Source organism: Pelodiscus sinensis, chromosome 1 (assembly GCF_052426305.1).
Source record: "Pelodiscus sinensis isolate ZL-2025 chromosome 1, ASM5242630v1, whole genome shotgun sequence".
Lineage (NCBI taxonomy): Eukaryota > Metazoa > Chordata > Testudines > Trionychidae > Pelodiscus > Pelodiscus sinensis.
Genome location: NC_143052.1, coordinates 306,814,781 through 306,958,959, shown reverse-complemented (window position 1 = coordinate 306,958,959; position 144,179 = coordinate 306,814,781). Strand labels below are relative to the sequence as shown.

General features: G+C 44.5%; 1 long non-coding RNA gene across 1 annotated transcript; it reads right to left on the bottom strand.

The window, feature by feature from the left end:
* Positions 1-48,701: 48,701 nt before the first annotated feature.
* LOC142827145 (uncharacterized) lies at positions 48,702-111,939 on the bottom strand. Its single transcript, XR_012901599.2, has 3 exons — positions 111,805-111,939; positions 59,426-59,543; positions 48,702-48,785 (listed from the first exon to the last, which is right to left on the bottom strand). It is a non-coding gene; the product is annotated as an uncharacterized LOC142827145 (long non-coding RNA).
* Positions 111,940-144,179: the final 32,240 nt, after the last annotated feature.

The following is a 144,179-nucleotide window of genomic DNA, read 5'->3' as shown; positions in this document are numbered from 1 at the left end:
AATCAGATGCTACGTTTCTTCCCAGAAGAGGCATCTTTGATGATAATAAGCCTGATTCATCATTCAATTACTCCAGTGCGCATCCCTTGATTTCAATGGATTTATGGTATAAAAAAACAAGGAGTCAGGCACTGAATTTCACATCAACTGTGGAAGCCAGATAAACATAATTATCCTTACTGTTCATATAGGGTAACAGAGGCACAAACCATAGAAGGGACTTGTCCAAAGTTATATAAGCATTAAATGGCAGAGCTAGGGAAGAGAAGCCAAGTTTCTCCTCTTCTAGTCCCATGCTTCAACCTTTAGACCAAACTCCTTTTCCCCCAATAAAAATTAACTCACAAAATTAAACAAAACTAAAACTAAATCACAAAGTAAAACATTACCCTAAACCGAGTTCAATTTCTTCTCCATTCTAGACTCAATTCTACAGTCCTATCTATTTAATTGCAGCAAATTACTTTCTCTTTTATTTTGCAACTAGATTTTTATTGAATTTATCTTCCTGCCACCCACTTCTCTCTGGTATCTGATCCACGCAGTGAAATAGGAAAGGTGAATGCTGAATACAGGTGCATTCCAAGCAAATTCAGTAACCACTGGGTTGGTGAAACTTCTCTGCTTGCAAATTTTATGGCAGTGTGAAATTGATGGGTTGTATTTGCTGTTTAAACAGAGGAACCTTGGGAGTTAGAGAAGATCCTTTTCTGAGAAGCTGCTGACTCCTGAAATCTCCTGTCCTGTTCCTTATCAGGCCTGTTTATTACAGGTTTCATAAATGTTTTATGAGGCTCTAGTGACTGCATTGCCAAGTAGGGGTGGAGGCAGCTGCCTCCAACTTTCCTGCATTATTGAGCAAAGGATCAAAGAACAGATTTACCACCCTGATAAGATTTGGTGGATAAGAATCCTGCACTGACTTTTTGCCTGTTTCCTGCACTGACAAACACATTTCAGAACTTATTGACAAAGTAATTCTCCCATTGGGCTCATTCTTGAAATCCTTATCTCAGCAAAGCTTGCACTGACTTCACCATCCATTCACAGGCCTATGGGAGATTCCTTGGAAAGGGTAATGCAGCTTGGGACTGTTTTATCTTTCAGGGGAGGGGCTCTCCTGGATAGATATCACCCTTTAAGGGTATGTCTACACTACAGCACTAATTTGAACTAAGCTAATTCAAATTACTGCATCTAGACCTAAAAAAAATTCAGCCCGGCTGCACTTGCCGCAGGCTGCCATACGGGGGGGGGGGTCAATCGGGGAGCTGCAGGAGAGCTTCCACCCCAAGGAGCCCACAGAGCCACCCCAGTCCTCCCCATCAGGGGCTCGTACCCCATTCCTCCCTCACCTCCTTCCACTTACCCCTCCCTAACGCCCCTTCCTGATGTACAAAATAAAGGACACGTGTGTTCAAAAATAGAAACTCTCTTTAGTTAACAAAACTGTTAACCTCTGGGAAGACTGGGAAAAGGAGGTGGGAGAGGGGAAGAGAGAGGGTGGGAGAGGAGAGGGGGAAACCTGGGACGAGGGAGCTGGATGGGAGAAGCCAGGGAAAGAAGGAGGAGGGGAAGTATAAAACTATAATACGCCATATCTTCAGTACTGTGTACAGATGTGGTCTCCTCACCTCTAAAAAGATATTTTGGCCTTGAAAAGGGTTCAGAAAAGGGCAACTACAATGATTAGGGGTTTGGAACAGGTCCCATATGAAGAGAAGCTAAAGAGACTGGGACTTTTCAGCTTAGAGAAGAGGAGACGGAGGGGGGATATGATAGAGGTCTATAAAAGCAAGAGTGGTGTGGAGAGGGCGAATGAAGAAAAGTTCTTCATTAGTTCCCATAATAGAAGGACTAGAGGACACCAAAGGAAAGGAATGGGTAGCAGGCTTCAAACTAGTAACAGAAAGTTCTTATTCACAAAGCAAAGAGTCAACCTGTGGAACTCCTTGCTGCAGGAGGCTGTGAAGGCTAGAACTAGAACAGAGTTTAAAGAGAAGTTAGATCAAGTCATGGAGGTTGGGTCCATGGAGTGCTATTAGGCAGGGGGTAGAAATGGTGTCCCTGCCCAAAGTTTGTGGAAGGCTGGAGATGGATGGCACGAGACAAATGGCTTGGTCGCTGTCTTTGGTCCACCCCCTCCAGGGTACCTAGGGTTGGCTGTTGTCGGCAGACAGGCTACTGGACTAGATGGACCTTTGGTCTGACCCAGTACGGCCATTCTAAGCTCAGGGCTCAGGGTCGGGGGTCTCAGTGGACCCCCTTGATTTTCATGCACACCTGCTCCTGGGTGGCCAGGCTGGCAGCTCTCCTGCCCAAGCCGGCCACTTTCCTGTGCCTAGTGCAGAGTTCGTGGACAAGGTCCACAATGTCTGCACTAGACCAGGTGGGTGCCCGCCTCTTGCGGTCCTGGCCAGGCTCCCGAGAGCTGCCAGCCTGGTCCCGGGAAGAGGCGGAGGGCTGGGGAGCATCGGGTGGCTGGCTCATGCCGTGCCAGGTGCAGGGTCTGCTGGCTGGGTCCTGGGAGGCTTGCACCTGGCATGGGCACCGTAGCCAGCCGTGCCCCTTTAAGGGGTCCAGGACCGGGAGGGGGGCATAGAGTTTCCCTGGTGTTGGCCAGAGTGGCCACCAGGGAAAGCTGGGGAGGGCTAGCCTCCCACTAGTTCGAATTAAGGGGCTACACAGCCCTTAATTCGAACTAGTAAGTTCGAACTAGGCTTAGTCCTTGTAAAATGAGGTTTACCTAGTTCAAACTAAGCGCTCCGCTAGTTTGAATTAAGTTCGAACTAGCAGAGCGATAGTGTAGCGCCTATGAAAGTTAATTCGAACTAACGTCCGTTAGTTCGAATTAACTTTGTAGTGTAGACATACTCCGAAGGAAGTTGTCAGCTCTAGGGATGCTGAGGATATGTGCCATCTCCATATGAATGGCCCTGATTTCTGGCTGATCCAAGCTTTGGAGGTGATGTCCAACATGTAAGCTGCAAGAGGACAAGCCACAGCTCTCCAGCTCAACAATATAAGGAAATCATTGCATGGAAATGTCCTTTTAGCCACCACGAGGGACGAGGGGAATCCAGTTGAGTTAGGATTTCAGCACACAGACTACAATAGGAGGGGTGGGGCTGGCCGGGGTGGAGGGGGGGCAGGTGCAGCGCGGCTGGCCACAGGAGATAGGGGGGTGGGGGCGGGGCTGGCCCGAGGACATGAGGGGGCAGGGCTGGCCCGAGGAGATGGGGGAGGGGGGTTGGGAGCAGCGTGGCTGGCCGGGGGAGATGGAGGGGCTGGGGGGCAGGTCTGGCAGGCGGGGGGTCGGGGGCTGCACAGCTGGCCCGGGGAGATGGGGGAGAGGTTGGGGGCAGTGTGGCTGGCCAGGGGAGATGGGGAGGGGTCAGGGGCAGTGCGGCTGGCCGGAGGAGGTGCGGGGGCGGGTTGGGGGTAGTGCAGCTGGCTCAGGGAGATGGGGGAGGGGTCAGGAGCAGCGCGGCTGGCCAGGGGAGATCGAGAGGAGGAGAACCAGCCGGCAGGAAGCAGGAGTGGCCGGGAGGGGGTCGGGGGCAGCGGAGTTGGTTGGGAAGGGTCGGGGGAAGCGGGGTGGAAAGGGGAGACTGACCCAGGCACATGCAGATCTCGGGGCACTGTCAGTCCCACACACAGTCCAGAGAAGCACGAGTGAGTCCGGCTGCGGCTCCACCACGCGCTCAGAAGCAGGGACAGGGCCCCTCCTCCTCTCCAAGGCATCAGACACAGCCAGGGCTCCCGGTGCCGATCGCGCCCTGCCTCCCAGCCACTCCCCTCGCTCCCACCAGGATTCCGTCCAGCGCCCAGCCAGAAATCCAGGAACTAACAGACATGGCACATGTCCGGTATTTTCTGGATTTTTTTTACCGGACAGATGGCCCAAAAACTGGACTATCCAGTAGAATACCGGACACCTGGCAACCCTAGGCAGTAGCCCCACTTCCCTGGCAGCAGAAGCGCATCAGCTCAAGTGGCTCCCTGGCCAACGAGATTTGCATTGCGGTGGAGGCAGCCAGAGCGGCTTCCCGGATGGAGCCTGGTGCTGCTGGGAGCCATGTGCACAGGTGAGTCCCTCTGTTCTACTTGCCCCGCCCTCCCCCTGGCCAGCAGCCGCACGGGCTTGACTAATAACATTTTCAAAATATTTTGCAGGCCTGACTGGGGAAATGCGTGGGCCTTAGATGTCCTGTGGACGGGGAGTTTGAGACCCCTAGGCGACAGTAACAGAAGGATTATGGATTAAATAAACAGACTGTGAGTCGAGACTGTAGGATGTCTAAAGCACAACTTGAAGTCAAGAGTTCTGAGCCCATCTCTGCTACTGACTCCCTGAGTTTCCTTTTGGACAAGTTCCTTAACTTTCCTAGGCCTCATTTCCCCCAGCGAGGGTAAAATGAAATTCTCTACTTTATAGGGCAGTTGTGGGAATGATTTCATTAGCAGCTGGCCAGCATTTTGAGATTCCCCAAGTGGTCGTGGCTGTTGGAGCACCAAGCACTATTAGTCAAGCGTCATTGATTTTCTAGCCACAGCAGGTCCATATTGGAATCCTCACATTTCACTAATTTACTGTATGTTCCGCTGAAGAAATCTGTTTCATGGGCAGACTGATTCCTCACTTCCAACTGCCACCTTATGTGCATACTAATAGAGAGCCCATGCTGATGCAGGGACATAATTCATAAAAGCTGTGTGTATTAAAAAACAGCCAATAATGGCTAATTACTTCACTATCCAGTTTTTAAGTTAAGAATTAGAAAAAGTAGTGTATGCTTCAGTAAAAAGTTCCTAAGACCAGCTCCACATTACGGGGGAAGGTTGGCTTAAGATACACAATTCCAGCTATGTTAAAAATGCAGCTAGAGTCAACATACCTTAAGTTGAGGTTCACGCCATCCTCACAGAGGGAGGTCGATGGGAGAAATGCTCCATTTGACTACCATTATTCCTCATGAGGAATAGGAGTACTGGTGCTGACAGGGGCGCCCTCACCATTCTAGTAAACACCTGCTAAATCGACCACCAGAAGATCGACTGCGGCAACGTCGATCTTCCCACAAGTGGAGATGGGAGATGTGGCCTGGGAGTGAGATTGATTAGGCTACAGCCTAATATCTGCCAAATAGATATTATCTGTCAAATATCTGCCAAAAGAAATTCTGGAAATCGTGTTGCATGGAGACTTTAATATTAAATTACCCCCCAAAATTAATAAATGTGTAGTAGGGGATGAAGTTGGAGATAAATCAGATAGCCTCAGATTTTTTCCATAACTAGCTTCTAGATTTGATTTTGCCTGATAACCAAATTGCAGAGTTAATTTTAAAACTGAATTAAAGTCATATGCACACACGCGCACGCACGCACGCACACACAAATATAAAACTCAGAAAAAATACTTTTACATTGGACCTTTAAAATGATCTCTGTATATTTCTTAGTTATGGAATATGACAATATATGACAAATTTATTGAGAGTGCAGTAGTGCAAAGTTCTTGACAATTTTTCAAATATGGCTTCTGTAACCCAAGCTGTATTTTCTTCTAGCTCAGTGTGACTTTTCCTGTCTTGGGAGCAGGAGATGAGATTCTGTTTTTTTAATTGCACTGGAACAAATTGATAAAGATTTAAAATTGCACCAGTTATGAGCAATTCACAGTTACTTGAGGTGCTAAATTTCAAATACTCTGCCCAGTAAAGAACTAGAACTAATCTTGAAGTGTCTGCTTTCCTGAGAACTCTTGTCTGTTTCAGATACTTTTGCATTGTCTGCAATTTTTTAAAACAAATTGGAAATAAAACCTTCAGGGTTAAACATTCCCCTCCCGCACCAGGAATACAATTAGGCCGGGAATGATTATATTTTTAAGAGTCATTGTTAGTAAACATCAATTTCACTGTTCACAAACAAACCAATGAAAAATATTTGCATTGACGATAATCAGAATTTACAGATAGGCAAAGTAAGGAAAATGATGCTTGAGACCTTATTAGTAATGGATTCAAGGATATTTTCTGTATATATTTTAACATGTGATGTTCATTATTTGTGTTTTTAATCTGAACAATTACTGTAATTAAATTATTGTCTGACAACTCCTTCTCCCCCACCCCCAATTTCCTGCAAGTGAGGAAACCTAAATGGATAAAAATAGAAACAATATTTAAAATAATATTGCTCTTTTCATTAAAATCATTAAAAAATAATATTGAATACTGCTAACCCTAGACATGAACTTCTTTCCTCCACTCTTGAGCTTTGTGGAAAAAGAAGGGATAGTGGCTATAAACCATGCAACTGAATCAGACTGGTGGTGTTTTACACTGTTTTTACACAAATATAATTAACTAATCAAGATGGCAGGTACAAGGAAGTCAGTGGAATTGCACTAGGGTGATTAAGAGCCAAATCAGGCCCACAGTTTGGCGTGTGCTAATAGCACTAAGCAACAGGCACCCATAGCATCATCACACCCAGTAAGTGTGGCTTTTTATAGCAAGTGCAGCAAGGTGGATATGGATCTTTATCTCCTCTAAACTGGCTTTCTAAACATTATCAACTCAGATTGCTGTCCACAAATTTCAGTCCCAAATCTGAGAGTAATAGGCTTTTACAATGCTGTAAAAATGATATTAACAGGTTCTGGGATTGTCTAGACTACCATTTACACCACTCTTTTATCAATATTGCCATAATTTGACACTTCTAAATGGAGGAGGATTGTAAAGCACTTGCAGACCCTGTAAAACATGTTAAATGGAGATTAGTCTTACTGCTTAGTCTAAGCCTAGTAAAAGATAATTAAATTGACTGATGTAGTTGTAAATCTCACTTTTATCAAATCCTCTCTCTTTGTCCTTATGATTTTACAGCATCATTAATGTTGTTGTGACAATATCATTAATCTCCTCACTTTGCTCTATGCAGAATGAGAGGAAAGTAAAAGAAGTCATAAAAACAATCTATTCTGTTCTTATGGGTGTTTCTGTCTTCTTGCTTCTACAGCAAATATGGGGCATTGTTCCTACATTACAACCTGTGACTTAATTGAAAATATGTTTGTACTGATGGGTTGATCTTTCTGATGATCTGAAGAAAATATATATCTTTAATCAGGCACTTTACTGAAGACAAAATAAGGAATAACGTCTCAGTGTCTTTAGGCGATATGGGTCTGATCCTGCGCCCCACAAAATTTGGTAACCACCTCACAGGAGGTCTGGCTCAAATTAATGAGATAATATTAACTAGTTGTTCAAGTAGAAGAGTGGAAGACAGAACTCCCGAGTAAGGTTCTAGACCAGACTGGGGTATAAAATGCCAGCGATTCACCAGGATTAGTCCACCGCTATATATATCTATGCCTCCACAGGTACAGGTGGTTGCAGATCCTATCCACCACAGATTGCCATTCCTGGCCAATGGGAGTGGCAGGAGGTATCATGGACTGGAACACCACTTCCTGCAGCTCCCATTGGTCAGAGATGGCGATCCCTGGCCAATGGGAGCTGCAATCATCTGGACCTTCATAGGCACAGGTAAATACAGTGGCAGCAGCCTGCTGGGGATAACCCTGGTGAAACAGATCTGGCCATGGGCCAGTATTTGCCCACTGTTCTAGGCAGAACTCACCCAGGGTACGTCTACACAGCAGTGTTATTTCGGAATAACTGACATTATTCCGAAATAACATAGTATGCGTTACACATTATTTCAAAATAATGTCGAGCTGGAGGACTTTTTACTCCAATTCATGGTAAAAGGAGTAAGGGAAGTCAAAGGGAGAGTTTTCGTCCTTCAACTTCCTGCTGTGTAGACAACACCTAAAAATGAGTTAAGCTATTTCAACTTAAGCTATGCAAGTGACATAGCTGAAGTTGTATAGCTTAATTCAACTTTAGCCCTGCTGTGTAGATGTACCCCATAGACTCATAGACACATGGATCCAGGGTAAAGTCAGCTAAAGTCATATCTTCCCCCTTCCCCAATACTGGTTTTTCTCTGATTGGAGCAGATTTGGGAAAGACCAAACCCAGGGGAGCATCACATGTAGGGCCGAAAACCCCACGATTAAAAAAAAAAACCATGAGATTGTCTTAATGATTAAATTTTTAAATAATAGATTGGGGACTCTTTTTATCCCCCTCTCTCCAGTTTTGACATCTTTAAGGTGTCCTTAGGTCATATTTTCAGGCTTTTCTCTGCAGCCAGGAGGGCTACAACTCTGCTCTGCTGAATGATATCGGGATTCTCACACCATCACATGCCACTTAGAACTAGGGCTTTAAGCAAAATAACCCTAGTTATGTAATAGCAGCAGGCGTTTACAATACGGCCCATGCACACTCCTTTGCAATTGACTTGGGGGAAGGGGTAAAATCAGATTGCTGGTGGCAGAACTTGTTTCTCTCCTTCCTAGGGAGCTAGCAAGCAAGAGAGCCATGCTGATGTGTCTCCTGGGAGAAAGAAGCATGGATAGGCATGGTTTTCCCACTAAGGACATGTGAATAAGCAGACATGTATGTATCTGAGGGCTGTGGTGTTGGACATTGTTATACCTCTGATTTCAGCAGGGGAGTGAATTACTGACAGCTTTATTGAGTGTGACAGTTAAAAATAGGGTTGCCAGGTATCTGGTATTGGCCTGGACAGTCTGGTATTTGCGGCTTCTGTCGGGTAAAAAACCCCCAGAAAATACCAGACATGTAAAATTATACATGTCCAGTATTTTCTGTTTTTCTCGGATGGAAGGCTGCTTGGGACATTTTTCCCTTGCCCATCTGGTGGGCAGGAGGGGGAGAGCATGGAGATTTAAAGGGGCCGTGACTCTTTATTTGTGTAGGGTTTTTGTTTTGTTTGGGGTATTTTGCTCAACCAATTTTTTTCCTGTCATGTTCGGTATTTTTTGTGAAAGTATCTGATAACCCTAGTTAAAAAAAAAAATCTTCATAAGACAAACCCAAATTACTGGTACACCCCATTCACTGCGTTCTAGGTACAGCCTGGGATGGAGGCTTATAGGTTGACTCTATTCCGTTTGAGATAAACTTGACACATCAGTAACAGCTGTTTTCAGACCTCACCCAAAATGGTTTCATCCCTCCTTTACCTATAGGTGTTGCTTTGTCTGTGCAGTTATTTCCTGCAGTGGGCCCGCCATTACACAAACATTACTTTTTTGAAACTTGCTATTATCCCAAACAGTGTTATATGCTGCCCTAAGCTGTAGCTGGGTACAGAGGGTCATGTAGCTTAGATTGAGCTGAGGACATAGGATCCAAGTCCCTTAGCTTTAACTGGGGCTATAATCCCCCTTCAGATAACAGGGGCTTTCAGATAAATGAAGTTCAGATAATGAAGCTGTCTGGCTCCACCAAGGTCAGCTGACTTACCAGGGCCTTTGCCATATCACCTTAACCCAAGACCCAGTCAGCTGGGTCTTGGCTGAGGTACTTTAACTTGGGGACAGTATGAACAGCACTTTACTGAAGTTACTGTAGGTGGGTAGGTGAAGTCGTGCTGGATCCTGCTGAACAAACCAGCTGCTGAACAAGCCTGATGAACAAGGCAGATGACTTCTTGGAACTGAAGGAACCATCCAACTGACTGAAAAATCTGTAGTCAGGATATTCTCCTGGCCAGCTTCTTTGCTTATCCAAATCCACTTGGTTGTCAAGGAGGCTATAGGTTTCGAGATGGCCCTTGAGAATTTTAGATTGTTGGGGTTCTGCCGTGTTTAACTGAAGCCAAAGGGCCAAGCAGGTGTGTAAAGGGGTGGGTCTTTTGTCTGTTTGAGATAAACATTGTGTGAGTTGTGTTTTGGGGTCCAGTAATGCAGTGTGTAAATTATAAGAAAGCATCAATACAGAGCTTTCATCAGTGGCAGCTATAGCTTAGCTCCAATATTTCTTTTCTTAAATAAGGTTAGCAAGTTTAAAAGTCCAAAGATAAGCAGCACTTCTCAGCACAAATACATACAGAAGTATAAAGTTCATTCCAAGGGCACTCCTTCAAATGAGTTCTGCTTACCTTTTGAACTTTCAGATCACTGGCACCAAGAACCAGGGAGTTTCCTCTTATTCATTTCAGAATGTCAGGGTGCAAGAGCCATCTCTGTAGAGGGACAGCTCATGGCTTATGCACTACTGTTCCTCACACCTTATTCTGAGGGGTTACATGGGATTTACTCATTATTCTTTCTATAAGTGGTCTCAGTGCAACTAGGCAGGACATTACCTCATACCCCAAAGGTGTGTGGGTTACACAAGCAAAATTACAGTTTTATACCTTGTTATATACCCAAAACACTTACATTCCAACAATTTCTCTACTAATTAAGGGCCTGATCCTATACCCACAAGAGTAGGCTTACTCAGGCAGATAGTCCTTCCTATTTTTGCAGGATCTGGCCCTAAACTAATAACTCAGATTATCTGGAAGTGCAAATACCATCATGTTTTGCTATTTGATGTTTACAGCTCTTCAATAAAATGTGCACATTATTTGACTCAAATTATAATTAGCTCAAATTGTTTTCTAAAGATTACCATTTGAAAGAGATGTCAACAATTTTCACTCTTTAAATTAAGAGTAATAGGCTTTTATAGCACAATATAAAGATATCAACTGGAAAAGCTATGGCCATCAATGGCTCTATTTTTCCCCCTTTATCTATTGCTATAGCCCTAATTTGACACTTCAGTGTAGAGGAAGCTTGTAAAGAGGCTGTAGACCCTGTAAAGCAAGTTACATTTAGATTAGTCTTACAGCTCACTTAGCACTCAGTAAAATGATAATTAAATTTACTGATGTGGCTATAAACCCTCAAGTATTTGAAATTAACTTCATTCCTACTTATGGCAATGTAACTCCACTAGGCAGTGTCTACACTGGCATGAATTTCCAGAAATGGTTAAAATGGAATACTATTCCGTTTTCAGTTTTTCCGGAAAAGGAGCGTCTACATTGGCAGGCTGCTTTTCCGGAAAAGCCCTTTTTCCGGAGCATCTGTGGCCAATGTAGACGCGCTTTTCCGGAAAAGAGCCCTGATCGCCATTTTCGCGATCGGAGCTTTTTTCCGGAAAAGACTACTGGGCTGTCTACACTGGCCCTTTTCCGGAACAGTGTTCCGGAATAAGGACTTATGCCCGAGCGGGAGCAGAATAGTTTTTCCGGAATAGCGGCTGATTTTGTACAGTAGAGCGTCGTTGCTTTTCCAGAAATTCAAGGGCCAGTGTAGACAGCTCGCAGCTTATTCCGGAAAAGCAACTGATTTTCCGGAATAAGTGGCCCAGTGTAGACACAGTTTATGTTTGCTCCCCAGGCCTCAACTAGTCTGGCTGCAAGGGAACTTTGTGGCTGTGTCTAGACTGGCAAGTTTTTCCGGAAAATCATCTGCTTTTCCGGAAAAACTTGCCAGCTGTCTACACTGGCCACTTGAATTTCCAGAAAAGCACTGATGATCTCATGTAAAATCATCAGTGCTTTTCCGGAAAAACTATGCTGCTCCCGTTTGGGCAAAAGTCTTTTTCCGAAAGACTTTTGCGCAAAAGGGCCAGTGTAGACAGCATAGTACTGTTTTTCGCAAAAAAGCCCCGATCGCGAAAAAGGCTTTTTTGCGGAAAACCGCATCTAGATTGGCCACGGATGCTTTTCCGCAAAAAGTGCTTTTGCGGAAAAGCATCCTGCCAATCTAGAAGCGCTTTTCCGAAAATGCTTTTAACAGAAAACTTTTCCGTTAAAAGCATTTTCGGAAATTCATGCCAGTGTAGACGTAGCCTGTGTGTGTGGATACAAAGGTCTATTGGATTAGAGTGCCTGAATACTACAGTCCTGTGTGCACCCGTATCACTCAGTTGTGTGAAATATTGTATCATTGAGCCTTCAACTAGCTGTGTGTGCAGTTTAGTTTGATGATAACATGTCCTGTATTTATTCCACTGAGTTTAAACTTCAGGAAAATCTAGGTAAACACTTGACTCACCAGAAATCATAATGTTTTATTAAGGGAGTAAATGACTGTGTCTTGTCTTACTCTGACATCCACTGTCATCAGGATTAGTTACTTGCAAACTGGAGTTTGAGATTTTGGTCTGGGTTTTGCCCTGTGCTTGTCCAGGTGTATGGACCTATGTCACCGCTGAAATCTCTGTTCCCATCTAGCACCCCCAAAGCAGTGCGCAAAACAAGCCCAAGAGAGCAAGTCACATACTTAGACCCCCTGTACCAGAGAGATCCTGGAAACACAGGGGGCTCCTGAACTTCCTCATGGGCCGGGTGATTCCATACTTGCCCAGCAGGGTCTCGTGTCTATTGGGCAATATTTTTTTTGGTCTCTGTGCATTTAACTTCTAATCAGAAAAGCTGGAGCAATATACCCTGCCTGGACATCTGCACAGAAACAAGTGACTTTACAGAAAAGCTGTTATTGCTTTGGTTAATGTTAGATTATTTGGAGGAATTTTTATGTGGGACACTGAGTTGTATGCTTTGCAAGACTTGACTTCTGAAATGCATCTAGTCCCATACATAAACAGCAGTACCTGGTCACTTTTAGGGGTTGTAAGCAAAAGTCTGTGGCCAATAAAAACAGACTGGCTCCACCTGCTTGACAAAGGCAGCACTTGGTGTTGTTCTGTATATCGGTTTGACACTTCTCAGGCACTGAACACATGGAAAACTTTAAGACAAAATTAATTCCTGAAAAACTCCACAAGAGTGGAATAATTCTCACATCTCATCCAAAGCCCCTTCTAGGCAAGAATCTCAATTGGCTTTGTAACCATTAGTCAGTGTGTAATCTTGCAAAGCCCATATGCATCAAGCAGTGGCATAGCCAGAAGGGTCCACTTAGATGGGCCCCAATTTTGGGTGGGTGGGCAGTGATGGCGGCGGTAATTCTCCGTGCCCTGGCCCGGCTCCCAGCTGGAGCACCTGGTGGCGGGGCACAGAATGCTGGCAGAGCAGGGTCAGCTCTGACCCCACTCCCAAACTGCTCCCTGAGCTCGAGTACTGATGGCTGCACAGGGTCATTCCCAGGACCCCGGCCCTCCTCCCCGACCAGAATGCCAAATAGAGTGGGGCCAGCTCCGGTGCTGCAACCCTGCGCTCTGGCCGGAGCGCTGAACACAGCGGGTCATTCCTGCACCCAGTCTGCATGGGTTGGTGGGCCTGGATGAAAAGTGGGTGGACCATGGCCCACGCAGGCCCACCTGTGGCTATGCCATTGGCAGTAATTATAGTCATCATACCTTCACTATGGAGAAAATGAAGTACAGAGAGGTCAAATGGTGGGCCCAAAGTCAATGGCAGAGTCAAGATGAGAACCCAGGCCTGATCCCCTGCTAGGTTCTTTAGTCAGCCACAGGATCCGGCCTCCTCTATGCTGCTAATGAGATCGGAGTCAGGAGAGTGTGCTCAGGCAGCTTCCTCACATCACTGTTCCCAATGAAGGTAAGTGTCATGAAGGCTCTCAGCAGTGACGGCGGTGGGTTACAGTGAGGACAATTTGTTTTTTATCCATTCTCTGCTAGCTAATTGCAGGTGTAGGCACAAGCACAGCGAGCTAGACTCTATCCTCTGCAAGAGAAGAGCTTTCCAATTCAGTCCAAACAAGCAGAATTTAGTTTTTAGTGATGTTTCAAATTTTTTTTTAAGATATTGATTGCCAAGAGCATGCCAGGCCCTTTGCAAATATATAAATAAACCCTTCCTCAGGATCCCTACGTCCTACTGTCAGATGCAGGCAGAATAGTTCATCCACCCTTCTGGTGCAGCTGCTCTTTGTGCAAACTCAAGAGTAGGCAGAAATCTTGCAAAGACTGGTAATAAAGTGTGATTTAGGGAGGCATTTGAAAGAGGTGGCTCTAGTGTTCTTGGGAGTCAGTAATCTAGTGAAATGGGCATTTCTCAGAAGCTTTACAATCTACCTGCAATTCCTGATTTGAAAGCAACTATATCTTGGCTTGTACAGCCTGTCTTGTTAGCAAGGGAAAGGGCCAGGAATGGTTCAAGGGCATGTGTGCAGATAGTAAGGGGAAAGAATTGCACATAAAATAAATCCACAAAAAATGAGATCAGAGTTCACTTTTGATCACTGCCTATCAATAGGTATATATGAAAGAGAGCAGACTCCTCATGTGTTCCAATACATGACACTCCTTCAGTGCTCCCCCCCATATAGTTTAAATGCTTTGTCTAGTATCTAATTTGAATTTAAATATTTATGATCATTACATTCTTTGGGAGAAGAGATATTTCTCTTTGGATCATCTGTCATTTATATACAGAGTTGTAAGTGTTCATAGCTCGTTCAACACTTTACAGTTCCTGCCCCCCTGAGAAACTCAAGAGTTAAGCAACAGAGGTGAACAGGAACAGAACAGAACTGAGTAGCTAGCAGCTGTATTTTGTTTTAAGCACACAATTGAATGAGTGTCTGCACTTATTACTGGATAAGATCCTGTAACACCTACCCATGGGAACTAATGTTCAATTAAATCTCAATCCAAGCCCACTGATGTCAATGGGAGTTGAGCTGGGCTCTCAGGGCTAGATTTCAATATGAATATCTATCCCGAGCAAGGAGAAGCACCTTACTCATGCAAGGGGAAGGGTCAAGGTTCTGCCCATTCCCCTCTCCTGCCCATCTTCATGGGAGCAGGAACAGTAGCTCCATGGAGCCTCATCTACTCATGATGTATGGCCCATGTCTCCTCTAGCTTGGATAAACAGAGCAAAAGTCAATCTTGCTCTGAAATCCATCGTCCTCAACAGGACTATGCACACAAATAAGAGCTGCTCAACATAATGGCTTCTGAATCTGGCCCTTCTATGTTCCCACAAAGTGCTGTGTAGCCAGAACCCCTCTAGCATATATAATTAGGAGAGATTGACACTGTCTTGATAGGGTAGTGGAGTGCTTAGATATTATTGAAAGCTGCAGCAGATAATCTCTGCAACATAATGTAACAACGTAGAATCTGACACCTAAACAAGCACACATTCCAGATTGAACACATGCTCAGCTCTCTTCTGTTTCTCACTTATTCATCCCTGAATTTTACACCCCACACTAGTATAGCCCTTCAACTGCACAGTTGACTCATACATTGCTTGTGCACATGTTTTAAAATCAGTTTGTGACAAAAAGTGGAGTAGCTTTTGGTTTTGTTTCTCACCCTCTCTCCCTTCTCCCCCTCCCAATAATAAAACACATTTTCAGGGAAGCTAGGAATTAAAAGGCTTGGTTAGAAAAATCACAAGTAGTTTCATCCCCCATGTCCCTGTTTTGAAATCTGCTGTGTAGCAATGCTGCCATCTTGTGTAGAATGGGAGGTTGTATTTTATTTGGTTTAGCAGCTTCCTTTCTAATATAGGAACTATTCACAGAACTCCTAATAGATCCTCCACCTCAAAGTCTATTGCAATTTTACCAATTTGCCCCTCTTATTGGTCTTTAGCTTCATAAATTGTGAATTGTGCTTTTCAGACATAAAGTAAGGCAAATTCATACCATGAGAATTTTATAATCTTGCCTGTTGCTCTGAAACCCAGCTGAAGTCAATCAGCATGTAGATTGCAAAAGCATTTTGTAGGAATGGACTATAAATTAGATAATAGAAATCCAAGGATTTGGGGATGGGATGTGACAGAAAATCTTGTCATTTTAATTACCTACACTCTGTATTTTTAGAGCTGGTGCCAAGAGGATTGGGAGGAAGGATTTGAGTACCACCAAGTTCCCATTCCTCGGAAAACTGAATCCATGGTCCCTAGCCATGGTTTAGTACCAATTATATAATTACAGTGATAATTGGTACTAAACCAGGAGTAGGGACCCTGGATTCAGTTTTCCAAGGAATGGGAACATGGTGGTGCCCAAATCCAGGCAGCATCTGGTTTCCCTGTCCTATAAATGCTAATATCCTTTCTCTTTCATCTAGGTCTACTCTTCCTACAGATACAGTCGTAGTCCCTCCTGTACAATAAGGCTTTTGAATATGAGATGGTTACATTTGGCACTCAATGAGCTTCCATATTTGGTACATCTAGAAAAGGTCTCCTCCCTAACATTGGTTGTTCTTAGACCAGATCATGAGGCGTTGGGAATCCTTTGGGTCTTTCTTCAGGCACCTCATATCTCCATGATTCCGTATTTGCCACCATTTCTCTGGAGTGGTAACATCACCCAGGACATTACAATCTGGACTGGTGAACAGTTTTATGTCCCATAAATTCTCCAGTCTGGGGCGTCTTTTACACAGCTTCACTCCTGGCATGCACTTTATTCCCAGTTATAGTATATGAGGGCCACAGCCAGTCATTCTTGAATTACACTGCAGAGCAACACTAACAAATTCCCATCCTAGACTTTCTCCCAGAAATGTGCATCTTAAGAACATAAAAAAGCTCTAGCGGTTCAGACCAAAGGTCCATCTAACCCAGTATCCTGTCTTTTGACAATGGCCAATGCCAGCTGCTCCAGAGGGAATGAAGAGAACAGGTAATCATCAAGAGACCCATCCGCTGTCACCCATTGCAACAGAGTCTAGGGACACTTCAGAGCATGATTCTGAATCCCAGGCCATCCTGTCTAATAATCATTGGTGGATCTATCTTCCATGAACTTATCTAGTTCTTTTTTGACCCCTGTTATAGTATGGACTTTACAACATCCCCTGGCAAAGAGTTCCACAGGTTGACTACGCATTGTGGAAATACTTCCTTTTTGTTTGTTTTAAACCTGTTGCTTATTAATTTCATTTGGTGACCCCTAATTCTTGCGTTATGAGGAGTAAATAAAAAAGTGTAGAAAAAATAAACAACACTTCCTATTTACTTGTACTTCCCAGCTCTCTCCTGAACATTATAAACTCATAAAATCTGTTATTTTATTCATAGAAAGTCATATGCTTATATCCCATTATCCCAAATGGAGTTTCCTATACACTCCAATCTAAACAGTCTGGCTTAGGTTAGGTTAAACAATAAACATGTTTATTAACTACAAAAGATGGATTTTAAGTGACAAAACAAGTAATGAGGCATAAAAGTCAGAATTGATTACAGAAAAATAAAGCCAACACACAACTGATGCCTAAATTAACAAACAGTCAAAGTAGATTCAAAGTAAAGGGCTCTCTCACTATGCATTTCAGTGGTCTTACTGGGATTGAAGTATGCAAATGTACTGGAGGGAGAATGAGCCTTGACTGTCTTAGTCACCATTAACATCACAATACTACTGCTCAGCTTATAGGTAAAACCGAAACATCCGAGTGTGATTTTCTCTAGCTCAGGGGTGGGAAATCTAATGCCTGGGGGCCAGATGTGCTTATATTTGTTTTCTTGTTGGAAAGCTGCTTTGGGATACAATAATCTGTTGAAGGGAGTGGTTCAGGGAAGAGAGAGAGAGAGAGAGAGAGAGAGAGAGAGAAATAAGTCTATATAGGATTAAATGGGAATGTATGTGAAAAAAGTATGAAAAGATATGGAGTGGAGAGCTGTGGAGTAGCAGTTACAATACAAATGAGCTCCATGGAAATTTTGAAAATGTCAGATACTATTTCCTACATTTTAGATACATTTAAAAGTATTTAAAATTATTTTGACCCAAAAATAAAAATGCAAGTAAGAGCAAGCAACTGCACAAGATTGCTAGCTTTAATATACTGAACCATGGTTTAAATAATTCTACTAATAAATCCAATACACTAAACCGATGTAATTCTAAAAAATTCATGAAACGCAGTTTTGAAAAAGTATTTTAAAAGATATGTATGTTAAGTTATCCAGACTGGGACTTTTTTTTTCTGTTAATATGCTCAGTCGACTTACTCTTCTGTTGATCAGCCTGTGACAATCATGCTTGTGATTTCTCCCCAGGAATTAAGATTGTTCACACTTTGTAGCCAAGGAAGCTTCCTCAAATGAGGAAGTGGTGCTGAGAACAGAGCAAGATTGTTCTGTTGTTTATCTATGCAAGCATTATAGTCAAGATGCGAGAGGCCAGAGCACTGATAAACATCATAAACAAGGCTACGGCCAAGCAAGGTGATGTGAATGAGGCACTGAAAAGTCAGCCTAGGATTGCCCATGGCATGAGCCAAAAAGAGGATGAAGCATGCCAGAATCTACCAGGACGATCAGTTGTTTGAGCCAGGTTCTTCCATAAGTTATTTGAGACAATGACTTATCCAACAAGTCTCTCTTTCAGCATGGAAGAACAAAGGCATGTCTCTATCAATTTTAATTTAAAAAAGCTAGGCTCCCTGCTAGCAACAGAAACTGGAAGAGTCAAGAGAATTTGAAGAGCAATGAAGGTGTTGGGAAAGCTGTCTGTGTTCACAGATAAACTTCAGTACATCTTGAGATATAATATGTCTTGGAAGTTGTCATAAAATAGCCTTCAATTCACTGCACAAATCAATATCTTTTGAATTTCCATGTTGTAATGCTGACTCTAGCTTCAAGCAATGTTCAAATATATTTCTCAATGTTTTGAAGTCTTATTTTGCAAACTGTGCACATCGTTGAGGAAACCAAATATTGAATCAGGCTGCTGTATCTGCACAAATTGTTCTTTAACTGTCTGGATTGCAGTATCTAGGACTGAGAAGTAGAAGTTGATTTTGAATTTTTGTTTTGGATCCTGAACTGATTTATCTTTTGCCTCAGACATGAAGTGTTGCTTCTTTCTCTGAATACGTGTTGGTTCTGGTTCAAACTCTGCTTGTTAGTTCAAAGGAGGTGTCCTTCCTCAGTACAAGCGGCGAGGAGTCCTGTGGCACCTTATAGACTAACCAAAGTGTTGGAGCATAAGCTTTCGGGGGCTCCAGGCTGGGGAGTGTTGGGCTCAGGTGGAAGGTTGGGGTGCCGAGCAAGCCACAGGCTTGTGGATGTGAGAGTGCAGGAGTTTGTACTGAATATGTGTGGGGTCAGAGCAAGGAGGTTGTGAGTATGATGGGCTCAGGATACACATTTGCCATGTGGGGATGGTGCAGGAATGTTGTGGCAGAAGACTGAGGATGTGGGGATGCAGGAGTTTGGGGATGTGAGAGGCTCAGGACAGGGGGTTCCAGTGTATTAAAAGTCAAGGGTCACTGACCCACAGAAAAGTCAGTTGGGGCCACACAAGTGAGATGCCAAAAAAAAACAACCCCCAAGCCTCTCTAATGTGGTCCCAAGGATGTTGGCACAGCTCTCAGGGTACTGGAGCCAGGGACAGGGTGGTGCTGGGTGCTGCGGTGGGTGGCAGGGTGCTGGGCCCAGGGACAGGGTGGTGCTGGGTGCTGGTGACAGTGTTAGTGGGGGCAGGGGACAGGGTACTTGTGGGGGGTCTGGGCAGGTGACAGGGGCAGCTGGGACCAGTTCCTGGCAATCCTGCAGCACCTCTGGGAAGTGTGCAAATGCATTCCCACTCCCCAGACAGCTGGCGTGCGAGCTGCCTGAGCAGCAGGGGCTGTTGCACCCCAGCAACTTACCTCCACGATGCCATCCTGCGAGGAAGGGGGAAAGTGCGGGGAGTCCCAGGAAAGTGAATCTCTGTCCCCCCTTGAGGAGTCGTCAGCACAGCACTGTCACCCTTGTAAGCCCCGTAATCTCTTCCAGCTCCCTCCGGAGTTCTGCACCCTTTACCTCCTGCCCTGACTCCTGCTCCCCCACCTCCTTACCTTGAGCCCCTCCTCCATCAGACTCTGTGCCCTGAATCCACCCCTCCTGCCCTCATTCTATCACTTTCTACCCTGAGCTGGCCCCACAAACCTTCCATTCCCCTGCCCACACATCTTAACCTCTACCCCTTACCAAAAGTCCCCCATATCTCTGCCCTGACTCCAGCCCTGCAACCTTATACTCCAATCCTAACACCCCGCACCAAACTCTGTGCCCTCAACCTCCCACCTCCTGCCTTCCCAGTGGGCCGGTTCTCCCCCACTTCCCCTCCTGATCTTCCCCAGCCAGCCCCCCTGCACCGCCCCCCAGCTCTGCTTCCCACCAGCCCGTTCCCCTTCCTGATCTCCCCTGGCCAGTGCCTCTGCACCCCCCCCCACCAGCTCTGCTTCCCTCCCCCCACCAGCCTTGTGGCCCCCCAGCTTTGCTTCCCGTCCACCCACAATCAAGTGTCCGTTTTTTTGTGGGGGGGATTCTACTTGATAACCCTACCAGAACCAGCAGCAGCATCCACGTGCTAGGGGGAGGGAGGGTTGGGTGAGATGCTGGAGGGGAGGAGAGGGGCTGGCTGCGTGCTGACTGAGGCCGGGGCTGTCTGCCGAAGGGCTGGCTGGCGGCAGATACACGCGGCACCGGCACGCCACAGCCTGAGCCCAGCACCTGCACTTTAAATTCCCCGGTGCCGGCCGGGGCACTGTGTGGGGCCGAGGGAGCACCTGTGCGGCCTGTTTAAACGCTGCGGAACAGTTGAGAGGGGAGAAGCCCTGGCGTTTGAGCTCAAACCAGCTGAGAGGGAAGACTCCGGGGCCAGCACCAACCCCAACCCTCCCTCCCCCTAGCACCTCACCCAACCCAGCCCTGCCGGAGAGAAGGGGGAGAGAGGGGCGCTCTGTGGGGCAAAGGGAGAAGAAAGGATACTGGCACAGAGCTGCCCAGCCAGCCTGCCTCACCTTACGCCAGGGGAGAGAGTCACGCAGGTAAGTTCCTTCCCCCACTCCTACTCCCTCCCCTTCCCAGAGACCCCAGCAGCCAACCCCTTCCCTCGGACTGTGCTGCAGGCAGCGCATTGGGCTTTCTCTAGGACCCAGCAGCCCTGCTGTTGCCTGCTCACTGCTTCCTGTTTCTCCTGGCAGAGTGGTGCCCCAGAACTTCTGTGGTGCCCTACGCAACTGCGTTCTCTGCGTATGCCTAAGGACGGCCCTGGGTCAGGGTGACAAGACCTGTGCTGGTCTGGATTGCACCTTGGGATGTCAGGCTCCAGTACACCAATCCTCACCCATGCAAGCTGAATTATGTTTGAAGTTTCATTTTGAGAGACAGTATCACAAGGCTTTCCTAAAAGCCAAAGTGACCATTGCACTATTTTATTCTGGGCCCAGGGAATCAAACATAATAATATGACCCTCTCTTTTACAAACACTAAAGTCTTACCCACGCAGAACAGTTAAGCATGGTTTGGGGTTCTGGATTCAGAGACATTGGTCTGCTGAGGCCCCAGGGTAACCACCAGCAGCAGTTTTTTTAAAAATTTAAGATACAGTAAAAGAAAAAACCTTAAAGCATTTAGAATGTGGATTAAAGCTTTTATTTTAACAATATTCCTTATTAGATGGTGATAAAGATGGAACTGTCTTTGTGAGGGAAATGAGAAATAGTTAATTGAGATGGCAGGGAGATGCTGTTGAAGTCCCCCATCCACATTCGTGTCAGCTGCCATTTGTTCAGTAATAGCCTGATCCAGTTCCCACTGGCATCGGCAGGAGTTCTTCCTTTGGTTTCAATGGGAGCTGGACAGAACCTCGGAGAGGATCTTCCAACAGTTAAAATGGACGCTACTCTTACGTCCCACCACTTCAGAGCACTCACCACTGCTATCTGACATGCAGGATGGGAATTGTATTTGAGAAGATAAAGCTTGCTTGATTCCTCCCTTCCCTCTCCCAGTTTCCCATTACTGAATGCTTAACAATAACTAGTAACACAGGAATTATCAGGCTGGACCATAGCCAACGTCCATCTAATCCAGTACTTGTCTCAAACACTAACCCACCTCAGATACTCCAGAGGAAGGAGAAGGCACTTATGGTGGATTTCTGAGTGAAAAATCCAAATAAATGTAGTGCAAAACCCATCAGAATTCATTCTCTTTCATAACAGCATTTGCTCCTTCATAACTTGACTTTGAGGTATCCAGGTCACACTTCACACTTGTACCACTAGATGTAGCAAAAATTCTCTTAAAAATCTGGCATGCTTTGTTGCTTTCCACTTCACAGCTAGAAACCTGAACAAGCAGACTGAAAAATCCAGTAGATACACTAAAGCTGATATTGGATAAAGACTGAACATTTTGGAGAACTAGAAGTCAAACAGCGCTGATAACAAGCAACATTTTGTGCACAGCTACTCTCTCTCCAGATGAACTTTAAAAGTTACATGAACAGGAAAGTGCGCAATATCATATTCAAAGTATTCCTCATTTTAACAAATGTCCAGTCTCTAGGGAACAAGTTCTGTTTAGCTTACCTATCCATCATACCATTGTGGACAATGGGAATGTTCATACGAGTCAAACAAGGAGAACTGCCCCTAATCTAAAAAAATTTAGGCCTTTTCTACAGAGTTTTGTTGATTGCTCATATACATACAACAGTGCTTCTCCTGACAATGTAATTCTCCTGCTATGCCAACATAATAAGGCCACCTTGACAAATATCAGAGCATTTTGTGACCAAGTTAGAGTGGTGCAGTGTCAGTGTACATCCTGTGCTTGCTTATGTCACCTTAAGTGGCCTCCAGAAGATGTTTCACAATGCCCATCATGACTACTCTGCTAAGTACTCCATTGCTCTGCAGCCAGATACATAGGAACGTGGATACCCACAAGCAAATTACGTATGGTATAGCTGAGAAGAGGCACAACAGAGGCACGCAGCAGTGCCATGCTAAAATCAAAGAGCTGAGGCAGGCGTTCCAGAAAGCAAGAGAGGCCCACTGTTTCTGTGATGTGGCACCAAAACTTGCTGCTTCTTTAAGGAGCTGGATGCCATCTTTGGCAGCAACCACACCTCCCCTGAAAGAGTGAGAATTCGAGGTGCAGGGAGGGGGAACAGCTATTCAAATCCCATTGAAACTACAAGAGGAGTATGCCTTCCTCTGACTGCAACCCTCAGGCAGGTGAAGAATTTGAAGCCTGTTGGCTTAACTGGATCTGGCCTCCCAATACAGAAGTCAAACTATGCCTGGGTTCTGTTCTCAGTTTTCCCACCAGCCTGTTGCCTGACCCTGGGCAAATCACTTCATCCCCTATGCCTCATTTTACTTACCTGTAAAATGGGGATAATGCACTGTTCTCCTTTGGAAAATATTTTGGCAGCTACTGCTGAGAAGGTCTAAAAGAGAGGTATTTATTTAATAAGTCCAAATATTTTTCAAATATTTAAAATGCCCCAAAACCTGCTATGAAGGTTCATTAAAAAGAACTACTGGGACAGTTAACTGTAAAAAGAAAGTTGGCCTACTTTAACTAGAATGTATCAAAAAAGAGAATGATTTAAAGATCCCTGGAGTAACAGAGAATGAACCTAGAAAATAAAGCATCACAAGATGGAAAATATACAGAGACTTCAACATCTGAATCCTCACCAAAAGGAAATCTGTTTTATTAAGAGGGAGACATGTCAGCCGACGGTCAGGGCAGTGTGTGTGTGTATGTTTCCGAGAAAAGGTTTAACGTCCGTGTCTTTACTGCTAGGACTGGGGTCCCGTCGCAGAGGGTGGCCAGCAGGCCAACAGATGCCCAGTTATATAGGAAGAGCTTATTACACCTTAGATTTTAGCTGCTAGAACACAGGGGTTCCTTCACAGCGGGCAGCCTAGGAAAGGCTGAAAAGGTGCCCCAACGGATCTTGTCACCTGGGAGTGACACAGATCCAAACGCCCAAGCTCTCCCTATGTCTGTCCCTTTATGACCGGCTGAAGTTCTTTTAAATTGTGCTTGGTTCTGTTACAGCAACTGAAGGAGTCAGGTTAAAGCTTAAACAGTTACAGGTTTATTAAAAGACATATAAAAGCATATGGTTATAATGGCTATTGCTCTATTTCTTAAATGTTAGCAAATACAGATTTTAAAAATGGTTACAAAGAAAATAAAGATAGAAAATAGAAATAATGGTACCAAGTGACAGCTTAATCTTTAAAGAGCTCTAAGTCTATGTGTACACTTAAGACAAAGGACCACATCCAGGTACAATTTTTACCCCTTTCTGTGCCTCTCGACTCCAGCGTGTCAGGCCAGGGCCGGTCTCTCAATTCCTAGGAAAGACGAATACGAGGTGGGCATCCCCTTGGAACCTCAGGAGATCAAACACCTAACCTGACCAGCAGATAGATGGTAGATTGACACAGAGTAAATGTGCTGCTGGACCCATCTATATACCCCTGGGGGCCTGTATCCTCTTTCTTATCTAAGATGCCGAATTGTACTGGTCCGTTTTGTGGCACCAGTTCTTACAAGCAAGTTTCAAGTTAATTTACACTTGCAAGAGAGATAACTAAACTGTGAGTACTAGACATTTTTTTTACTGGGCGAGAGATTCCTCCCCCTGCGGATGGCTGTGTGTTCGTATCAATATGGGTTTGAGTCAAGGGCACTCCTTGGAAGCCTCTTGGTCAGCAATTGGAATATCTCTGTTTACAGCCATTCACGGTCACACAGCCTGGTCCTTCTGCTCTGTATGCCCTGCATGCTCCAGGCAAGCAAAAATGGATGTTACAAGGGGGTTCCTGTCTGGCTACAAGACAGTAAAAATAAATGTCAATATCACCCAAAAGAGATATTAATTAAACAAATCTTATTGGGACATATCCTAAAGTTCTAGAAACCGAGAGAAGAATTCAGAGGATAGAAACTTCAAAATACTCTTCTTAAAAAGGTGATACACTTTCCATATGTTAAAAGGAAGATTACTTGCAGTCAGAGAAACTAGAAAAAGTGATAAATCTTCAATATTAGTAGACTCGGGAATACCCTGCTCTTGTATAATTCATACATTTTTCATCTTCATCAAAGTGAAGCCCAGACTAACAAGCTCAAATTGACAAGATTCCGTTTGGAGAGATTTTTATTGCAAAGCAAAGTCATCCCCAGTGAGAAGAAGAATGTGGTGAATTGGAATAACATTTCCATTCTGCTAGTTTAAGGCTAAATTCCACTGACCCTAGCTTCTATTTGACAGAAGCTGGGAATGGGTGACAGGGGGATGGCTCGCTTGATGATTACCTGTTCCGTTCAATCCCTCTGGGAACTGGCCACTGTTAGGATACTGGGCTCAATGGTCTGACCCAGCATTGCTGTTCTTTTGTTCTTATCTTTATTTATATCAAATAGCACCTTCCTCCATGAGTAGCTCCACTGATTTCAATGGTATTTGTGGAGTAAGGTGCTGCTCACAGTAGGTCTACATTTAAAATCCTGCATTGGCACAGCCATGCCGCTGTAGCGCTTAAGTGAAGATGCACAGGAGAGAAGTCTTCCATCAAAATCATTCATTTACCTCCCCCAGAGGTGGTAGTTTTGTGGGTGGGAGTAGCTCTCCTAGGGCATGTTACACTGCAGAGCAAAAGTTGAATTAAGCTATGTAACTTCAGCAATGTCAATTGTATAGCTGAAGTTGAAATAGCTACATCCAGCTTTTGGTGCTGTCTACGCAGCAGGAAGTCGAAGGAAGAACACTCTTCCTTCAACTTCCCTTATTTCTTGTGAAATGAGGGTTACAGAAGTTGGAGAAAGAAGTCCTCCAGCTCAACATTATTTTGAAATAATGGCTTGTAGTGTAGTTATTTTCGTTATTTCAAAATAACGTCAGTAATTCTGAAGTAATGCTGCTGTGTAGACGTACACACACTGACAGCGTGCTGCCTGCACAGGAGGTTAAGGTTGGTTCAATTACGTTGCTCAGAGGTGTGGATTTTCCCCCTGTGCACTGTAGTTATACCGACATACTAGGATTGTAGCATAGACCAGACCTAGTTTCTTATGAGAACTTTTATGCTGAGCTTTTAATCTACTTATAGAGCAGATACTGCTAAAAGGGAATCACTGAAGCAAATGAGGAAAATATTCATCTATCTACTTCCCAATTTAACACCAAGATTAATAGTGAGAAGTGTAAAAAAATCCCACACTACATTCCTCTTCCCCATGGGAGTTGGGTATGTATGGCGGGGGAAGGCTCTGCTCACACTCCACCCCAAGAATGCCTGCTGTAGGCTTTCTGGGGGCAGAGTGTTGCTGCCCCCAGCGTGCACCTTCCCTGGTGCTCTGGGACTGGGGAGGCCAGGCCTGGCCACATGGCATGCCCTCCTCCCTCCCCCGGTGTTCCAGGGCTGGAGAGGAAGGGCTGGGCTGTGCAGCTCAGCACTCCCTGCCTCCTCCCTCCCCGCGTGCTTAAGAGGCTGGGCTGGGCTTGGCTGAGCCGTATGATGCAATGAGCCTTACACCGAGGCTGGGGAGGCCGAGATGAGCACACACCCACTCCCCTTCACTCCCCGTGGTTGGAAGGAGGGAGCATGTGCAGGGAGTGGGGAAGAGGTAGGTGCCTAGAAGAAGGGGCAGGGCTGGAGGCTGTTTTCACCGCCCACCCGTGCTTTTCCTCTTTCTACCTCTTCTTTAGCAGCACAAAGGTGATCACATGGATGTGGAACAAAAAGGCTCCCTTAAAAGTAAAACAGAACAACTACTACAGACACTCCAAACTTCTCCTTTAACTTTGGACTCTGAAGTTCTACTGAACTTCTGAACACCAGATTTAGGAACTGACCAGTCAACCACACACCTCATTTGGAACCAGATTAAACAATCAGGCTGCAGTAGAGACAAAAAAGCAAATACACTGCAGTATTGTGTTAAAACACAAGCTACTAAATAAAGGGAGAGCAGCATTTTTCTTCTGCATGGTAAAGTTTCAAAGCTGTAGTAAGCCAATGTTCAGTTGTAAACTTTTAAAAATCACTAGCAAGTTTTGTTGGGAGTTATGAACAAGCTCCAGACCCAGAGGGGTTGGTTAGTAATGCTGAGGTTTTACTGTACTCAGCTAACAACACTGCAGAAAACAAAGATCTAGCCCTAGAAAAGGGTACAAGAAGAAAAATACATCTGAAATGCTTCCCAGCTGGCTCCCTGCAGCAATCATGGCTGGAGTATTGAGCAGGGCTTTTAACCCTCCTGTCCCAGGCTCCTTTGGTGTCAAGTAGTCCCGACTTGCTCAAAATGGCCACCAGCTGGGTCCCTACAGTCATGGGCAGTGGGTGAAGGTTCAGCTAGGGAAGGCAAGCTCCAACCACACCTCTTCTGGTTGCATTAGGAGGAACATTGTCAGCAGACCTAAATAAGGGTATGTCTACACTACCCTCCTAGTTCGAACGAGGTGTACCGGTAGTTCGGAATAGGAATCCTAGTCCGAACTACTTAGTTCGAGCCCCATGTAGCCTCGCTGCACGGGGTTCGAACCAGCGGGGTTTTAAAAATGACAGCTCCCCGCTTATGCAAATGAAGCCCGGGAAATTCAAATCCCGGGCTTCATTAGCAAGTGCGGTATGCCTACATTACCCCGCTAGTTCGAACTAGCGGGGTAGTGTAGACATACCCTAAGTGATTATTCCCCTTTATTTGGCTCTGGTGAGACCATATCTGGAGTACTGCGTCCAGTTCTGGGCCCCCCATTATAGAAAAGATGTGGACACATTGGAGAAGGTCCAGCAAAGGGCAACCAAATGATTAGGGGGCTGGAGCACATGACCTATGAGGAGAGGCTGAGGGATTTGGGCTTATTTAGTCTGCAGAAGAAAAGAATGAGGGTGGATTTGATAGCAGCCTTCCACTTCCTGAAGGGAGGTTCCAAAGAGGATGGAGAGAGGCTGTTCTCAGTAGTGACAGATGGCAGAACAAGGGGCAATGGTCTTAAGTTACAGTGGAGGACGTCTAGGTTGGATATTAAGAAAAACTATGTCACTAGGAGGGGGGTGAAGCACTGGAATGGGTTACCTAGGAGGGGGTGGAATCTCCATCCCGAGAGGTTTTTAAGTCTCAGCTTGACAAAACCCTGGCTGGGTTGATTTAGTTGGGATTGGTCCTGCCTTTGACAGGGGACTGGACTCGGTGACCTCCTGAGGTCTCTTCTAGCCGTAGGATTCTATGATTCTCTATGATTCTGCTTGAGGCCCCACCTAGCTAGAAACCTCCTCTCGATGGAACCAAGCCCAGCCCCAACCCCAGCCCTGAGCGTCTCCAGGGATAGTGTCCCCCATCCCAGTGAGTGTTATGGCTCTGCCTTTCTCAGGTTTCCAGAGCACCTGGTGGCTGGAGACCAGGGCAGCTGTGCCACAGCCCATTCCTTCCCAGACAGCTGTAAGCCGGGCTACCTCACTGTGTCCCCAGCCCTCCTGGGCAGTTGGGCAGCAACAGTGTATCCCCAGCCTTCCCATCTCTATGGGTATGTCTACACTACAGCGCTAATTCGAACTAACTTAGTTCGAATTAGTTAATTCGAACTAAGCTAATTCGAACTAACGCGTCTAGAACTAAAAACTAGTTCGAATTAGCGTTTTGCTAATTCGAACTAGCATGACCACATTAAGTGGACCCTGAACAGGGCTTAAGGATGGCCAGAAGCAGTGCCGACAGGGCATCAGAGGAGGACTTAGAGCGTGGAGCTGCTGTCTCAGGCTAGCCGAGGGCTGTGCTTAAAGGGACCCGACCCCTACCCCGGACAGACAGTTCTCAGGGGTGCCCCGCTTGAAAACCAGTCCTGGCTTAGAGTGCCCGGAGTGCCCACACTGGGCACATCACAGCACTCGGCCATCAGACCGGCTGCACTTGCCGCAGGCTGCCATCTGGGGAGAGGGGACAATTGGGGGGCTGCAGGAGAGCTTCCACCCCTAGAAGCCCGCAGAGCCAGCCCAGTCCTCCCCATCGGGGGCTCGTGCCCCATTCCTCCCTCACCTCCTTCCACTTACCCTTCCCTAGCCCCTTTTCTTGATGTACAAAATAAAGGACAATTGTGGTCAAAAATGGAATCTGTCTTTATTGAACAAAACTGGGGGAGACTGGGAAAAGGAGGTGGGAGAGGGGAAGAGAGAGGCTGGGAGAGGGGAGGGCAACTACAATGATCAGGGGTTGGGAACAGGTCCCATATGAAGAGAGGCTAAAGAGACTGGGACTTCTCAGCTTAGAAAAGAGGAGACGGAGGGGGGACAGGATAGAGGTCTCTAAAAGCAGGAGTTGGGTGAAGAGGGTGCATACAGAAAAGTTCTTCATTAGTTCCCATAAAGAAGGACTAGAGGACACCAAAGGAAAGGAATGGGTAGCAGGCTTCAAACTAGTAACAGAAAGTTGTTCTTCACAAAGCAAAGAGTCAACCTGTGGAACTCCTTGCTGCCGGAGGCTGTGAAGGCTAGAACTAGAACAGAGTTGAAAGGGAAGTGAGATCAAGTCATGGAGATTGGGTCCATGGAGTGGTATTAGCCAGGGGGTAGGAGTGGTGTCCCTGCCCAAGGTTTGTGGAAGGCTGGAGAGGGATTGCACGAGACAAATGGCTAGGTCACTGTCTTCGGTCCATCCCCTCCAGGGTCCCTAGGGTTGGCCGCTGTCTGCAGACAGGCAACTGGTCTAGATGGACCTTTGGTCTGACCCAGGACGGCCATTGTAACCTCAGGGCTCAGGGTCGGGGGTCTCAGTGGACCCCCTTGATTTTCATGCACACCTGCTCCTGGGTGGCCAGGCTGGCAGCTCTCCTGCCCAAGCCGGCCACTTTCCTGTGCCTAGTGCGGAGATCGTGGACAAGGTCCACGATGTCCGCACAAGCCCAGGCGGGTGCCCGCCTCTTGCGGTCCCGGGCAAGCTCCCGGGAGCCGCCAGCCTGGTCCCGGGAAGAGGGGGAGGGCTGGGGGGCATCGGGTGGCTAGCTCGATCCGTGCCAGGTGCAGGGTCTGCTGGCTGGGTGCTGGCAGGCTTGCACCTGGCACGGGAACCGTAGCCAGCCCGTGCCCCTTTAAGGGGTCCGGGGCCGGGAGGGGGGCATAGAGTTTCCCTGGTGTTGGCCAGAGTGGCCACCAGGGAAACCTGGGGAGGGCTAGCCTCCCACTAGTTCGAATTAAGGGTCTACACAGCCCTTAATTCGAACTAGCTAGTTCAAACTAGGCTTAATCCTCGTAAAATGAGGTTTTCCTAGTTCGAACTAAGCACTCCGCTAGTTCGAATTAAATTCGAACTAGCGGAGCGCTAGTGTAGCGCCTATTAAAGTTAGTTCGAACTAACGGACGTTAGTTCGAACTAACTTTGTAGTGTAGACATACCCTATGTTACCAGATTCCCACGTCTACAGTGGTCAAGAAAATCTCTGAGAAGACAGTGTTCTCGCAGTAGGTTTTCTACTATGACACCTTCTGAAAGAAGAGATTATTCCAGGGTGGGAGCTATTATTAGAAAACAGATGGCTGTCAAGAGGGAAAGTAGCTCTGTCGACAGAAGGCGGCACACCAAAATAGCGCAAGTGAGAGAGCAGCAGCTTTAAACCTGCCCTTCAAAAATATGTTGCAATATCGCACTTGTATCATTCTAATAGGAATTACAAGTGTCTAAATATAAGAAGACGTGATTTCTACTTGTCATTTTCACAATTGTCAGTACCAGCCCAGGAGTTTGTCTCTGTAGAGAGGAAACCACAGAATCTGCTACTAGCAGCAGTCAAGGCCAAATCCGCACTCTGGCATGATAAATGCAGAAGTGGGGGCCCGCAAAAGTACCCCACAACCTTATCTTTCCAGGCTTTGGTATAAAACTTCCCTCCAAAATCTTAAAAACCTAGATTTTGGGGATAAGAATCCACTGCCACCACCCAAGTAATGATAAACGCAGGGAAGAGATCATTCGGGAAATTTCAGTCCTAAAGTAAAACCAGGACACAAAAAATTAACCAATACCAGGTTAATCAAAAAAGAAAGAGAAAGAACTTTTATTATCATCACAATACTCCTGTTACAAGCATAATGATTAGATGGAAAAGTCACCAATTAATAAACTTATGGGGAATTCCACCATGGGCCAAAACTTAGTTACAAAGGAGAGAAACCCCATTTTTAAATGCACAGACATCAGATTCCCATTCCCAAACCATAAAACAATAAAACCTAACGGATTTATCTATACTTTACCCTACTCACAGATAGTGAAAAGTCTTTTCTTGGAGAGAGAGACATGTCTGTCTCCCACAGTATCTGGAGAGAAACTGCCCAGAGACAAAGGAGGGAAAACCCCCCAATTTCCTGTGTCTCAGTTTGAAATCCCTATTTGCATTTTTATTGGCTGAGCAGATACCTGGCTAGGTACAGTTAACCCCTTAGTCCCGAGGCTGTTGCCCATCGCTCATGGTCATGACAGCGGCAAAGAAGCCTCCCTTGCAGTAGTCACTGAGGCATACCCTGCACTAGCACTAGGGGACAGATCAGTGCAAAGCAGCTCAAAAGCTGGTGTAAAGCAAAATCTCAGGAGGCATAAGGAAATCATTGCCAACGCTGTGTCCTCCACTCCCTTTCTGCCTCCCAGTCTGCATAGCCCATTCCAGTTTGCTGAAAGTCTGCACAGGCAGTAAATGACTGATATGGGGGTGCATGGTGATCCCACTGATGCTCCACAGGACTCTGCCATTAGCAGGGCCAGATTATCACTTCTGGGGGTCCAGGGCTATTAGATTTTGTGGGGCCCCATAGGGGCCAAAATGAGAGGTTCAGTATGCAGGAGGGGGCTGTGGGTTGAGACAGGAAGATGGGGGCTGGAGGGGATGAGGACTCTGACTGGGGGTGTGGTCTCTGGGATGGGTCTGGGGATGAGGCATTTGGGTTTCAGAAGGGGGATCCAGGTTGGTTCCAAGGTGTTTGGCATGTGGGAAGGCTCTCACAACAGGAGATTGGGGTGGGGGTGGGGTCTAGATGGGAGTTAGGGACTTTGGGTACAGGAGATAGCTCAGGGTTAGGGCAGGGGGTTGGGGTGTGGTGCGCTTACGTGGGGAAGCTCCCATTTGATGGTGGAGGGAACAAGTGGCTCTGCGTGGCCCAGACTGCCCCACATTCGCCCTGCAGGTCCCACTGGCTGCAATTCCCAGACAATGGGAGCTGTGGGGACAGAACACCCAAGTGAGTGCAGCATGGGGACAGAGCCTCCAGGCGCTCATAGCAAGGAGGCAGCTGAGGAACAGCAGCGCATGGAAATGCCTCCTCTAACCTGCCAATAGAGCGGCTCGGAACTGGGCTTCAACCCAGACCCACCCCCCAACCACTTAGCCCCGGGTCATGGGCTGCAGCGCCTAAAGCCTCTTTCTTAATCCAGACCTGGCCATCAGCATAATTTAGAAGAGCTTGTAAGATTTTAGGTCTGGGGAAGCTAAAAGGAGGTATAAGTCTGGTCTACATTTAAAAGTTAGTTGCATACAGACATGGTACTCACTGCAGACAAGCCCTACACATTGTAGCTATGCTGATCTAAGCCCCGAAGTGGACACAAAAATACTTCCTTCAGCGTAGCTACTATTGCTTGAGGAGGTGGAGTACTTGCAGTGACAGACAGGGTGGCCCGTTTTGTTTGGATGTATTTCTGGAGGTTTCGTCATGTGATGTAATCTTTAATTAAAGATTAAATTTTAATTCCTGAAGACTCTGGACCAATTCTGGAGGGTTGATCACCCTAGTGTCAGATCCTTTAGGAACTGTGTACGTGATGGTGCTACCATGGCATAGCTATGGTGCTGTAGCTCCCAGCCTGCAAACATGGGTGTAGACTCACCTTGCCTGCATTCCAGTTGAAGATGGTCACAGCTGACAATCCATCTTTTAATCTGTGGTGTTCTCTGAGGGAACCTTGGTATAGCTAATGCAGCTCAGAGAGCTCTAACATTCCAGTCCAGGGATGGGTCACCTTCATATGAAAATAGTGGTGTGGTCTGTCGAGACTACATTGTTAGAATGGCTGCAATCGTCTCCATTTATGCTACATACACACAACTCTCCAACTTTGGAGAAGTATCTAATGCAGTCCTGAGGAAGAGATGTTCCCATTTTCCCACTAGCCAAGTATAAGGACATTTTAATCTACCTTCAGCAGAGCCTTTGAAACAACAGAAGTATAGTACAGACTGATGGTGCAGTGGGACAGGCACTGTGTATGCTACTACACTTTTTGATCATACAGTCTTAAGACTGATTAAAGTATCAAAGTTCAGATATGCATCTCCAGTACCCATCCTGTTAGCAATGAAAAGAACATGTGTTCATACCACAGAGTTCCTTGGAAATTAAACATATATGTGCACTGCAGGAAGAGGTGTCTTACAATAAAAGCAGAGGCCTGGAATCAAGACCCCCTGCTTTCTCTTCTCGTCTTTAAGGGTATTTCTACACAGCAAAGTTATTTCGAAATAACAGCCCTTATTTCTACACAGCCAAACCGTTATTTTGAAATAAATTTGAAATAGCAGAGCGCTTATTTCGAATTCAGTAAACCTCATTCTACAAGGAATAACACCAAATTTGAAATAGTTATTTTGAAATAAGTGCTGTGCAGACACTTATTTCAAAATAGGGGGACTCCAGCCTTCCCAGAGTGCCCTGGAGGCCACTCCGGCCTCAACCAAAAACACTCCTCTCCCTCCCCCGAGCCATTAAAGGGGTAGACTCTGGCCACAGTGCCTGTGCCAGCTCCAGGCCTGCCAACCCAGAGCCAGCAGTCACTGCCCCTGACCCAGTGGCCCCAAAACATGAGCCAGCAAGCCACTGGCAGCCAGCCCTCCACCACTCCCCAGGAGCAGTCTGCCAGCTCCCAGGAGCCTGACAGGGCCTGGAAAAGGTGGGTACCTTCCTGGTCCAGGGTGGAGATCATGGACCATATTCAGGTTTGGGGGAGATGCCCCCAACGTCCATGATCTCTGCACAAGATGGAGGAACACAGCCGTTTATGGCAGGATAGCTGCCAGCTTGGCCACCAAAGGCCACATGCGAACCCAGGAGCAAGTTTGCATGAAAATCAAGTTGGTCTTGAAAGACCCCCAACCCTGAGTGCTGAGCTTCCCCTTCCCCTTCTTCCCCTTGTTTCCTCCTTCCAGCTCCTTCCTCCTAAGTTTCCCCCTCCCCTCTCCCACCCTCTCTTCTCCCCTCTCCTGCCTCCTTTCCCCAGTCTCACCAGAGTTTCATTCCCGCCCCCCCCCCCCCAGTTTTGTTAAATAAAGAGAGTTTGTATTCATGAAAATACATGTATTTTATTTGACATCAGGAAGGGGGGTTAGGGAGGGGTACGTGGAAGGATGTGAAGGAGGAATGAGGCACAAGTCCCCAGTGGGGCAGACCAGGGAGGCTCTTAGTGCTCCTCAGGGTGGAAGCTCTCCTGCAGGTCCTCCTGAATACTGACAGCCCCCCGATGGACCTCCCAGATGGCAGCCTGCAGAAAGTGCAGCCAGGCTCACAGCAATGTGTCCAAGAGAAGCACCAGAGTGCCCAGGGTCAGCTCTGGCTCCATGTTGCAGAGTGCTGTGGTGTCCCAAGTGAGGGCAACCAGAGCACGCAGAGACAAAATGCTTTGCTGTCCCTCATCAAGGTTGACAAGCAAGCCGGGAAACCTGAGAACTGGCTGGCCGGGGGAGTGGTGGGGTCCCTTTAAGCACAGACCTCAGATAGCCTCAGGTAGCAGCCCCACACAGTAAGTCCTGACCTGGGGCCCTGCTGGAACTGGTTCCGGCAGGCCTTAAATGCGATTCAGAGGCCACTCAGTGTGGACGCGCTATTTTGAAATAGCAAAATGCTATTTCGATATGCATTTTGTGTGTAGACGCGTTATTTTGAAATATCTTAGAACATAAGAACATAAGAACATAAGAACGGCCGTACTGGGTCAGACCAAAGGTCCATCTAGCCCAGTAGCCTGTCTACTGACAGTGGCCAGCACCAGGTGCCCCAGAGAGGGTGGACCGAAGATAATGATACGATTTGTCTCCTGCCATCCCTCACCAGCCTCTGACAAACAGAGGCCAAGGACACCATTTTATCCCCTGGCTAATAGCCTTTTATGGACCTAACCTCCATGAAATTATCTAGCTTCTCTTTAAACTCTATTATAGTCCTAGCCTTCACAGCCTCCTCTGGCAAGGAGTTCCACAGGTTGACTACACGCTGTGTGAAGAAGAACTTTCTTTTATTAGTTTTAAACCTGCTCTTATATCTTATTCGAAATAACTATTTTGAAATATCTTATTTCGAAATAACGATCTTATTTAGACATACCCTAACAGACTTCCTGTATAACCTTGGAAATATCCCCTATCCTCTCTGCTTGAGTTTCCTCAGCTGTAATATGGTAATGATAACACCTTTCTCCCCTTCCAAGGGCATTATCAGGCTATATTCCTTAGTACCTGGAAGGTGCTTTTAGACCCTTTGGTGGATGGGATGAGAAGCGTGAAATTTTATTCAAATTTTATTCCCCTTCGCAGGTATTTAAAAAAAAAATAAGGATCAAGTATTGAAAGGCTTAAAAGCACAAAGGAAACTGGAAACCTTATTTTAAGCTGTGTTTTTTCTTATCTAATGGAACATCATGATTCTTTACTAGCTACCTAATGCCACGAGAGAGATTATAAAGATATTAATGTAAGCAAACAGATCAAACTTGAAATGCAAGGACTGAGGCAATCTGTGCAGGTTGCTAATGAGATGCCAACAACCCTGATTGTTAAACTTATTCATAAGGGAGTCATTGGAGACTGTGCAATACCGTCTGAGCACTGCCAATAATGCGCTATAGAAAGTGCTGCTAATATGAGCTGCAAGTGATTACAATTATAGCAGTGAGTCTTAGTTGTTCAGGGATAGCTTCGAATAATATAATTTAAAATTAAATATTTGTGCAGCTACACCAACAGCCAGACTCTCCTCACAGTTTCTCTTCCCTGCTATTCTTTTCTGCACATCAAGTGTAGTTACACAGGGAAAGAAAAAGTATAACTCATTCCCTTACTTTGCTCTACTATGATTTTAAATGTTTTATATTGCCCAGCTGGAGCAGGTCTTCTGTTATCTGCTCTTCAGCTTGGACAAGGATTGTGTAGACTCTCTCTAGAATGGATACAAGACAAACACAAGATTGACTATTTGATCAGTTTCTATTTACTTTATTGAATTTGTACTAGACATGGTGATATTAATGTAATCTACAGATATGAACACACCATAAATGAACTCACAGTTTTTAAAGAGAAACAGCCTGGCAGCCACTTTTCTGAGCAGTGTGCAGGGCTGTGGGACAATCAGGGGAGCCTGCCTTGGGCTCCCTGCTGGGTCTGCGGGCCAGATCTGGTGGCTTGGTGGGCCAGATTTAGACTGCAGGCCTTATTTTTCCCAGGCCTGACATACAATCACACAGGCTGCATCTACACTGGCATGATTTTGCAGAAATACTTTTAACGGAAAAGTTTTTCCATTAAAAGTATTTCTGAAAAAGAGCGTCTAGATTGGCAAGGATGCTTTTGCGCAAAAAGTTCTTTTGGGCAAAAGCATCCATGCCAATCTAAACGCGCTTTTGCACAAGAAAGCTCCGATGGCCATTTTAGCCATTGGGCTTTCTTGTGCAAAAAATTAAGTTGCCTGTCTACAATGGCCTTCTTGCGCAAGTATTCTTGTGCAAGAGGGCTTATCCCTGAATGGGAGCATGAAAGTATTTGCGCAAGAAGCACTGACTTTGTACATTAAAAAGTCAGTGCTCTCGCGCAAATTCAAGCGGCCAGTGTAGACAGCTGGCAAGTTTTTGTGCAAAAGCGTCTGCTTTTGTGCAAAATCTTGCCAGTCTAGATGTACCCACAGTGTTTGGATGAGTTCAGCTCTTAGTTGGCTGAAACTGAACTCTTTATCTGTGAGAAACTGTGGTGGTACTGGTGGGCAGAGAGGAGTGCTTCGAGGAGTTTGTAGCCACAGTGCTATCTCCATTGATCTAAGTTCAAATCCACAATTGACTTCCTCACTGATGCTGAGCTCTCACATAGAAAGCCTTACTTGAAGTTGTTGCTTACTGATTCATTTGGCTCAGAGACTCCATCCCATCCTGTCAGGCAAAGCCCTGACCTCAGTCATTCATGTCTTTGCCACCTCTTGGCTGGACTACAGCAATATTATATCCCTGGGCATGAAAAACGGAGCACTTAGGAAATGCTAAGTAGTGCAAAATGCTGCAGCACAACTCCTCAGCAACACAAGCTACTGTGAGCACATCACACCTATCCTCCCCTGTCTACACTGGCTTCCCACAAATCAAGCTCAGGATCTTGGTTCTGATCTTCAGAGTGCTGCATGGCCTGGGCCCAGGACATCTAAATAGACTGTAGATGACAATTCCATTCTTCTGGCATAAGAGAAGCTCAGCTGTGCGGGAGACAAAATTCTCTTAGAGGGCATCCCAAGTCTGCAGAATGAGCCCTCCCAGCCACTAAGGATGATCAGAAATCTCACCATTTTCTGCTCCAAGTGCAAGCTACGTTTCTTTGACTTTGCCTTCTCTAACATAATCCCACCAGCCTGAGCTGTCCCTCACACTATGATGCTAATGTCGAGCAACAAGCATCTGACAGGGGCTGCATTTACAAAGCCATCTACAGACCTGAACAGCTCCCAACTGAGTTACAATGAATAATTTCCCAGTCATTCTGAACTGTCAAGAATAGTAATAGAAATGTAGCTGTGTTAGTCTGGTCTAGCTGACACAAAAGACAGGACTATGTAGCACTTTAAAGACTAACAAGATGGTTTATTAGATGATGAGCTTTTGTGGGCCAGACCCACAAAATTTTCTTCCACAATTTGATCTGAGGAAGTGGGTCTGGCCCACGAAAGCTCATCACCTAATAAACCATCTTGTTAGTCTTTAAAGTGCTACATAGTTCTGTCTCTTGTTTCATCTGAACCATCAAGAGAAAGGAATTGGCCAATTCCCCTCAGCTCCTCACCTTATGCCCCAGAACTCTACAGTCTTCCACCACTCAAAGCTTCCTTGGGCATCGTAAGTTCAGTAAGTAGTTTGCCAGTCTCTCAGTGTAGAGTGGACACACTAGCCTTTGTAATCAGACCTGAGATTTCCCAAGTACTTTGACCGAAAAAACACCCCCATTGTTTTCTGTAAAATATAAAACAGATTTATTATTATCTATGGAAAGATAGCTATATTTCAATAGCACATAAAGCAGCTCTTCCTATACAATGATAATACATACAGTCCAACAGGATATTAATGCAAACAAATCAAAATTTAAAAATATACCTTAATGCATACTTTGTACAAAACAAGTATATGAACATGGGGGAGTTCCAGGGTGCTACTTTGCGGTACAGAGTGTCACAGTACATTTATAAAACAAATAACCTACCAAAATTTAAAAAAAAACAGCACTTGCTTCTCCCTCTGCAGAGAGGATTAGAATCAGCATGTGACAAATGAGGAATCATGTTACTTCGTACACTTCTGGTAGGTGCTCTGTGTGAGTTTAGTCTAGAAACCTCTATAGAATAGATCAAGTCATTATGATTAAATACACCAGATCATGGGTGCCTTATTTCTAATGCATACATGCAAATGGGCCACTTTAAGTTATGCTTTACCATAGATTCAAGTCTACTGGTATTTTGAAGATGGAAAGATTTAAAACTATAAATTGGTCACATACTTAGAAAATAGTTATGGAGAATGTTTAGTTGTTTCTTTTTATACACTAGTTCACCTTTTACCTTATTGGGAGTTTATGCTCTCTCAGTAGTCTGCCACTTTAAATCTTTACAGATGTTATTATGCTGTCAAGATTAAATGATAGAAATGTAGCCGTGTTAGTCTGGGGTAGCTGAAGCAAAATGCAGGACAATGTAGCACTTTAAAGACTAACAAGATGGTTTATTAGATGATGAGCTTTCGTGGGCCAGACCCACTTCCTCAGATCAAATAGTGGAAGAAGGAAGTGGGTCTGGCCCACGAAAGCTCATCATCTAATAAACCATCTTGTTAGTCTTTAAAGTGCTACATTGTCCTGCATTTTGCTTCAAGATTAAATGAGACAATGACCTACATGTGAGTCTATGGAGATAATTTTTGATGTTAACTTATGGTGGCCAGAAAGCATTTGGAGTTAGATATGGAAAGCCACAGAGGTAATCTAGACTACCCACTCTATGTAGAAAAGTTAATCCCCAGGCAGAAGATGTATCAAATATTGAGTTCAAATGACACTGGTCAAGCAATCTTTGCAAATTTTAAGTCAATAGCGATGTTAAGATAATGGATAAAGTGATACCAGTACAAGAAACCAGGGCACACAATATAATAAAACTGCACTTCATCTCAAACACCCCAAAAGATGTTGGCTGACTCACTGAAACATGTTGAAACTATCTTTTCCCCTGAAGAGGGAGATCAAAACAACATCTGATTGCTACTCAATGCAGTATATCTTGAGGGTTCCACTATACCAGGGTTTTATTCCCCTTTCCTGGCCCCATTTAATTTCTATGTCTACACTGCAGGGTTTTTGCACAAAAATGGCCATTTTTGCACAAAAACCTGCAGAGCGTCCACACCTCAAGGAAATCGACATTAAAAAGGCAGAACAGAGGGCTTTTTGAGGCATAGGTAAACTTCCTTCTACAAGGCATAACTCCTTTTTGCACTACAGCTGTTGTGCAAAAAGGCATGTGTGGATGCAGGGGTTTCTTGTGCAAATAGAGCCTATCTGAAAAAGCTTTCTTGTGCAAGAGCGTCCATGCAATTTGGATGCTGTCTTGCACAAAAACACATCGCAAAAGCGATATGCTTTGAGGTGCGGACAAGCTTTTGCGCAAAACGTTTTTGTGCAAGAACTCTTCCACTAAAGACTTCTTGAGCAAAAACCCCGCAATGTAGACGTAGCCAGAAGCAGTATGGCATCCACAAAGGGTAAAGCAATTTGTTACTATCTATATTTCCAGACCCTTAAAATGTGTGTATTTTTCTCTCCAGTGACAATCCAGTGTTGTCATAGCTATGTACTAAACAACCTCCCTTCACACTACCACAGATACTTAAAAAAGCTCCCTCTTCCTACCTTGAAGATCTATAATTTGATAAACAAATAAGAAAGCACTTTTACAATATGTACCCTAGGATTGGGGACATCCGGTTGTATAGGTATCCAAGGCAGTTACAAAGCATTATTGTGTGTGGAAAGTGCATAAAATGAAGAGAAGACAAGGTGCTTGGCGGCTGCTTTGAATGCAGAGATGGCAGAATAGTATTAGTCAAATAATCTAGTGTGATGATACATTTGCAAATAACTTGTTAATTCTTCGCTCAGCTGTCAGACAGTGAGGTATGAAAGTGGTAATGCAGCTGACTCTCAGACTTGAATAATATCACCTGTTAAAGTGTTTTTATATTAATCATCAGGATCCCACTGTCGGCAGCTATTTCCACAGCAGTGTTTTGTATGTGTTTCAGATAATTGCCCTGTTTCAGAGTCCTACCCTTGTGTTCCTCGGAGAATCCTTGAACTGTCTGATCCCTATTATCACCCTCTTCATCCCAGTGGAAGCTCTGATTAATGAAGAACCTTTCTGTAATTACTATAGTAGGTTTATTATTGCTTCCAAGATTTTACATGTTAGAAACTTCTGATCATAAAGCAGTGGCTTCTTTTGAGGTTCATACAACATAGATGGATCCCTCTGGAAAAGAACATCCTCAACAGGAAACCTTTATTAAAACTGAGTTGAACACAAGCTCATATCATTAGCTGCAAAGAGAACAGTGAGGCTTCTGCAATGAACAAAGCACTCCCTCTTCACTTTACCGTCATGGTGGAACAGTCATGAGGAACTAGTATTCGGGACTGTTTTATGATAACAGGCATTGTAGTTTGGACTTGTGGGTAATAAGTTATAATTAGATTTCAGTTCTTAACGATTGAGAAAGAAGCACTTTGAGCAGATTCAGAGTATTTTGAAATAATGAGAGGATTACTATGTAATTCTAAGTAGTTGGGAGTACAGCATCTACCAGCAGACAGTGTTAGAAGTGAGAATTTTAGAAGGAAAGTAAACTACTGATGCAGAAGTAAAATACTGAAAAGTCATGGAAGTCAGGAGAGATTCCAGAAGATTGGAAAAGGGAAAATATAGTGCCCATCTATAAAAAGGGAAATAAAAACAATCCAGGAAGCTACAGACAAGTCAGTTTAACTTCTGTGCCAGTGAAGATAATGGAGCAAATAATTAAGGAATTCATCTGCAAACATCTGGAAGATAATAAGGTGATAGGTAACAGCCAGCATGGATTTGTAAAGAACAAATCATGTCAAACCAATCTTATAGCTTTCTTTCATAGGATAACAAGTCTTGCAGATAATAGAGAAGCAATATGTGGTAGGCCTAGACTTTAGTAAAGCATCTGATATAGTCTCGCATGACCTAGATGGGGCTACTATAAGGTGGGTGCATAACTGGCTGGATAACCCATTCTCAGAGGATAATTATTGATAGTTCACAGTCATGCTGGAAGGGCATAACAAATGAGGTTATGAGTCAGTGTGACACTGTTGCAAAAGGATCAAACATGATTTTGGGATGCATTGACAGGACTGTTGAGAGCAAGACATGAGAAGTCATTCTTCCACTCTTCTCTGCGCCGATTAGGCCTCAGTTCGAGTATTGTGTCCAGTTCTGGACACCACATTTCAAGAAAGATGTGAAGAAATTGGAGAAGGTCCAGAGATGAGCAACAAAAATGATTAAAGATCTAGAAAACTTGACCTATGAGGGAAGACTGAAAGAACTGGACTTGTTTAGTTTAGAAAAGAGAAGACTGAGAGGAGACATGATCGAAGTTTTCAAGTATGTAAAAGGGTGTTAGAAAGAGGAGAGAGAAAAATTTATCTCTTTGGCCTCCGATAATAGAGCAAGAAGCAATGGGCTTAAATTGCAGCAAGGGAGGTTTAGGCTGGACATTCAGAAAAACTTCCTGTCAGGCTGGTTAAAATAATAACTGGAATAAATTGCCTAGGGAAGTTGTGGAATTTCCACCACGGGAGAGATTTAAGAGCAGGTAGGATAGTTATCTATCAGGAATGATCTAGATGGTGCTTGTCCTGCCATGAGGGCAGGGAACTGGACTTGATGACCTTTTGAGGTCCTTTTTAGTTCTAGTAGTCAATGATTCCTCAAAATTCTAGTTAAAAAGTATTCATTGATAAAAATGTTGAGATAATTAATCCAGTCTGACAAAAATTAACTTCCCCAATGCATGAGATGGGGTAATTTTTTTTCTTGGTAGGCAAGATATTATTAGTTTCCTCATTATAATTTGAATTGAAGACCCACCACGACAGTGGCTCTAATGATTTCTCTCTGAAAAGAACTCACAATGGTTCTTCAGGGATTCATATTATTCCAGGTTTTCTTCAGTTTTGATGTGGGACCACTCGGGAGAGAGTGTGAGCCACCATGGCACAAAACCTTAGTATCCTTTGACTCATCGCAAAGCTTGTATGAAAAACTACAATCAGTTGCCAAAAGTGCCTTTTCTTCATCTGCAGCTTGCTAGAAGCTCCATTCCTTCCTCCTGGATTTGGATTTGGCCACAGTGATCCATGTGTTTATCACCATCAAGCTGGATTACTGTAACCGATTGCATCAGAAGCTGAATGTGAAGATGATGCATAGTCTCCAGGTGGTACAGAATGCAGCTGCCTGCCTTCTCCACGGCTTAAGGCACCATGAGTACAGCATGCTTTTCAATTGTGACTGTGGTATTTTCCCAAATTAATGCTGAGTTATCTTTTAATAAAAGCATTTGTTACACAGTCTCGGTACTTGAGAGAGGAGCACTCTGCAAGCATTGAGGCACCAAGGGTGGTGTTTAGTTTTCCCAGATTACTGAGTAGGATCTCAAGCTAGTTCTGTTTTGTTACAAGGCACCCCTAGATATTGAACACAGCCCTTGTTGCAACTGACTCCACTTAGAGTAGCGGTTCTCAATTCGTTTCAGTCCACGGACCACCAGGCCAATCAAAAAATTTTCGTGGACCACCTCTAGCACTTGTAGCACAGGACGAACGACACAGCAACCGCTCAGCACGACGGCGGCAGCTACACTGATTCTCAGAGCCTCAGATGGAAGTTACTAGCAACACAATGAGGTTGCATCCTAGGTGACACTATGGATGATGCACCGCATGCTTATGAACAGAGTATAAAACAGCCTAACGGAGGTGCCTGCTCATGCCGTGTGACTTTGGACAATGTTCCTGTGGACCACTGAAAAAGTGGATCACCAGTTGAGAACCACAGACTTAGAGAAAGGGTTACACATGCAAGAACTGGGGACAAAGCATTCTCTCTCATGGGGATCCAGTTATGAAACCAACTTCCAGAACAGATCAGGCAAATCTTGCATCTGACTATCTTTAGGAAATGTTGTAAAGCCTTTGTCTTTAAGAAACTTTCTATGAAAAACAATACTTGAAAATCAAATGCTTTTTATTCCTAAAGCCTTCTCTACCCCTTTGCCCCAAAAAACAACAAAAGGACATCAAGAGCCGAGTTCTGTCTCCAAAAAAGACATCCTAATGTCTCCATGAAGTCCACTGGGAATGTACCTATTAGTTTTACATGGAAGGCATTGCACTCAGACATATATTGCTTCCCATCACAATTGTAAGATAATTATGGAAAGTAGGTGAGTAGATTGAAAATGTACCAGGCAGATACAAAAGAACAATTAAGGTCAAAATAAATCAACACAAGAGGACACGCTAAGTACTACTGTTGGCAATGCCAGAATTTTGCTCTATGAAAATGGTGCTGGCCAGAAGGAGAATCACTTCCTGCCCCTCCCATTTGCCATGACTGGTGATCTGCAGCCAATGAGAGCTGCAATCTTCCCATATTTACGGAGGTGGAGGTAAATATAGAGGTGGGGGCCCATTAGGGCCCATGCACCAGAATTTGCCCACCCCTGCCTGAGAAGCACTTAGGATAGAGCAGTGCTGGGCAGACTTGAGGGAGCTGAGCCAAGAGAGGCTTTGACCTGATACCTGCCAGGCTTCAGGCCTTGACACAAGGGCCAAGAAGGTCCAAGAGGAAGTGGCCCTGAAAATGGGAGGCAGTAGAAGGAAGTGAAGGAGGGCATGACAAGGCTGTCACCTGAAGGTCCCTGGGCTGAGACTCAGTAGTGGGTGGGCCTGGGTTCCCTCCCCTTCACTCTTGCACGACACCTAGCCACGCGAGGAGTGGCCTTTAGATGCTGTGGCTTGTCCCTGATGTCAGGGGCTAGATGTTGGCTGCAGCTGGCCATGGCAGTAGGTGCAAGACTGAGAACCGCTGATACCCCGGAAGGGGGTGAGAGCCCAGAGTAGAGGGCACTGCCGGAGAGCAGTGTCCTAAAGAGGGAGCAGTGGCCCTGGGAATGCCACAGGTCCAGAGCAAGAGGGTGGAGAAAGTGCAGAGCGATGACGGGTGAGACACTGGCCAGAAGGGGGCGCCCGACTGAGAATTGAGCTAATTCCCAGTGTGACCAGCAGGAGGCACCACAGCAGTGAATCACAGCCTGTTACACTGGCTTTCTACTTTTTTCTGCATTAATAATTAATGACAGTCAACAATGACCCAATTCAGTGAGGTTGAAATATGCTCACATGCTGAGGTCCCACGTAAACTACAATTCAGGATTTAGTCCTAAATACTTAACTCAGACCTTCCTTGGGCAAACTCCCATTAAAGTTAACAGCAGTTTGACAGAGGACTGTAGAACTGGCTTTTAAGATGGGACTTAAAGCATGCCTAGGACCTGCTATGCACTATGTACACTGGAATAAATGTCTTCCTTAGTGATTTGAAACAAGAAAGTTTTCAGACACATGTAAGGGGACTGTTAGCCCCTTACTAAAACTCTGTGGGGATATGTCTACAGTACAAAGTTAATTTGAACTAACAGATGTTAGTTCGAATGAACTTTGATAGGCGTTACTTAATTCGAACTAGCGGAGTGCTTAATTCGAACTAGATAAACCTCATTCTATGAGGACTAAGCCTAGTTCGAATTAACTAGTTCGAATTAAGGGCTGTGTAGCCACTTAATTCGAACTAGTGGGAGGCTAGCCCTCCCCAGCTTTCCCTGGTGGCCACCACCAGGGAAACTCTTCTGCCCCCCTCCCGGCCCCGGAGCCCTTAAAGGGGCACGGGCTGGCTACGGTGCCCATGCCAGGTGCAAGCCTGCCAGCACCCAGCCAGCAGACCCTGCACCTGGCACGTCACGAACCAGCCACCCGCTGCCACCCAGCCCTCCCCCTCTTCCCGGGACCAGGCTTGCGGCTCCCAGGAGCCTGCCCGGGGCCGCAAGAGGCGGGCGCCCGCCTGGTCTAGTGCGGAGATCGTGGACCTCATCCACGACCTCCGCACTAGGCACAGGAAAGTGGCTGTCTAGGGCAGGATAGCTGCCAGCCTGGCCACCCAGGAGCAGGTTTGCATGAAAATCAAGGTGGTCCAGTGAGATCCCCAACCCTGAGACCTGAGCTTAGAACGGCCGTACTGGGTCAGACCAAAGGTCCATCTAGCCCAGTAGCCTGTCTGCCGACAGCGGCCAACACCAGCTACCCCGGAGGGGATGGACGGAAGACAATGACCAAGCCATTTGTCTCGTGCCATCCATCTCCAGCCTTCCAAAACAGAGGCCAGGGACACCATTTCTACCCCCTGGCTAATGCCACTCCATGGACCCAGCCTCCATGAATTTATCTAACTTCTCTTTAAGCTCTGTTCTAGTTCTAACCTTCACAGCTTCCTGCAGCAAGGAGTTCCCCAGGTTGACTATTTGCTTTGTGAAGAAGAACTTTCTGTTATTAGTTTGAAGCCTGCTACCCATTCATTTCATTTGGTGTCCTCTAGTCCTTCTATTATGGGAACTAATGAAGAACTTTTCTTTATGCACCCTCTCCACACCACTCATGCTTTTATAGACCTCTATCATATCCCCCCTCAGTCTCCTCTTTTCTAAGCTGAGAAGTCCCAGTCTCTTTAGCCTCTCTTCATATGGGACCTGTTTCAAACCCATGATCATTTTAGTTGCCCTCCCCTCTCCCAGCCTCTCTCTTCCCCTCTCCCACCTCCTTTTCCCAGTCTCCCCGAGTTTTGTTCAGTAAAGAGAGTTTCTATTTTTGACCACATGTTTTCTTTATTTTGTACATCAGGAAGGGGGTCTAGGGAGGGGTAAGTGGAAGGAGGTGAGGAAGGAATGGGGCACGAGCCCCCGATGGGGAGGACTGGGGTGGCTCTGCGGGCTCCTCGGGATGGAAGCTCTCCTGCAGCCCCCCGATTGACCCCACTCCTCCCCGATGGCAGCCTGCGGCAAGTGCAGCCGGGCTGATGGCCGAGTGCTGTGATGTGCCGAGTGTGGGCATTCAGGGCACTCCAAGGCAGGACTGCTTTGCTGTCCCTCATCGAGTTAGACAAGCGAGCGGGGAACCCCTGAGAACTGTCTGTCTGGGGTGGAGGTCAGGTCCCTTTAAGCACAGCCCTCGGCTAGCCTGAGACAGCAGCTCCACGCTCTAAGTCCTAATCTGATGTCCTGCCGGCACCGCTTCCGGCCAGCCTTAACCTCGGTTCAGTGTCCACTCAACGTGGACATGCTAGTTCGAATTAACAAAATGCTAATTCGAACTAGTTTTTAGGTCTAGATGCACTAGTTCGAATTAGCTGAGTTCGAATTAACTAATTCAAATTAAGTTAGTTCGAATTAGTGCTGTAGTGTAGACATACCCTGGGAGTTTTTGGTTCGCCAGCTCTCAGTGTCAAAAGGGGAAGGGTCCATGAGAAATCAGGGCCCTGAGACTGACAGATCCCAGAGACAATGGTAAGCAGCCAACACTCCAGCTCGGCCTGATTGACATGTTGGACAGGCCAGTGAGGAAAGTGAGAGGCCAGGCCCCGTCCTCCCTGTGAGCTGGGATTGTTCTGGGTCTCTCTGAGCAAGGAGAGAGCTGAGGGTATGTCTACACTACCCCGCTAGTTCAAACTAGCGGGGTAATGTAGGCATACCGCACTTGCAAATGAAGCCCGGGATTTGAATTTCCCGGGCTTCATTTGCAAGTGCGGTATGCCTACATTACCCTCCTAGTTCGAACTAGGAGGGTAGTGTAGACATACCCTGAGAGACAGCTAAGAGGAGCAAGCTGTGTGGAGAAGAAGTCCTGCAGCAACAGAGCCAGGCACAGACAGCCCTAGGAGTGCAAGCTGTGCTGAAGGGCAGTTTTGCAGTAACAGAGCCAGGCACACGCAGCTCAAGGAGTGCAGACCCTGTGTTGAGCAGCAGACTGGCAGTGCTCAGAGAGCCAAAAGGGACAGAGAAGCAACACAAGGAGCTGGAGACTGGCAAAGCAGCACAGCCTGCAGCTGGATATGGTGAGCAGCTGTGACCTGCAAAGTGTGGGGAGAGGCTCTGGGCAGGGAGATATCACCAGCCAAGAGGCCCAGCAGGCCAGACTGGGAGAGGGGTCTGGCCACTTAGAGCTTGAGGCTGTGTGGTCACTGCCAGAGCAAGCGTGTCCAGCCTGCAGCCCCCGTGCAGCACATCCAGGGCCTCTAAGGCTGTGTCCAGACTCAGGGTTTTTTTCGAAAAAAGTAGCCTTTTTTCGAAAAAACGTCACCTGTGTCTACACTGCAGCCGCGTTCTTTCGAAATTAAATTGAAAGAACGCGGCTTTTCTTTCGACGGCGGTAAACCTAATTCCACGAGGAAGAACGCCTTTTTTTGAAAGTGCTCTTTCGAAAAAAGGCGTTCTTGAAAGCAAACAGGGCTTTTTAGAAAAGAGCATCCAGACTCACTTGCTGCTTTCTTTCGAAAAAGCGGCTTGCTTTTTCGAAAGTTCCGCGTGCAGTCTAGACGCTCTCTTTCGAAAGAGGCTTTTTCCAAAGTATCTTTCGAAAAAGCCTCTTTCGAAAGAGGCTTTTAGTCTAGACATAGCCTAAGGGGCCTATAAGGAAGAGACTGTGGACTGTCCTTACACTCTGCAGACTGCTGTTCTGATGTCCCTGTGCTACAGAGCAGGGCTGTGTGTTCTCATTTAACCATTCTCATTTTTTCTTATTCTTTTCTCTTTATTCAGTTGATGTTTAATAAATTGTATTTGCTTTGAACCTTATGAAATGATCACTGGGCCAAGAAGGCCTGCAGTGTGAAGAGAGCACCTCGGAGTGGGGACACCCTAACTCCTGCCCCTAGTGACTGCAAGGTCGGGGATTAAGCCCCAGGAAACCTGAGCCCAGCCTTGTTGGGGTTTTGAGGGCTCTGCTACTCAGGAGAGTGGAGCCCTCAGGATCAGGGAGGCCGTGGGGTAAAGGAAGTGGGAGCGGAGACTCAGATCCTTTCGCTGGTCCATTTCACCGGGGTGGTATAGAAGCCAGGAAAGTTCTCCACAATAGCGGGACCATTCCCCCGCTTACACACAGTTCACAGCAAGTGAGAAGACAATAATAGGCATACTGACATGAAAGCAAATAATCCAAATGGACAAAAACAGAAGGCACAAACTATAGTTGAGGGAATTAGAAGTTCACCCTGTATTTTCCATGGAAGTCACTGTCAGTGTCGAGTGAGAAACCCTGCACCTACGCTAGTAACTTTTTAATAGTCCCTTTCTCCTTGGATTGACTGATTATAACAAAGACAACTTCTGTACAGAGACTTGTGAATACAGCTCAATCTGGTACTACATACAGATGTCCAAATAGCTGTCAAATTTCCTCATATTCATCAGTTTAATGAATTCAAGCAGCTTTCTCATTTGAAATTTCTAAAAGCCACTCTCCTCTATTGAAATGGAATTGAAGTCTTTTATAAAAATAAATGTAAAAAGTTAAACAATACGTGCAATAATTTAGAGATTAAAAATAGAGATCTGAAAGTAATTCCTGGGTCTTTCCACAAGCATACCTTACAATTCAGGGGTTTCTTATAGTTGTTTCATGTCAGTGCTTACTCAAAAGAAGCTTTCACTGAATAAGAGAGATAAAAAAGAAGTTTCCAAGTAGATATATGTTTGACTGAAGGTACAAGACGCACACACAATATATTTGGGTATTTTAAAAACACTTTTATGTAATTTATATTTAGGACTGTGAGAGAGTATGTATGTTCTAGACTATAAAAAAAATGGAGAAATCCAACAAAATAAAGTGCTTCCATCTGTTGATGACCCTGGTCAAGTGTGAGGGGAATGGCTCCTATGACACTAATCTATTTCTACTTGCTAAATTTATAACCTATAGTATCCTTTTAAAATGCATTTTCTCGTGCACTCAAGGAAGGCTACTGGAATGCAGATGCAATCACTTTCATCTGTAACTAATTGCAAGCAATCACAACATGAAATTATATTTCCAGGTCTAGTTAGATGAAGAATGTGTCTCCTGAGTATTTGTGCTGCACTTTTGCATTGCCTGACCTAGCAGACAGAAGATTCTGTTTTATTTCTATGTCACAATGACCGGAACCTTCCATTACTATCTTCACATGCAGTAAAAGTAACATTTATTTTGGGATTTACATCAATTAAGATGGACAACATTTTTTTTTGCTGACATCAAGAAAGGGTAGTTATATACGGGGGGTGGGGAGGCTCGCAGATTTGCTGGGCCCCTGGGCAAGATGGGGAGGTCACTCTACACTCCTGGAAGGGGTATGGCTTTGGGTAGAAGGAGCAGGACTGGGGGCAGCCAGCCTTCAGTGGCACTTGTAGTATGCCGTGCCATCCCCTTCCCCCCAATCCTCAGAGCTGACCTGAGTGCACCACATGGGGTTCTGGTGGTGAATTAAGGGCCTGGGGCTTTGGCCACTGCTGCCGTAGCTGGTAGCCCTCCGTTCTTTTGAATCGAGCGGTCCCAGGGCACTTGCCCCCTTGCCCTGGTTATATACTGTAGAATACTTGTTTATATCAATTTGTAGAGGGCCTATTCTTTGTATTGGGCTGCTACCTTGTGCGCTTAGCTGCATGTCCTGATCTCAACTCTCATACTCAAGGGATCAGCCCCAGCTATTTCAAGTTGCAAGCATGAAAATATTTTCAAGCATAGTTTCAGTAACTGGCACAGATTCCAACAACACAGACAGCAGTTTTTCTGCTGCCCCAGGGCCTTTCCTTACAGTTGCAGAGTGATTAGCTGGTTAACTAAGTTTAATTAGGGCAACAGCAAAGGAGTGGGTTTGGAAGTCTCCTCAGGCTGTGGCTGTAGATACAGAAAGTATAGTGTTGGAAGCAAATGTAGGCAGCATGCTGCCAAAAATAGGATTGGCATCAAGTAGCTATCTATGCAAGGGCTCCCAGCAGTGTATATCAGTGGGTAATTTTTCAAAAACAACTTTACTGCAGACAGATCAGGAGGAGTTTAATACACCACAGTATCCCAAAGCAGAGCTAAAACTCTTATCACAAGAGCAGGAACATTGTCAAAAAGTTTTCAACACCCATGTCCTGTCTATAACAAGGAAGTTCTCCGATGGTCCAGCCATGGCTTCTGAGGTGCTACCAAACATGGCTCAGTTCCGTCCACACTTGCAATTAAACTAGTGAAGCAGCACTCATTACTGACACCTTTTGTCAGTATCAGAAAAAAAGTTTCCCAGTGTAGACAAATGAGTGTTGATTGAACTCTGTTCATGTCCCAACCAGCAGGCATCTCACCTCATTTCAGCAGGGTTTACCATACTTTTCACTGAACTCTAGCCATGCCAACAGAGAGGATAATTTGTCAGTACCAGGTGGAAGAACAAGGGCTCAACGTCAAATGGTTTTCTATACTTTTGGCTATTAGAGTTCAGAGGCATATACAGAACCTTAAAGTCACAACTACAGTAATCATATAAATAGTGAGCATTAGCAAGTAAGACCGTGAAGATAAGATCAAGGAAAGTGATCCCCACTAAAGGTGGGTATAAACCAGAACTCCAGATCCAAATCGTATATAACTCTGTCTCATTAATGAGCTAGAACAAAAATGTATTTTGCATAGCTGGATGGTGTACCTTAAGCCGACCTGCCTGGTCTAGTGTAAACCTAGGCCAACAGAATCTTCATAATTCATGAATTATGTATTGCCCCAAGTAAGTAGCTTTCCCATTCAGACAATTGACCCCTTTTAAAAAAGCCCCACAAATTAAAAAAAGACTTGGGGCTTGATTGGTGGTTGCACATGTAAAGAGATTGTTGCTGCTATTCTTCAAGCAGTTCTGATACAAATGGCTAAAATACACCACCCTGGTTCTCTAGCAGCATTTACACTAGAAATATGTAAGTGCAAACCAAAGCAAGTCTGGTGATGGAATGACCAAAAGGCAGGGCGCTTGCAGTAACAAAAGGGATAGCATGATAGCTACATCACTGAACTGGATTTAGGGGATTGAGATTCAATTGCTGAACTATTATCTGTGGTTTGTAACCTATCCTTTAAATCGGCTTCCATACCTAATGACTGGAAGGTAGCCAACGTGACACCAATATTTAAAAAGGGCTCTAGAGGCGATCCTGGCAATTACAGACCGGTAAGCCTAACTTCAGTACCGGGAAAATTAGTCGAAAAAATAGTAAAGAATAAAATTGTGAGGCATGTAGAAGAACATAATTTGTTGGACAAAAGTCAACATGGTTTCTGTAAAGGGAAATCATGTCTTACTAATCTATTAGAGTTCTCTGAAGGGGTTAACAAACATGCAGACAAGGGGGATCCAGTAGATATAGTATACTTAGATTTTCAGAAAGCCTTTGACACGGTTCCTCACCAAAGGCTCTTGTGTAAATTACATGGCCATGGGATAAGAGGGAAGGTCCTTTCTTGGATTGAGAACTGGTTAAAAGACAGGAAACAAAGGGTAGGAATAAATGGTAAATTTTCAGATTGGAGAGGGGTAACTAGTGGTGTCCCCCAAGGGTCAGTCCTGAGACCAATCCTTTTCAACTTATTCATAAATGATCTGGAGAAAGGGGTAAGCAGTGAGGTGGTAAAGTTTGCGGAGGATACAAAACTGTTTAGGATAGTCAAGACAAAGCAGACTGTGAGGGACTCCAAAAAGATCTCACCAAACTGAGTGATTGGGCAACAAAATGGCAAATGAAATTTAATGTGGATAAGTGTAAAGTAATGCACATCGGGAAAAATAACCCCAACTTTAGGTACAGTATGATGGGGGCTAATTTGGCTATGACAAATCAGGAAAGAGATCTTGGAGTTATCATGGATAGTTCTCTGAAAACTTCCACACCGTGTGCAGCGGCAGTCAAAAAGGCAAATAGGATGCTAGGAATCATTAAGAAAGGGATAGAAAATAAGACACAGAATATCTTACTGCCTTTGTATAAAACTATGGTACGCCCACATCTTGAATTCTGTGTACTGATGTGGTCTCTTCACCTCAAAAAAGATATTTTGGCCTTGGAAAGGGTTCAGAAAAGGGCAACTAAAATGATTAGGGGTTTGGAACGGGTCCCATATGAGGAGAGGTTAAAGCAACTGGGACTTTTCAGTTTAGAAAAGAGGAGACTGAGGGGGGATATGACAGAGGTATAGAAAATCATGAGTGATGTGGAGAGGGCGGATAAAGAAAAGTTATTTATTAGTTCCCATAACAGAAGAACTAGAGGACACCAAATGGCATTAATGGGTTGCAGGTTTAAAACTAATAAAAGAAAGTTCTTCTTCACACAGCATGTAGTCAACCTGTGGAACTCCTTGCCAGAGGAGGCTGTGAAGGCTAGGAGTATAACAGAGTTTAAAGAGAAGCTAGATAATTTCATGGAGGTTAGGTCCATAAAAGGCTATTAGCCAGGGGACAGAATTGGTGTCCCTGGCCTCTGTTTGTCAGAGGCTGGAGAAGGATGGCAGGAGACAAATCGCTTGATCATTGTCTTCGGTCCACCCTCTCTGGGGCACCTGGTGTTGGCCACTGTCGGCAGACAGGATACTGGGCTAGATGGACCTTTGGTCTGACCCAGTACTGTTACCAGATTTGCTCAATACTCTGGGGTATGCTCATTTATCAGGGTTACCCTTATGGGACTGGGGGAAGGTTAACAATTCTATCAGTGTGCTGTTGGTGCTTACTTGTGCTCTCATATGGAGCTGAATTCTCCCTGCTGCCAATTACCCCTCCCACTGGAGCTCTCCTGCAGGAACTAAGTTCCTTAGGATGGGGTTCTTACCACCTTGGCAACACACACAGACACTCACGCCCACTAATCAGAGCATGTCTGAGAGGACTGGGTACTCAGCACTCACAAGCTGACCCCCTCATATGTCCCTGGACTCAGCTGGCTGGGTTTCACAGCAATGCCACACTGCATCCTCATGTGCCTTTGGACTCCGTGGGCTGGATTAAACAGCACTTTAAGCTGCCATCCTCATAAGCCCCCAGGTTCAGCACCTCCTATCCCCACTTTCACACCACAGTCATTCACTGGTAAACCACACGATGAGCAAACCCCACTGGATTTTGGGCACTACAGGGATCTTTTGCTTGGGTACAAGAAGTGTTGTTGCAGAGCGAATGGGGAAGCCAAAACAACACCCCTTAAGGAAGAGTGAGCAAAAGAGAAAGAAAGAGAGAGAAGCAACCAGTTTAACAATGAAAGTGATTTATTTCTGAGTAGTGAATAGATATCAAAAAGTTACAATATTAAATCTAACAATTACAATATTAAATCTAAATTGAAACTGATTACAAATGTTAGGTAACCATATAACAGTTTACACAGGGCAGGATCACGAGGCTATGCTTAGAGAGATAGTTGATGAGAGAGAGAGAGACCGCACCACTCCACGGAGCTTGCACTGATCGGGGTTCCCAGATGATGATGGTAGCCGGGGGTCCAGAGGGCAGGAGAAAAGCAGGACAGAGCCCCCAGCACGATCAGACAGGAGATGAAGAAGTCTCAATGGAACTGATGCAGTTTAAGTCCAGGTATCAGAACAGTTTTTCTTGGAGCAAAGATAGGCGTTTTTATAGGGATAGTTCAAAGAGAAAGAGGAGAGACAATAGAGACTGATCACCCCTGGTTATGGGTGATGTTCCTTGAACGAGCTCACAATGCAACTAGGCAGTTTCAGTATTTTAGATGTCAATAGGATCGTTACTAGAATTGGTCTGATAATGACTAATTTGGGTGTGAGCAGGCCTAGATTCATTAGCATCTGGAGCAGGGATTTCCCATCAGGCAGTGCTTCTCTGCTTTCGGTGTCCCATAGTTCAGTGCGGTTCCTGCCTTGGAAGAGCTGCTCTCCATTCTGTATGCTAATGAGATGTCCCTCTGTTCCATCTTTAATGCAAATGAGGCTGGGGTGTTTCCTTAATTATATCACCCTTGTCTGAAGCAGTTTAGGTGTGTCTTCTCCGGCCTTTTCATTGCTTTGTCTTTGATTCTAGCAGAGGCCTGAGGGAGGGGAATGGTTTTCCATGAATGTCACTCCCTGGCTCCCCAAGAGCACAAGGCTGACAGGTGACCATGTTCTGGTTTCCCAAGAATCACAGAGCTGGTGGGTAACAGTATGGCCGTTCTTATGTTCTTATGTAATCCCCAACTCTGCTATGGGCCTCCAACACAACAACAAAAAACCCACACCATTGCAGGTATAAGCATTATGTTTACTATTTGGACTAGCCCAGGGCTGAAGAAATTCCATGAAACTGTTTGCTAAAAAGTTATTCACTCTCACCCCCAATCACATGTAGCCCTTCTGCTGGGTAGGCCTGGCAGGAACCAGGGCTGGGTTCAATATCTTGGGGTCAATCTCACAAAGAACCGGCTCGAGCCCCCACCCAGTGATCTGGGAAATTCACGCACCCCTGGGCGCCTCTGAGAGGCAATGCTTCCCCACTCGCAAGCACTGAGTCTGAGTGTAGGGAAAGAACATTTAATGAAACAGAGGAAGAATTCATACGGCATTAGCTTGGAGAAAACACCACAAACAGAGTTCATAAGCCAAACATGAGCCCCCACCCCGGCCAAGATTCGCCCGAAGTCCACCAAAAGTCTCTGTCCCCCCAAGTCTCTGTGCCACCCAGAGTTCCAAAGTTCACCCGCAGGGTTTCACCTCCCAACCTGGGTAGAAATGGGGGTGGGGAGATAGATAGGGGGCACCTTATACGAAACTCCGCTACGCTTCACCAGCTGTCTCATCCCACACCTCTGGATGCTCCGCTGGGCACCTGTCACCGCTTCTCGCCTGCTGCCGCTCCACGCCACGCCACTGGTCGCCGCTCCGTGCCTGCCGCCGCTCCATGCCACGCCACTAATGGCCGCTCCTCGCCTGCCGCCGCTCCACGCCACGCCGCTAATGGCCGCTCCTCGCCTGCTGCCACTCTACTGGCTGCAGTAGGTCTGGCTCTCAGCCAAACCAGTGATTTCAGCTTAGTGATTTCAACTCTCAGCCAAACCAGTGATTTCAGCTCTCAAATGAATCCAGCTTTCACTGGACTAGCAAACAAAAAGACTCCTCAGGAAGTCTGCTTTAGGTCTGTCCTTAAAACAAAGGGGGAAAAGGTGCAGGCTGGGCCAGTCTTATAGCTCACACCTGGTAGGTGTGAAGCAGGCTGACTCAAGTCCTTTAACCCTTTCCCCCAGCTCTGTTCACTCAACTCTGGAAGGGGGGAGGCTTGTTCTTCCGAGACCTCTTACCATGATGGTGGTGTCTCTCCTGCAAGCACTGGTGGCATGTTTGACAGTTCCCACATTTAGGGGTAGCATGATTAGTGACCCCCCACAACAGTCCCAAATTATATACAATTCTCCACATTCCATTCCAACACTGACCCTCCATCAGCCCTGGCTGAATGGGATTTACATAGCCACACCTTGGATTCTCTCCTGAGCAGTATTTACATGTCAACAGTTAACAGTTAATTACCTTGTAGAGCTAAACAACTGTAGTGGGCACACCCACCCCTCCTTTCAGCTGGCTGACAGCAAGCAGCAGTTCAGCCCCTGCTTACACACATTTCCCAAATTTGATATCATTCAAACTGTCCAGCAGATGACAATAGACAACAAAATGAAATCCAACAAAGACAAATGTGAGGTACTACACTAGGCAAGAAAAACCAAATGTATAAATACTAAATGAGGGACAACTGGCTGGGCAGCAGCACGTCTGACAAGATCTGGGGATTGTGGTGGATCACAGCCTCAAGTCACCAATGCAATGTTATTGGGGGGAAAATACAATTCTGGATTACATAAACAGAGGCATAGCATGCAAATCATAGGAAGGGATAGTACCATTCTGTTTTGTCCTGGTTACATCTCACATGGAGTAGGGTGTCCAGTTTTGGTCAATGTGTAGAAAGGATGTGGAGAAACTGGAAAGGATTCAGAGGCAAGTGACAAAGATGATGAAAGAGATGGAACGCAAGCCATACGATCAAAGGCAGAACAAATCAGATATAATTATTTTGGAAAAAAAGAGATTGGGGGTGGGACATGACAGTTGGCTTCAAATACTTAAAAAGGCTGCAAAAAAATAAAGATGAAGAGGGCAGGGCAAGAGGCAATAGGTTCAAGCTACAGTGCAGCAGATTTAGATTAATTCTCAGGAAAAATTTGCTAACTGTAAGAACAGTAGGGCAAAGGAAGTTTGTGGAAGGGCTTTCACAGGAGGTTTTCAAAAGGGCTGGATGGCCATATGTCTTGGATGGTTTAGTCACAACTAATCTTGCATCTTGGCAGGGGAACAGACTAGATAACCTTTGAGCTCCCTTTTAAACTTATGATTTGATTTTCCCCTATATCTTTCATATGACACTTGTTTGGCAAACTCTGTACTAGCTGATTGGAGCTTGAGTTTCATACATATTTAGCATGTGGTTCAGTGGTACTTGCTATTGGCCAAAGGCATCCCCATCACAAAGAATTTATGTTAACATTGGCCATGACAGTTCCTTCATCCAGAATTTTGTCACCATTAGGCTAAAATCAGTTCCCTGGGAGACATCCGTATGAAATGTGCTTCTTAATTAGCCTGTCTCAACTAAACGGAGTACATTATACTTGCAGAATGATCAGACAGTGGAAGATTATATATGAATCACCTACTACATGTGTTTCAGCTCAATTTGGCTTCATAATGATGTAGTATCTGGGAGAAGAAACTTGCTTTTTCAGTTCTTGATATCTTTAATACAATAACTGTATCGAACACACATAAAAACTTCCTAATTGTCAGAGAGGTTAAACACTGGAATAAATTGCCTAGGGAGGTTGTGTAATCTCCATCACTGAAGGTATTTAAGAGCAGGTTGGATAGACACCTATCAGGGATGATCTGGATGGTGCTTGGTCGGGCCGTGAGGGCAGGGGAATGAACTTGATGACCTCTCAAGGTCCCTTCCAGTTCTAGTATTCTATGTTTCTATGATAATGGGCAATTCCTATCAATTAAACTTTTAATTGTTGCCTGCTCTTAATACTTTAAGGCTACGTCTACACTACAGGCTTCTTGCTCAAGAACGGCCGTTCTTGCGCAAAAACTTGCAGAGTGTCTACACTGCACTCGTGTTCTTGCGCAAGTAAATTTACAGTAAAGCGTCAGAACAGACGGCTTCTTGTGCACAAGTTATTCCTCTCCCCACGAGCAATAAACTCTCTTGCACAAAAAGGCAGTGTGGATGGGCAACAGAGGTTTCTTGCACAAGAAAGCCCTATGGCTAAAATAGCCATCAGAGCTTTCTTGTGCAAGAGAGTGTCCACACTGCCATAGACTCTCTTGTGCAAAAGCACATGGCAGTGTGGACATGCTCTTGCACAAGACCTTTTGCACAAGACCTCTTGCGCAAGAAGCCTGCAGTGTAGACGTAGCCTAATATGATCAACATAACTGGCTATGTCTTGTACACAAAAAATTAACACACGTGTCTTAACCTTGTTGTGAAGATCTGGGGAGAGGGAGGGAATCTGTAATTGAACAACCACTGGTCTATACTAGGAGCTGAGTTCAAGATAAGATAAGCAACTTTCAGCTAAGTTAATTGCATAGCATAAGTCAAAATATCTTAACTTGAATTTTGGCACCGTCCACACGGTGGGAAGTCAAAGGGAACACACTCTCCCTTCAACTTCCCTTACTCCTCATAGAAGCAGGACTACCAGCATCGATAGGAGTGCCCCTCTCAATTCAAACTAGCGTGTCTTCACTAGACCCGCTAATTTGAACCCCAGAAGATCGACTGCAGCTGCTTCAATCTTATTTGTAGTGTAGACATGGCCCAAGTGTGGCAGTTTGGTACCACTCCTGTCACTTTCCCTCCTGTGCTGTTTACGAAGCCTATATACACCACAGCACTGAGAAAGAGATTTTAATGTGCTCTTACCACATAAGATCCCACCCAGCTGCTCAGGAGCTGACAGACATGAGTTTCACTCTCCCCATTTCAAGGCTAAAAGAAAACAGCTGCACAACTCCACCTCTTAGGTGAAATTGACAATCCTTTATAACAGCTACCCAAGGAACACTGTAGGCCAGAAATCCAAATCTCATTTTAAGAGATTATGTATTTCAATTGCCTCAAAACTAGCCCTGGTTTTGGATCCAAGGCTGAAACTAATTGCAAAATTCAGATTGATATCTCAGGGCTCTGGAGATGTCTGGCTTAGAAGTTTCGTGTGGGGCTTTTTTTAGCCACATCTAATAATATCATGACTTTTGCATTTCAGAAGAAGACTAAACATTGATCTGACCTCATGTAGTCATCTAGAGCCATACAAAATGACTCTGAAATACTGCCACACAGAATCATAGCATTTTTTGCCCACTCTACGCTGATGTGAGGGACTCGGTGTGAGGAATAATGCAGAATCTGGCTCATTACACCTACTCTAGGCCCCTATGCACTCTGGTGCTCCACAGCTAATCCAGAGCCCAGGTGGCAACTTGGTTTCTTTCACACTCACCATACATGCAATACCTTTTCTGCACTCCTTTGCAGGAGCACTACCCTTTTGCAGAGACTGGTTTCTGCTCTGATATACATAGGAAATCATAATGATAAGCTTGAGGAACAAGATGGGGTAGCTTTATATCCCATTTAAAAACCTAAGATTTTTTTCCCTAATGTAACACTGGTTTCATCCCTCCCCCCGTCTTTAGATTGTGAAAAAGTTAAGGCAGGGATTTTGCCTATTTTTCTGCTTAGAAAATACCTAGCACACTGTGGAAACAACCAGCAGTTAAGAGAAGGATAATCAGCTTTACAGTGCTATACATAAAATAGGCAGAGGGGAATTTCTCCTAACTCTGCGATTCATTTAAAACCCTTAACTGTGAATGGATTATTCCTGCTTTAATATGTACTGGAACACCTAAGAGGTCCTTCCCACCTATAGTCAATGGACAACATTACTGATCATAAAATTATCATGATGCCTTTTAAAATCCAGCTGCAGTACTTAATTTCCCTTGTGATTAGAGAAGTCACCAGAGTGCTTTGTGCCTCGCTTCCAGCGTGTAACAGCGATAACACTTCCTTTCTCCTGCTTTTTGTCTGTCTTGTCTATTTACCCTGTACATTCCTCAGGGCAGGACATGTCTCTGACAATGCATATACAGCACCTTCCACCAAAGGGGTCCCCAAATCCCAACTGGGCACAAATACTTACTATAATAACTCAAGTGTGTTGTATGTTCCATCCTTTAACGTTACTGCCAGACATCCATTGATGGCCTCAGAGATCGGTTGCTTCCTTTGGGTGAAGCTAGGTTAATGTTGTCACAAACCTGGAGGAAACAAGTTTGAGTTGTCAGGACTCTTAAGATTCAGTCTGATTTGGTGTTCTTTCAAGGCAAGATTTCACTATATCCAGTGCAGGAAGTATTCGTACCCAGTCAGTTTATGGAATAAGACAGTTCCACCTGTATGGCACATGTCCTCTGAAGAGCAGTGGGTCTTTGAGATACTTTGAATGGGTTCTCCTCTACCTGTGATTTAATGTTATTATATAGCAACATACAGTGCAAAATGATTATGATAGATGAAAATGGAAAACTAGGATAGCCTCAGAAACTAGCTTCTTGATTAACAAGGTAAACTTAAGATGAATACAAGAAACAGTCAATATAGTTTGGTCTTATAAAGACCATAATGTAAGAACATAAAAGTGGACTTCCTTGGTCAGGCCAATGGTCTATCTAGCCCAGTATCCTGTTTTGCAACTGTGGCCCATGCCAGGTGCCCCAGAAGGAAAGAACAAAACACATAATCAAGTTACCTGCCCCCTGTTGCCCATTTCCAGCTTCTGGCAAACAAAGGCTAGGGACACCATCCCTGCTCTAGTCTATATGGCTATGTCTGCACCAGTGTTTCCCAATTTTATTTGGCCATGGAACCCTTTTAAATTCAAAATAATTTTGCAGAACCCCTAATAGTCTAATATATAGAGCTGAAAAAGTAGACCACAAATAAAGAAGGATAATAAATACTTGCAAAACAAGGTCACGATATGCAGATTAATCTATCAGTCAATTTATATTTGTCACAGTTAAAGTTTTAAATACAAGAAATCACACGACTATACTGAAGTAAAGTATTTACGAGAGCACTGCCTGCACACTCCCATACAAGCAACTGGTTTGACAGCTGAAGCTTCGACTTTGTCCAACGCGGTGCTAGTATATTCGTATTCAGTCACCACATGATCCACATTCTCTGAGAGTGAGTACGGGGATTTACAGTGGTATATAACAGGTGATCACACCATTGACTGACTGAGTGCACAGCGCTGAGTAGTAACATCATCATCCCCACTCTCTGGCTAAGCTGGCATTACACGGGGACACTTATCGTGGCAAACACAAATGAAAATTGTTTTCAATAAAATTCATAAATGCTTAAATATTAATTGTTTTTAAATCATAAATGTTATTGTGTTGGAATTTTCTCACAGAACCCTTATTTTCACTTTGCGGAACCCTAGGGTTCCACGGAACACCATTTGGGAAACACTGGTCTACACTATGAGTTTTCTCAGCAAAAAATATGCTAACGAGGGACTCATTAGCTTGAGTTGTGATCTCTTTTGCATATTTTATGCCAATCCATTTTTGCGCTGAGGCTTCTGCACAAAAAGAAAACTTCTACATTGCTTGGTTTTGCGCAAAAACCCTAGTGCAAAAAAGGATCGGCAGAAAATATTCAAATGAGATCACGACTCATGCAAGAAACTCGTAGTACAGATGTAGATGGAATACTTTGGAATTATAGCAACCGCAACATGCCTATAGTGCACCACATACTACACAGATGTCTTGCACTGATACACAAGCATCCATACCACTTGTGTGACTGTCCTTACTCTGAGCAAGATTAAGAACCATCTCCTCCATGGTGCCTACATACACAACACATGCTGGTATAACAGCTGCAATGGGTACCCAGTCCTCCTACTGCACCCTGCATTGTTGCTACTCAAGGAGGAAGGAGATTGAGTTTATTCTTTTCCCTACATTCACTTTAATAAAATGTATTTCTTTTTCTCATTCCACTGGGGCGAGGGTGTTATTCGGTAGTTGCACTAGTATTGCCTCTTGAGTTTCCCTCAGAGGGAGCAATGGAACTAGTCTGGACCTGGATATGAAGAGGCAATAAGAGCTTTTCCAGGCCCCACATGGTGACCCACTGATTTTCTTCTGTAACATCCCTCTTCCCTCCATCAGAATCCCAGAGGGTGTATCAGTCTCAGGGGCAAGGCTGGAAGCAGGGGAAGTAAAGCAGATTATCAGTTCAGGGGGGCTTAGCCTGGCTATAATACAGCATTTACATGAGCACAGAAAGGGCTCGGTTTCTGCTGTCAAGAGCATAGCAGGTGTCTTCAGACATGCCCTGAATGCAGGGAGGTAGGATGAGTAGAGCAGACACCTACCTAATAGCCCACCAGGTGCATGCAGTCCATGTGGGCAGTGACTTCATACCTAATGGAGACAATTCTCTGTGCTGTCAAAGTTGTTCCTTTTTTCAGTCTGCTGTGGGCTAAAGAGAGACCAAGGTTACTTTCTTAACCACTCAACATGGTGTACTACCAAAGTTATTTGTCCTTCTAGGGAATTGCTTCCTACCTGCCCACAGTTCCACACTCCTGAGGAGCTTAAGAGGGGCTAGAATACTTGACACATCATTTCTTCCTTCCTTCTGGGCATGGTTTGTTCTTTTCAATAGGATTCAAATAGCAACCTCCCCTACCTTCTGGTTATTCTGTGAACAAGAACTCTAAAACTAAACTGAAATTGGAAAGAGGGAGAAATTTAAAAAAATGTTAAAATTGCAACAGGTCTCTTCTAACCTTCCTGAAATACACTGCACATTACTAAAAATGTCATATTCTCTCAGAGCCTAAAAGGTAACTGCTTGGTTAGAAAGTGAATATAAGAAACCCAGTACAAGTTATACACAGTATACGCTGAACAGGTAGTAGTTCTGAAATATGCTTGTCTCAAGATCTGACGCTTCAGTCTGACATTTTAAGTTGTCAGAAAGTAGGAGAGGAAATAACCTAGAGTAATAAAAACATACAGCTCTAAGTCTTTTTTTAAAAAATAAAATTCATTTTAAAACTTTAATGCAGTTTCTTTAATAACTTTTATAGAAAAAGTATAAATAAGGTGATTATTGAACATAATGAATAATTAATATGAGACTTCATCAGTCAGATTATAAAAGCACTAAAAGGAAATCTTAAATTAGGTGCAACCTACAATATGTAACAGGGACAACTGGCAGCCCATACAAGATGCTGTGTTTCTAATAATAGAAAGCTGAAGGAGGCATATGGAGAAATTGAACTCAAATTGTGTTTCCTATGTGTAAATGTGCTAGAGGCACAGATGTCTCAGCAACCTCAATCTGCCAAAACCAAATGTAAGACACAGTCACAAAACAAGGGGGGGGGGGGCAAAGGGGAGAGAGAGAAAGAAATAGCTTGGTAAGAGATCTATAACAAGAGTTTAATGTCTTAAAAACAGATACTTTTAGGAAGCCATTTAAATAGTTACCTAAAAAGTGTATTGGCCTAAAAACCTCATTTTTTTCTACATAAGCCTCCCCTGAAAAAGAGTGCATAGGACTATTTGTACTAAAATGAGCTGGAAAATGTTGGAGTTTCTAGAAGAGTAGGTTAGAATTACTGTGAAGGACCCTGTCAATGCTACAAATCCCACCCATGAAAAATCTTGCAAATGTTAAAAGCAACATGCAAGTAGCTACTGGATTTATAAATTCCTTGACACTCAAGTGATTCTTGTGCAGCTGATGGAGTTTACAAGTCCTACACACACAAAATGTAATTTGCTTACATGTCTCATGACAGAAATAGCAAAGACTTATAACTAAATCTCAAATGGCACAGCCACTGGAATTTTTAAGCTCCATGACAGCTGGTAGAACTGTAAGTCTCATGAGCTAATAGCTATGATTGGCGCTTACAAGATGAGTTTGTAAATCCCAAGAAAGCCATAGATAGTTTACACCACTTTCAAGTTCTGTTGTGTAACCGAGACTGAACTTGCAATGACCATGAAAGAACCAGTTGCAGTTCATGAACTCTAGCTTTTGTGCCAGGAAGGTATGCAGCTATAGTTGATAGCATTTACAAGTTCCACTTTCATGGTGGGCCAGCTGGCAGGTTGTGGGGAAGTGTGAAAGGCAGAGTGCACTTATGACAGCACCACTTCAACAAGTACATTGCTACCTCACAAAAGGAAATGGGAATTAATTTTTTAAGAGTTCATCACCTCAACCTTTTCATTAAGTGCAGAGGAACCTCAAAATACAAATTTGTGCATCATCTTCAAGCACTCATCAGTAAAAACTGCCTCGCCACTACGAGGATTTAAATTTCATTTACACCTCAACCTTGAAAGTAAAAACAACAGGCTTAGTCATGAGAGACGTAAGTCTATGCAAAAAAACAATGTTCATTTGGTAATGTGCCAAGGCATGTTTACTGACACATTCATTGTAATCTAAGTTCTCAGGTCTGAGTGACTTTTCTCTTTGGGATTTCTATCACAGTACAAGTTCTGTCTGAAGCCACCTCTGACATCAAAACAAAGACATGAATCATCTTAAGTTTCCAAACTACATGTTTTTCTTCATCCCACAGGTTTCTATTATTAGAAAGCCAACAACTCATATGGGCTGCCAGTTGTCCCCATTACATATCATAGGTTGCACCTAATTTTAGACTTGGGTCCAATCCTGAAGTCATCGATACAGCCCATATAAAGCTACTGATATTACTGGAAACAGGGAGTAATGCAGTGAAGAATATTACCCTAGTCTGAAGCAGTGTCTTTGGTCTAACCTCTCTCTACTGAAGCCAATGAAGTGGCACCTAGATCACTACATTTGTCAACAAGGGGCTACACTTTGATCTGATTTATGCCTCCTACAATCTCTGTGAAGGCAGTAGAACTACGTGGATATAACCAGGAACAGAATGTATCCTTTGGAATTCACATTTGTTTTAAGGATGGTTGGTAGCAACTTTGCAGCACTATATTTTCTGAAGTATCAGTGGTGGGTAACTCTACATTCTGATCTTCACTTCCACTTAGATAAACATGATATACTTGTTAAGCCAAACAGCACTTCACTTTAGTCCAGAAACCAGTCTGCATGTTTTGTGAAATTGAGTTTTGAGGATGTTTTTAATACATGCTATTTCTGGTTGACTCAAAATGCTGAGAGAATAATTTCTTTCTGCATCACAATACAGACTCAAGAGATGATGGAGGGGGAAAAGTTAACCAGACTTCTGCTGGACACAAAAACTTTGCTCCGCATTTTGATTTGGTTCTTATTTTAGTTCAGTTCTGATTACGTATCAACTTTTTAGCTTGCCATAATCTGATACAGGCAGTTCCCGGGTTACGTACAAGATAGGGACTGTAGGTTTGTTCTTAAGTTGAATCTGTATGTAAGTCGGAACTGGCGTCCAGATTCAGCCGCTGCTGAAACTGATCAGTTTCAACAGCGGCTGAATCTGGACGCCAGTTCTGACTTACATACAGATTCAACTTAAGAACCCCAGGCATCCCCAAGTCAGCTGCTGCTGAAACTGATCAGCGGCTGATTCCAGGAAGCCCGGGGCAGGAGCTTCCTGTAGTCAGCCACTGGTCAGTTTCAGCAGCGGCTGACTTGGGGACGCCTGGGGCAGAGCAGCTGGGGTGCTGCTGGGTTGGTCCAGTAGCGCCGCCGCTCCTCGGCGCTACTGGACCAACCCAGCAGCACCCCACCTGCTCTGCCCCAGGTGTCCTGATTCAGCCACTAATGAAACTGATCAGCAGCGGCTGAATCAGGACTCCTGGGGCAGAGCAGCTGGGGTGCTGCCCAGTTGGTCCAGTAGCGCCCAGGAGCGGTGCTGCGGGACCAACCGGCAGCGCCCCACCTGCTCTACCACAGGCCCGGGGCTTTGCTCCACGTCTCCCTGGTCTGCTGGGGGGGAGGGGGAACCACTAGCTGCGCCCCCCCCCAGCAGACCAGGGACACGGGGAGCAAAGCCGCAGCGGCGGCGGGGTGCTGCGCCTCTGAGGCTTTGCTCTGGCAAAGCCTCAGAGGCGCGGGACCCGTCCGCCTCCCCGGCTTTGCTCCAGGTGTCCCTGGTCTGCTGGAGACGGTCCCCAGCAGACCAGAGGCACCGGGAGCAAAGCGGCAGCGGGAGCAAGGCGTGGCACCGGGAGCAAAGCGTGGCGTGGCACCGGGAGCAAAGAGGCACCAGGAGCAAGGCGTGGGACTCCGCCGCCGCTGCCGCTTTGCTCCCGGTGCCTCTGGTCTGCTGGGGACCGTCTCCAGCAGACCAGGGACACCGGGAGCAAAGTCGCAGCGGCGGCGGAGTCCTGCGCTTCTGAGGCTTTGCCAGAGCAAAGCCTCAGAGGCGCGGGACCCCTCTGCCTCCACGGCTTTGCTCCAGGTGTCCCTGGTCTGCTGGAGATGGTCCCCAGCAGACCAGGGGCACCCGGAGCAATTTTTCTCGCCCCAGAGGTCAAGGTGGCGGGACCGCTGCGCTCTGGGCGGTCCCGCTGCCTGCGAGCTCCGGGGCGAGAAAGCCCCGTTCATAAGTGCAGATCCGACATAAGTCGAATCCACGTAACTCGGGGACTGCCTTTATTTAGAATTGGCTTGCACAAATAAAATGCTAGAGTCTCAGTAAAGGACAATTGATATTTGAATTGCTTATTTGCTCTTATTATCTCATTCTGTCTGAGTGTGCATGGATGAAGAGGATCCTATTAAGATGAAAAGAATAGAAAGCTATAATTGTCTACCCTTAGCTAAAATGACACATCATTCAGCTGGCTGTGGCACAAGATGACAACTATGGTTAATTGTGCCATTTGATACAAAAGAAAGTATCCGATCAGACAGTAAGCAACTTCCTGTTCAGGGGTCAGGCTAATCAAACTGGAAGTCAAGTACCATTTCTGGGTATACCAATGAGATGCCTGTTTTTTTATAAGTACCAGTCTGAATCAAGCCAATTTCCAGAGTTCCTTTAATGGACTTGTTTGAAGCTGAAAGAACGTATTAACATAAGTCTTCTTCAGCATTTATTCCTATTACTTTCATGTTAGGAGCAGTATGTCACAAAAGATACACCACCCCCATATTTTGGCTATTCCAAACGCTCTCCTTTTTCAAACTCTCTAGTTTCTTTTACATGGAAGGCATTTCCTCTTCAGTTTGCTTTAAAGTCAGAAAAAGACCAGCTTGTCTTGCCTCAGAGCGCCTCTCTGCCTCTCCGGTGTAATGCAAAATGTCTTTCATTGCTCCAATGCCTGAATCTGTTGGGGGGAGGGGAGGATACGGGGATCATTGTCTTTGGTCCACCCCCTTCGGGGCACCGGGTGCTGGCCACTGTCAGCAGACAGGCTACTGGGTTAGATGGACCTTTGGTCTGACTCAGTACAGCCATTCTTATGTTCTTATGATACTGCAAACTTCCTCCCATCACCCCCTCCAAAAAAAAAGAAAAAGAAAGAGGCACTTGGGTTCCAACAGGCACAATACTGTTCGTAATCTCATTAAGAGACCCCATTCCACCTGCACCCAATCCACAAGGGGCAACTCCAACTTTGAGGTAAACTTGCACAGGCCTATCAGTGTGGCAGGGAATGTGCAGGCCCTGTGACCTCAGATCTCCAGAAAGCAGGAGGGTGGGATGGGATCTAAGGAAAAGAAACAAAGCATGCAATTCTCTCCCTCAAACAGCCTGGGAAACATGCACACAGATCCTGTGGACCAGCCTAAAATGTGTGCACACAATAGGGTTGCCAGATGCTTTCAGCAAAAATACTGGACACACTTGACATTACATCACAATCTATATTACATTTATTTAGAAAATACCAGACATTTATATTTTCTCAATTTGTTTCCCAAACAGAAAGCTCAAATACTGGACTGTCCAGTTCAAAACTGGACACCTGGCAACCCTAGTGCACAAGTTTGTTCCTTCCCCATATAGGATTCAGATGGGCAGAGGAGGCTGGGAAAGAGAGAGGAAAATGGAGCTCTCAACACCTCATTCCCCTCCTCAAATCAGAAAATGAACTTGCTATGAATGAAAATGAACACTCCACCGACCATCAATCTGGAAGCAGTTCACTGAAGAGATCACTGAGCTATGGCACTTCTCAACTTTCTTATTAATAAATCTAGGAGAGATTAAATATAGCTCCCCTTAGGCATTCAAATCAGCCACTACAAAACATGTTTTTAATTCAACATAATTAGGTATTAGAATTAGCATCATGAAAAACTGAACACCAATTATTTATTTTTAGAGACATTTTATACAAGAGACCTTTGAATCCATGCTCCCATTCTCGGAAGCTTCTTTCTGATCTTTTCCCTAGACATGCACCTCATTGATCCCCTCCCCCTACACACACAAACACACACACAACTCATTCCCCATGATCAGAATTAGAGAAGGTCTCAGACACTTTGTTGTCCAATGCTACAAAGCCATCCCCCCCCCCCGCCACACACACACACACTTCTAGCTATTTGTTTCATCTCATTATAGTTTCCTAAAGATAGATTTATTTGTCCAGCATAGAAGAAAATCAATAAACTACAAATTAAGTTGAGGTCTTTGTTCCTATTAAAGTCAGCTGCAAAACTTCTTAATGAGAGCAGTGCTGCTTTAAGCATTGTAGATGATCCTCTACCTCTGTTCACTATCCAAAAAGCAAAAAACACAAGATTTTTCCACATTCTAAGCCAGTCCATTCACTCCAAGCACTTGATGGCACACCCTCCTGTCACCCCTTTTGCTAACTCTATTCTGTAGGGGTGTGTCTACACAGCGGGGCTTAACTCAAAATAAGCTATGCTAATTGAGCTACGTCACTTGCATACCTTCTTTCGAAATAGCTTATTTTGAAATTGGGAGCGTCTACACAGAACTCATTTTTTAACTGAGAATTCTTCCTCCCACTTCCCTTACTCATACAATGAGGGTTACAGGAGTTCGAGTAAGAAGTCATCCAACTTGACAATATTTCAACATTATTTTGAAATAACTGCCTGCTGTGTAGACGTGGATTACATTATTTCGAAATAACATTGTTGTGTAGCTGTACCCCTAGGAGAATAATTATTGTCCTGTGCCAAGAAATCTACTAGGGAAGGCAGATTTAAGTTCTGGCCAGAGTGGCACAGGAACTCCACCAGGAGAAGCTGTCCACGGTAGCATATGTTTAATCAGTGCTTTGCTCCTCTTGAGCATGACCCCCTCTGGACTCCAGCTGATTACATCCATTTCAAGAACTGCAGTCAGCTTGCATGCACTGTTGCCACCTCTTTCCATCCGTGAATAGATTTTCTGTCACCATGGCTGCAGCTTAAGAACTGATGGAGGAAATTAGGGAATTACTAGATCTTCTTAAATCTCAGGGCACAAGGCACAGCTAAATGCTTTAAGAAATGCACCATGTGGATATATTGACTGATGAAAGACACTGTGGTGTTTTACTGTGTGCACAGGGCCAAATTCAACCATGATATACAGGTTAGGTTTAGCCTTTATTTTGGTTGGGGTGTTCCCCACTACCAAGTCCAAACCAAAACATTTTAACAAATATTGCTAATCTCTAAGATTACGTCTACACTGGCGCGTTCTCACGCAAAAACTCTTTTGCAGAAGAGCTCTTGTGCAAAAACTCTTCCAGAAGAGAGTGTCTATACTGGCATGTGCTTTTGCACAAGAGATGTGCTTTTGCACAAGAGCATCCATGCCAGTGTAGACGCTCTCTTGCGCAGGAAAGCTCTGATGGCCATAGGGCTTTCTTGTGCAGGAAATTCATGTTGCCTGTCTACAATGGCCTCTTCTGGAAGAGCTCTTGTGCAAAAGGGTTTCTTCCTGATCAGGAGCGTCAGAGTTCTCGTGCAAGGAGCCCTGATTTTATACATTAGAACTTCAGTTTACTTGCGCAAGAACATGCGGCCAGTGCAGACAGGCAGCAAGCTTTTGCGCAAGAGTGGCTGCTTTTGCGCGAGATTGCGCCAGTGTAGACACAGACTAAGGGTACGTCTAGACTACAGGCTTTTTTTTGATCGAGGCTTTGTCGACAGATACTGTCGACAAAGCCTCTGTCGAAAAAGAGTGTCTAGACTACAACCAGTACTGTCGACAAAGCAAGCTGCTTTTTCGACAGAGAGTCTAGGCGCTCTCTTTCGAAAAAGCACAGTTTGCATGCAATAGTGCCTTTTTTCAACAGAGTACTATCGAAAAAAGGAGATATTCCTCATAGAATGAGGTTTACCGCTGTCGACAAAACTGCCATGTTCTGTCGACTTACTGTCAACAGAATGCGGCGATAGTGTAGACGCAGGTATAGTTTTGTCGACAAAAGCCCACTTTTGTCAACAAAACCCTGTAGTCTAGGCACACCCGATTCAACTCAAAACCTTTTCTTAGAAATACAGCAGTCTCCTCTAGGAATTAAGAAGGACCAAGGAGAATCCCTTATATTTTAATTTTTAAAGTAAATGCAGTTACTCACATTGTATTTCTCACTGTGATGTAGCAACGCAGTTGGGGAAGTCAGTGGCTCAGTAGTATCCTGAGCACTCACTGGGCAAATTACATTTCCAGCCCCTATCAGATTGCAGCTTTCATCCAGCCATTGCACAGGTCTAATCATTTAGGGCTTGAGCCTGCAAGGCACGGAGCATTCTGATCTCCATCTAGCAAAGCACATGAATGTTTCACCTTAACCCTATGAATAGCTTGTTATAGTCAATGGTTCCATGAGCTGGGAAGCCTCTGCTTTGGCACAGGGAGGTTTGAACCCATTGGTATTAGCTGCTTGTCATTTTCCATGTACATCATCCAACATTAGTACATGAACGTCACTGAAAGGGGTTGGAGTTCTATACATGTAAATAAAACATTTTGGTTTAAGCCAAAATGGAATCAAAGGCTACATATAATCAAGATCTCAATTTAGCTCAGTCTATCAATAAAATCCATCCTCCAGTTTGGTTTCATCTCTTCAGCAATTAAATTTATAAGCAATCACTGCCTGCAAAGTAGAGTTCAGATATATCATGAAAAAACCTACCCTGATGCTCAAAAGCACACATTTTTCAATCCAAACGCAGTTCTTATTTTCTTTTCAGAAAACAAATGGGCTTGAATTTTACACCACCTGCTGAAGAAAATAAACCCCTTTTCCTTCTCATTTTCAGTAGGTGGGAGCAAGGCAGTAAAGCAACATCAAAGATAACTTGAACAAAGCAAGTTTCCTTTGTTTTAGACTTGTCAGTTACATATAATTCTGTCTTACTCTGCTGCACGTTTCCTCAGCAAATAACACAAACTGTTGCTTCCACCTACCTGGTCAATCCATAGCACAAAAAAGCCAAAACAGTGCCAAAAATCTGTAATATTTACTTCTATAGAAACTAAGCTGATTAATGTTCTTGTTGTAATCAGGGAAGAATCACAGTTTGTTTGTCTAATAACGAGAAGTGTTATTAGAATAAAGGAAACTATTCCAAGACCACCCCCTTTGCTTTACTGGAGAGCATTTAGCTAGAACTTTTCCTCAAAGCCCTCCTTGCTCCTAGGCATTTGAAGAAATAATAGGCATAATACACCATTGCACAAATAGATGCATTATGAAGAAGGATTCCAATGTGGCCTAACATTAGTTATGAGCATTATATTAACACCTATAGCCCCCGCTTTTATGATCATGGTCATGATGAGGAAACAAGCATGTGGAAGAAAAGATCTAGCTTGGTTAGAGTCTATCAAGGTTCCAATAAACTCTATCCACTGAGAGGGAATCAGAATCCATTTCACCATGTTCAAAACCAGGCCACACTATAGGAACTAATCTTACCTGGTCTTCTATTTGTGCTGCGACTCACCCCTAGTTAGCCAATAGTCCAGGTAAGGAAAGACTTGCACACTCATCTTCTGAAGGAAGGCTGCCATGATCATGATACATGACAGGCTGCAGGGAAAGACTATGAACTGAGAGCGTGTTTTATTTACAAGTCACAGAAATCTTCCATGGTGCAGAATGTTGGAAATATGAAAATGTGTCCTTCAAACTAAGGGTGGTGTGCCAGTGCCCTAGATCCAGGGAAGGAATGATAGAAACTAGGGAAACCATGTGGAACCTCATCTTCTTCAGGAATCTGTTGAGGCTGCACAAATCCAAAACAGGCCCAATTCCACCCCTGATCTTGGGGATTAGGAAATAGTAAGAATAAACCCCCCTGCCCCTGAACTCTAGAGGGACCTCCTCTCATGCTCGGAGTTGCAGAATCAATTGCACCACCTGTATCAGGAGTTGCTTGTGAGAAGGGACCGTAAAAAGGAATGGGGAGAGTGGGTAGAAGAGCAGGAGAGAATGGAGTTGGAGATAATAGCCCAACTCCACTGTGCTGACGACCCAGTGATCTGAGGTAATTTGGGCCCATGCACATTAGAAGGGTATAAGCGATTCACAGATGTCAGGGAAGGATCTGGGATTGGAGTTGGTGCATCGCCCTCTGGAATATCTTCAAAAGTTCTTTTGGGAGCTGGGGACTGCCTGTTTGAGTCCTGGTCTTGGTTAGTGGAGGACTGTAGAGGACTTCACCTGTTCCTCCAGCCACTCCTGATATTATAGTCCTGCCTTTTCTGTGTGTGGTAGAAGCAAGGTGGGGGCTTCCTTTGCAGGGCCAGTGTATGGAGGCCCAAAGACTTTAATGTTGCTCTGGTGTCCTTAAAGCTATTAAGCTTTGAATCAGTCTGTCCAGTAAACAAGCCTGAATAGTCAAAGGGCAAGTCCTGAATGATCTGCTGAATTTCTGGTGGGACGCCAGAGACCTGAAGCCATGAGCTCCAGCTCAAGACAATGCCTATGGCCACTGAGTGGTTGGCAGAGTCTGCAAAATCCAGGAGTTCTGTATGGAGGTTCTTGCCATCATTTTGCCCTCCTCTGTAATGGCTCCAAACTCAGAGTGAGAATCTGTTGGGAGGAGCTATTTAAACTTGGCTAAAGAAGTCCAAAAGGTAAAGCTATAGTGGCTAAGTACAACTTGTTGATTCGAAATTCTAAGCAGGAGCCTCCTGATGAGGGGTGAAAGTAACTTAAATTTCTTATGGGTACTGTCCTATCACAACCTGCCTCCCTTTTGGGAGGCCTAAGGGTTAGGGACGGGGGTTGGCCATACATCAGTACCTGTAAGAAATTAAGCATGGGGTGGTGTGCGGGGGTTCAGGGCAGAGAGTTTGGGTGTGGGAGACAGGAGTGGGGAAAGGGATGCAGGAATCAAGGTTGGGGTGTATGAGGGGCTCAGTGCAGAGGGTTGGGGGGGTACGGATGCAGGAATTAAGCTTAGAGTGCATGAGCAACTCAGGGTAAGGGAGTATGAGGAGGGGGCTCAGGGTAGGGGGTTGGGATGTGTGTAAGTGAGTGCAGGAGTTAGGATGGGACGGAGATTCAGGAATCAAGGTTGGGGTGTATAAGAAGGTGGATCAGGGCAGAGGGCTGGGTGAGCGCAGAGTGGGGGCAGCAAGGGCCACCCGGCAGGTTAGGGAGGCTAGATGAGGTATGTGTCTGGGATTGCCCCAGCCTGGAGTCCCCCCGCTCCCCACCACCATTTCACAGGGAAGGAGTGTGTGTGTGGGGGGGGGGGAGGGGATGGGGTAAAGAAGTCGCACTTATCCCAGTTGCTGAGTGGTTTTTTTCCTTTTTGTTGACTAGGGAGTGAAGCAAAGAGCACAGCCTGTGTCCTTCCTCCTCTGTCCTCCCTTGGGAGCCAGGAGCAAGAGCAGACTGAGAACTTTGCCTCAGTCCCTAATCCACAGAAAGAAAAAACACTCAGGGACTGGGGTAAGTGAGGCTGTAGCCCCTTCATCTTCATCCCACCATGCCTCCTCCCACCCACCTTGCTTGGCAGCCTGCAGGAAGCAAAGGGAGGTGGGGTGGGAGCATCCCACCCCTCCCTCTGCAGCTAAGTGCCCCCAGCCAGCCAGTTTCTTGCTGGGGCACTGCACCGGGGTGCACTGGCTTACTTTCACCTCTGCTCCCAATAGACTAGACCTTATGTCCAAAGAAGTCCAGCTTTTTTGCATCCTTAGATTTTGGGGAAGAGCCCTGCTGTCTCTCTATCACACAAAGAAGAAACTCTGTACTGAGCAGTTATGATCTGCTTCCTCAAACTCACTAATGCTTCCGCGGGCCATTTCCTACCTTCATCTACCCCCCAGACCCTTTTTCAGAGGCATTCCTTCCCGTGCTTTCTCCCTCTAGGTTCCAGCTTCTTGCCAATTGTTGGCTCTCCTCTCAGACAACACAATTATGCTTACTCTTTTACATTTTTATCCCAGATGTTGATGATCTGCCAATCAGCATCGTGGAGAAGGTAGTTAGGCTGCCTATTAATGCCTTAGTGGCTGGATGGGGCTTATACACCCAGTCATAGGGGTGCCAGATGGCTAAGCACTATACAAACACATTCTGGCTGTGTCTACATTGGCAAGATTTTGCGCAAAAGTGGCTGCTTTTGCACAAAATCTTGCCACCTCTATACACTGGCCGCGAGCGCACACTGGTCGCGAGTTCTACTGTATGAAATCAGTGCTTCTTGCACAAACACTCTGACGCTCCTGCTCAGGGATAAGTCCTCTTGCGCAAGTGTTATTGCGCAAGAGGCCAGTGTAGACAGGTAACATCAATTTCTTGTGCAAGAAAGCCCGATGGCTAAAATAGCCATCACAGCTTTCTTGCACAAGAGAGTGTCTACACTGGCACGGATGCTTTTGCGCAAAAGCAAATCTTTTGCGCAAAGGCACATGCCAATATAGACGCTCTCTTGCGCAAATACTTTTAACAGAAAAACTCTTCCGTTAAAAGTATTTGCGCAAAATCATGCCAGTGTAGACACAGCCACTGAGAGACAGTCCCAACTCTAGAGAGCCTTGGCTAGCATTATCAAAGGACCAGTCAGTTGCCTATATTGAAATGAAATTTAATTAAGTCGTTTAGGCTTCATTGAAGATCACAGTCTAAATAAAAAGACAAAAGCGTGGTAAAGGAAACAGAGACAGAGAAATGATGTGACTTGTCCAAGGTCTTACCGTAGGTCAGTAGCAGAGCTAAAAATTAAATGGAGGACTCCTGTTTCACAGCCCATTGCCCTATACATGTGACCACAAGCTATTAGACCAGGCTAACCAGTATATCCATCTTATTCAACACCCAGGAGCTTGCCTCATGAGTGGAACAAGCCACAGCAAACATATTACCACACTGCTCCTAGATTATAAATGCATAAGGGTCTATTGTCATAATATAGTCTGACCTCCTTCATAATGTAAGGGGACTGTTACCCCTTACTAAAACTCTGTGGGAGTTTTTGGTTTACCAGCTTCAGAAGGGGAAGGGTTCATGAGACTGACAGACCCCAGAGACAATGGAAAGCAGTCAACACTCCAGCTCAGCCTGACTGACAGGTTGTAAGTGGGGATTGTTCTGGCTCTGTCTCTGAACAAACAAGCTGTGTGCAGAAGAGGTCCTGCAAAGACAGAGAGCTGAAAGAGGAGTACAAGAAGAAGTCCTGCAGCGACAGAACCAGACACAGACAGGCCAAGCAGTGCAGACCCTGTGTTGAGCAGCAGACTGGCAGTGCTCAGAAAGCCAAAAGGAACAGAGAAGCAACACAAAGAGCTGGAACTGGCCAACCAGCACAGCCTGCACCTGGATATGGTGAGCTACTGGGACCTGCAAAGTGTGGGGAAAGGCTCTGGACTGGGAGAGGGGTCTGGCCACTTAGAGACTGAGGCTGTGTGGTCACTGCCAGTGCAAGCGTGTCCAGCCTGCAGCCCCTTGCAGCACATCCAGGGCTTCTAAGGAAGAGACTGTGAACTGTCCTTACACTCTGCAGACTGCTGTGTTGATGTCCCTGTGCTACAGAGCAGAGCTGTGTGTTCTCATTTAACCATTCTCATTGTTTCTTATTCTATTCTCTTTAATCAGTTGATGTTTAATAAATTGTATTTGCTTTGAACCTTATGAAGTGATCACTGGGCCAAGAAGGCCTGCAGTGTAAAGAGAGCACCTCGGAGTGGGGACACCCTAACTCCTGCCCCTAGTGACTACAAGGTCAGGGATTAAGCCCCAGGAAACCTGGGCCCAGCCTTGTTGGGGTTTCAAGGGCTCTGCTACTCAGGAGAGTGGAGGGGGAGCCCTCAGGATCAGGGAGCCGTGGGGTAAAGGAAGTGGGAGCGGGGACTCAGATCCTTTCGCTGGTTCATTTCACCGGGGTGTATAGAAGCCAGGAAAGTTCCCCACAAGAGCGGGACCATTCCCCCGCTTACATAATTGGCGTCACGAACAGGATCCTATTCAAAGGGTCCACCCCATTGGTTTATTTGTTGAGTTCTGGTAGCACCAGCCAGGCCTGGTTGAGAGCACAACCATGGCTGGAATTGAAGAACTACAGATCCAAGTTGCTGAACTTCAGCGCAGATTATCAGACCAAAGTGAGGCATTACAGCAAGCTAGAGCTGAGCATAGAGAAGCCTTATCACTGGCCAGGGCAGTTATAGACCAACAGGCAGCAGAAGCTAAGAAACCCCCTACTATTTATGTCCCACGGGAGCGGAAGGTTGCAGAGTTTGGTGGCTTCCCAACTAGGCCAGGAGACATTACGGTAGAGGAGTGGGTGAAGTCGGTGAAGGCAGCTCTGCATGTGCTAAGAATACCTGAAGAAGATCATGTGGATTTCATAGAGGAGCACCTCAAGGGCCAGGCCAAGGCCACAGTAAAGTTTATGGCAATGGCAGACAAGAAAGATGTGAAAAAGGTATTTGAACTCCTCCTAGAAGTGTATGGAGACAAGGTACCTATTGGAACCCGGCTAAAGGAGTTCTTTGAGCGAAAGCAGGAGCCTGGTGAAACTATCCGGGCATATGCCTATGAACTCCAGGAGAGAATGAGCAAAGTGGAGCGGCGAGACCCTCAACGAGTTTCAGATGCAGATATGGCGCTGAAAGAACAGATGGTGTTTGGGCTCCGGGATAACTCCCTCCGCCGTGAAATGAAGAGAAGGTTGAAGGAAGAGCCTGGGAAGAAGTTCCCTGAACTCATGCAGGCTGTCATTATGTGGTCAGAAGAAGAGGAGGCTCCTTTGGAAGAGACCGCCAAGCCTAACTCCCGAACACGGAGTGGGGGCCTAGTCAGTGCAACTACTGGGGAAAAGGCCCTGCCCCAAACACAGTTAACGTTGGAAAGTTTAAGTGAAGCTATCCAAAAACTGGCAATCCAGCAGGGGGAGATGCTGAAAGTAATGACTGAGGTGGTGAAAGAAAAATCCACCTCCTCCACTACTTGGCCAAAATACCCCAGGACCCCAGGGTCCCGAAGACCCCCACTAAAGGATGAGCTGGGAAGGTACATTTGTTACACTTGTGAAAGACCAGGGCATACTAGTCGAGATTGTCCACTGAAGAGGGGACTGGAATCCCGAGCGTCTGGAATCCAAGAGACACCAAGATCGAGTAGCACATCAGGGGAAGGCCAAGCGGGGACAGAAGGGTTCCTACGGCTGTCCCTCGGAAAAGGGCAGCATGCCAGCAGTAAGGAAAAGGACCCCGATGATGCTAGTGCATTTGATGACTTCTGTGGTCGAGCTTTTGGGGACTGCTTGACAGTGATGGTAAAAGAGGTATCACAAAACCTGGTAGAAGGTGAGGATGCAATAATCTCAGGGTATTCGTGGGAAGAGATTCGCACCCTGCAAAAAGAAGGGGACCTTGGGCCAGTCTTAGAGGCAGTCATGAAGCGGATGAGGCCAGACCGGAGCTTTGGGGACAAATACCCTCAGGCTAAGAAGCTGACCAGACAGTGGGAGCGACTTAGGTTGCACCGTGGAGTGCTGTTCCGTGTAATCTGTCATCCTCGTGATGGCGAAGAAGTGTGGCAGTTAGTGGTGCCAGTGTCACTTCGCCGACAAGTTTATGAAGCCAGGCATGACCATGGAGGGCATTTTGGAGACAGAAGCACTCTTGAGGCGATGAGGAAGAACTATTACTGGCCTACAATGGCTAGTGATGTAACAGCATGGATCCGTCAGTGCAAGCGGTGTGCCCTAGCCAAGGATGTGTTTCCACCCACTCGGGCCCCTTTGACCTGCACTAACGTGACTGCCCCAATGGAGGTCTTAGCAATGGACTACACTCGGCTAGAGAAATCTTCCGAGGGGTTTGAGAACGTACTGGTTCTCACAGATATGTTTACCCGATTCACTGTTGCAGTTCCAACTAGAAACCAGACAGCGCAGACAACGGCTGAAGCCCTCCTAAAACACTGGTTTATGTATTATGGTTGTCCAGCACGGTTACACTCAGATCAGGGGAGGAATTTCGAGTCAGGGGTGATATCAGCATTGTGTAAACTGTATGGCATAGCCAAAAGCCGAACAACACCCTATCACCCACAAGGACATGCTCAGTGCGAGAGGTTTAACCGGACAATGCATGACATGCTCAGAACACTCCCGCCTGAAAAGAAACGAGCCTGGCAGGAGCATCTCCCTGAGCTGGTGATGGCCTATAATAGTCACATCCATTCGTCGACAGGGTATTCTCCTTTTTATCTCATGTTTGCTAGAGACCCCAGGTTGCCATTGGATATTCTGGACAGAGAAGGCCCTGAGGAAGATGATGTGACCAATCTGGATGACTGGGTCAAAAGTCACCATGACAGGCTGAAGAGAGCCTGTGAAGTTGCTCTCAGTACGTCTAAACAGGCAGCCCAAAGCAGGAAGAGGACTTATGATCGCAAGTCCAGGGGGGCTCTCATCAGGCCTGGTGATCGTGTACTAGTTCGTAATCATAGACACAGGGGACGTAATAAAATACAGGACAAATGGGAGTCGAGTCCTCACATTGTAGTTGCTCACAACAATCCTGACCTGCCAGTTTACACCATTCGACCTGAACGGGGAGGGCATGAGAGAACAGTTCATAGAGATCAGCTAAAACACTGCACCTTTAGTTCAGTCAGGAATCCTAGGAGGTGTAGATCAGGACGGCCTGAAGAGACTGAAAGGAGTTGGGGAATGGTTTTAGTCCCACAAACTGAATACCAAAGGGAGCAGAGGGTAGCAACCCCTGTACATAACGAGGATGACCAGATCCCTCAGGCTGACCCAGTATTACCCGAAGACAGGGAAATAGAAAATATGGGTAATGAACCACCTGTTGTAAGAAGGTCCCAGAGAACTAATAAGGGTGTATTGCCTGTTAAACTTAGAGATGATTATGTTATTGGTCCTATGTAATGGCTTAATGAGTGTCCGCATGTCCAGTAGAAATAAGATGTTAAATATGTGAAATGTTTTTGTTAACTGTTAATGTTTTTTATATATGGTGTGAATTTTGTGGCTGTGGTAGAATTCTAGCAAGGGGGAATGTAAGGGGACTGTTACCCCTTACTAAAACTCTGTGGGAGTTTTTGGTTTACCAGCTTCAGAAGGGGAAGGGTTCATGAGACTGACAGACCCCAGAGACAATGGAAAGCAGTCAACACTCCAGCTCAGCCTGACTGACAGGTTGTAAGTGGGGATTGTTCTGGCTCTGTCTCTGAACAAACAAGCTGTGTGCAGAAGAGGTCCTGCAAAGACAGAGAGCTGAAAGAGGAGTACAAGAAGAAGTCCTGCAGCAACAGAACCAGACACAGACAGGCCAAGCAGTGCAGACCCTGTGTTGAGCAGCAGACTGGCAGTGCTCAGAAAGCCAAAAGGAACAGAGAAGCAACACAAAGAGCTGGAACTGGCCAACCAGCACAGCCTGCACCTGGATATGGTGAGCTACTGGGACCTGCAAAGTGTGGGGAAAGGCTCTGGACTGGGAGAGGGGTCTGGCCACTTAGAGACTGAGGCTGTGTGGTCACTGCCAGTGCAAGCGTGTCCAGCCTGCAGCCCCTTGCAGCACATCCAGGGTTTCTAAGGAAGAGACTGTGAACTGTCCTTACACTCTGCAGACTGCTGTGTTGATGTCCCTGTGCTACAGAGCAGGGCTGTGTGTTCTCATTTAACCATTCTCATTGTTTCTTATTCTATTCTCTTTAATCAGCTGATGTTTAATAAATTGTATTTGCTTTGAACCTTATGAAGTGATCACTGGGCCAAGAAGGCCTGCAGTGTAAAGAGAGCACCTCGGAGTGGGGACACCCTAACTCCTGCCCCTAGTGACTACAAGGTCAGGGATTAAGCCCCAGGAAACCTGGGCCCAGCCTTGTTGGGGTTTCAAGGGCTCTGCTACTCAGGAGAGTGGAGGGGGAGCCCTCAGGATCAGGGAGCCGTGGGGTAAAGGAAGTGGGAGCGGGGACTCAGATCCTTTCGCTGGTTCATTTCACCGGGGTGTATAGAAGCCAGGAAAGTTCCCCACAAGAGCGGGACCATTCCCCCGCTTACAATAACACAGGAATCAATAAGAATGGAGGTTTTTCTTAACTATGAACAAAACATTATAATTGTTCTTTCAAAAGTTTACAGCTGAACATTGACCTAACACAGGTTTTAAACTTTACTATGCAGAAGAAAAATGCTGGTTTTAACTATCTTAATTTAAATAAAACAAATAAAGAAATAGTTTCCTTACCCCACATACAAGTAAAAACATTGGCACTTTAGGAGGAAACAGAAGCCACTTTAATTACATCTTTTGCTCCTCTTTTTTTACTTGTCTGGTGCCTAACTAGCACAGCTACTAATGCTCTAGGAATAACAGAGGAGGAGGGGGAATACCCATTGCAAGCAAAAGATAGATTTTTGAACAAAATGTAATGAGCTATGTGACAAGAGTGCCTTAGTACCCAGTGTACCATACCTCAGCTTCCTCTCTTCAAGTCACAGACATTGTACTTTTCTGCTCTTAGGCAAATGAAATTGAATGTTGATAAATGTAAAGTAATGCACATTGGAAAAAAGAATCCCAACTATATATACAATATGATGGGGACTAATTTAGTTACAATTACTCAAAAGAGATCTTGGAGTCATTGTGGATAGTTCTCTGAAAACATCCACTCAGTGTGTAGCAGCAGTCAAAAAAGCAAACAGAATGTTAGGAATCATTAAAAAAGGGATAGAGAATAAAACAGAGAATATCTTATTGCCTCTATATAAAACCATGGTACGCCCACATCTTGAATACTGTGTACAGATGTGGTCACCTTGTGTCAAAAAAGATATATTGACATTGGAAAAGGTTCAGAAAAGGTCAACAAAAATGATGAGGGGTTTGGAATGGGTCCCATATGAAGAGAGATTTAAAAGACGTAGACTTTTCATCTTAGAAAAGAGGAGACGGGGGATAGGATAAAGGTCTATAAAATCATGACTGGTATGGAAAAGGTGAATAAGGAAAAGTTATTTACTTATTCCTATAAAATAAGAACTAGGGGCCACCAAATTAAATTAATAGGCAGCAGGTTTAAAACAAACAAAAGGAAGTTTTTCATCAAAAAACTTAAGCATGTGCTTATCTTTAGGAATGTGCATTGCTTAATTGTTGAATCAGAGACTCAGGGTACATCTACACTTGCTCCCTAGTTCGAGCTAGGGATGCAAATGTAGGCGACCGAACTTGCTAATGAAGCAGTGATTTAAATATCCCACGCTTCATTAGCATGATCTCACCAGCATGTTACTCCACTCAACAGCTGATTCGAACCAGGAAGTGCGCACCGGGACACGTTAGTTCAAACCAAAGACCTTGGTTCGAACTAACGTTACTCCTCAAAAAATGAGGGATTTGGTTCGAACTAACGCATCCCGGCGCGCACTTTCTGGTTTGAATCAGCTGTTGAGCGGAGTAACACGCCGGCGAGATCATGCTAATGAAGTGTGGGATATTTAAATCCTTGCTTCATTAGTAATTTCGGTTGCCTACATTTGCATCCCTAGCTTGAATTAGGGAGCAAGTGTAGACATACCCTCAGAGACCAGTAACTAAGGCCTGGTCTACACTAAAGGGGAAAGTCCACTTAAGATACTCAACTCCAGCTACATTCATTACATAGCTGGAGTCAAAGTATCTTAAATCATGTTTTGGCACCATCCACACAGTGAGAGGTTGATAGGAGCACTTCCCGTCAACTTCCCTTAGTCCTTGTGAGGAGCAGGACTGCCAGCAACGACGGGAGCACTCTCTCAGTTCAAATAAGTGGGGCTTCACTAGACCCACTAATTTGAACTCAAGAAGATCGACTGTGGTAGCTTTGATCTTCTCTATAACGTAGACAAGCCCTAAGTATTTCATGTATTGATATATATTGAAGGCCTAGGACAGCAGAAATGTATATGACTGTTATGACACAAGACCATGGTGTCCAACACACTAGCCACATGTTGCAATTTGGCTATTTTGAGTGTGGCTAGTTGGCTATAGCATAGCCACTATAATGAACAGAACTGGTTGGACACCATGGACAAAAGATCTAGAAAATAAGCTTGAACAATAGAGAAATAGCCTGTTTCTTTTATTGAATTGGCCACTGTACTTTGATTTAATAATGTAAAATATTGGTATAATTTACTGGCCCTCATACTAATTGTGTGGTGTTTTATTGCTAACCTGGTGGGTGCATGGTTTGTGTGTGCATTGCATTGGATAATTTTTAATATGTACAAAAGTTATATGTATCAAGCAGTCTCACTTCTGCAGTTTCCTGATCCTTGTGGTACACACCTGCCTTTTATTGGATTGTTGATTGCCTGCTTTGTGCATCAGGCAGAACACCTGGTAAAACTCAACTAAGTAAGGTTTCCACTTACATTTCTGTGGAGTTGTTAAATAAAACAACAGATTGTAGTGGATTTCAAACTGTGCTGGTATCTCAGTTATGAACCAAAGCTTCAAAACAACACACATAGCTAATGAAATAATCGTAATAAAAATGCATTTATTATACCAGTATAGTCTGCAGAAGATTGTAATAGCACCATTAGATTTTAAATAAAATCATATGTGGGAGACTTAGCAATTCCTTTATACGGAGTTATATATTTCAGTCACCTGAGTGAGGAAGTGGAATTGAATTTACTTTAATTTGACCTGTAAAAAAAGAAATTCATTTCTGAAATGGCTCAGAGCTTTAGAGAGCTCCCCTGCTGCAGATCTGTATATTCCAATCATCTGAGACAGGGAAGGGAACTGAATGCCATTTGCTTTCTATTTTTCATTTCCAATGTTATTTTCCAAGAGGAAATTCAATTCAAGAATGTCTCCATGCAAAGACTGGCACATTGCTACACTGATCTCTGGATCAAGCCGTACACTACAGACATCAGGAGAGATAATTCTACTTTTTGTAGCAAAGCAAAACAAAACAAAAAAAACCCATGCTGTGTGGAAAATGAAGCTCGAAATTCACTGCTGTTGACAATTAGAGGCAACATATTGATGGCCTGGACTTGATAAACTAGTGAATAACAACAATTAACAGACGAAGCCTCAGTGGCCACAAAAGTTAATACCATTTCTTTTTACTGTTGGGTCTTGGATGCATGGCTCAAGAACACAGAGACCCATTCACTGGTTCCTATTCAGCCTTCACATATTCCAAAGATCAGGCTGCATTAGCTTATGGCTAAACTGACTAGCTGCTAAAACCTGTGATTTAAACAAGCAAGTCACATATACCCCTCTCCCCACAAAAGAACGCTATAAGCCCATGTGCTTCATGTTGTGCCAATCTTGCAATGTCTTTGCAAGTCTACCTGTCTTCACACATTACGTTGGAAGTGAGAATATAGTAAGTGTGTGATAATACTGCACACACACATAAGGAGCCTGCAGGAAAAAGAGCTAGATGGATTCTAAATGCTAGAGGTGTGCATGCATCAACACCTCTGCCAGACAACGCTGGCCTTACTTCCTTGCTATGCTTCAGCTTTCTTTTAAAAGAGTTCATGTGCTAATTATGCAAATTGCCTACTCAGAGCCTGCTTGCAATCTTCAGTGATAGAAATATATTTTGGAATTGAAAGAGACATTTGAACATCTCTTCTAAGCACTACTAGCTTCATGTCACACCTTTTGGCTGGCAGAAGTGGGCCACATGGGTGCCTCAGCACTTTGGAGAACCATCACTGTCACTTGAAGGATTCAGTAAGCCTTTACCTCTTCTTCCCTCTGCCCCACATAAATACACAAGAGGGCTACGTCTACACTGGCCCCTTTTCCGGAAGGGGCATGTTAATTTCAGCCATCGTAGTAGGGAAATGCGCGGGGGATTTAAATATCCCCCGTGGCATTTAAATAAAAATGTCCGCCGCTTTTTTCCGGCTTTTAGAAAAGCCGGAAAAAAGCGGCGGACATTTTTATTTAAATGCCGTGGGGGATATTTAAATCCCCCGCGCATTTCCCTACTACGATGGCTGAAATTAACATGCCCCTTCCGGAAAAGGGGCCAGTGTAGACGTAGCCCAGGAGAGGATGGTAGTGCTTAGCCAGTGCTGGGTCTGTGCCCTGGCACCAAACTGATTAAGCCTTCACCTCTGTTACAAATTAAGCCCTGGGGAACAGCCAGGAATCATGGAACCAGTTGCCTATCTGAGCAATGCTAGTTTGCATCCTATGGTGGCCAGATAATTACTTCCAGCTACTCCTGTTACACAGCAGGAGTAACTTTTTCTGCACTGTCAAGTATCAGAGGGATAGCCGTGTTAGTATGAATCTGCAAAAGAGGCAAGGAGTCCTGTGGCACTTCATAGACTAACTGAAGTGCTGGAGCATAAGCTTTCAAGGGCAAAGACCCACTTTGTCAGAACACCACTGGCCATCACCTACAGTCCTCAGCTAAAACCTTTCCAACGCATTATTAGTGATCTACAACCCATTCTGGACAATGATCCCTCACTTTCACAGGCCTTGGGAGGCAGGCCAGTCCTCGCCCACCACCAACCCGCCAACCCGAAGCATATTCTCACCAACAACTATACACTGCACCATAATAACTCTAACTCAGGAACCAATCCATGCAACAAACCTCAGTGCCAACTCTGCCCACATATATACACCAGATCAGCCATACCATTACTGGTTCATTCTCCTGCACATCTACTAACATAATATATGCCATCATGTGCCAACAATGCCCCTCTACTATATACATCAGCCAAACTGGACAGTCCCTACGTAAAAGAATAAATGGACGCAAATCTGATATTAGGAATGGCAACATACAAAAACCTGTAGGGGAACACTTCAATCTCCCTGGACATGCAATTGCAGATCTAAAGGTAGCCATCCTGCAGCAAAAAAACTTCAGGACCAGACTTCAAAGAGAAACTGCTGAGCTACAGTTCATCTTCAAGTTTGACACAATCAGCTCAGGATTAAACAAAGACTGTGAATGGCTCGCTAACTACAAAAGCAGCTTCTCCTCTCTTGGTATTCACACCACAAGATCAACTACTAGAAGTGGGCCTCATCCTCCCTGATTGGATCCACCTCGTCATCTCTAGTCTGATTCTGGCCTGCATATTTATACCTGCCTCTGGAAATTTCCACTACATGCATCTGACGAAGTGGGTCTTTGCCCATGAAAGCTTATTCTCCAACACTTTGGATAGTCTATAAGGTGCCACAGGACTCCTCGCCGCTTTTTCTGCACTGGATCCCCATGCCATTTAATAGGGGAGTCAGAGCAGGACATAAATTAATTTCCCAGGCCACTCTGTTCACATCTCTTCCCGATTTCTGTGGGAGGGTATGGGGGGCACAGAGATTCCCTCAGAGGTACACAAACTGAGTGGTGTGACAGTGTACACCACTTGATTAGAAGGGGAGAAAGGCTGCTCTGGAAAATAGCAATGGCCCTGGTTAATTAGGGGCACCTAAGACAGGTGGCTCTAAAACTAATAAGGGCCAGCTGAACTGACTTCAAGCTGCAATGGGACCTCTTTAAAAGCCTTCCCTGTGGGGGAGGGCAAGGAGGAGGAGCTTGGAGGGAGGCTGAGAGGAGTTACAAGTGATAAGATTAAGAGTCAGAGACACTGATATAAAGAACAGCTCCAATAGGGAGGCTATGGCTACCCTATAGCCTTCGTCTGGAAAAGCTTATGCAAATGAAGTGTGGAGTGGAATAGTGCCATACTTCATTTGCATAATTAATTAGCAGCTGCTTTTGCACAAGAGGCTTTTGTGCAAAAAGGAGCTGTGTAGATGGCTCCTTTTTGCGCAAAAAAACCCTTCTTGCACAGGAGCTGTTCTTCCTGAAAAAAATGAGGCATTGCTTCCCCTAGGTCTTTGGCTGGCAGCCATTTTGTGCTGGCAGCCTTGGGGAACCAGGTAAGCATGGGGGATGGGGTTGGGGGATGAGGGTGTTGGGAGCCGGGGGCGGGGAGCTCGGGGGGGAGTTGGGGGGAGGCTGGGCACTGAGTGTTTGTAGGCTTGCCAGGTGCCTGGCATTTTTGCCTCCTGGCTGGGGAAAAATTCAGAAAATACCAGACATTTTAGGCATCTGGTATGCTCTGAATTTTTTTACTGGACAGGAGCCAAAAATACTGGACTGTCTGGGTGAATACCGGACACCTAGCAACCCTACGCCCCACAAAACACTGAAAGGCACAAGGAAAACTTGTGCTGCAGTACTTGGAGTGTGGACTGAACAGGGGTCTGGGACCCAGGAGTGGGACTGACCTTGTCACAGTGGGTAGCACAGAGAATGTCTCTGGACCGGATCATAGCATAGCTGGTGTTAGTGCAGAGAGAGAACAAAAGGGCCTTCCCCACCCACAAAGCATAGCACTTTCCTTTCCTGGATGCGAGAACTACTTCATGCTAGTGTTCTTAGGGTGCCAACTTTCTAATTTCAGAAAACGCAACATTCTTGCCCCACCCATGCCTGGGGCTCCACCCCCACTCACTTCATCTCCTCTTTCTTGATCACTTTTTCTCCCCCACCTCTGCTTGTGGACTCATTTTCACTTCAAGACCCAATCACAGATATGGATGAGTATATTTCCTTCAACCAAAAGCCTCAGAAAAGTAATGGTGGAAGGCAGGATTCCATCCAGGCCAGTTGTCCTTGACCTCTGTTGACTTCTCCCTAGGGTTTGGTTCAGGGGTTGGCAGTAACTGGTCCACGGAATGGATATAGTTCACCAGGGTTAGCCATTGGCAGGCTGCCAGAAAGCTTGTTTAACTGAGAGTCCACAGGCACAGAGCCCGACAGCTCCTGTGGACCATGGTTCACCATTCCTGGCCAATGGGAGCTGTGGGAAGTGGTGGCCTTGCCCACACCACATCCTGCAGCTCCTCTTGGCCAGGAACAGCAAATCACAGACAGCAGGAGCTGCAAGTGGCCATACCTGTGGACATGCAGGTAAACAAACTGCCTGGCAGGCCACCAGCAGCTAACCCTGACGAACTGCATCCAACCCATAGGCCATTTAGTACCCACCTTTGGCCTGAACCCCCTGGAAAAGTTATAAGATCAGTAACCTTTAGAGCTAAGCTGAGGAGATCCTACTACTAAGAGAGTTGTATTGCAACCTTGAAGTGGGGCCCCTATGGGAAAACAAGCAATATAAGAAAGATGAAGCACCAAACTCTTTACTTATGTAAATTAGCACAATTTCATTGACTTCAGTGGTGCTATCCCTCGGAGAATTTGGCCTATGATATTTAAATTTATTCTTTAAAAATTTCTGTTCAACTTTCAAGCACTCTACCCTATAACAGTGTGATTCTCAAAGGCGTAATTATTTTAATCTTTTAAGAAATTCATTTAACATACCGGAGTTAAATGCTTTGGATTATGTTATGTGCTTTGCCTTCATTATCTACATTGCGTTTGTGATAGACTGCCATGAAAGTCGTGTCTGTGAAATAATAAAATCTAAAATATCTGGGCAAATTATGTATTTTGGAAGTATGTAATTAATTTTAGTTTCCAGGGCAAAGGACCATAGAAGCTATTTAAATTCTAATTTAAATTAAAGCGAATAGAGTTAATTGCCTGTCCACATCAAATAAAAGAGAAATATGTACGTTGGAAGGCAGCCACAGAGTCTCCAATCAATATAAATCTGATGTACCTCTCCAGAGCTGAGTGAAATTACATTTTAATACCTCATTCAGCAATCTAGAAATATTGCTAGGAGTATAGGTCATTCAAATATGACCATTCAAGATGTGGGAGCCCTAGATAAGGGGGTATAGTGTGCCCTATGTCAATGAAATCATAAATGGTTAGCATCATAGATCATTCTATAAATACAAAGAGAGCTGCATCTTCTTAGGGTTATCCCAATACGTGAAATCTTAGCCAATATATATATATATATATATATATATATATATATATATGTCTAGATTGGCATGATTTTCCGGAAATGCTTTTAACGGAAAAGTTTTCCGTCAAAAGCATTTTCAGAAAAGCGCGTCTAGATTGGCACGGATGCTTTTCCGCAAAAAAGCAAAAAAATGACCTTAGCAAGTTAGAGAAATGGTCAGAGGTAAACAGGATGAGGTTTAATAAAGAGAAATGCAAAGTGCTCCACTTAGGAAGGAACAATCAGTTCCATACATACAAGATGGGAAGCGACTGTCTAGGAAGGAGCATGGCGGAAAGGGATCTAGGGGTCATAGTGGACCACAGGTTGAATATGAGTCAACAGTGTGATGCTGTTGCAAAAAAAGCAAATATGATTCTAGGTTGTATCAACAGAATAAGCAAAACTCGTGAAGTCATTCTGCCGCTCTACTCTGCACTAGTTAGGCCTCAGCTGGAGTACTGTGTCAAGTTCTGGGCGCCACATTTCAAGAAAGATGTGGAGAAATTGGAAAGGGTACAGAGAAGAGCGACAAGAATGATTAAAGGTTTAGAGAACATGACCTATGAAGCCAGGCTTCATGAACTGGGCTTGTTTAGTTTGGAAAAAAGAAGATTAAGGGGGGACATGATAGCGGTTTTCAAATATCTAAAAGGGTGTCACAAGGAGGAAGGAGAAAATTTGTTCCTCTTGGTTTCTGAGGACAGGACAAGGAGTAATGGGCTTAAAGTGCAGCAGGGGAGGTTTAGATTGGACATTAGGAAAAAATTCCTAACTGTCAGGGTGGTCAAATATTGGAATAAATTGCCAAAGGAGGTGGTGGAATCTCCCTCTCTGGAGATATTTAAGAACAGATTAGATAGACATCTGTCAGGGATGGTGTAGACGGAGCTTGGTCCTGCCTTGAGTGCAGGGGGCTGGACTCGATGACCTCTTGAGGTCCCTTCCAGTCCTATTATTCTATGATTCTATGATTCCCTTTATTCCCTAGCTAGTTTGAGCTCATTCTGTGCCTTTGCCTTTCTAATCTTGCCCCTGCATTCCTGTGCTGTTTGCCTATATTCATCCTTTGTAATTTGTCCCAGTTTCCATTTTTTATAGGACTCCTTTTTATTTTTAGATCATGCAAGATTTCGTGGTTCAGCCAAGGTGGTCTTTTGCCGTATTTTCTATCTTTCCGACACATCGGAATGCCTTGCTTTTGGGCCCTTAACAATGTCCCTTTGAAAAACTGCCAACTCTCCTCAGTTTTTCCCCTCAGTCTCGATTCCCATGGGACTTTACCTATCAGCTCCCGGAGCTTACCAAAATCCGCCTTCCTGAAATCCATTGTCTCTATTTTGCTGTTCTCCCTTCTACCCTTCCTTAGAATTGTGAACTCTATGATTCATGATCACTTTCACCCAAGCTGCCTTCCACTTTCAAATTCTCAACCAGTTCCTCCCTATTTGTTAGGATCAAATCTAGAACAGCTTCCCCCCGGTAGCTTTTTCAACCTTCTGAAATAAAAAGTTGTCTCCAATGCAGTCCAAGAACTTATTGGATAGTCTGTGCCCTGCAGTGTTATTTTCCCAACATATATCAGGATAGTTGAAGTCCCCCACTACCATCAAATCTTGGGCTTTGGATGATTTTGTTAGTTGTTAAAAAAAGCCTCATCCACTTTTTCCACCTGGGTAGGTGGCCTGTAGTAGACTCCTAGCATGTCATCACCCTTGTTTTTAATCCTTTTTAGCCTAACCCAGAGACTCTCAGCACTTCCATCTCCTTTGTCCATCTCCACCTCACTCCAAGGCTATGTACAGCTTGCTCAGGAAGAACAGACAGAGGAAAAAAGGGAGGAGGTGTTGCCTTATACATTAAAAATGAACACACTTGGGCTATGTCTACACTTGCGTCTTCTTGTGCGAGTAATATGCAAATGAGGCTAAGCGTTGAATATCGCAGAGCCTCATTTGCATAACTAATGAGCCGCCATTTTTTTCAGAAGAGGCTCTTGCGCAAGACGGAGCTGTCTACACTGCCCCCTTCTTGCGCAAGAAAAACCCTCTTGCGCAATGCCGTTACACCTATTACTTGAGAGGAAGAACGGCATTGCGCAAGAGGGTTTTTCTTGCGGAAGAAGGGGCAGTGTAGACGCTCCTTCTTGCGCAAGAGCCTCTTCTGAAAAAAATGGCGGCTCATTAGTTATGCAAATGAGGCTCTGCGATATTCAACGCTTAGCCTCATTTGCATATTACTCGCACAAGAAGACGCAAGTGTAGACATAGCCCAAGTGTGTTCATTTTTAATGTATAAGGCAACACCTCCTCCCTTTTTTCCTCTGTCTGTTCTTCCTGAGCAAGCTGTACCCTCCATACAAACATTCCAATCGTGTATTATCCCACCAAATTTCTGCTATGCCAACAATGTCATAATTGTACTTATTTATTAGCACTTCCAGTTCTTCCTGCTTATTTCCCATATTTCTCACATTTGTATATCGGCATCTAAGATCCTGATTTGACCTTGCCTCCCAGTTTTGCCCTGACCCTCCTTCCTCTCTGCCATTGTAGCCCACGCTCCCTCCCATTTCCGACCCATCTCCCAGGTCTCCATGTTCTCCACTTACCTGTGGGCTTTGCTCACCTGTCCCCGTCGAACCTAGTTTAAAGCCCTCCTCACTAGGTTAGGGCTTACCAAATAGGGTGTTCCCCCTCCTCGTAAGGTGGACGCAATCCCTGCTTAGCAGTCCTGTCTGGAATAGCATCCCATGGTCAAGGAAGTCAAAGCCCTCCTGGCGACACCATCTTTATAGCCAGGCATTCACCTCCAGGATGCATCTGTCTCTGCCTAGGCCCCTACCTTTGACAGGAAGGATCGAAGAGAATATCACCTGCGCTCCAAACTCCTTCACCTGTACTCCCAGAGCCCTGTAGTCACTCTTGATCTGCTCAGTGTCACACCTCAGAGTATCATTTGTGCCCACATGGGTGAGTAGCATGGGGTAGTAGTCAGAGGGCTAGATAATCCTCGACAATGCCTCCGTAACATCTTGGATATGAGCCCCCGGCAGACAGCATACCTCCCGAGATGAAATGTCAGGACGACAGATGGACGCCTCGGTCCCCCTCAGAAGAGAGTCTCTGACCACCACTACCCTACATTTCCTATTCGCAGTGGTGGTAGCAGACCTCCCAGCCTTGGGGGTATTGGGCTTCTCCTCCTCCGGTGTGAGGGGTGATTGCTTATCTTCTGTATAAAGAAGAGCATACATATTTGTCTGTCTATTTGTTCAAGAACTCCCCCTAAACAAGGAATGGGCAATAATTTTTGCAGGGAGGCCACTTTTTTGGTCCTGGTCATGGGTTGGCTCCACCCCTGGAAGGGGCAGTGCCTGAGGTGGAAAGGGAGGGGGTGGGGACTAGCCTCCCTCCAGAGTTGTAAACACACACAGCAAAGGCTTTTGGCTTCTAGCCCCAATGATACCACATTGCTTAGCAGCAGCCTGAGATTGCTGTGGCTATTTAAAGGGTCATAGTTCCGTAGCACTATGATCATGAGCCATTTAAATAAGATCCTGCTGCATGAGCCACCACCTGGAAATTTGGTGGCACAGGTAGCAGATTATAAATAGAAAGTGGCCAGATACAGTCTGAAGGCCAGAACAAAGTGTTAGGCATGCTGGATCCAGCCCTCATGCTGCATATTGCCCAGCCCTGTCCTAAACGGTCAGAGCTAGGACCACCAAATTTGGTGTATAGATTCCTCTTAGCATAACTTAAAGCAAGGTCAGGGTTTGGTTGTGCCAGGAAAACAGGATGTGCCTGGAATGGGATTGCTTCTCATAAAACCAAATAGAAAAGAGACAGAAAATCACCAAAGCAGGAACAGTCCTCAAAATGGACATAAATGAGTAAGTGTTGAAAGAGACTGACCCAAGATGAGCCAGATAAATAGGATGAACCTAGAATAGGATTGCTTCTCCATAAACCTTACAGAAAAGAGATAAAACAAAGAAATTTGGAGTAGTATTCAGTTTTGGCACAACTAAAATCAAATGCTTAAGGTTAGAAAACCAGAAGAAAATGTTGCTGGAAATCAAATTGACCACAGTCCTTTTTTGTTAAAACATAGTGAGTGATAAGAGTTTATAGGGATGAAGAAAGAAAATACACTTGATGGAATTCCCATTTTAAAAAAAGTACTAAAAAATTAAATGGAAAAAATATAACAATCCCTTTAAGAAATCTGAAATAAAATTAATTTAAAAAATAACACTGTATTTCTTTAAAAATATAGTCCTTTAAATAAAGCATGTACATTTTCCTTTTATTTAAAAAAAAACCCTTAATTGAGTTATGGACCTGAACAATGTCGGGTAAATATCCTAGCGATAAATAAGGCAACTGTAATACAAATTTATCTTTCACTATTCCTAGTCAGAATCATGACTATGATTTCTGGTTCTCTGTGTCACTTCTGTATAAGGAAATATAATTTTATTCACCTATCTGGCACTTTTCTATACTATAGTAAATTCTCCCTGGCAGTCTGTGCTGCACCTATCTTCTTAGGATTCCTCAGGAACAATTTTTGGGAGACATTGACTAAACATGTAGGATTGACAGTGCTCAAAATCTTCTTGACTAAATCAGTGTCATTCTCAGATAAGTTCTGATGTGCTGGCATTGCTGTTCTGGTTCTCACATTTTACTAAATCAAGGGGTAGTATAAGGACACGATGAAGGTGTACAAAAAAGTTAGGGTACTCCGCAAGTGGCACTGTGATTCTCAAACTTTGCAGTATTACACCAAGCCTCCATGATTGTGCCATCATTATATATGGTCAGTGTCAGATCTGCCTACATCACTATTGATTCTAATAGTTTTTTCCATAAATAGTATGCCCAGTACTTGGTCAATATCTAGAAGCTGACATGCAAAGCTAATCCACTAGCTACAGCGGTAGCAGAACAGACTTGCATACCATTATCCACACAACATCCTCTCTTGGGACCATACCCTCCAGTGGGAATCAAAGTCTTTCCAGGACAGCAGTCCCAGGCAGCTCAGTGTCCTTTGCTGGTTGTATACCATGTGCTCAGTGGCTGGTAGGGGAGCCCAGGCCCACCCTCTATTCTGGGTTCCAGCTTAGGAGCCCTCTGGTCAGCAGCTAAGTCGTACATTCTCCTACCTTGCTGCTTTCCTCTGAGCCTTTTCCTGCCTTGCTATTCCCCCTCTCCCTGAGCTCATCTACTGCTCTCCTCCAAGAGCATGATTACAGCCTGCCTTGCTGCAACCCCCTTCTGCTCTCCACTCTTGGGCTTCACACAGGCCCCTTCCATTCCTGCCCATTTTATCAACCCCTACCTCCCAGCTCCTCTTCCAGGTGCAGCCTGTGGAATTGCTTGACCACAGTCATAATTAGTGCTAATCAGCACCCAGGGACTAAGAGATTAACTAATGTCTCCTGTACCTAGCCAGGTATCGGGTGGTCAGCCAACAACAACATAGGTAGGAATTTCAAACTGGAAGAGACAGTTTTCTCTCTCTCTCTCTTTTTTGTTTGAGATTCAGAGCAATTTCTCCCACATATTGAGAGAGCTGGGAGACACTTCTCTCTCCAAGAACAGACTTCTTACAAGGTGTAAGTAGGGAAATTTTAGCTAATCCATCAGGATTTGTTGTTTTCCTAGTTTGGGGATGTGGAAATAATGTCTGAGCTTGTTAAGTGTTTTTTTTTCTTTTGTAACAAAGCTTTTAGCCCAGGGAATTTCCCTGAATATCTATATCAATTGGTGGCTCTTTCCATCTAGCCACTTAACTATGCTTGCAACTGTAGTTTTGTGTTGAATAATAAAGGATTGTTTTCTTTTCTAATTAATCAGGATTGGTTGATTGTTGTGTCCTTAGGACTCAGTGCCTTGTGACAAGGGCAGAGTCCATTGCTGTCTGTGAATTCCCTCTGTTTTTCCCAACTTTGAATAAAATGGAGGTTGGGGCAGGGGGAGAGTTTTACCTTAGGGACCTGACTGCATGAAAAAATTCACAAATATAGATCTCAAGCAGAGAAAGTCTCTATGGGTATGTCTACACTACCCTCCTAATTCGAACTAGGAGGGTAATGTAGACATACCGCACTTGCAAATGAAGCCCGGGATTTAAATCCCGGCTAGTTCGAACCCCGTGCCGCGCGGCTACACACGGCACGGAGTAGCTAGTTCGGATTAGGCTTCCTAATCCGAACTAGCTGTACTCCTCAATCCATAGGAATACTCCTCATTCCATAGGAATACTCCTCATAGCTGTATTCCTCATTTGAAGTAGGAATAAGAGATCCTCCGGAAAAAAAGCGGCGGACATGTTTATTTAAACCCCGCGGGGGATATTTAAATCCCCCGCGGATTTCCCTATTCTGACTTACCTGCTTTGCATCCCTATTCCGTAATAGGGGCCAGTCTAGACATAGCCTAGGGGTGTGTCTAAACTACATGGCTCCATTGATGGAACCATGTAGATTAGGCTGATCGGCAAAGGGAAATGAAGCCACAATTTAAATAATCGCAGCTTCATTTAAATTTAAATGGCTGCCATGCTAAGCCAACAAACAGCTGATCCGCTGTTTGTCGGCTCAGCGCGCTAGTCTGGATGCTCCCGCGCCGACCTGAAAGTCCTTTATCGACCTCCCCGTTATGCCTCGTAGGATGAGGTTTACCGGGGAGGTAGATAAAGGGCTTTCATGTCGGCAGGGGAGCGTCCAGACTGCCCTGATCTGCCGACAAACAGCTGATCGGCAGAGCAGGGCAGCCATTTAAATTTAAATGAAGCTGCGATTATTTAAATCGCGGCTTCATTTCCCTTTGCCAAACAAAGAAAACTACATGGCTCCGTCGACGGAGCCATGTAGTCTAGACGTATCCTGGATGGGGACAGCTCTGAGGGAATGTCTACTCTAGGAAATTATTTCGAAGTAACTAAATTTGAAATAATAACTCCCCAAATAACTATTTTGAAATAAACTTATTCCCCAAGGAAAGCAGGAGCTATTATTTGGAAACAACCAGCTCCATATTTCGAAACAACAGGCTTGGTAGTGTGGATACGCTGCTTGTTATTGCAAAATAAGGGAAGTTATTCTTAATGTAGACCATAGTGTTATTCTGAGTTACTTCAGAGAATTCTCTCTGGCTGGTGGGTCTTGCTGACATGCTCAGGGTCTAGCAGATCCCCCTATTTGGGATTAAGGAGGAATTTCTCCCCAGATCACTCTGGCAGGGGTTGGAGCACAGGTCATCTGCAGGTTTAAACAGGAGTATAGGGTAGAATCTCTGTCACTTTAAGTCTTTATCTTATTACTGAGGCCTTCAGTAACTCAGCCAGAGGCTGTAGGTGGATGAGACTCTGTGGTTTGCAGTGCAGGAGGTCAGATTAGATGATCAGAAGGGCCCATTTTGTTCTTAAGGTCCATGATTTCCTAGCTTCAGATTATTATTAATAGTAGGCATATCTATAAAGAAAAAGGAGAAACATAGCATGCACAGCACCCAATTAAAATTTTGACTTAAAGCTGACTTAAAAATACTGAACATTTTTCACTAAGAAGTTTCATCAAAACTTTGGATTTTTCAAGTGTTCACTTCTATAAGCCACTGATTTAAAAAAAAAAACCCTCAATTAACTTTTGAAATTTTGCCAATTTTTCAACAAACTCTTTTTCATGGATAATTTGGAAAAATAAAATGCAGTAAATTCACTGAACAAGCTGTCTGCCCAGGTCTGCTATTGTAGGGAATCTACATTTATGGTTTGAAATGTTCATTGTAAGCCCTTGTTTTTACTTACTAATGCTTTCAGAAATTTTGCATTGTACTGAACTATGCCATGATTAGTCTCTGCCTAAGGGTGATTTTTAAAATATTTCATTTTTATGAAGTTTGATGATTAAAGCTTTAGGACATTTTGTAACTATGACTACATGAATAAAATGTTCTCTTAACACACTTTTTCATCCACATGGTAACTAAAAAATGGCTGTAGTCTTGAACATGAAACTTGGTATGGGAATAGCCTAGCTGTACACTTAGAGCTAAGTTTTATTGCACTTTTCCTTAGGGAAAAATTTAACATCTATTGTAAGTATTCTCTCAAGGAGATTAACATCTTGCTGAAGGTTAATCAAGGATTTTATTCCCCCATTAGACATAGACCGTGTCCAGACTCAGGGTTTTTTTCGGGAAAAGTAGCCTTTTCCCGAAAAAACTTCCCCTGCGTCCAGACTCAAGCCGCGTTCTTTCGAAATTATTTCGAAAGAACGCGGCTTTTCTTTCGATGGCGGTAAACCTCAATTTACGAGGAAGAACGCCTTCTTTCGAAAGTCCGCAGGATCTTCCTAGTGCTCCTCCCAAAGGGCTCTCCATCAGCCCAGAGGCTGAGGTCCTAGGCATCAACCAGCTACAGCCACCAGGACACTTATGTAAATTAAACTCCCTTTTTGTCCAGGGTCTGTTCTATCTTCTTCCCCTCTGTTCAAGGGTGTGGGTTGTTCGGGAACCTTATACCAAATAGTTATCATTATTGTTGTGGATTTATATGTACTTTTATGTTATATGCTGTGTCATTTCTCAATTGTTTAATAGATTTGTTTAAACTTGATTTGGAGTCTGTCTTCATTTGGTTAAAATTGGCCGGTGATAGATACAGTATTGCTTAGAAACTTGCATTTGCTGTACAGGGACACCGAAATTTAGGCCTGTCTTTTAATTTTATTTGTTACCTAGCCCCTGAGGTAACACTGCGACTGAACATAGGGGAGTTCTGAGATCAGAGTGAAGCATGTGTGACATCTAGGGCTGTGGACATGTGACCCAGGGAAATGAAAACAACTTTGTTAAAGGAATATGGAAGTGTGTGGCTGCTATTCTTAGGACAAAATTACTCATAAAAGCTTGAATGATAATATGGAATAATTTAAGAACAGCTTCTTAGCTGCCAAAAAAACCACCCCCACAGCTCCACAATTGAGAAAGAAGACTATGCTGGTTTAAAAAATCTCAAATAAGCCTAAAATGGGGAGTGAAGGCAGATGCAAAAAGTGTGTGTGTGGGGGGGGGGGGTGGAGTGAAGGCAGATGCAAAAAGTGTGTGTGTGTGTGTGTGTGTGTGTGTGTGTGTGTGTGTGTGTGTGTGTGTATATAACAGATGGAAGAAAGGGGAAATTAGGAACTGTCAAAAATTAATAAGGGAAACCAAGTGACACAAGGAGAAATCAATGTCTAGCAATGTTAAGGACAACAAAAAGGAGTTTTTAAAACATATTAGAAACAAAATGAATCCTGATTATGGCATTGGGCCACTAATAGACAGAAAGCTTCAGAGGGGTAGCCGAGTTAGTCTTTAACTAGAAAACCTTAAAAAACAACAAATAGTCTAGTAGCACGTTAAAGACTAACAAAACATGTAGATGGTATCATGAGCTTTCATGGGCATAACTCACGACTTCATCCACGAAAGCTCATGATACCATCTACATGTTTTGTTAGTCTTTAAGATGCTACTAGACTATTCTAGTTGTTTAAATTTTACTAAATAGAAGTTATTATCAATGATAATGCAGAAATACAAAAGTGTTCAATAATTATTTGTGTTCTGTATTGAGCGTGAACATTCCTTCTGTTCTACTAGCATCCGTGGAGGACGTTAAACAGAAGCTACAAGTTGGACATTTTTAAATCAGCAAGTCCAGATAATGTGCATCCAAGACTTTCAAAAAAGCAGCCTGAAGAGTTCACTGGACTATTAATGTTGATTTTCAATAAATGTTTGAGTATCGGAGCAATTCCAGAAGACTGGAGCAAAGCTGATGTTGTGCTAATTTTTAAAAAGCATAATTGGGATGACACAGATAATTATAAGACTGTCAGCATGACGACAGTCCCAGGAAAGATAAGGGAATGGCTGATATGGGACACAATTAAGAACTAAAGGAGGGTAATATAATTAATGTAAATCAATAGGTGTTTGTGAAAATAGATTCTGGTGAATTAAGAGTGATAATTTTTGGTGAGATTACAAGTTTGGGTGATAAAGATAATAATGCTGATGTAATATGCTTAGAATTTTGTTAGGTGTTTGACTTGGTACCACATGACATTTTAATTGAAAAAACTAAAATAGCCAGTTTTTAATCCATATTTTGATAGGTCTCAAAATGTAACTATAAATGGGGAATCCTCGTTGAGTGGATGTGTTTCTAATGGGGTCCTGAAAAGATCGCTTCTTGGCCCTATGCTATTTAACATTATCAATGACTTGAAAGAAAACATAAAACCATCACCGAAAGTTTGCGGCTGACCCAGACTGAAGGAGTGGTAGATAATGAAGACGGCTGGTCATTGATACAGGGTGATCTAGATCACTTGTTAAAATGGGTATAAGCAACTAAATGTAAATATATACATCTGAGAACAAAGCATATAGTCAATACCTACAGGATGGGGGGGAAACTATCCTGGAAAGCAATAACTCTGAAAAGATTTAAGGGTTGTGGTGGATAATCAGCTGAACATGAACTTCCAGTGTGACGCTGTGAGCAAAAGCGCTAATATGACCCTGGGACACGTAAATAGGAGACTCATGTAGGAACAGTGGCTATTTTACATCTATGTTTCGCAGTAGTGTAATCACGGCTGGAATACGACATCCAGTTCTGCTATCGCCAATTCAAGAAGGATGTAGATTAAAGGCAGGCAATAATTTTTGAAAGGAGGGTATTTTATTATTTTCTGAAGTGGCCATGGCCCACCCCAGAAGGGGCAGGACTATGGGCATAAGAGGCAGGGGCAGAAAACTTCCTGTGCTCCCCAGCCCCCAGATTCTGATTGGAGTCTTTGCCTCCCACCCCACTGGCATGTAGAGAGAATCACCAGTTGTTTTGAATAGCTGGTGGTTCCCTCTAGGTGCTCCTGGTGGAAGACTTTGCATGCTCCTCCCACCCTCAGGATCTGGCGGCGTGGGAGCACACAAAGTCTCTCGCACCCTACCCTGCAAGGGGTGCGTGGCACTTAGTATGAACTGCCAGCTGTTAAAAACAGCTGGCAGCTCCCAGAGGCATAGGGAGGATGTTACGCGCCCAGGGAAAAGGCAAAATTTGTGCCTTTCCCCTATTGCCACTACCACACAGCAGGGCCCCAAACCTGGTGCACAGCTGAGCCCGACACTGGGAGGAGGGGGGCAGCTTGTACTGTGTCTTCCCCCACCCCTCCAGTTTGGGTCTGGGCCCCCGCACACACTAACCTGCCGGTGGAGATGGAGGGGGTCAGGCTGGGAATGGGGAGGAGGCTCCAGCCGGCGGCGGTGGGCAGAAGAGGAGCAGGCAAGCCGAGGGATAACGAGGAGCAAAGGGGAACTAAATTGGCAACCCCTAGTGTGGTACCCGGGGGCAACTGCCCCCTCCCCACTCCCTCCTCGCTACACCACTGGCGGTTCCCTCTGGTGCCACGTGCCCCTGGCAGGTGAAGGAGACTTTGTGCACTCCCTTATCCCCAGGTTTTGATTGGCCTGGGGAGCAGGGGAGCAGCAGGGCATCTGCAGGCCAGATCAACAGGTTTGGCAGGCTGGATCCAGCCCATGGATACTCTCTTGCCCACCCCTGATATAGATAAACTGGAGTCAGTTCGGAAGAGCCACGAGAAAGATTAAAGGATTAGAAAATGTGGTTTATAGTGATTGACTCAAAGAGCTCAATCTGTTTAACAAAGAGAAGGTTAAGGGGCTTACATGATTATTTTCTAAGTATCTATGCGGGGAACAAATATTTAATAATGGGCTCTCAATCTAGCAGACAAAAGTCTAACATGAGCCAATGTCTGGAAGTTGAAGATAAACACATTTGGACTGCAAACAAAGCACCCTTTTTTTTAACAGTAATTAACCATTGAAACAATTTACCAAGGGTTGTGATGGATTCTCCATCACTGACAATTTGTAAATTAAGATTGGATAGTTTTCTAAAAGATCTGCTATAGGAATTATTTTGGAGGTCAGATTAGATGATCACAGTGGTTTGTTCTGGCATTAGAAGTACTGAATCTACAATAAATTAGGGGCACCCATAACATTATGATCACAGATTAGATTAAACTGAAACTTTAATAATAGCATTTTTTCCTCCTATTTTTCCCTCATGTTTTCTCTACAAGACACAAATAAAGTTGGGTGCCATAATTGTGCATTCCCATGCACTAATGTGTTTGGATTTCTTAAAATTTAACCTTAATATTGAATTTTCTGGCTTTATAATATTTATTTTGAGGAGGAAATTACATACTTTTTTTTAACCTGAAGTTACTGATATGTGCATGCATTATTAACTCCATCTGAATGTGGCTTTGGTGTAGGAATTTCCTTATTAATTAAAAATGTCATAAACAAGAAAATCAAAGAGCTTGCTTGCAGTGGGCTGCACTCACCTCTCGTGAGTGCCCCCTGCCCAAGTTTGTGTTCCTGCACACTCTGTGGTGGCTACGTGGTGACTCCAATGCTTCATGTAGACCGCAGGCTTCTTTTGGAAGCTTTTCCAGGTGAGATTTCCGAAAAAATCTTCTTCCAAAAGAGAGCATCTACATAGCAAAAGCGCATCAAAAAAGCGATCTGCTTTTTCGAAAGAGCATCCACTCTGAATGGTCGCTATCTTGCATTTAAGCTGTGACTACTATGGATGGAGTAGCCTCCAGGGCACCTGTGCTTTTTCCTCTTTCCTCTTCTTTTGAAAGAACTCCCTGTTCCCTGTCCACACATGCCTTTCTCTAAAAGAGCTCTTTCGGAAAAAGGCTTCTTTCTCGTAGAAAGCGGTTTACTGATGTCGGAAAAGCTCCTCCATTCTTTCAATTTTTTGTCGAAAGAACGTGATTGCAAGTGACGTAAGTGAAGTTTTTCTGAAAAAACTCTGTAGTGTACACATAGCCCAAGTCAATTTTCAGCCACTTCCCCCAGTGGCTAATGGAAGTTACAAAAACAACCATGCTCATCCTCTACTCTAGGTCCCAGCCCAAGGACCATGTAGATAGCAGCTCTCTGCAATGTCCCTTTAAATAACAGTGTTGCTACTATAAATCCCTGGGCCATTCCGCCATGGCTCCAGCACTTTCTTCACCATCAGCTCAGGGTCTTGTCCTGGTGGAGTCCCAGAAGCCAGCCTGGAACACCTTCTACTCTCCTCTAGCTCTAGCAAGGAGCTGAATTCATTCTGGCCATGCAACACTTATGCTAGGATGCTGGGGCCTGTTTGACCTACAAAGCCACTCTAGGCAGGTTGGGGGACCTCTTTATTGTCCTTTTCTGGGGTGGGGTATGGCAGGACCACAAGGCCTCCAGCAGGGGGCCTCAGGGCCTAGTCCACCCTCTCACAATATTTCTAATAATCTGAAGATATGAAGTATCAACATGATTTTTAATTTTAGTTTTTAGTACACTGGCTGTGTTAGCCTACTCTGTAGCAGCAAAAAACACCTGAATGCGCTATCTAGTTAAATTGTTGCTTGCAGTTACTTTGCATCACCAGCACAATGCAAAGCAGCTAGAGTGTACAGATTAATCTGGCCCTTAATTTGCAGTTGATTTAACTACCTGGGACACAGTATACATTTTTTTAATTACCATGTAAACATTCTAGATATGAAACTGGGAGTTTTGACTCCTGAGTTCAAGAGAATAGAAATTATTATTTTAAATAATTCTCATTATCCATGAAAGCCAAGAGGTAGACACAGGGTTGTGGGGAGCAGGGTTAGAATAGCTGAAGCATCAGTCCTTAAAACACAGACTGCTAATACATAGACTTTCACTAGACCAGATGATCACAGTGCTCCTTTCTGACTTGATCCTCAATCAGTAAGGGTATGTCTACACTACAGCACTAATTCGAACTAACTTAATTCGAATTAGTTAATTCGAACTAAGCTCATTCGAACAACTGCATCTAAACCTAAAAACTAGCAGGTCCACATTGAGTGGGCCCTGAACTGGGGTTAAGGATGGCCAGAAGCAGTGCCGGCAGGGCATCAGATTAGGACTTAGAGCGTGGAGCTGCTGTCTCAGGCTAGCCGAGAGCTGTGCTTAAAGGGACCCGACCCCCACCCCGCCCAGACAGTTCTCAGGGGTTGTCTAACTCGATGAGGGACAGCAAAACAGTCCTGGCTTGGAGTGCCCTGAGTGCCCACACTTGGCACATCACAGCACTCGGCCATCAGCCCGGCTGCACTTGCCGCAGGCTGCCATCTGGGGAGAGGGATCAATCGGGGCTGCAGGAGAGCTTCCACCCCAAGGAGCCCGCAGAGCCACCCCATTCCTCCCCATCGGGGGCTCGTACCCCATTCCTCCCTCACCTCCTTCCACTTACCACTCCCTAGCCCCTCTTCCTGATGTACAAAAAAAAGGACACGTGTGTTCAGAAATAGAAACTCTCTTTATTGAACAAAACTCGGGGAGACTGGGAAAAGGAGGTGGGAGAGGGGAAGAGAGAGGGTGAGAAAGGGGAGGGCAACTAAAATGATCAGAGGTTTGGAACAGGTCCCATATAAAGAAAGGCTAAAGAGACTGGAACTTCTCAGCTTAGAAAAGAGGAGACTAAGGGGGATATGATAGAGGTCTATAAAAGCATGAGTGGTGTGGAGAGGGTGCATGAAGAACAGTTCTTCATTAGTTCCCATAATAGAAGGACTAGAGGACACCAAATGAAATGAATGGGTATCAGGCTTCAAACTAATAACAGAAAGTTCTTCTTCACAAAGCAAATAGTCAACCTGTGGAACTCCTTGCTGTAGGAGGCTGTGAAGGCTAGAGCTATAACAGAGTTTAAAGAGAAGTGAGATAAAGTCATGGAGGTTGGGTCCATGGAGTGCTATTAGCCAGGGGGTAGAAATGGTGTCCCTGGCCTCTGTTTGTGGAATGCTGGAGATGGATGGCATGAGACAAATGGCTTGGTCATTGTCTTCGGTCCATCCCCTCCAGGGTACCTAGTGTTGGCCGCTGTCAGCAGACAGGCTACTGGGCTAGATGGACCTTTGGTCTGACCCAGGACGGCCATTCTAAACTCAGGGCTTAGAGTCGGGGGTCTCACTGGACCACTTTGATTTTCATGCAAACCTGCTCCTGGGTGGCCAGGCTGGCAGCTATCCTGCCCTAGATGGCCACTTTCCTGTGCCTAGTGCGGAGGTTGTGGATGAGGTCCACGATATCTGCACTAGACCAGGCGGGCGCCCGCCTCTTGCGGACCTGGGCAGGCTCCCGGAAGCCGCCAGCCTGGTCCCAGGAAAAGGCGGAGGGCTGGGTGGCAGCGGGTGGCTGGTTCGTGCCGTGCCAAGTGCAGGGTCTGCTAGCTGGGTGCTGGCAGGCTTGCACCTGACATGGGCACCGTAGCCAGCCCGTGCCCCTTTAAGGGCTCCGGGGCCAGGAGGGGGGCATAAGAGTTTCCCTGGTGGTGCCCAGAGTGGCCACCAGGGAAAGTTGGGGAGGGCTAGCCTCCCACTAGTTCGAATTAAGTGGCTACACAGCCCTTAATTCGAACTACTTAATTCGAACTAGGCGTTAGTCCTCGTGGAATGAGGTTTACCTAGTTCGAATTAAGCGCTCCGCTAGTTCGAATTAAGTTTGAACTAGCGATTTGCTAGTGTAGCGCCTATCAAAGTTAATTCGAACTAACGTATGTTAGTTCATATTAACTCTGTAGTGTAGACATACCCCAATACATCAACTTATCTAGACCAGGCCTGGGGAACCTCTGATCATGGGCCAGAAGTGGTTCATCAGAGTTAAGCCCTGGTAGGCTGCCAGATGGTATGTTTAACTGAGTGTCCACCAGCACAGCTCCCAGTGGCCACGGTGCACTATTCCCAGTCAATGGAAGTTGTGGGAAGCACTCCACATAAGATTTTTTTTTTATCAGAAACTGTAACAAAGTGAAGCCTTTGAAATAGATGGATTTCTCCATGCAAGTTTAACACGGGTTTCACTTCAATCATTTAACTAAACCAAGTTTGTTTGAAATGTTCATAAATCCCATGCGAGAACCCCCACGTTTCACTGCAAATATTTCATACAATTCTGTTTAAACCACTCTTCAGACAGGAGATGTAGTAAAGAGCCTCCTATGTTCTACGTGTAAAAACCAGTCTCAATACTACATCTATCAGAGAAATTTTGAGAACTCATGATGAAAATAATAAGAATCATGAAACGAAAGTAAAAATTAAATGTCATAAGACGTAGAGATTGTTTTACATTCCAAGCTTTAGCATTCAGTTTTAGTACAAAGAACGTGAGCTGCACATGTGGTGTGAGAACACAAAGGAGGTCTCAGTTGTTCCCCCCGTTTACATGTCTGAAGTGTATAGCACAAAAAATTACAAATAAATCTCTAATTTATGTATATATCAATAAATTAACACTGCTCATCTCCTTCCTCAATAAATCCAAAGGACGAAAAATAACTTCACTACAAATGTCAAGCAAATTCTTCTTCAGCCCATTCCCCTATCAGGATTTAGACAAAATGTCATAAGATACATTTAGAAACAGATGATTAGACAGAGTATTGTACCTTTAAAAAGCACAGCACTCAGGGCACGTTTACACTTGCCTGCAGATCAAGGCTCTGGAGGTCAATCTTCTGGTGTTAGATTTAGCAGGTCTAGTATAAACCTGCAAATCGAACGCTGAGGGCAGCTCCCATTGGCCTCCTGCTGTGTGGACACTGTCAGGATTGACTTAACATAAAGCTGACTCCAGTTACATATTCTACTCCTGCTACTTCCCCTAGTTTTATAATTGTTCATCACTGTCTTCACTACATAGGTCCCATCCTTCCCCCTTTGAAATCAGTGCCAAACTCCCCTGATTTCAGTGGGAATAATAACTACAGGCAGTCCCCGGGTTACGTACAAGATAGGGACTGTAGGTTTGTTCTTAAGTTGAATTTGTATGTAAGTCGGAACTGGTACATATTGTAGGGGAAACTCTAGCCAAACATTTCTCCAGAGCTCAGTTTTATTCTCCCACACCTCACTTCCCTCAGTCCTTTATTCTCAAGCTGAGGTGTCTGCTGAGAAAAGCCGCTCCGCGTCTCCCTGGTCTGCTGGGGGGGCACTAGCTTCGCGTCTCCCTGGTCTGCTGGGGGGAAGCAGCTAGTGCGGGGTTACCTCACCCTGTTTGTCAGTAGGGATCCGATGTAAGTCGGATCCATGTAACCCGAGGACTGCCTGTATCTGGCTGCAGAATTGCCAGTGACATGGATAGTGCTGTGGCGGAGGGCAGATGTGCAAACAAGGCAAGGCCATAGCAAAACTGCAACATTTTTACTTCATACCAAATTGGATGTTGCAAAATATACACAGAGAACAGTGCAGCGGTGTATGGGCCCAATCCTTCTCCTACTTAGGGTTCAAATTCAAGAAGTCATGTGCTTAGCCTTGCTTTAGCTTAAGTTTTGTCCTAGTATTTGAGGAAACTTAGCAAACCTTTGGATAGCTTTCATCTCCTAAACAATCTAAATAGGAAACAATTGTTCTTAGAGTAGGCTAGCATCTAACGTCTGGGATATAAAGTATACCACATAATCACACACTGTGAAAAGGCTCTGATGCACGTTTCCATTGGGTTCATCAAGATATTTAAAATAATTTGTTACCTGCCATAAATAATTTTCCTACCTCCTTAATACTCAGTCCCATAAATGGATTGCTATTAAATAGTTTTGGAATTCACTTTTAAGAATTAATATATTTTATGGGGGTATTTTAATATTCCCTGTCATGCCTCCCTGTTGTCCCTTACACTCTGGGTTGGAGGGAAGCCACACGACCTCATTACACTGCCAGAATCATTGCCTATCAGGGGAAGCGTCCGAGTATCAGAGCAGGTGTTAGTGTCTCAACAGCCACATGGAGCAGAACCCCAAACCGTCTTTTGCAGTGGTTTTTGCAAGGGATACATCACTGCATTTAGATATTTGCCTAGTTTTACAACAGGCTTCATAAATTTCATACAGATAATGACTTTTTTTTACACATCTGTATATACTATACCCTGAAATGTAAGTACAATATTTATATGCTAATTGATTTATAATTATATGGTGAAAAAGAGAGTCAGCAATTTTTCAGTAATAGTGTGCTGTGAAGTTTTTGTATTTTTATGTCTGATGTTGTAAGCAAGTAGATTTTAAGTGAGGTGAATCTTGGGGGTATGCAAGACAAATCAGATGCCTGAAAGTCTTCAGAGGTTGACAGACACTGGTCTACAGTGCTCTGGCCCTCAGGCAGAGCACAGTATGTATGGCACAGCCTGTTGTCCTAGCAATGGTGAACAGCAGACAATCACAGGCCTTTGACTTATAGTGGGGAGGCTGCCACCCCTGGAGTGAAGTTAGTAGTAGAGTCTGGGCCCCCCAGACTCAACCAGGCTCCAGCCCCAGAGTAGTGGAGTGTTCTGCCATTGGGTCAGTGGGGAATCCAACCACAACATGCTCACCTGGATTCAGAGGCAGTAACACAGCTAGACTAGTCAACTGTCCCGAGCTACTTCCTATTAGCCCTACTTACTCTCAGCTCCATGGGTGTCCTTGGCATCCTCAGGGTAGGGATACAATGGCAGTGCCAACAGCTCCGCCAGACACAGGCTCCAGACACAGGCTCCTCCAGAATTCGGCAGCAAATTTAGCAGTCTGCAGAGAACAGCATGCATCTGTGTCTCTCACTGTCTTGACCCCAGTTGAGCTGGAGGCTCTGCCTTTTATATCGCCTGTCCCACCTTCCCACTCCTGGCAGAAAGGGCAAATCTGGGCGCCACCTGGGCACCAGGGATGGTCCGTCCCTCTCTGAGTTGAAGGGAGGACACACCGTCACTCTACACTGCCCAAAAAGTGTCTATTTAAATGCTTGTGCACTCCAGCAGTCATTCTGACGGTTCAGTTTTTTTCTTGCCTTATTGACATAGGGCAAATGATGCAGATTTTTTGGACATTTTTGTCTAATGTACAATCTGAAAACCCAGAAAAAGCCTCCTGGATGCCTCTTAGTGCAAATGCAATCCATTGAGTACAATTTATCTAGTCTATTTCTGGACTGGACACTAGAGGGATGGATGAATGATTATAGCTGTTCATGAGACATGGGCAATATGTCTAAAACAAGAGAAATGAAGGCATTTTTTACAGATCAAACGTCATTCAGCTTTAATACTCTGTTCACTCGGCTGTTAACTCTAAAAGGTGAACATTCATGATCATGTCTTTGTACATAACTGTTTGGCAAATACAGAGACCCAGCTGCAAAAGACTGATGACAATGGAATAAATGAGCTAGTCTAAATATGCTCTGAGCTGCAAAGATTTATTGTAAAAGATTGATGAGATGCTGGCTTTATTAAATGATTACTCTAGAGCACTGTCAAAATTAAAGGATGCAATACCATCTGACCTTTACTCCAAAATGTATAGCCCAGTAGCCACTGATAACTGAATCACTAAGCACCATCATAAAATATTGACTTAGACTCAGAAGGAAAGGTAAGTGAAACAACGAAAGTCAATGAAACTAAGGTAACTAATAAGCAATCAAGATATTTGCAACAAACAGATTTTCCATTGAATTTTCTGTTTGTGATCTGATCATCTCACCATGAAGATTTAGAAAGCCTAATGCATCTCCAGTGTAATGTGTGAAATTTCATTGATGTCAATGCAAATATCTGCTTACACTAGGGTCAAATTCACCTCATAATCAAGCTAAAAGTCAATATTTGTTCCAAAGGTAAGGTAATAGTCTAAAGGCCTGCTAAAGACTAAACCATCAATAAAGATAGACAAAAGAAATGTGTGAAACCCAAGGCTATTTCTACACTACAGATTTTTTTCTGGGATACCCCTAGTCGAGGGAGTGCGTACGCTTTTTCGGATCAGTTTCCGAAAAAGCAGGCATGCTCTTTCAAAGCCCCGTATTCCTCATTTTATGGGGAATAAGGGCTCTTCTGAAAGAGGAGGTTTTTCCCGCATTTGGCCCCGTGTAGACGGGCCAAATGTCGGAAAAGCCTCTTCCAAAAAAAGAATCAAAAAAAGGTACCCAAATTTTTCTGAAAAATAACTGTAATGTAGACATAGCTCAACTAAGACCAATAAGGCTGAAGAGAAAGAATGAAAGAGAAATGGCCAGATAGGCCAGGACACGACTGTGCATGAGTGGCTGTTCCTTCACTGAGTTTCTGACCTTGTGTGGGGTACTGCAGTTTGCCATCTCCACAACTACATTAGAGCCTGGCTCTGCCCCTTACCACCAACAGGGCTGTGATTGGAGGATTATAACAGAGGAACCTTCCCAGACAGCAGAGACTAAATAGCTGGGCTAGGAGCTGCCTCCACTACCTCACTGCCTGCACTCACCCTCTCCCCAATAACAGGGAGTGTGATAGGGGATCTTTCCAAGACAACCAGGTCTCAGTACCAGTCGGAGCATACCTCCAGGACTTCCATATTAGGGCTTTGTTTAACCTGCAAATCACCAGACAGGCCATTCACTTGGGTTAGTCTTCACCAAGCACAGCTTTCTCTCTGTGTTGCTGAATTTCCTTCTCTATCACATGGTCTCTCTCAGCATTGCCCATCAGCCCACCTCCACCACTTGTCACCTGGCCTTTCTGTATCATCTGCGTTGATGACCTCTCATCTGCTCTCCTTCCTCTTCTCACTCTTCCCTTCCTTCTGTTAATAGCAGTTGAGTCTCATCATGCTTCACCCCCTTCTACCCTCGACTCTTTTGCTCTTCTCTCCCATCACAATGTCCACCCTTCCAACCAGCAGCTCTGGCTCAACTCCAAACCCTTCTAATGGTCCTGCTCTCACACTGATTATGGTCTTGCGGATCACTTCTCCACTACAGATTGATTCAATACTCCTTCGGTTCTGCCAGCTTTCTAGCTAAACAGCTTTGCTGGTCCAGTTTAATTGAATCCCATGCCAGCAATCCAGTCCACCTTAACTCACTCCTCAAACTCTCCCCTCCTCTTGCCTCTATTTCTCTCCCTGCAAAGGAGCTCAAGAGTTACTTGCAAGAACAAACTGACAAAATATGACCTTCCACCACTCCTTGGCTTGTCGTTCCTTTCTCCTGCTCCCTGATCACTCATACAGAAGTCTCCCAGCTGTTTCTTTAAACTCTTCCACTTGTCCTATTGATCCCATCTCCTAATCTCTCACACATCAGCTCTCGTCTCTCCCCCCTCCTCTTCTTAACCTCACTCTCCTCTGGCTCCTTCTTCTCACAAGACAAGCAAGCGTTAGTCTATCCCATCCCTAAAAAAACACCCTTGAGCTCAGTAGCTGCTCCTGCTACCACTCCTTCTCCCTTTCACCTCACTGAATACACTGTTCACACTCTCATCTGGAGTTCCCCTCCTCCAATTCCATCCTAGACCATTCCACCTCTTGCTCCTCACATTCCACTGAAACATCTCTCACCAAAGTCTCTAATGATCTCTTTCTGGCCAGCCTCAGAACCTGTATTCCTTCCCCATCCTTCTTGACCTGTCAGCTGCCTCTGACACAGATGGCCATGCTCCTCTTCCTGAAATCTTGTCCTCTCTTTGCTTCCGTGACTGTCCTCTCTTGAGTCTCCTCGTGGCCTCCCTGTAAACATTCACAAAGCCATCTCGTGACTGACCTTCCAATCTCTCCCTAAAACTCTGCTTCATCACGATGCCTACAAAAAGTAAAAGCTAGGTTGCTGGTGTGCTGAGACCACTGCCTATCATCCTGACCAATATTGTCTCATTGTTTTCCCTCATCATTCTGCATGCGTCTGTTGTCTATTGTCTTGTACTTAGATTGCAAGCTCTTGGGGGCAGGAATAATCTTTTTATTCTGTGTTTGTAAAGCACCTAGCATAATGGGTCCTGGTCCATGACTAGTGCTCCTAGGCACCACAGTAATGCAGTAATTAATAGTAAAACATCATTTTTACCACTCTGCTTAATGTGTGTGTGATGCCATTAGAGAGAGCTAATAGTGACTCATCTTGTGTCTTTCCAGTGTCTAACAGATTGAGTTTGGGTGACAGCTAGATGTCTGAGGATGGGTGTGGATCATACAGAGATGATGATAGTAGGCAATACAGAAACAATTGGAAGAGATTTCAGGGGTGATATCTGCTCCTCCATTTGATGGATTATATCCATTTCTACATCACCTGGTATTTTCTTCACTTGAAGACAATCAAATCATCTCTGAATCTTCTTCTTGATAAGCTAAACTGATTCAGTTCTTTTTAAGGCCCACTGTATGGGATTTTCTCCAGCCCTCAAATAATTTTGGTGTCTCTTTTCTATATCTTCTCCATTTTTTCAGCATCCTTTTTAAAATGTTAACACCGGAACTGGACAGAGTATTCAACTGTTGCTCTCACCAGTGCCATATACAGTGATAAAATCACCTTCCTATTCCTACCCACTACTCTACTGTTTATAGAGTCAAGAATTACACTGGCCCTTTTTGCCACAGCACCAGAATCATCTGATGAGATGCTTGTCCCCTATGACCCATTAATTCCTTTCAGAGTCACTGCTTCCCAGAAAACACTTCCCCTCTACCCCCATTCTATAGATATGACCTCACATCTGCATTAAAACATATTTTATACTGGGTCCCCCTTGCCAAGTTTTTCAGATCACCCTGTACACCTGCCCTGTCCTCATCATTATATTTCACTCTGCCAATCTTTGTGTCATCTGCAAACTTTATCAGCAGTGATTTTATATTTCTTTCCAGATCATTGATGGAACATTTAATGCTATCAGGCCTTGTTCGCCTGGAATACTGGAAATAAGCCTATTCAATGACAAATGCCCATTAACTACTACCTTTTTGAGATATATCAGTTAGCCATCTCTTAATCTATTCAATGCATACTTTATTGGAATTGTGTGGTGCTATTTTTTTAGCCAGAATGGTGTACAGTACAGTACTAATACCCACACTTTATAAAAGTCTAAATATATTACACCTATTTTGAAATATTGAAATCACACCAAGCATTGGTCTGTCAAACTGATAAATCACCCCTCACCCTTTCATACTAAACTGGAATGAATAGATTTCAGAGTGACAGAGAGATCAGCTACTTTGAGAACATTTTCAGCTTTTAGAAATCCTAGTGGCATTCATTAACATATTTTCATTGATAATATAATGATATATTACATATTTTCTAATTCTAGCATTGCTATCATAATTAGTGCATTATCTTGCATCTTGTAAAGCTCTACCTTGTTTCCCTAACAAAGGAAATCCCATAATACTTTACAATTTAAAACACAATTTCATTTAGCAGATTGTATATTTTTAAAACCGAGCTTTCCCCCTTTCAGTTTCTGAAGTACTTCTTTCCTTAACCTTCAACTGCTTTCTTGGCAAAGGAGAAAACTCATTAACTTTCTCTGTAAAATTGAAACACACAGTTTTGTTCTTATGCTGGCACCAACCCACATAAAAAGAAAGGTTCTGTAGGACCCTGTTGCTTTAGTGATAGCCTGCTCTCCTGGCAATTATGTTATTGATAGCTTTTTCTGGGACACCGGCCAATTACTTTCTAGTAGAAGTATCACAGTACAAGAAAATACACAAATGTTAGTCTACAATACTAAAGATCACCTCCCACGGAAATGCCACCTATTGCTATCTTTTAAACTAAACAGCTAGGTGATATAGCCTGTTCAATGTTCATTTTCATAAGGAAGGGTCATTCAATCACTGAAAGAAAAAGACAGCTTTGGCAATGTATTTTTAAAACCTCAGTATAAGAGGAAAGTACTTTTCAGACTCTGACATTTTTGTGAGTGCCTGTGGTTGTACATTCTATTGTGTATTTAGTTCTTAGGGGCTAATCTCCTTTGCCTACACACTCCTAATACCCATTGATAGCAGTGGGAACTGCACATTAATATGACAAGAGGAAGAAGACACAGCTAAATGCAAAGTTGGATTTCTCCACTTACCAATCATCTCAGGAATGCAATAGGACTCAAACCTTTCAATATTACCTGCACTAAATAAGAGGACAAAGGGAATTCCAATAAAATAATAAATAATAATAATAATAATAATAATAATCCATTTAGCTTTTCCCTGGTACAGTCATAGAAACACTATCATCTCAAATCCTCCTACCTCACCCATAGTTGCACTGTGCTCTGCTTTCTTCTTCCCTACAAGGCTGTCCTACCTCTTCTGCCATCAGTGCTGTGCAGCATGTATTCCTGCCAATCAGGGCTGGCCTTACCATGATGCGAACTGAGGTGGCTGCCTCGGGTGCCAGACTGTGCGGGGGGAGGGGCACCACTAGGACCCAGAGTATAGAAAATTGTGTCTGCTGCTGGTGCATATGTATTCTCTCTGCTCAAGATGTACAGAGATGGTGGAGCACTATGAGTGGAGTAGAACAGGAAGAAGGCAGAATTGAGACCTTTCAAAGTTTTGGCCCAAGTGACAGGACATGGGAGCGTCATTTGAGCTCCCCACTTCAGGTGCAAAAATGTTGTGGGCCAGCCCTGCTGCCAATAACACTGACCAGCTTTCAGCAGCAACCCATGTAAGGCAGTCTAAGGAAATGTAATCTGATGTGCTAGAATCGTTAATGTATCAGGCTCAAGATAAGTGACACGGTACGGTCATTGCTCCAGCTGCCAGGTGCTCTGGAAAGTGCCAGTTACATTGAGCAACCACCAGCCATTATACAAAAGCTATAAACAGGGACCTCTGAGGACAAATTAGGAATGTATCTTTATACTACAGAGAAATTAGAGCCAGGACCTCAAATCTGAAGCCACCGTGCAGTGGGTCAGCAGTAGTCCCTCCCCGTTTGGGTCAGTGGGAGGCCATTCTGCCTCATGACATTGCTGGGCATTGCCCATAGTTAGGGGAATAGCTAGGTGACACACCACCTGTGACTGGCAGACTCATAGCCTGTTGGGGTCTCTAATCTGCAATCATCCAGAGGAGCAAACAGTTATAGTTGCCACCTGCAGCCTGGGTGGGGGAGCAAGGAGCCTGGGGCTCAGGTCTGTATTCAGGGCCACATGGCAAAAGGGCTGGCTATCCAAACTCTGTCAGACTGCTTACAAATGCAGGCTTCTTGGTCCAGGCAGGGGAAACTGCCAGCCCTGTGTTGGTGTGGCAGGGGGGATGCAGGCTCTCCCACCTCACTGTGTCCCAGCCCTGGGCCCTCACAGCTATAAAGTGCTCTGACCCAGAGGCAGCAGGGAATCTGGCTGCAATGCACTGACTGGTTCTTTGACAACAATGCAGCTGCATTATGGTCAGCTCTCCTAAGCCACTTCTGAACTCCCACTCAGGTTGGATCTATAGCAGATGACCTGCACCAGTCCTGGCAACTCTCCTGGGGCTCATTCAGCAGGTAGTTTCAGCAGCTCACATCAGTCCTCAGCTCCAGAAGGGCCCACGGCACTTTCTCAGCTCATGAGCAAGCATGAGGTATCTGACTCCTTCAGTGGCTTCCACCCAACTGAGCTCCAAGCCCCATCTTTTGTACTTCCTGTGCCACCCCTGATTTCCAGTGGGAGGGGTGAGCATTTCCTGGATCCAGCCACGAGGGTTAACAGCATGTTCCCTCCCCCTCTGGGTCAGTGGGAGGTCAATCCATTCACTACACACCTAGTTAAGATAGTGGGAGGGAGCTATTTGAGTCTTCACATCCAAGCCAAAAAGCTCTGTTTCTAGGTTAGACCCCCAACCAGAAAAGGTCTATTTTCCAGTTCCAGTTTGGATACAGCCAAAATCTTGTGACAGAGCTCCTAGTAGCAAATTCAAAATGGCAGAAATCTCACAGTTTGACATACATGGCAATACAAAAAAACCAATGTTTTAAAGTTTTGTATTTTCAGAGCATGTTGAGGTTCCCAATCCCCAAAGCAGCAACTACTGTGGTTTGGCATTCTTTAGTATAGACAGAGTCCAACTGATGGCCACATCCTTGGTCAACCACTTAAAGCTTCAGGTGCTAGTGAAACCTGCCTGAGCCAGGATGAAGCCAAGGAGAAGAGCATGAGTTGTACCAGCTCCCAGGTGGTGGAGCTATTGCTTCAGTGTGTGCCCTGGGCCCTGGTCCAAATCTTACTGATGTCAATGGAAAGATTCCCAGTGACTTTAGTGAGGTTTGGATCAGGCCTCTGCAAAGCCAAATTCGTAATATATGTAACACTGGCAGGAAGGGAGTGCTAGTGGACGTAATTTGCATGCTGAGGGATGGAAGGGTGGAGTTAGGAGAGTGAAAGAATAATCCCGTGCCCTCCTTTAATATGCTTTTCCTGTGACAACCCCATCCTTCCATCTGAACTTCACCCACTTGCTCACAGCTTACACCAACAACACTACATTGCCTCTCAGTCTGCCGTAAAGTGTTTCATAACGGAGCGTGCAAACCTTTTCATAATGTGTCCGTTTCAAATGAAGCCACCCCTTCCTCTTGGAATTGTGCAGACCACCTCTCTTCTCACTAGTGATGAAATAACATCCTTGCTGTTACTACAAAGTAATATTAGGGAGGCATTTAGTGCAGCTTCTTTTAATGTGAGTTAGAAACTAGGCATAGGTATGTGAGAGACAGCCTCTTTTACCTTTTGAAATTTAAGATTGTAACTCATTTGTGTCCCTATGTTTACTTGCTTACATGTTGTAAATAACTCTTGTTTCCCTTTTCTAGCTAACAGATCTTTGGATAGTTTAATATAGGATTGGCTAGAAGCATTGTCTTTAGTGTGAAATCTATGGTTCAACTGACTAGGGTAAGTGTCTAGTCCTTTGAGACTGGAAGTAAATTGAATATTGCAGTGATTCTTGGTGTGAGGGACCATCTATCACAAAGGTAATGTTAACTGGGTGGCAGGACAGATCAGAAAGGGTTATTTTAAGTTGTGTTTCAAGTTATGTTAAGGTTGTTTTGGTGACTGAGGAGTCTCCACTTGGTTGGTGAAATGTAAATGTCGCGCTCACAACCAATTTGTGGTTTCTGCACTAGTCTCTAGCAGTTTGGTACTCGTGCTCTCGAGTCCCTACAGACAGCATTGCATGTACATTACTCCACACATAGCAAACATCATGTACACCAATTTAATGAGCTCAATAGTGTTTCTCTCATGTAATAGGAAAGACTACTGGGAATTACTGGATGAAATTCTATGGTCCCTGGATTATGAAAGAGGTCAGACTATGATCATTATGACCCCTTCTAACCTAAACATTTTGCTCTAATTTATCATCTATGAATGGAACAAGGAACCAATCTGAGTAGGGGAGGGAACTATTTGCCCTAAATCATTCATTCAGTAGCAAGCCCTGTTCTCATTACACAGCTTGTGCATTGTTCCATTTTCATTACAATGAACAAGAAGGAATTAGCAAAGAATTCTTGCTACTAATGTATTATCCAGACTGGCAGTAAACAAAAATCATTTTTTTAATTTCATGCCAGCCTTTTTAAACTGAATTCCTCATGTAATAAATGTGACCACAGGGAATATTTAAAAATGAAAAGCAGGGATAATGAATTATCATAGGAAGATAGCATGGAACACTGACAAACAAAAGTAATTTGCTACAATGATAAAAACTCACCGATCATTTCGGTAGCCTACAGCATTGCAGGCTCCATTGTTTACAGCAGCCATTGTGGTATCTGTTTTTAAGGATCTGTTTAGAGCAGCCAGATACTTTGAAATAAAGGAAGGATGGTGAGAGACTGATGTGTGTTTGTAAATGCCCATCATATTAATTTTAATAAAATCAGATAAAGCCAGGGGATGCCTGAATATTTACTGCCAATTTGAAAGAGCAGGTGCCAACATGATTGTTTCCACCCTCACAAAGCCAGATGATGAAAATGAAATATGAATCCAGCAATTTCATTTGCTCAGCCTTCAATTAATTGAGGGGTTAGTCTGCCTCCGGAGAGTTATGAGACTCACATATTTTTTATTCCTACTTTCAATTCATATAGTGCAAAAGGGGATAGCTAATGCTGTGTTTTGCAGAGTCCTTGCTAATGCTTGACATTTGAGGAAGACATTTATGAAGACTATGTCAATATTAACACAATAGCAAAGCAAAATTAAGTGAAATCTATGGCAAATACCTTATGCTTTCAGGATGACAAAGATGTCAGTGGGCATCAATAGAAACTAAGTTACGTAAGGAAGATGTCAAAATAATATCAGTACAGATAATATGGTGATGAAAGATGAAATGCTGAACAGACACTCCCAGGGATATTTTTCCTGGGAACATCCTTCTCCCTACATTCCCTGAGAGAGGACTCTCTTACCCCAAAAGGTCTCTGCCTCTCTCTGGACCCTCTGATATTTCCCTCCACTGCCCAGTTAAGTCACATGATCTGCAAGCTGCATTTCCTCACTGCTTCTCGCCACCTGAAGAGGCGAGCTAATTATGTGCAGGTAGGACTGAATGTCATCTCCTCTTAAAGGGCCAGTCACCCTATGACAATTCATCATTGTGTAGAATTTCAGGCTCAAGTTAGAGCCTGAACTCTGGGGCCCTCCCACCTCAAAGGGTCCTAGAGCTTGGACTCCATCCCAAGCCTGGAAGACTACACTGCAAAGAAACAGCCCCAACCCCAAGTCAGCTGGCAGCAGCCAGCCACGGGTTTTTCTTTTCTGTGTAGACAAACCCTTGACCCAACTCTCCTGTACATCAGTATACAGCACTGCTGCTGCTTGGCAGCAGCACTCACAAATGAATGCTCCTATCTGCCCTTGATGGCCTTGGATGTAGCTGAGCAGCAGCAACAGAAGAATGAGCAGTGCTCTTTAACAGAGGCTGTTGATATTACAGACACTGTGGGAATATGACCAGCAGGTGGCTGAAACTGTCTTCATTTTTCATTTTGCTCATGTCTGAAGCACAGCTTGTCCCCAGGAGCGGATTCAGACAAGCGCTGTAGCTCTACAGATCTCTGAAAAGCCCAGTCTTACTCCCACAGAGCTGGCTAGGAAAGGTTGGCTGTGATTCAGTGCCTTCAGGGTGGGCCAGGGATAAAAATAAAACTAGGAACAGTGTTCATCTCTGAGGTAGGGGCGAGGATGGCACTGCAGAGGCAGAAAGAGGATATTCTCCTATTGGACAGTAATAGCTGAGTACATGATGGCACACTCCAAGGTACCTGATATATGTGAGGAGAAGAATCATCTGGAGCAAGATGCTCACTTCACTCCCACTGCACACAGTTCTTCTTAACCCTCTCTGCTTTTAGGAATGTGTTGAGTGACTTCCTGCTGCTGAGGTAGCTGCCCTGAGGGAAAACGACAGTTCAGAATAAACACAGACACACACCAATCAGACAGAGGTGTTAACCCTCTACTTGCTCTGGCAGGCAGTGCCAGTAAAGTTGCACAGATGTACAGTAGCACAGGATCCAGCTCTGTCACTTTATTACTTTTCTGTTTTGCAGAATGCCCTGTTTAGTCTTCAGTTAGTAGACTTCTTTCAATCTCAGGTTCAAAATGATTCTGACACTCTCTGAGGATTAAGTTGTCTGTCTGCTGATGTAAACGTGATATCACTGGTCCTTAACTAGCTTGCAGTTTATATGGATTTGAGTGGGAAAACTACGCACTGTCTTCACTAAAGTCAGCCACATCTGACAGTCTGTGGAAGGACTTGCACAAATTACCGCCTGGGTTTCTCACAACTGAGTTTGTTGGGAAAAGGTGTTTGTATGTGTGTAACACTTAACATGCTGCATACCTCAAGTGATAATTTCTCTTAATAATAATGAGCCATATGCAAACTAATTTATCTAAAGATCTTAATAACCATTATTTCTTTGTAACACACAGTAAGTTTGACGTATTGAAAACTGTGCTAAAATTACAGGCTTTCAGTTTAAATTATAAAGGGTTTCCTGGAAGTGCTTGCAAGCTTTGGGGCTCTGTGGGAAAGCATGAAAGCTGGACCTTGTGCAATCTGTCTGCAAAAAGCCAGCCTAGACCAAAGTGCAGAGAGTTGTGCCTCACTGGCTCTAGGAGCAGCCTTCTTTGTCTCTCTCTGCTTTGGGATTTCGTGTTGGAGTTTCGAATTCTAAGAAATAAAGTAATGTTATATTGCAACCTTCCAGAAAGACTATTTTATATTTTTATCTAACTTCACAGTGTATGGACTGTGAACATAAAAGTAACAAAATCTCTCTTCCAAAAGAATGCATCAGAAAACAGTCCACCTTATCCTACCGCTCAACAGAAATCTGTAATTCTCCAAGCATGATACTAGACACAGAGGCTGCTCTCTAACTAGCAGAACATACATTATTATTTATTAGTAGTACAGTAATTCCTCACTTAACTCGTGCCCGCTTAACACGTTTTCATGATAGCACGATTTTTTTTTAGGGAACATTTTTCAAACAACATGACCCCGTCCCCACAATAACACGATTTTCCCTAGGGCCGGCCGGTGGCCGGCAGCTGAACAAGGCTTCCCCTGCCTTCCTGCAAAGCGGCAGAGGTTTGCCACTTGCCGCACAGTTCCCTGGTGACCCCTCTGGCCAGATGCTTTGCGTCCAGCCAGAAGGGGTCACCGGGGAATGGCGCTGCGAGTGGCAAACTTCTGCCGCTTTGCAGGGAGTCAGGGGAAGACTCCTTACAAAGCGGCGGAGGTTTGCTGCTCGCCACACAGTTCCCCGGTGACCCCCTCTGGCCAGATGCCTTGTGTCCGACCAGAGGGGGCCACCGGGGAACTGCGCGGTGAGTGGCAAACCTCTTCCGCTTTGTAAGGAGGCAGAGGAAGCCCCTCGTAGCTGCCAGTGACCGGCCAGCTGGGGAAACCCAGCCGCCAGCTGCAAGTCCCCTCCCCTGACCTTCTCCAGAGCCAAACACCTCCCCTCCCTGCTATAACCCAGTCCCCTTTTTCCCCCAACCTTATGTCCTGGTCCCAGCTGTTAACAAGTGCAGGCTGGAGCTGCGAGCGCATGTGCGCTTGAAACGCAACCCCCACCTTTTCCATTATTTTCAATGGGAAAATTGACCCCACATAACACATTTTCACTTAGCACGATCATTTTCTGAAACGTATCTACCGTGTTAAATGAGGAATTACTGTATTGCATTAGCACTATATTGTACCAGACAGAGCAGGAGATGGTCCTTGCATTGCAGAATATATAATCTAAATAAACAAAGGGAAGGAGAAAGTATTAATATCCCCATTTTACACATGGGGGACTGAGATATGCTGCATTCTACTCAAGGTCCTTTCTGTGCCACAGTGACAATGCATTTGGAAGTCACTGTAACAGCATGACCCCCCTCATTGTCCTCCTCCTCCTCTGGAAGCAATGAATTAATGCCACAGTCTAGTCCAAAAACTAAAAGCAAGGATTAGATTCAATACCAAGAAAGGCACAAAGTTACTATGCAATTGTCAGGCTTGTTCCCCATTCTGGCACTCTGACTGAAGAATGTGGAAGCCCACAAGGACCTTAAATACCTTGCCTCTATAGTCTCTGCTGACAAAAAACTCCCCAGAGTCACAGATGCACTGGCTCTGAGGGAAAAAAACCCAAAAAGCCACCACCATCAAGTTGTTTCACCCTAAAAAACAGGAGGGAACACTTGAATTTCTTCCCCTGGGGTACCTCAAGCTCTTCTGCCCCCCAAAGAGCTTGAAAAAAGAAAAGAGAGAAACAAGCTGCAGTCTCTGGTCGCTGACCGCACAGTCTTAGGCAGGTAAATACACACACAGACCCCTGTTACTTTCCTGGACACAGGAATCAAATCATCACCTTAAAAAAAAGTGATTTTTATTAACAAACAAAATATATACTTGATAAAACATACTTGGTTGCTAGGTGTTACAGAGTAACTAAGTACTCTCCTAGGCTATGTCTACAGAGCTTCCCTCTTCCAAAAAAGCCTATGCAAATGAAGCATGAATTAGCATATTGCCATGCTTAATTTGCATAATTAATTGGAAGGCGTTTTTGCGCAAAAAGGTACCGTTTACACAGCATGAAAGCTGGACCTTCTGCAATCTGTCTGTAAAAAGCCAGTCTAGACCAAGGTGGAGTGAGTTGTGCCTCACTGGCTTGTGTGAAAAAATGAGGAAGAACGGCTCTTGCGCAAGAGGGTTTTTTGCGCAAAATGGCTCCTAAGTAATTATGCAAATGAAGTGTGGCAATATGCTAATTTGTGCTTCATTTGCATAGTCCTTTGCAGAAGAGGGATGCTGTGTAGACGTAGCCTTAGATAGTGAATGGGGGAGGGAAGGCATAGATTCACACAGAGAAGTTTAACCAAACAACCAAAACAAAGAAAAATACCCTGATTACAACTAAATAGACAGTTTCCCTTTATTTACTCATGATCCATTCCTGGTTCAGTCCACTTGTATGCCTCAAATTCCTCATAGGCACGGTAGTTCTGCCTGGGTTTAAATCATTCTGTGTCTCTCACCTTACCTGTTTTCTTTTTGTGGGGAAGTTAAGCCAAGAGTTATCTTATACCATTCAAATTTCAGCACTGTATCCCCATTTCTGGCCCTCTGCTAACACCCTTGCTGGCTACCGGAGTTTAATTCCTTAGTCACCGGGTGCTGGCCAGTATTCCTCCTATCCAAACCAGCAATCTGAAAGGCCACACAATGAAGTGCTTCTCATCAGGAATTAGCTCTGACATATATCTAAACACAAAGAGACAAATTCTGTCCTATGACGTAGGCTTAGTTTTCACTAAAATCAAAGGGATGTGGATGAACTGCTAGTGATGTCAGCTCTCAGAATTATCTTGAGTTTGGTGATATGGTGTGGGGTTTTTTAAAGCTCCAGTTCCTGGAGTCATGTGGTTATAAGAGAAACTCAGTTTTCATTTTTAAAAAGTAAATTTGTACCCTCCTGACTGTGAAAAAATATCTTGAAAATATGAATTCTAAAGTGTCAACCACCATCAGAAAAAATACCTCACATTTATTTTTAAACTCATGATTTTTAAAGCCTGACTCATGATTTTGAATGCCGGGGATTTGCCTCAGAGTTTGTAAATGCATCCACAGGGAGTGAGGTGGGGCGGCAGGAGGGGAGTGGAAAGGGGGCAGCTGTTCAGGGTCCAGGGCCTGATTTAGAAGGGCACAGGACTCCCAGCTGTGTGTGCCACTACCTCAACAGCAGCTGGAGCCCCAAGCCCTTTACCTCACCAACAGAACCCCCAGTGGCAAGCCCCTAGTGGGGCTGAAGAGCTGGCTGGAGGATGCTAGCCCTTAGCCCCACCTCTTCCAGGGGCCTGGAGCTGGGCCATCACAGGCCCAAGATAGCCTGTCCTTAGCTCTTACTGCATCCTTCTGCATAGCCATCCCGTTGTTTGTTATATTGGCAGGATGGAAGCATAAAAATGGGATATAGTTTCCCATCCTGCTTTAGCATTGGTTGAACAACAAAAATAATATGAATGTTCAAAAGTTAAACACTTTGTTTAAATATTAATCAGTAAAGATTCTTCTTAACTGCTTTTTTTTTTGAGAGAGAGAGAGACAGACTAAATGAAGTGCAACTATTCAAAACGTCAAACACTAGACAATAAACTGTCAGAGCCATGTGGTAGGCTGGCTACAGGTTTACAGCCTCTTGTCTTGGCCCCTCCTCCAGCTCAGATGTGCCATCTGTAATTAAAAACTATTTCCAAACATGTTTCACAGTTCATTTACAGTGGGAAATGTTTCTTACCTCTTGGGGACTTTCAGCTTGTTTGGCTGAGCAAAAAGTACAGTTTTCATTTACTGACTGACATTTAAAAAGAGAACACTCCTACAATGTTTTTTCAGGAATGCTTCATTTCCCCCACCAGCACCCTACAGCCCTCACTTTAGCCCCCTCAACCTTCCCTCAGTGCTGCCATGTCATTGCAATTTTCTCTCTGGCTCTAGAAGAACTGGACACAATTTGGCCTCCCACCAGCCACAGACACAGGCTGGCTGCTGGAGGAATCTACAAAACAAGGACATTCAAAATAGAGTGAACTGTGCAACATGGAGTCAAACAGCTGGAAGTACCAAAAGCAAGGTAGTTAATTAAACATCATTTTCTTCATCTTATGATGTGTTTCTGAGGACACATACATATGGCACAAAAAGCAAAAATTTAAAATGCCAAAAGCATCACTGTACTCTTAAGACCCAGAGCCAAACACTGGAGGGCAATTTCACCGTCTAGGGGCAGAATGGAGAAAAAATGTTTGAATAATGTGGGAGGGTCTGGGACTGTGCTCTGTGTGAACTCCACATGTATCCCACCATGGAAAGCTCTAGGAAGCAGGGATTGTGGTCAGTGGGACATCTACTGACTTATTAGCCAAACCCTTCTGCAGAGGGAAAGTGCAGCTACTAGAGTGCTATTTCTTTGCTGAGGCTGTAGTAGTGGTTGTGGATCAGTCTATAACCCTAAGGCAAGGATTTCGTCTCCCCCAGCTACTTCTGAGCAGAAGCAGAATCAGAATCGGATAAAAGCCTGAGCTAAGCTACCGCTTAAGGCCTCGCAAAATGAGGTGTGTCTAAAGAACATAAGAACATAAGAATGGCCATACTAGATCAGACCAAAGGTCCATCTAACCCAGTATCCTGTCTGCCGACAGTGGCCAGCACCAGGTGCCCCGGAGGGGGTGGACCGAGGACAACGATCAAGCGATTTGTCTCATGCCATCCGTCTCCAGCCTCTGATAAACAGAGGCCAAGGACACTATTCCTACCCCCTGGCTAATAGCTTTTTATGAACCTAACCTTCATGAATTTATCTCGCTTCTCTTTAAACTCTGTTATAGTTCTAGCCTTCACAGCATAGAAGTGCGCAGCACATTTCATTAGGGTGTGCACCCAAAGAAGTTTTTTTAAATGTACTCTTTGACCCCCATTAGCCACTCTCCTGACCCTGTTAACCACACCCCTGACCCTCATTAGTCACACCCCCTGACTCCCATTAGACACACCTCTGGAGGTAACATTCTCGGGGCAAGATGGACACATGACCAGAAGTAAAAGGTGTCATGTGATCCCCCCTCCCAAGGACTTTTCCCACCATCCTCCTACCAATAGGGATTAGTTTGGCCCCCACCAAACCCCCCTCATGCAACTATCCTGCAATTGACATTAACTCAGGGGGCAGAGAGGCTGCAGGAAGTGTCCCCTCTAAGAGTTTCCTCCCATGAGCAGAATAAATTTTGGTTTGTGCACCAGTACTGAGTTTGTGGCTTGTTTGGATGTGCCACTGTGGCACCCAAGTTATTAAGAAATATCTTATAAACCTCTACCTTTTCCCTCTGCTGCCCTGTCTCCTCCCCTTGCTCCATCATCTCCCCCAGTGCCTGCTGCCCCCCAACTCCTCTCCTACCTCTGCTGTCCTGACTCCTGCCCTTCTCACTGCCCTCAGCATTCCTGAGACCTGCCCCCCTCTACCAGCCCTTCTCCCCCCCGTGCCCATCCTCCAGGAGCCCCACTCTTATCACGTCAGCTACCCCTCCTCATCCCCTCTTCTAACACCTCCCTCTACACACCTGCCCTGCCTCTCTCCTCTGGTGCTGGTCCCTCCCCTGCAGGTGTCTGACCTTCTGCTTCACCTCCAGAATCCCCTGGCACTTGCACCTTCCCATAGCCCTGCACCCTCCTGGTGCCTCCCCCTTTCCTCACTGCCCCTGCCTCCTTTTTCCCTGATGCCCACCCCCTCACTACCCTCTGCTCCCGTTCCCTTCATGCCCCTGTGCCCTCATACATGACTTGCTCCATCCCCACCTTCCTCATGCCCACCCCTTCTCAAGCCTTCTTCTGGCACCTCCCCTTCTCCCCTCTAGCCTCCAAAGCCCTTCCCCTCTCCTCTCCCAGCATTATCCTGTCCCCCCTCTCACTGACACCTCCCCTCCTGCTCTTTTCCTCATTGTCTGCACTTGGCCCCCTGGCATTTGTCTCTCTCCTCCACCCTGTCCCTTAGTGCCTTCCCCTTTCTTCTCCTGACCTGCTCCCCTTCCCTCAGCACAAGCCCCTTCCTCTCCAACCCTTTCCCCCTATTTTTCCCTCCTCCTCCAGCAGCCTCCAGCTGGTCTGTAACAGAGTTCTAGGGTTGCCCTGATTTTCACCCTTCTGGTGCTCCCCCTACTCGTGGGCTACGTCTACACTGGCATCCTTTTCTGGAAATGCTTCTGGAACAGTTTTCCGTTATAAGTATTTCCAGAAAAAGCGCGTCTACATTGGCAGGATGCTTTTCTGGAAAAGCACTTTTTCCGGAAAAGCGTCCGTGCCAATGTAGACGTGCTTTTCCACCAAAAAGCCCCAATCGTCATTTTCACGATCTGGGCTTTTTTGCAGAAAAGACTACTGTGCTGTCTACACTGGCCCTTTTCCAGAACAGTTTTTCCGGAAAAGGACTTTTGCCCGAACGGGAGCAGCATAGTTTTTCCGGAAAAACAATGACGATTTTACATTAGATTGTCATTGCTTTTCCGGAAAAGCAAGCGGCCAGTGTAGACAGCTGGCAAGTTATTCTGGAAAAGCAGCTGCTTTTCCGGAATAAGTGGCCCAGTGTAGACACAGCCCAGTGGTCTCAAACCTTTCTACATGCAAGATCACTTTTTAAATGACAGACCAAGCCAAGACCTACCACCCTACCCCTTCTTTGAAGCCCCGCCCTCCCTATTCTCCTCCTCTCCATCACTTGCTATCCCCAATCCTTATACTGCTGCTCCCTCCTTCCTCCCCAATTCTTCTGTAGGAAGAGGTTTTCCCAATATTTGGCCTGTCTAGACTGGACCAAATGTCAGAAAAACCCCTTCTTTTGGAAGCCCCCTTATTCCTCGTGGAAAGAGGAATATTGGGGTGACCAAAATATCATGTTTGTTTTTCTGCTAAAAAAAAGCAGAAGAACAAACGCATCCCTGAATGCAGAAAAGTTTTTCTGGGATATCTCCAGAATCCTGAAAAACTCCTGCAGTCTAGCCATACCCTTGCTGGGTTGAGGACAGGATATGTAGGCTCTGGGATGGGAAAGAGGGATTTGGGTGTGGGAAGTAGTGAGAGGTGCAAACTTCAGGAGGAAATCTGGATGCAGGAGGAGGTGGAGAAGGGGATACTGGCTCGGGGAGGGGGCTCCAGGCCGGGCAGTGTTGGGGTACTAAGCAAGCCACTGGTTTGTGAATGTGAGGGTTCAGGAATTTGGGTTGGGGTATGTGAGGGGTTCAGGGCAGGGGGTTCCAGTGTACAGCTATAGGGTGTGGGGCAAGGGAGAGTGCAGGAGTGGCTGTGGCCAGATGGGGGCTTGGCCCCAATTGGGGATTTGTTGGCCAGGCTTCATTTTTAAATAAAATACTATGTCAAACACAAAGTTTCTGCATTGTCTTTATTTACCAGAAGGGCAGGGAACCTGTCTTGAGTCAGGGGTCACTGACTCTCAGAAAAGTCAGTTGGGAGCAGGGGACATGGTACTGGGGAAGGGTTCTGCAGCTGGGGACAGGGGAGCGGGAACAGGGTGCCGGGGGACGAGGGGGTAGGGGACAGGTTTCTGCAGCAGGGGGCAGGGGGCCAGCGGAGGACAAGTTTCTGCAGCGGGAGGCAGGATGCCAGGTGCAGGTTTCAGCAGCGGGGGACAGGTTTCTGTAGCGGGGGGACAGTTCTGTGGCTGGGGGCAGGGGAGAAGGAATGGAGGCAGGAGGATGGGGGACAAGGTTCTGGGGCAGGGCTCCAGTGGGGGCAGGGAGTCCCCTACACCAGCCTGGGAGGGGCTATTTAGATCTCTAAATAGATACATTTTCATTCAAGTATGACAAAAATATACACATCTGGCTATACATATATTCTTCTTCACTAATTGTTCATTATTATCATATTGTCTAACAGTGGGGGTATGTCTGCACTAGCCCCCTAGTTCGAATGAGGGTGGCTAATGTAGGCATTCAAACTTGCAAATGAAGCCCGGGATTTAAATATCCCGGGCTTCATTTGCATGTTCCCGGGCGGGCACCATTTTTAAATCCCCTTCGTTCGAACTGACTGCCTGCAGCTTCACGCGGCAGTCAGAAGTTAATCCGAACTAAATCCTTAGTTCAGATTAACTGTTACACCTCATTGCAAGAGAAGTAGCAGTTAATCCAAACTGAGGACTTAGTTCGGATTAACTTCTGACTGCCGCGTGTAGCTGCGGGCAGTCAGTTCGAACTAAGGGGATTTAAAAATGGCGCCCGCCCAGGAACATGCAAATGAAGCCCAGGATATTTAAATCCCGGGCTTCATTTGCAAGTTCGAATGCCTACATTAGCCACCCTCATTCGAACTACGGGGCTAGTGTAGACATACCCTATGTGATGAATTCATCCAGCTAATGGCTAAACAAGCGAAGGGATCAATTTTGGATGATTTAAGAGAAGTGGAATATTTCACTTTTTCTGTTGACAATGCAGCTAACATGGCAGGACGGTATAATGGCATGCAGCAAAAACTTTTAGAGAAAAATAAGTTCGCTATATATATTCCATGTGCTAGATATTCACTTACTCTTGTTGGCCGTATTGCAGTTGATTGCTACATAGATGCAGTTACATTTTTTTGCTGTTGTGCAACAGATATACACACTCTTGTGCCTTATCATGTCACTGGACATCACTCAAATCATTTTGGAGTTCTGATTCCACCATGCCAAAATGTCCTTATGACACTAGATAGGAAGCTCATGCAAAAACCATGCCAGCTATAGCAGATAGTTGTGGTTCAATTATTGAAGAGCTTAATCATCTTCATACTGATGATGACAGTGAAAAAGTTGATTCAAGGAGAGACGCTGGTATTCTTCATGAGGAGCTGGAGTCTGGGTTCATATTAGAACTTTGGAATCATCTGTTGAATTAGTTCCACAGCACTCCTTGTCCTTCTTGAAAGAAACCTGTGAAAGTTTTGACAAAATTGAATGTAAAACAAAAGAAAAACTGCTTGATGTAGGCTACAAATGTATAGATAAATGGAAAAGTAGAAAAAAATAAGTTAATAATGATGCACCTAATGCTGATTAAACATTTTCTTCAAGACACAAATTTTGGGTGAAACCCTTTGTCCCTATAATGGATTCACTTGAAACCAGTTGAAAATGTTGCAAACAATTTTTCCATTTTTGGTTCATTTAGATGCCTCAGGGAAACAGCTAAATGAAAGATTAATGCTCCTGATGAAAAATGATCCTGAAGATGTTGATGTTAACCTTGCTGGGGAAATAAAACACTTCCATGCTTCTATCAAGGAAAATTAAACAGCTAAAGGATATTTAAACCACCAGGACCTTAATCAAGTCATCATCCAAGATAAGATTCATTTGGCATTCCCTAATGTAGAAATGATTTTGCTGCTCCCCTCCAATGATAACAAATTGCTCAGGAGAAAGGTCATTTTTGTAACTGAAATATATCAAAAATAAACTGTGGCCAACAATGCTGCAAGAAAAGCTATCTGCCCTAAGCATTCTGTGCATCAAAAGTGACAGACTCCACATCTTATCATTTGAGGATATCATCAATGACTTTGCTCTCCAAAAATCATGATAGAATGTTTTAAATGTCAGTGTTAAAATCATATGCACAAATACATTAATTTTAAATTATTTTATAATGCAAATTCACATATTGCAAGACATATGTTTTAGTTAGATTGTTATTCTATTTTTACAACTTTGACTTTGAATATATGCAAATATAAAGCTTTCATGTTTATACTGTCATTGTCCTTTCTGTGAAAATAATAAATTCATTTTTTATGCCATGGGGCCTCTGACACTTGGCATAGCTTAGGGCAGTGGTGACATCACAGCAAAACAGCACAGTTTTCAGGAGGAATTTGAAGGTCAGTAATGAGGTAGTGCTACAGAGGGTTACAGAGAGTGCCAGGGGCACACAATATTTGTATGGTTTCACCTTCAATCACTATGTTATTATCCAGCTGGTTTAATATGCATCAGGGAAGATCTCGTCCAATAAACATTTGCATGTGGCCTCTTCTGAACTTCTCTAATTCTAAACAAAATGACAAAAAGCCAATTGTCCTTTAACATAATGTACACACAAAGCTCTCTGAGCCACAGAGACTGTTGGTTCTATGGAAAATAGCTAAATGCATAGTGGAGGTGCCAAGTGATGCATACAACAAAAATTAGCACGTAAAGGTGAAATAACTTATCATAGGAACCACTGTTTGCACAGATGTGAACTATTACTCTGTACCAGTATCCCAAGGAAACACACATCTTGGACCAAAGCCATCTGTCATCAGCTTCCACCACTGACTTCACTGAAGCTACTACAGGGACGATTTGGCCTCTTGCATTTTCACATTAATTATTGAACTATAGCAATACAGGTTGAACCTCTCTAGTCTGGCACACTTGGGACCTGACCACTTCTAAACAAGCAAATTTGCCAAATCATGTCTAGCAGCATTATTACACTTTTACTGCTGACTGCGCTCTTAAGACATTGAGCGGTAAATTGGCACTAAATAAGAGCACAGAAAACTGAGAGCCAGGACTGGTGGCTGTAAACAAACTTTCTGGGAAAGCAGGAAACCTGGCCACACCCATGATAAGTGGACATCCGGCTAACTAAAATCACGTGAGACCAGAGAGTACTAGACTAGAGAGGTTCAATCTGTACCAACATTTCAAGAAACAATTCCAGGACACTAATGGGAAAAACAGCTTCAAATCTCTATCTCAATAATAACACAGTTTCACGTTAATTTATGCTTGTGAGATTTTGATATTGAAATATTGTCCTTCAATTTCTTCTTTGTTGAGAGCCAATGCCTTGTTACTCATAAACATATCTGTCTTTCAGCCGTAATAAGACAAACAGAGCACCAGTTGATACAGTGATTCATTGCATAATACAGAGCACACCATATGCAAGAGTGCACTCACCCATTAATGACTCTCTTTAAAAACTCACCTAGCCCAATGCTATCCTGATACTCACTAAAAGGAATATATGGAAGAAACAAGTGAAGGAGACTCATTTGGACCAGATCCACATGTTTACTCCCACATCCAAGGACAGAGAGAGAGAAGATAACATGGAGTAACTGTTCAGTACATTAGAGAGCACTCCTAGGTGATCATCAGTTTTGTCATTGTGCACCTTCATTTTGTTAGCTATGATGATTCATAACAAGACGTATCTATCAGTTTCCATGCAGTCTGGAACAAAAATAACTTGTGAACAGTCCTGGGAAGACAGTCTGAGAAGCTCACAGCAACAGAACATACTTTGTGATGTTCAGTCTTGTAAAAATGTGGCACCCTAAATTCATTGTCAAACTGCCTATTTTCACTTCACCACATTTACACATCACTGTGAGGGTATGTCTACACTACAGCTCTAATTCAAACTAACTTAGTTCGAATTAGTTAATTCGAACTAAGATAATTCGAATTAGCGCATCCAGACTTAAAAACTAGTTCGAATTAGCGTTATGCTAATTCGAACTAGCATGTCCACATTGAGTGGACCCTGAACCGAGGTTAAGGATGGCCGGAAGCAGTGCCGGCAGGGCATCAGAGTAGGACTTAGAGCATGGAGCTGCTGTCTCAGGCTAGCCGAGGGCTGTGCTTAAAGGGACCCGACCCCCACCCCGGACAGACAGTTCTCAGGGGTTCCCCGCTTGCAAAGCAGTCCTGGCTTGGAGTGCCCTGAGTGCCCACACTCGGCACATCACAGCACTCGGCCATCAGCCCGGCAGTACTTGCCACAGGCTGCCATCCAGGGGGGGATCAACCAGGGGGCTGCAGGAGAGCTTCCACCCCGAGGAGCCCGCAGAGCCACCCCAGTCCTCCCCATTGGGGGCTCGTACCCCATTCCTGCCTCACCTCCTTCCACTTGCCCCTCCCTAGCCCCCCTTCCTGATGTACAAAATAAAGGACACGTGTGTTCAAAAATAGAAACTCTTCATTGAACAAAACTGGGGGAGACTGGGAAAAGGAGGTGGGAGAGGGGAAGAGAGAGGGTGGGAGAGGGGAGGGCAACTAAAATGATCAGGGGTTTGGAACAGGTCCCATATGAAGAGAGGCTAAAGAGACTGGGACTTTTCAGCTTAGAAAAGAGGAGACGGAGGGGGGATATGATAGAGGTCTATAAATGCAGGAGTTGTGTGGAGAGGGTGCATAAAGAAAAGTTCTTCATTAGTTCCCATAATAGAAGGACTAGAGGACACCAAATGAAATGAATGGGTAGCAGGCTTCAAACTAATAACAGAAAGTTCTTCTTCACAAAGCAAATAGTCAACCTGTGGAACTCCTTGCTGCAGGAGGCTGTGAAGGCTAGAACTGGAACAGAGTTTAAAGAGAAGTGAGATAAAGTCATGGAGGTTGGGTCCATGGAGTGCTATTAGCCAGAGGGTAGAAATGGTGTCCCTGGCCTCTGTTTGTGGAATGCTGGAGATGGATGGCACGAGACAAATGGCTTGGTCATTGTCTTCGGTCCATCCCCTCCAGGGTACCTAGTGTTGGCCGCTGTCAGCAGACAGGCTACTGGGCTAGATGGACCTTTGGTCTGACCCAGGACGGCCATTCTAAGCTCAGGGTCGGGGGTCTCAGTGGACCACCTTGATTTTCATGCAAACCTGCTCCTATGTGGCCAGGCTGGCAGCTATCCTGCCCTAGACGACCACTTTCCTGTGCCTAGTGCGGAGGTCGTGGATGAGGTCCACGATGTCCGCACTAGACCAGGCAGCCGCCCGCCTCTTGCGGACCCGGGCAGGCTCCCGGGAGCCGCCAGCCTGGTCCCAGGAAGAGGCGGAGGGCTGGGTGGCAACGGGTGGCTGGTTTGTGCCATGCCAGGTGCAGGGTCTGCTGGCTGGGTGCTGGCAGGCTTGCACCTGGCACGAGCACCGTAGCCAGCCCGTGCCCTTTTAAGGGCTCCGGGTCTGGGAGGGAGGCAGAAGAGTTTCTATGGTGGTGCCCAGAGTGGCCACCAGGGAAAGCTGGGGAGGGCTAGCCTTCCACTAGTTCGAATTAAGTGGCTACACAGCCCTTAATTCGAACTACTTAATTCGAACTAGGCTTAGTCCTTGTAGAATGAGGTTTACCTAGGTCGAATTAAGCGCTCTGCTAGTTCGAATTAAGTTCGAACTAGCGGATCGCTAGTGTAGCGCCTATCAAAGTTAATTCGAACTAACGTCTGTTAGTTCGAATTAACTTTGTAGTGTAGACATACCCTGATTTCACAACAGGGATGTACCTGTAAGTACAGGGTCAGGAACAAATTTCATACAAAACATTTAACAGATCTCAGAATCCATTTTGTTGTGATGCCTCATATTGAATGTCAAGGATGTCAGTAAACAGGGTTTTTAAAATTTCTACTCTATATGTTGCTTTGGTGGAATTTTAGGATGAAGGATAGTCTTAAAATGCTCAGTCTACTATATATTTGAGAGAGTTTGTCTGTGAGTGAGTTTGTCTGTCAGTTTGTTCAAGAACTCCTCTTAGGGCACGTCTACACTAGCCCCCTAGATCAATCTAGGGAGGCTAATGAGGGCGACCGGAATTGCAAATCAAGCCCGGGATTTAAATATCCCGCGCTTGATTTGCATGTTCCCGGCCGGTCACTATTTTAGAAATTGACTAGACCGAAGTAACTGCCCACGTCTACATGCAGCAGTGAAACGGGACTCTGATTTAAAGCCCTAACTCGAATTAGCTGGTATTCCTCCTGCAATGAGGTTTACCAGCTAATTCGAATGTGGGGCTTTAAACCAGAATCCCGTTTCACTGCCGCATGTAGACACTGGTGGGTTACTTCAGGCTAGTCAATTTCTAAAATGGCGACTGGCCTGGGCTTGATTTGCAATTCTGGTCGCCCTCATTAGCCTCCCTAGATCAATCTAGGGGGGCTAGTGTAGACGTATCCTTAGAGCTAGGAGGTATACAGCTTTCTCTTATCATAACTTTAAACAAGGTAAGGGTTTGATTGTGCAGTGGATAGCTGAAGCTTCCCTACCCTCCAATTCACACGGAAATACATAAAGCTATACAGAAAAGAAACAGAATCACTGGGTAGGTGAAAGGGGCTGGCTGGGAATGCCATTCCCTCCCATCCGGGACTGCCCCAGCTCTGAGCCTCCTTCCCTTCAGGGCCCCTTTAGGGAGTGCAGGGTGGATGCAGCTTTCCCCCACCATCACCATGTGTGTGGAAATATTGCTGACTGTTCCCATTTGTTAGGGAGGAAGGGGAAAGTGCACAATTTGCTCCATCTTTCAATCTGGCTGGGGACATGCACGCTTCCACCAGCTGTGCCCACTGCAGCTGCAGCAGCCATGGAGAGGCGCTTCTCACCTTGCCCCAAGCTGTTGCAGTGAGAGAGGGATGAGGTCATCTTCTCCCAGGGCAGCCTGCATCCTGAACCCCCTATTCCCAGCTCCACCCTAGAGCAATTATTTACAAAAGAAAACAAAAATGAATTGAGCTAAGGACCCAAGCAATGCTGGATAAATCTCCTAGTGTCGTATAAACTATGAAACTAGGGTGATCAAATGTCCAAATTCTGAGGAACATTCCCTATATTCAGAACTTTGTCTTATAGAGACATCTATTACCCCACACACACCCTAGCACTATCACACTTGCTATCTGGTCATCCTATATGAAACTATTCTTTACATTTATTTGTAAAACTTTCTGTTTGCAAGATCATAGAAAACATATGTATGCTCCTGTGTCAGGCTATATTACTGTAACACAAGTGAAGCATTCGAAGCCCCACTCTGTCTTAGGTACTTATATGGCCCCTTTCACCATAGTAGCTGAGCATTTCACAGTCTTTAATATATTTAACTTTTCAGTACTTCTGTGGTGAAGTGATTGTTATTTGTTCTATAAAAATGGGATAATAGCATTTCAAGGGACTTACCCAAGACCACTCAGGAAGTCTGCAGCAAAGCCAGGAATTAACTTCCCAGGTTTCCTTCTAACTACTGGACCATTCCTCCTCTTAGAACATTAAAAACAAGGCTGAACAAAACAATAGAAGACCCACAAAAGGGAAAAAATCTGGATGAGATGCGACTAAAAGTCATCTCAAGAATCATTTCTATACTATGATACTGTCATTTATTACACACCCAGAACCATTTGCCTGGTCTGGAAGAGATGGTTAAGTACTGTAAAGTATGAGGAAATAGGTTCAATATCAGCACAGTACACTGATGACAATTAATTGTAATAAATAGTCTCCTGGAAATACTTTTTTAAAAAATGCATAGAGGATGTCATTATATACATGTGTGTGAGAATACTATGCGGTTTGATCACCTGGCTTCTTTTCATTGGAATACATAAGGTCCAGGAAATGAAAACAGCTTGTAAGTTGAACTAAAATGCTTTCATTAGTAATAAATATCTTCTATTTAAGTTACTACCTGGCCAATTTTTTTTAATGTCATTTTACTTCTTTCTCCAAGCCTTAAAATATTCCTCTGCCACAAATCTCCCTTGCTGCTTCTGAGTGAATTTTGGCAGCTGTCAAGTAGCACCATGACAAATCCAGGAAGGGAACAAGCCAGCATCCAGAGAGACAGGAAAAACTGAGCCAGAAGCTTAGAGAGAGACATTGTTTTTAATTACATTACAATCATCCTGTAAATTTTCCATTAGTTTGGCTGGTTATGCTGTAATTTTCCCATAATATTTTTTCCAGAAGACATGAGTGTTCTGGTGAATGCTGTGTTCAAAGTCAGCAAATTGAACAGGGTGTAAATTTCTGCAGACTTTGGCTTGAGAAGGGTCATATTCTCATTTTGTATGTAGTATAGATAATTTAAAAAGGCATCTGTAGGGCAGGAGGAAATGTAGATCCAGATCATAGGTCTACTTAGACTAGTGTTAAAGTATATGCTGCATTTTGGAAACAAAGATTCAAATACGGTTTTAGTTTATTCTGTGATTTTATTTGGGTATGTTTGTCTGCCAAATGAACAGCTGGAGGGCCAACCCTGCATTTCCTACTTTAGCAAAAAGCCTTTTAAAGCCAATGGTAGCTGTGCCTGAGTAGTGACTGTAGCGACTGCAGAGTTGGTGGTGAAATGTTCACACTGCTTCATCATTGTGCCACTTCCTGAAGCTCCCATTGGTCAGGAACAGTGATCAGCAGCCAGCAGGAGCTGCAAGCAGTTGTATCTATGGACGTGCAGGTAAATAAAGCTTCCGGTGGCTCGCCAGGGGCTAACCCTGGTGCACCAAGTCCAGCTCTCATGCTGCTTATTGCCCATCCCTATGCTAGCTCATGCCTCATTGAACACTTACAAATGCAAAGCAGGAAACCAGTCTTGCTTACCTGTGTTAGCATTATCAATATAGACATTAGATGTTAAGTTGATAAGACTGTGTTATAGATTATATAAAATGCTTGTAGGATAGTGCATGTTTTGATCTCATTTATAACCTCTATAGCCCTAATATAAAGTTATTCCAGTTGTTTGCATTGCAACACTCTATAATTGTGTAATCACCATACAGGAAGCATTACTTAAGGCAGGGATAGGGAACATTTTTGCTATCAGAGGCCACTGAGCCCCAGAAAAAATCAGTCATGGGCCACATACAGCGTCAGAGCTGAGCGTGGGGAGGCTTGGGCCAAAAGTGAGGGATTCAGAGTGCAGCAGCAGGCTCCAGACTTGGGCAAAGGTTGGGTGTGGGAGAGAGTGAGGCTGAGGTTCCAACTAGGAGTGCAGACTTTGAAGTGGGGCTGGGGATGAGGGGCTTGGAGTGTAGGAGAGGGTTATAGGCAGGAGGCTGGGGTGAGGGTTTGGGGACTGAGTGAGAGGAAGCTGGAGCAGGGGTGGGGGTGCAGGCTCTGGGAGAGAGTTTGAGTGTGAGAGAAGACCCAGGGCTGGGGCAGAGTGTTGGGGTGCAGGAGAGGGTGTGGAGCACTTACATCAGCCAGCTACAGTTTGGTGACACAGTGGGGCTTAGACAATAAGTTGCTTGCCCTGCTCGCTGCTGCCATTCCCAGAAGCAACATTAGCCAGGATGCCTCTACAGGCTCTGGGAGAGCTGGGCAGGTGGCTCTGCACACTGCCCTCACCTTCAGGCACCGCCCCTGCAGCTCCCATTGGCTGTGGTTCCCAACCAGCGGGAGCTGCGGGACCAGTGCCTCCAAGCAGAGTCCTGAGTTTTCCTGATCACCACAAGGTGGCAGCAGCTTTTGCAGCTCCAGCCCAGCATGGAGTAGGGGAGACAAGGCTCAGAACTTCCGTCCCATTGTATGGAGACTTGCTACAGGCCAGATGACATTAAACAGGAGAGCTAGATCCAGCCTGCAGGCTTGAAGTTCCCCACCCCGAATTAAGGTAAAGGCCTGTTCCTGTGTAGAAGATGGCTCACTGAGTGCAGTGAGGTGTTGTGTAGCATCAAAGAGAGGGGGGCTGTTGATTGCAGTACTCATTCCCACCAGGAAGGAGAGACCTACATATGCATTCATCTCATCAGTTTGGACTCTGGCAAGGATGGGATAAAACTTACTGACAAGGGGAAACTGAATCTCTTTTATGGTGTCTGGACTCTGAAGGCAAAAATTCCTAAATATAAGCGAAGGGCACCCCAGGATGTTTGGCATAGATTGGCCTAGAAAGGCATTTTGATTTGATTACTAACAACTTTGTCACCTTTTGAATCATAGCTTAAAACTCCTTTGTATCTATATGCTTGCTTGCTCTAACCTGTAAATACCTTTCTAATTTCTTCTTTCCAGTTAATAAACCTTTCATTAATTTATTGCAGCATTGCTACAGGCATTGTCTTTGGTGTGAGATCTGAGGTACAAATTGACTTGGGGCAAGTGTCTGGTCTCTTGGAACTGGGAGCACCTTAATATTTTGTGATCTTCTGGATAAGTAACTATTTATCACATAGACCAGTTTGTCTGGTTGGCAAGACAGACTGGTGTCCCAGGGGACTGTCTGTGACTCCATTATAAGACTCTTGCAGTAAGTACTTTGGGAGCTCATATTTGTTACTAGATTGGTGAAATCTAATTATATAACATACAACCAGTTTGAAGTATCTGCCCTGATTTTTAATAAACTGCCATGAGGTTGGAACTCTCAATCATGTCAATCCAGTCAGCAAGACACACATATAAGTACTAGAAGATTTACGCACTGTTGTTTGGGTCCCTAACTCAATTAATTTTTGTTTTCTTCCCCCATACCTTCCTAACAGGCATCTGGGGAGGTGGAGGCTCAGGGCTTGGGCAGTCCAGAACTGGGGAGAGGTGCCCTCCTAGCCAGCCTCTTTTTTCTGCCTAGTGATTCTGTATGGTTTTATGAAAAGCAATCCCATTCCAGGCACATCCCATTTTTCTGGCACAACCAAACATTTACTTTACTGTAAGTTATTATAAGAGGAAGCTGTATACCAAATTTGGTGGTCCTAGCTCTTACCGTTTAGGAGGAGTTCTCAAACAAACAAACACACAAACACACCGGGCTCATCTAGACTATGCTAGAGTGTCAAAAGAGGATATGCAAATTCCTCATTTTTTGAGGAAGAGTGGCTTTTTGACAAAGGGGGGGGACACCGAAAAAGCCGCATCTAAACTACTTCGAAAGTGAGATTGGAAGAAGATATGCAAATTCCTATGGAATTTGCATATTCTCTTTCGACACTCTAGTGTAGTCTAGATGAGCCCACTGACGGATAGACAAACAGCCAAATTCTCTCAAATATATAGTAGAAGAGTTCCAGGAGCTTTTCCATATGATGTGGCAATGTGCATTACAGGACTGTGAATTCTCATGCATACCAATGTGCAGTGCATTAATTGGACCATTCAGACCCTGCTGGTTTGCACTAAAAAGTGCCATAGAACAAGTTACTATAGTACTGCATCAGACTTCACATTGCTCTAGTCACATTGCTTTACATGTAGACACATCCTACAGCTTACCTCTTGGGTTTAATTTACTATACATCTGAGAGAGTTTGCCTGTGAATGAGTGAGTGAACGAGTCTATCTGTCCATCCTCCTTTTTGTTCAAGAGCTAGGACCACCAAATTTGGCAGGCAGCTTCCTCTTACCATAACTTAAAGCAAGATAAGGGTTTGGCTGTGCCAGGACAATGGGATATGCCTGGAATGCAATTATTTTTCATAACTTGGAAAGGGAGAGGGCTGCTAGCAGGAACGTATAATGACCACAAGGGAGTATCAAGGGGTCTACACAGGGCCAAATGTCGGAAAAACCTCCTATTTCAGGAAAGCCTTTATTCCTCATAAAATGAGGAATACAGAACTTCTGAAAGAGCACATCTGCTCTTACGAAAAAAATTTCAGAAGAGCAGACGCATTCCCTGGACAGTATCCCGGAAAACTCCATAGTGTAGACATAGCCTAAAAGTAGGGCCGTGGCCTGGGAAAGGAAACAGGAGTGAAATTTCGTGTGTTCTGCAGTCACATGGAAGGGGACAATAACACGACAGCAAAATGTAGAGGATGTGTCTGCCTCATACTTCCAGTGATTTTATCTATTATTCACTGTGCTAGTGCATTTCCTAATTCTTTATTTCCTTGTTTCCAGAACTTTGAGTTTTGCTGAACTTGACATTCTGGGAGGGCAAGAGAAACCCCCGGGCAATCTTCACTGCATTAATCAAGTTTTTGTCAGTGAATTTCTGCATTCTTTTTAACAGAGGGTTTTTGCCTACTTTTAAAGCGCTGTTTTCATGCCTAATTATAAATTGATTAAAGAAAAGAGAGCTGATGTTGCTGAAGCTATTTTGCCACAACCTTTTCAGTGTACTGAATTTTCCTAAAAATCACAGATTTGTGATAAAATATAAAAGAGCTCATCAACATCAAAAGACAGCTTCTTGGGCGAGAGTCTTACATGTACTTTTTAGAAGGAAGCAATGAGTAGCAGAAGCAATGACTGTCATCTCCAACAATGGCTTGCTGGCTTTTGCTTGCCAGGAGGGATATGGATAAAACTCACTGGAAGATCAAAGCTTCCCTAAAAAAGAAACCTACTCTCAAAAAATTGACCTGAGTTAAGGATAATATGGATTTTTAAAAATATATTATGAACAAAAATACTCCTCACAATAGTATTGGTCCGTTGCAATATGGACATGGTAGAATTAACAATAACAACACAGAACAGACAGAGCTTTCAATAAATATTTCTGTTCTGTATTTGGAGAAAAATCAGACAAAATCCTGTTGTCTTATTATATGGTGATGATGACCTTTCTATTCCAATAGTATTTCTGGAGGATGGAAAACAAAAGTTTAATTACTATTAAAGTTAGACAATTTTAAATCAACAAGTCCAGATAATTTGCATCCATGAGTTTGAAAAGAACTGGCCCATGAGCTCACTAGACCATTAGGGTACGTCTACACTGTGGCGCTATTTTGGGATATTTCCAGTATCCCAAAATATCTATTCTGCATCTTTGAAACAATCCTGTTATTTCAAAATATAATGGACTTGCCATTCCGATGTCACTGTAAACCTTGTTTCACAAAGATTACAGGATGTTTCGGAATAGCAGTATATTTTGAAGTTTTGTAGACAGTGCCAAATTACAAAATAAGCTATTTTGAAATTAACTCAAAATAAGCTATGCTATTTGCATAGCTCAAATTGCATAGCTTATTTCAAGCTAAAGGTGCAGTGTAGACACACCCTTAATGTTAATTTTCACTACATCTTGGAGCACTGGGGAAGTCCCAGAAGACTGGAAGAAAGCTAATATTGTGCCAATATTTAAAAAGGGTAAACAGGATGACCCAGGTAATTATAGGTCTATTAGGCTTCATGGATCCAGAGCAAGATAATGAAGCAGCTGATACAGGATTTGATTAATAAAAAAGTAAAGAAGGTTATGGGATTAATGAATTATGGATTAAAAGCAGGCTAACTATAGGTCTTAAAATAAACTTTAAGAACAACAAATAGTATGGTAGCACTTTATAGACTAACAAAACATGTAGATGGTATCATGAGCTTTTGTGGGCATAGCCCACTTCTGTGTAAATGGGCTACCATCATCAAGCAGGGTCTGTTCCTAATGGAGTCTTGCTGGGATCAGTGCTTGACCCTACACTGTTTAACATTGTTACCAGTGACCTGTAAGAATCATAAAATCATCACTTATACAGTTTGCAGATGACACAAAAATTGGGAAGTGGTAAATAATGAAGAGGACACATTGATACAGAGAAATCTAGATTGATTGTCCAGCACAGTGCAAACAAACAATAAAACAAACAGTATCTGTTTTAATGCAGCTTAAATGCAAATGAACAAAAAATATAGGACATACTTACAGGATGGGGGTGTCTATTAGGAAAGCAGTGACCCTGAAAGAGATTTTGGTGTAAGGGTAGATAATCAGCTGAACATGAGCTGGACCTAATGCAATCCTGGGATACATAAACAAGAGAATCTCATGTAGAAGTAAAGAGAGGTTATTTTACCTCTATATCTTCACTGTTGCTACCCCTCTTGGAATAATGCATCCAGTTCTGGTGCCCTGCAAGGGGTCAGTTCACTACTAGACTCTCTTCATGGCTGTGCATTGCATGGCATCTCTCTCACCATTAAAGCCTGCTGCTGCTAGTTGCTCCATCTGTGCAGTGGCCCATCTCTTCCCTCTAGGCTTGGCTCTCTAGTCAAGTCACTGCAAACTCTTCCCCCTTCTGGGGCCATAAGCAAAAAGCAAGGTGTGTTAACACAAATAAACTAAGTTAATAAGAGAGGGGAATTACTCCCTCTCATAGTGTATCAGGATCAGGACCCTCCTTCCCTCAGGGAGGGACTCTAGGTCAAGGCAGCTCAGGCAGTGTTTGTCAGGGAAACTCCTTCAGCCCTTTCTCCAGAACCTGAGTGTGAAAAGTCAGTACTTTTTCCTCATCTGCTCACAGTTTGAGGTCTGTTTATCTTATCCCATGCCCAAAATTCAAGTACAATCATGATAAATTGGACAGAGTTTAGAGTCTTCAGAATGATTCAAGGTTTAGAAAAAGATACCTTATATGTAAACTGAAGAAGCTCAATCTATTCAGCATAACAAAGAGAAGGTTAAGGGGTGAGTTCATGGGTGGTTGGTGAAGGTAGGTCTGGGGGAGGCAAGCCCCCAACCCCACCACCAGCCCTTCCCATTCTGCCAAGGTCCTGCACCCTCACCACGGGGAGGTAGGGATGAGCGCCATGAGCGCCCGTCCTCCACTAAGTGAAGGAGAGAAGGGAGGGAGGGCACATGCACTCCCAGCCTCCCCAGCCCTAGAGCATAGGCAGGGAGGAGGGCGCGCAGCCCAAGCCTCCCTGGCAAAGAGGGAGGCACGGGGGACAGCAATACTCCGCCCCAGAATGTCTACAGTAGGCATTCTGAGAATGGAGTGTGGGTAGGGCCAGGCTGGTGGTTTGGGAAGGCTGTGACTTCACCTGCTTAGGCTACTGGATGCCTATGGGTGAGTTGGTTAATATTTATAAGTATATATATGGGAAATAAATATTTACTAATTGGCCTTTCAATCTAGCAAAAAAAAAAAAAATGGAGGGCATAATATACCCAATGGCTGGAAGTTGAAGTTAGACAAATTCAGATGGAAAATAACTCTTTGACAGTAAGGGTAATATCCATAGGAACGGTTTAACGAGAATTGTGGTGAATTCTCCGTCACTCACAATTTTTAAATGAAGGTTGGATATTTTTCTGAAAGATCTCTCTAGGAATTATTTCAGGGAATTTCTATGACCTGTGCTACAGAAAAGAACAGACTAGATCACAATAATCCCTTGGGCTTTGGAATCTATGAATCTGTGAATGAGACTCAAGGGGTGAATACTCTATTTGTCTTGCTGAAAAACACAGCTGTGTAACCATGGAAATACATAGCTAAGTCTAAATCTGGCTGATCTTATCCACAAAATAACTCTAAACCTCCTCATAGTGAGAAACACTTGACACATTTACTTAGTGTAGACCACCCAGATTAGCTAATTCATAACCTGTAGCCATTCCACTTATGACAACTTTATGGTGGAAGCAAAGAAACAAATATTTGCTTCATACACAGTCACGGCATAAGAATTCAGAAATTTTTCACGTTGCAATCACTCAGCATTTCACTTCTATCTGAGTACGCCTACATTGCAGGCTAAAGTTGAGTTAAGATATGCAACTTCAGCTACTTTAATTGTGTAGCTGATGTCGAAGTAGCTTAACTCAACTTTTGGCGCTGTCCACACAGAAGGAAGTCGAAGGAAGAACACTCTTCCTTCGACTTCTCTTACTCCTCGTGAAATGAGGGTTACAGAAAGTCAGAGTAAGAAGCCTGTTATTTTGAAATTATTTTGAAATAACGGGCTTGCTATATAGACTTGCACTCTGTTATTTCGAAATAACATGAGTTATTTCAATATAAGTGTGCAGTGTAGACATAGGCTCACTGGCCATCCACCCTCCTACTTTAGTTGTCACAGGCCATCACCATGCCATGGTGACCTATAGACTCCAACCAAGCCTGCCCACAAACAGCCTCCAGCATGTAAGTCATTCACAGCTATGTCTGTGTGTGTGCTACAGCTAGCCAGCCACACTTTGGTTCTTACCAGCCTTGGTCATGCTGCAGAGTGATCCCAATGCACCCCTAGCCCCAGATCTTCCTCTGTCCAGCCTTCTCCTGGACAGTACTTATATATTAAGTCCTTTATTCTTTTAAAGAAATAATATTCCAGCTTATTATTTTAAATAGTTACCCAGGCACTTTAAATTAACACACTGCATTTGATAAAATGTTAAAACAAGTTTATTAACTAGAAAAAAATATATTTTAAGTGACTACAAGTAATGAGTCATAAAACATCAGAAATGGTTCTTAAAAAACTAAGGATAGCACATTTGACTACTACCTAAGGGTATGGCTACACTACCACCCTCGTTCGAACTAGGGTGGTTAATGTAGGCAACCGGAGTTGCAAATGAAGCCCGGGATTTGAATTTCCCGGGCTTCGTTTGCATATTGCCGGCCGCCGCCATTTTTAAATGTCCGCTAGTTCGGACTCCGTGCCCGTGGCTACACGCGGCATGAACTAGGTAGTTCGGATTAGGCTTCCTATTCCAAACTACCGGTACACCTCGTTCCATGAGGAGTAACGGTAGTTCGGAATAGGAAGCCTAATCCGAACTACCTAGTTCGAGTCGCGTGTAGCCGCGGGCACGGAGTCCGAACTAGCGGACATTTAAAAATGGCGGTGCCCGGCAATATGCAAATGAAGCCCAGGAAATTCAAATCCCGAGCTTCATTTGCAACTCTGGTTGCCTAAATTAACCACCCTAGTTCGAACTAGGGTGGTAGTGTAGACATACCCTAACTTAACAAACTCTGTTAGATTCGAACAAAGTTTCTCACCACATGCCCTAGCAGATTAGTGAACAAACTCTCAGATCAGGCTACTCCCAGCCCCCCATGTCAGAGTACAACAGCTGTTATTCCTTTTTCTTCTTTTGTGCAATGACAGAGACAGACAAGGAAAGAAAGGAAGGTCTCTTGGGATGTCTGCCCCTTCTTTTTATAGTCATATAGCCCATTTTAAGAAACATTTTTGGCTCAGAGCAAGGCAACCGACACTTTTGTAAAGAAAGGGAAACTCCAGGCTGTTTCTTTGCTAAGATGCAGATATTTGTCCCTGCCTTCTTCTTTGCCAAAGGATGGCCACTTAGGAGGAAATGGTCTGTCAGTCACTGGCTGAGGCATCAGCTTGCCCTTTGTGTCTGAGGAACTGGTTTAGCCACTCCTCAGACCTATCTAAGAAATAAACTTCAGGCATGATTTCAGCGAATGTTCATAACTTTAAATATAATGTTGTGATGTGCATTTTGCCATGAGATTACTGATCTGCAACTTATGAGTTTTTAAATGACACTTCCCAAGGCATACCCTGTACAAACACCATTACAGTAGTAAATAGGGAAAGAATGCAGGGGTATATCCTGCACACTCATATCCAAGGAGGCAATACAAAAAAACAAATAAACAAGCAGGGCAGAGTGTGTTCAGCATTGTGAATTACTATTTGTAACATGATTAAGCACTGCCAACATAAAGTGTATTGATTTTACACAAAAGAATTGGAAAGACATCACTTTGGTTGGTTTTATTGGATGCAGAGCAGTGTTCTACCTGAGAAAAGTTCCCAAGAGTGCCACTTCTGACTGCTCTGATCCCACTACACCTCAGAATGGGAGCACTCTATTTCAGCTCTCACCAAAGAAAACTCGTCTGGGGGAGAAATCCTTTTTTCTATGCTTGAAATTCCCAAGCACACTTTCTATGGTGGTTGTGATTTCCCACGTGGGTCATTTTTAACAGAACAAGCAGATGAAATTATACAACAACACAAGAAAGAGAGGTCTACAGCCTCTAGTATCATAAAGCATTGTTCTGATTACTCTTTAATCTCAGGAATTCCTTGACTATGCCTCATAAAGACCAGAAACATACATCTCTGATGTGTTTTAGGCAAACAATGTAACCAGTGTGCGGCAGAACTCGATTCTGGGTTTATAATAAATGCATTTACTGCAAGTACTATTATTAGAATTTGCATCTAAATAAATACATGGGCCAAACTCTGATATCCCTTTTGCCAGTGTATCTTCATTATAGTAAATGGAGTTACTATGAATTTAAAGTGGTGTAAATGAGATTATGATTGCCCCCGACTCTACTCATTACCTGTTTTCATCTGATCTGGAAGGCTTATTTACATGACTGTTCCTTACTCACTTGACTCATGTGAATTGTGATTGCTCATGTAACACTTTACAGGATATAGGGCTTAATAACATACATATTGTGTCAATGACAGCAGCAACAACCTTGTAGATTTGACTTGGCAAGACATTTTCTAAATTATCAGCCCAAATGTAATCTTTTTAGCATTTCTCCTTCCTTCATAATTCCTAAACTTCAGGTTTATAAAACATTTTACAGTGGGAGAAAGCCTAAGCTTCATAACAGCATAGTGTTATTGTAACAGGTTGCATTTAAGACACTATACATTATTATCTATGTAATTATCAAGCATGAATTTATATTACACCTATTTTTAAATGTATAATTTAAAAAACTTCAATGTAAAATATTTTAAGTTTTTGTGTAGTTTTGAGATTGATACAACATAAGCTTTTATCAACATTCTACCTACACAAAAATCGACAGAGTGAATAGACACTAGTATGTGCACATATAGATTTCTTAGTACAAAGTGACAAGTAATTAATTTGTGTATGTAGGTGTGCTGTCCATGACTGTCTCAGAATCTGTAACTCAAAGTCATTCGCATACCACAGCAGCTGGCCATCTTAACTGAAAACATTTCTATGGATGAGTGAGCCAAGAAAATGAATCACTTTTATGACCACAGCAGAAGGTTGCTCTAGGTCAGTGTCAGGATATTAAAATATGAGAAGCCTATGATCTAGTTTATAATTCATCACAGAACTTTACTTAGCA